General features: G+C 31.9%; 4 protein-coding genes across 13 annotated transcripts in view; 1 reads left to right on the plus strand and 3 right to left on the minus strand.

Annotated features, from left to right (window-relative positions):
* Positions 1-379: 379 nt before the first annotated feature.
* thoc6 (THO complex subunit 6) lies at positions 380-37156 on the plus strand. 5 transcript variants are annotated; one of them, XM_076484436.1, is made up of 13 exons: positions 380-527; positions 4037-4156; positions 5538-5614; positions 9766-9817; positions 10525-10614; positions 16247-16295; positions 17916-17993; positions 20059-20161; positions 25519-25571; positions 26284-26352; positions 27565-27678; positions 30573-30698; positions 33527-37156. In XM_076484436.1, exons 2-13 carry the CDS (start codon positions 4050-4052, stop codon positions 33614-33616), a joined length of 1008 nt encoding a protein of 335 aa, XP_076340551.1. In that variant the 5' UTR covers positions 380-527; positions 4037-4049; the 3' UTR covers positions 33617-37156. The 5 variants fall into 5 exon arrangements, with proteins under 5 accessions (XP_076340551.1, XP_076340550.1, XP_076340549.1 ...); XM_076484435.1 differs by having other exon boundaries at positions 522-579; XM_076484434.1 differs by lacking the exon at positions 380-527 and adding an exon at positions 528-570.
* On the minus strand, positions 31315-65954 carry LOC143241019 (uncharacterized). 2 transcript variants are annotated; one of them, XM_076484431.1, is made up of 6 exons: positions 65708-65954; positions 59152-60215; positions 58076-58190; positions 43349-45298; positions 41396-41428; positions 31315-39180 (listed from the first exon to the last, which is right to left on the minus strand). In XM_076484431.1, exons 2-6 carry the CDS (start codon positions 59605-59607, stop codon positions 39128-39130), a joined length of 2607 nt encoding a protein of 868 aa, XP_076340546.1. In that variant the 5' UTR covers positions 59608-60215; positions 65708-65954; the 3' UTR covers positions 31315-39127. The 2 variants fall into 2 exon arrangements, with proteins under 2 accessions (XP_076340546.1, XP_076340548.1); XM_076484433.1 differs by lacking the exons at positions 58076-58190; positions 59152-60215; positions 65708-65954 and adding an exon at positions 52587-52808.
* A 5928-nt stretch (positions 65955-71882) lies between these two features.
* LOC143238674 (uncharacterized) lies at positions 71883-73787 on the minus strand. Its single transcript, XM_076479102.1, has one exon. It carries the CDS (start codon positions 73636-73638, stop codon positions 71914-71916), a length of 1725 nt encoding a protein of 574 aa, XP_076335217.1. The 5' UTR covers positions 73639-73787; the 3' UTR covers positions 71883-71913.
* Positions 73788-88405: 14618 nt separating this feature from the next.
* LOC143240768 (ARF GTPase-activating protein GIT2-like) overlaps positions 88406-144179 on the minus strand; it is a 61036-nt gene continuing 5262 nt past the window's right edge. Inside the window, exons 2-20 of one of the 5 annotated variants that reach the window (XM_076483765.1) lie at positions 140336-140469; positions 139271-139383; positions 138833-138935; positions 135939-136025; positions 135257-135387; positions 129129-129223; positions 122290-122335; positions 119691-119739; positions 116972-117044; positions 113100-113197; positions 109684-109810; positions 108586-108764; positions 107733-107942; positions 106235-106387; positions 102771-103103; positions 102259-102329; positions 94509-94712; positions 92511-92574; positions 88406-91166 (exon numbers count right to left, since the gene is read on the minus strand). In XM_076483765.1, the coding sequence (XP_076339880.1) occupies positions 90972-91166; positions 92511-92574; positions 94509-94712; positions 102259-102329; positions 102771-103103; positions 106235-106387; positions 107733-107942; positions 108586-108764; positions 109684-109810; positions 113100-113197; positions 116972-117044; positions 119691-119739; positions 122290-122335; positions 129129-129223; positions 135257-135387; positions 135939-136025; positions 138833-138935; positions 139271-139383; positions 140336-140469 (2465 nt within the window). In that variant the 3' untranslated portion in view covers positions 88406-90971. Of the gene's footprint in view, positions 91167-92510; positions 92575-94508; positions 94716-102258; positions 102330-102770; positions 103104-106234; positions 106388-107732; positions 107943-108585; positions 108765-109683; positions 109811-113099; positions 113198-116971; positions 117045-119690; positions 119740-122289; positions 122336-129128; positions 129224-135256; positions 135388-135938; positions 136026-138832; positions 138936-139270; positions 139384-140335; positions 140470-144179 lie in introns of all 5 variants that reach the window. The other 4 variants (XM_076483764.1, XM_076483767.1, XM_076483768.1 and 1 more) reach the window with 4 other exon arrangements.

Raw genomic sequence — 144179 nt, forward strand, 5'->3', positions numbered from 1 at the left:
GAATTTAACAGGTAAACTTTATTTTTGTCCAGCAGACATTATTGCTTCACGACTCTTATTCTTCTGACACTGTTGATCAACTGTGATATTTAGTTAACAAATGATATTATAGTCGGTAATTATTTCAATGTGGATGCAATTTGTTACAGCAGTATTTTCTCAAGCAGAATAAACATTATTTACTATAAATTACAAAAAAAAAAAGAGAAAAGAAACAACAAAACCAAGGCAATTTCATCGATTTCTGGACCACGTCTAAATGAGCGAAAATGTGTATATATATATGTATTATTTCATTATTTAAAGGAGTTTTTGCAGTATATGTTATTGTTTGAAAGTGATTCCTTTTTATGTTAATGTGCAAACGAGGATCTTTCTTTTCTATTGTTATTACCGTGTTTTTCAATATATAATTATTTTTTATGTTGGAGGATTTAAGTTGTAAATGATAGTTATTCATTTAACGGTAGCTTCGTTCATGTTGCGTGTAAAAGTTTATAGGGATGAGAGGGCTCTTGTTTTTAAAGGTATGGCGGTTTACGTGGTGTGATAATAATGAACAATGGTTTTGTAAGTTTTGTAAGTTGTAAGACGGAGAATTCAGTAAAAAGTAGAAAAAATTACGGCTTTGGTTTTATGATTTTGAGCAAATTTATAGTTTAGATTATAGGTTATTATTTTAAAATTTATTAATGGTATTGATAGTTAAGTTTATTTTGACTAAGTTTAACTTCGACTTTCATGTATAATGTTTAGTAACTTGATGTTAAAATAAAAAAATGATTATTGTATTATTTATTATTATCCTAATTCTGATTTGTAAATTACTTAAACAAAATTCATAATAGTTACGCTTAATCAAATTAATTTACATCACATCATAACATTTATTTTTGTACTATAAATTATAGGTCCGGCATGGTTAGATGGTTATTATTGATGACGAGAAACTCACTTGAAATAAAAATGTATCTCAGAACAGCGGGTATGGGTTGGTAGGAAGAGAACAACATTTCGACCTTCCTATGTCATCTTTGAGATCCTGGGAAGGTCAAAATATTGTTCTTTTCTTAGTAAGTAAAGGTGGTTAAGGCACTCGACTCGAAATCTGAGGGTAGTGAGTTTGTAACCTGATCACACCAAACATGCTCGGCCTTTAATCCGTGGGGGTGATATAATGTTATGGTCAATCCCACTGTTTGTTAGTAAAAGTGTAGTTCAAGAGTTGGCAGTGGATGGTGATGACTATCTGTCAACCATCTTGTCTTACATTACTAAATTAGGTATGGCCAGTGCAGATAGCCCTTATGTACCTTTGCACGAAATTCGAAAGCAAAGTATAAATTATAGTACTACAACCCCAACCAAGTACTGTGTCATCAGTATATGATTATATTCCAGTTAGCCTTGTGAGACTTGTTACTGGGTTAAACTGAAACATTGAAAGTCCTCATCCATCATCAGCACTGGATGTTGCTTATATAGTATTATTGAGATAGTATTACACATTCTTCTTTAATATTAATAAAAAATCTTGAAATCCTTGAAGTTTCAAAAAATAGTTTAATTTGCATTATTAAATGATTGAAGGGCAACATAGCTTAGTGGCTCTACTCTTTGGACACATGGAGAGTTTAAGGCTGGTGTGTTTTTGAGCAAGACACTTTACCACATTTGGTTCAGTCTACCAATGTGGTTAACCCATGATGGACCAGTATCATGTCTTGGTAGGATGGGCATCATTCTCATCTGCTTTTGCCACTTGAAACTTGTGTTTAAAAGCACTGGGCTTTTATGTCCCTTACCAAAGTGATGTGTTTCCATTTCTGTCTCTCAGTGAACTCTGTCTCCTCTAAATCTAATTTTGATTATAAATCATGATGAAAATTTAAACAAAGATACATTGATAAAATGCTAGTAAAGAAAGTTAATGTAAATTTTTTTAATTTTAAGTTTTTATGTGGAATTATTTGTAATTTTGTATCAATTAAATTTTTAATTTATGCATTGTTATAAATTTCATCAGCAATATGATACTTTCACATTAATCCCTAAGGTATTATGAACATAACATTGTGATCTTTGTATTAATACTTCATTATGGACAGAACATTGTGTTTTTTGTATTAGTAATTCTTTATGGATTTAATATTGTTTTGCATGTAACTTTCTGAATTACCTGAAGTCTGTTTCAATATAGTTTGTATATATTGCCTGAGTTCTGTAAACATTCATTTGCCCAAAATAAAGGACTAAACTTTATATGTTTTGAATATTCAAATATATAAAGAAATATGATATATAATTTTTATTAGACTTACTGTTGCACCACCAAGCAACATTAAACATTCTGTTTTAAAAACTTGCATGGTAATTTTTAAAGTAACCATCTAGGTATGTATATTTATGAAACAAGTAGATAGGAAATCCTATCTACTTTATCCTATCTATTGTTCTTTATGTACAAATAATTTATATTTGTGTTTAAAAATACCCTTTTTTTATTTAACTTGTAACAAAGTGTAAATGTTTGTAACTGTATGTGTATTACTGTCTGATTATGCTGTGATAAACATTTAATATTTCATTATCATAATCCAGCTATCACATCTGGAATGAATGATATTTTGTCTAATAGATGGAAAAAAAAAAAAAAGAGTTAAATCTCCAAAAGTCCAAACTGCCAGTTAAAAACAGTGTGATCTTGTTGGATCCAGCATTTTTTTCTGTTAATTAAAATGTTTATGACCGTGTTATAATTTATGATTACACAAGTTGTATGACCTTCTTTTATGGACTTTATTTTAGAGCTGAATTACTTATGAGTCTTTTATTTTTCTTTATATTAAAATGTCTCACCAGTGACTTTTTTTTAATGTTGTAATGGTCACTATGTAGATGCAAAATCATTTATACAGGGTTGGGTATGTTATATTTAAATAGTTTTAAATATTTTAATCATCAAAACATTTGAAAGCCACAACCTGTATAAAATCCTTGTTGAATAATATGTATTAGAACTGCACATGTTGTTTTGCACTTCTTACGTAGTGTAATGTTTCTGAATATTGACTACTTTTGGAAAGGATATCTAGCAGACTTTTCTGAGACAAAGGATGTATATACTTAGATCATAAAGATGTATTCAGATTGGGAATTTGGACTTTTCAAAACAGGGATATATGTTTTTTTCTAAATGACCTGAATCTCAACCATAAGAATTTTTGCATCTGAATGACCTGCCCAGATGGCAACAATGGAGGATGAGCATGTTTAGTGACAGGGATTCAAATTTGCATTGAGTTGAGTGCCTTAATCACTAGGCCATGCCAGTCCCAAGACAGGGATGTATATCCATTGTACTTAATAGTACTGAACAACATAGAAATATTGATCAACTTGGGGAACACAGGACTATTCAGAAATAAACTCAAATGTGGTCATACTCTAGCTGTGGTTTGCAAAATATGGCATTTTGTAACATCTGAGTATCCATGAACATAAAGGTAAGTGGAGAAGGTCATCCATATATCCCAAGGAACATCATGCAATATAATCAAGAAGGATATTTGTTTGGTGAAAAAAAACAATAGGATATGGGTTCACCAAGACAAGGCTTCCAGTTATACCTTGTGTTCAATTGTTACATAATTCAAAAAGTTGGAGAATAAATTATCCCATACAGAGACATACTAGTTAAATTATTGGATGCAGTGCCAGTAGATTTTTCTGCAATCATACAGTCCAAAATAAATGTTAAAAGATAGCCATCCTTGTACATTAGATGACTTATAGAAAGCCAACAGGAAGACATGGTGCAATTGAGACATGACAGCCTTACTATGGTATCTTTTGCAGGAGAAACTGTGCCATAAGACAATTTTCAAGATTCACTTTTATTATATATTGCGTGACTAGATGTGGCAATATGAATTGTAAAAACATGTTGAGGCTTCAAAATAATTTTAATATGATCTCGGTCATCTGTGTATGCATGTTTAAAACTTGTGGTTCTAAAAACTGTACATTCTTTCAGATTATGCAACATTATGGATGCTCTAAGGCAACATTATACAATTGTATTCTCTCAAGTCTTTTCACCTTGTGGTAAATATTTAGCAGCTGGAAACAATTATGGAAAAATTGGAGTGTTTAGGTATGTTTCTTGATTTTTCATATATTAATATACTTCAATATTGAATATTATACTGTTCTTAACACTGATATTTACAGTGATATCTAATGACTATGTGAGTAGTAAATCATGCATTTTTATGGAAATACCAGTTGAGAAGAAGATTCAAAGTTTGTTGCAGTGAAAGTGTAGCTTTGATATTTGTTCAACTATTTAAAAAAACTTTGAAATGTTATTCTACTTGTAAATTGATAAATTAATTTTTATAGGAACGAACTTTATTTAGGTATCCTATAGTTTATATATATTTACATAAAAGTAGGAAATAACCTCATTAGCAGTTTGAAGATAAGTCACTTAAAAACCCTATATGAATGTATTTTAAGAATAACAAAATGTGACCTGATTTCAATTAAAATGATTCATTTATGTAATAGTACATACAATGTTTTGTGAAAAATCTGTACATGATAGAGAGAAATAGATATTATGTAAAAATTTCAAGACAAAACCATAGCAAGTCTGTGTTATTGGCAAATGTGACTATTGAGTTCCTCTTTAGGAACTATCGTTTATTATATGTCAGTAATGGAGACAAATCAATAAGCAGTCAAGTTTCCAAGCTTGCTCATGTTGCTAAACTGCTAAGTCTGATTCTTTAATGCAGAAAGCCTTGGTCAGACTTATTGGATGGACTAATTTGGGGAGAATAATATTCAACATTGATAAATATAAAATGATGTATTTAGGTTAGAGAAAATTGAGTAGGACCTTATTTTCAGTGTAGATAAAATATTAGTAATGTGGAGGATTTGTGTGTGATTACTGATAAAATATTCAAGCCTTTTGCTGAATGTTAAGAAGTATTGAAAAAAATAAAATTTTGGGATCTTTACAAATATTTTAAATTTGGGTAGAAGAAAATCATTGTCACATTGTATAAAACTTTGGCAAGACCTTATTTGAAGCTTTGGTCAGTTGTGTAAAATTATTAGTGGGTTGAATACTTGGAGGCTTTTTGGAGTGTTGAAATAATAAGTTGGTAAATGAAATCTTGTATACATACATATTTGAGAAGAAAAGTATAAGATATGGAAGTAGATGCTTTTTCTCTCATATAAAGTTTTTAATGTGTGGAATGGTCTTCCAGGTGGTGTTTTTTTGTGCTGGTAAGTTTATCTCCTTTATATTTTTCTTGGATAATTTTATGAATTGACAGTTATATTTTGGTTGTGCTTATGTTATTTTTGGATGACTATAGTGGGTCAAATGGTCTTCTGTCAACTGATCTTTTGTTCTCATAAATCAGATTATTACTGAACTCTGTCAATTTAACATTTTTGGAATGATGCACTTAAAGTAATTCTGAAACTGATGAAGTGATATTTTTTTAATTTTCTAGTTTATCAGGATTTTTGAATGAAGAAGAAAATAGTAATCCAAAACATGAAAGTAAATTTCCTGTTTGTACTTTGCAAGGTAAGTTTGGAGCTTAAGATTTAATACACATACAAAGAGATCTTGGTGTTTCATCCTTACATACAAACATGCTTGAAAATGGAGTTTACATACATTGTAACAAAGTGTACTTTAATAAGAAAAAGAAATCAAATTTTGATATGAATAATTATGAAAGTCACAGTTTATTACATAATTTCAGTTTTACACACACACTAGAAAATGCAGTTTTACTCTCAGCAGTCTAGTTGCAACAATTTGATTTACCTTTTGTATGGTTTGTTTTATTGCATTTGAAAACAACTAATGGATAGTTTTTAAACTCCACAAGAAAATTCTACAGATTATGTAGTTTCTGTAAGTAAAATATTGTATTATCATGTGTTGTATGAATTCATAGCTTTGAAAATTAAAAAAAATTCATTGAAGTGCTTTTGTTTATAATAAATGCTTTAAACTGATCATATTTTTGTAGATTTTTGTTCTCTGTTTTCAAATACTTTAAGTGTTTATGCTATTATAATCTAACTTTTATTTTATTTTTTGATTTTAAAAATCACAGCACATGGTTACACTGTTTATATTATAGTAAAATTAACTTTTTATCATACTAAATGTATTAATAAGCCAATTTTTTAAATTGTTAATCAGAATGTTTCATTTAATATATATAATATGTTTTGAATCCATTTTACATTCATTTCTGTACATATTTTACATTTCTAGTTGATGATTTTCTTTAATTGTTCAACAGGTACTTAGAATGATGAAGTCTAATGTAATAGTGGTGGTGAAACAAAACTTGATGAAGTCCAAGATAATAAAACTGTTAAAAAATTCTGCCTCATCTTGTTTCAAGGAAAAGATTACTTATTGTACTGCAACATTATAATTTAAATGAAGAATAAAATGATAAAGAAGCTTTTTTACAAGCTTTAAAAAAATTAGAACTGTAAATGTAACATAAGTTGTTCATAAATATCTTTTCTTTTAGCAACATATCCCCAGGTTAAGGTTTTATAACATTTTTAATTTCTACATGAATCCCTTCTGAACTAGAAGCTATTTTGGCTTATACAGTTGAAATAAGAAAGGAAATGTGCTTTCAGTATGTATATTTAGTATTTTATGACTTCTTGAAGCTGAGATGTAGACAGTTACATCACATGATAACAAATGATATGCTAGACATGGATGAAACTGCAGTTGTTTTTAAGTTATGAGGTCAGATTAGTACTATTTTTGTTCAGAACTATTTGTATTTTTTTTGTCAGGGTCTAAGAGTGCCATATTGTACATAGAAGAAATTCAAGTAATTCACAAACCTGCATCAAAATTTACACAGATAGTTTGAAGTTGTCAGTGTAACACAATTTCAGATCAGTCATAGTAGCTTTTGACCACTTATATGTTAAATAACACTTATTTTTGAATATTTGAATCTATATAATAAGACCCTTAAGGCATTCATCTCTTAATATATTTTGTCAATAAATTCTAAATTGAAAATGTTCTTTTCATAAATGGAAAATTGGAAATCATTTTTTTAGGAAACTTGTTACAAATGCTTTAGTGTTAAACACTGTAAATAGTGTGTGCAGCAAATGAATGATTGAATCAAAATTATTATCCAAATACAGCTCATCTGGTTTTATTTGCTAAAATAATAAATGGTTCATAAATAGGATCAAAGTTATGATCATTAAATTGTTTATAAATTTTTAAGCATTTTTACAAAATATATAAATGGTCCCTAAAGTTTCAAATATAGTTGAACTTATTTTAATGATATTCATTGTTAGAACATTTTTGAAGCTACGGTAGGATTATCTTAGAGTTTAAACATGTTGTAGGTTGTGGAGGAAATAGAGACTAAATATATGAATTTCAGAAAGTACATAACTGTGCAGCCTATGAAAACTTTGGTATGTATAAGTTTACCAGAAGCAGTCTTTAATGTTTCCTAAGTTATGGTAAATAGATTAATAAATTTGAATTTTCTTGTTAGAAAAGTTATGAAACTGTAATGGACCCAGTAGCTAGAATTTTTGTTTTTACTTCTGATTTGATATTTGTTATATACTTCATTTCAGTTACTTTTCTGTGCTAGCTCTTGGGAAATCTGCTTATCATTCAGTAGTAACAATAAAAAAAGTGTAAAATTCTTGAAACAGATCTACTAGAAGCAAACTTTTATTAAAACAGGTAGTATTTGGTATTTCTAACCAGCGTGTTTACTAAGAAGTAAGCATTTTGATCATATTTCTACTTATTAATTAAAACACATGAATTATTTAATTTGTTTCATATTTCTATGAGACATCTGAAAAAATATAATAAATTCCTGATGCTTGTAAATTGAAGAAATATACTGATATCTTAAACTTTAGCAATAAACTTCTAATCTACAAGTTGGGTTCAAATTAGAGTATTGTGTGATTGGAAGAATGATACTGTTGTCCTTTGTAGTCAAAATAACCAGGTTGAGTAGTTTTAATGTTTGTAACAGTATTAGAATTATTGGTTGGCAAATAATAATTAGTGTATTGAAGGAACATTTTATACTTGTTAGGATTGGTGGTTATAAAAATAGCTAGATTCATTGTAATAACTGTTTAGTCTTGCTCAAATAAAGAAAACTTTCCATTGAAATTCAACTTATTCAGAAGTATAACCTCCCAAGTTCAATAGAGTTATGAGGTTATGAACACCCAGTCTCAAAAAAGCAAGACATTTTTTACAAGAAAATGCTAGTGTATACTGAATGTTAAGGTTATGCTTTTTAACATATAGTTAATACATTAATTTTGAAAGGCATATTACAGTGTATTGATCCATGAATGAAAGCAATGAAGGAGACATTTCAGGCATGTATAAGACTGTATTACATCAGTACTATTATTTTGTAGTTCAGTGATGGTGCATTTCCATTACTTGAGATGATTTTTAGTGGTCATGTAAAAAAAATTGAATCAAAGATCCACATTTTACATAGCTCGTTATAAACTCAAATTTAATAATATTTTGTTTAAGTAGATACAAAATATAAAAAAAATATTTTCTGAAATTTTTTGTTTTTTAACTTTGATTTCTATAAATTTGAGTGTATTTATATTAAAAGTTTTTAAAGTATGCATATCATCAAGTCATGAAAAATACATAGTTGAATGGTGTTCATCAGAACTACGTTTTGGCACTGTTTGGTGTTTCTAAGGTAGTGTGACGGTACTGAAAATTTATCACTTTTGAGAAATGTATAATAGTCTTTTCTAACATAAAATATTCATATACTAACATCATAAAGTTGTGTTAAAATTAGGGATTTAGAGAGATCACTTGTACTTAATTTCAATGGAAACCAAAGATAATGTAGGGAACTGAGACCATCCAGAAAGAGGCCTATAACGTGTTACTCCGGTTATGGTAAGCAAAGTGCAGTGTTTTGCAACAAGTGAAAATCCATAAACACAAAGATTTGTAACAATAGTCAAACAATATGCCTAATAAACAGTATACAGTCTAATCAAGAACAATTTCCACTGGGAAAAGTGACAAAATGGTCAACCGTCATACACTTCAAACACTGGAAGATGAAATGTGTATTTATGCTGTTCCATGTGAAGGTATAGTGGTCATTTCACTGAATGCAGACGTGGATTTTTTAACAGTTGAACTGTTGAAATGGTACAAGGAATCCATTGCCCTCAAACATTAAAAAGCTCATGGAAACAGTCTTACAAACAGAACCTTTTGCAATGTAAATTATGATGTATGATCATTGTCAAAATGTACAATCATTAGATAAAGCATAGCAACATTAGACTATAATAACATGGTGACAAATTTTAATATGATGCACTCAACCTCTTTTATATATATTTATAAAATCCTTGGAAACCACCTGTGATGGGAAGAGATCTAAGTGTCAGTAGAATATCTAATGTAATCCTCAATGTTTTGATTTGCAGAAGGTTTTAAGCAGTGTGTTGAGATATTGAATAGTCTTATACAAACTGTTCTCACCAGGTATGATAAAAACTCAGCACAGAATCCATATTGTTCCCTCTAAAAACTATATATTGCAAAGTTACAATTCATATTGAACTACACAATAAGGTGTTATGTTGAATTATTCGCATTAAAATAATTATTTTATGTTCTGTACATTTCAGCTCATGATGATTCTGTTTATGCAATGACATCAAATGACAAATTCCTAATCAGGTAGGTTCTTTCAAGCTCAAGCTTATAAGATGGATATATAAACATTTAGGGACTGTTACAGTTCCTCTGATGTTTTCCTTTTCAATTATAGATTTTTATAAGAATGATTTTACTTGTCTGTGTACTAAATCATTTTTAAAGTTGTATAATGTTAGTGTTAATATAAAAAGTACAAATGATTCCAAGTAAATTCTGATCCATCCTCCCCCTTATCTTTTTGTGATAAATGTTAGTAGTTGTATGGATGATAAAAGATTTAGACATCTTTGGTATGAGTGAAAAATTTCTTTATATTTATATACTAGACATACTCATAAAAAAGAAAAGAAAAAGTGGTACTTAAAATTTTTAGCTCATCTGTTATGGAGAAAATAGTTTTTGTTTTGTATTAAATCTGGATTTGAGGATTGAAATGTTATTTACAAATAAAGGAAATAGTTTTGATAAGAATAAGTTGTACAGAATTGTTGTTTTCTGTTCATATGTTATTCTTTAAGAAATGGAATTTTATCTCCTTATAAACTGTGATTGCATGTTTTCTGCTTTAAAGATGTCTGTAGGAAAATAGAATTAGTTAAATTAATACATATCTTAGCAGTGAAAGAAAAAAAATTATTTATTCTGGTATTACATAGTTTTTTGACAATTTTTTTTTATTCTTCCCTTTTGAATAATTTTATTGATTATGGATATCTTTCCAATTGCAGTGGTGGTAATGGAGTAATTCATGGTTGGAGATGGACGGATGTGAAGTCCAAAGAAACAAAACCAGCATGGTCACTCTCAATTCCTCAGGGGTATGTCATTCAGATTTAGCAAGCATAAGATTTTATAAGTTTATAAAAACAATAACTTACATAAAACATCCAAACCTAATAAAAAATGAATTTTTGCTTTGGTAATATTGAATCAACTTACTCAAAACTATAGTTACAGCTTTTTATGTGTAATGCACTGTGAATGAGAAAACATACTTGTGAAATATTGCATCAGTGAATAAATACATTACACATAGTGTGATATGTGAACTCATTGTATAAATAATAAAAGAGTTTTATATGTGTTCAGCTAAAGTAAAAAAAGAGCATAAGCATAGTATCTCCATGTTAAATTTACATCTAACAGCCAGGTTAAAAACAAATAACATTGTATGCATAGGAAAGACATTAAATTGGTGCATAAGCTATAGAATGAGAATAGGTATTAGGTATATGTGAAAATAAGAACAACATTATATGGGTTGTTGTTGATCAATATGTCTTGTAGTTTGTTGCCAGGCAGTGGTGTGAATTGTTGTCAATGAACACCTTTTAATGTTACTGAACTGAATGTTTCAGAACCAGATTTACTGTTAATTATTGTTGATGAACATGTCTTTTAGTGTAAAACCACACAATGCTGTGGATTATGTTTAATAAACATCTTGTGGATTGTTGTTGATGCACATATATTGTAGGGTGAAATATGTAATGGTATGGATTGGTTTGAGGACATTATTTGTAGTATGGATCTACACAATGGTAGGGATTGTTGTTGATGAGCATCTCTTCTAATGTGAAAAATATAGTGGCATGAATTATTGTTAAAATAAACCTTCTAGTGTAGTGTACATGGTGATGTGGATTGTTGTTGACTAATTTGTCAGTCTGGAAGTGCACAATGTTGTAGGTCATTGTTGGCAAGTATATCATGTATTGTTGACCCATATAGTGATGTGTTGTTGAAAAATGTATATTAGAGTCAAAGATGATGAAAGATGTAAGTTATTGTCCATGACCAGGCCTGATTTCTGTAAGCCAAAATTTCTTGTACTCGGAATTTTTTTTTAAAGGGGAGCCATTGGTAACAATACATTTTATCGCATACTATTTTTTATTTTAAAAGTTTGATAACTAAACATTCTGATACAGTACTCCCCTTCATTCACAATTTAGCTATTCTCTTTTAGTGCTGCCCTCTATATGAAAACGTTTTTATTATGCATGTCCTGAAGCTTTCCACACCCTTTTACTGGAATCAAATATCATCAACATATCTCTCATTCAAATCATTTTGCATCACCTATTCATCAATAGGAACATAATACACTCTTCTGAACTGTCATTTCTTGTTTGGCAATGGTTGTGCTCAGATGTCTTTTTTTCTCTCGTTTTGATTGGTGTTTGAGATTGAATTATTTGTCAAAGTGGTTTAATTCAATATGCTTAGCTTTTTGAATTTCTGTTCACTTATTCTTGTTGTGGTCACATTTATTATTTACTTCAAACACTTTTTTTCAATTTCAACAATGTGAATTCTGAAGTTAATGTCACCGTTTTGAGTGTCTCGTGTTTTGACAGGCATTGTAACACATGCTTCAGATTTCAGCAACCCAACAGGAGATTGGTCTACATTTATTTGCAGGGAGTTTGAATATTCTAAGGATCAACCTTTACCTCCAGACATTGCCTCACTTCCATCTAAATCTTTGTAAGCTGACAAGGACTTTGCTTACCTGTTTCCACTTCTTGAATTTACCATGCCCTCCTATACCCTTCTTAAGTATTCTATTTGGGTTTTCTTGGTTTTCACACATTATTCCTCAGGTATATGACATTTTATCCCTTGCTCTTATATCTTATACCCCACATTCTTTCTTACTCTATGAACATACTTTCCAACCTTATTTGGTTTTATCCCTGTCCCCCTAATTTTCAGGTTCATTTTGTACAGTTTAACTTTTAGTTGGATGATAGTGTTGATATGCCTTGTCATCCATGAGCTTTGAATCAGTTTGCCATTATATTTTATAAGGCCAACTGTCCATATCTCAACAAACAACTTTTGGTATTGGTTTTACCCATGTGGGAGGCATTCTCCATATCTCCTGTTAGTCTCACTCTTGCTCATTTTTCCCACTTCTCTTTTACTTTCATAATCTTTTTGATACCTTACACAATTCGTCTTCTGTCTAAGGCTCTTCATGGAAATGCTGGGAGATTTTCTGGGGACATTCACTCCCTCCTTATTTCTATATTGGCTCATTTGTTGTCTTCAGCTTTGGCTTTACAGATGTGGTTCATATGCTTTTGAAACATTTTAGACATGATGATGTTTTGTCTAGAACCTGATTACCTGCTCCTTATCTCTGGGATTTGCATGTGGCATTTGTCCAGCAATAATCTACTCTTTCCCATTTGGTAGCCTGTTCATCTCAGTCAGAGCTGAGTGTGGCACCGTTATTCCCATCCCCATCTCTTTATTCCACGGCAACCCTCTTTGTCCAGAAAACTCCCCCCTTTACCCTCACCAGTTGCATTCATGTTTTGATCCAGTTGGCTTATTCCTCCTTACACTCTTCCCATCACACTGTGTTCTCTATTACATCTCATCACTTTCAACAACTCACCTTTTCCCTGAGTTCTTGTATTCATAAACCTTTGGAGGATATCCTACAATTAGGTTCGTGGACCATCCTTAACAGGTTTGTCTTTCATTATTTACGTCATATTAAGATTTTGGCTTTCATTTGTAGCTGTACTTCAGACTTAAATGTGTTTCTGACACTGGTAAGTCTATATTAATGCTTTCTTTACTTTCAGAAGCCAATTCTTCATATCTTAATTAATTGGATCCCACTCTGTAGCAATTGGTGTCTAACCAGATAATGCATTCTCAGCCTTCCTTTCTTCTGGTGGAGTATGAGTTGATCATGGTGGCACCCTGCTGAATGGGTTCCACATAAGATGGCTGTAGCCATTCAGTTAAGAGTAGGGTGGTGGTGTCCTAGCAGAATAGATGATGTAATTCCTTCTCCAGAGTGAGGTGTCAAATTGCAGTTCACATCTTTGATTTGGAACCTTCTTATTACCTGTATGTGGATTTTGATACCTCAAGGGCTGGTTTTTGATTGTGAGTGAACCAATAAACATAAGTCCTCACACAAGTTTTTGGGTCGTCTATCTTCCACCATCAATTCCTCCTCCTGTGTTTTGGATCACAGCAGAGATTTGTGGGACTGTTCTGCTTCTATTCTTGGCTCTTCCTCATTCACTCTTGTTAAGTGAATGTCAATGTCTTCTTAGATTGTTCCAACCTGTTTCACAGTCACAGGAGTTAATTGCATATGATAGACTTCCTTTTGATACCAGATGTCAAATTCCCAGTTTGATGGCTTAGAGCTAATCCTGTGTAAAACCCAGGAATCAAAGTGGTTCTCATTTCCCCAGTCCTTGGGTTTGAGGTGAAGACAGTATGATCCTCATCCTACCCTCTTGCAGATGTCAGCACCCCATGAGGAGGTTTTTGGATGCAGTTGGCTTACCAAGTACAGCCTGTCTCACCCTAGCCAAGCTACACAATGAAACGTATCCTTGTTTACCCATGTTCTTATTATATATTTAAGTTACCATATCTTTCTATGGTTAGGATCACTTTGCTACTGTATTCTCTCCCAGTAGGATGTGCTCCTCTCATTTTCTTCCATGATATTTTACACATTCCACAACTGGGTGAAAAGAGTACCTAGATCATAGATGGTGTTGTTTCCCTTTCCAGATCTTTAGATCTGACTCTCTCATCTACAGAGGTATCCTTTGGATGCTTTGGGGGTGTTGTGTGTGTTCTTCCTTTGCACCAGTTTCTCCTCCTAATCAATTTGGGAATCTAGCTAATCTTGTGAGGAGAGGTAAGTATCATATCAGAAGTTATAATTTTCAATAGATATGTCCCTCCACTCATATTTCCATTCTTCCTCCCCACTCATTTCTGGTGCTTCCATTATCTGTCAAACTTCAAAGTGATAATACATTAAAGATGCATAGTTGGAGTCACGTGTCACGTGTGCTATACTCCTGTTGGTGGACATGTGATGCATGATGATTTGAAACATGCTTGGGGGTGCAGAAGGCTTGTGGTATGCATTATAAAGAGTTCACATATAGAGGGCAGTGCTGAAATAGAATAGCTATTCTTGTGAGTGGAGGAAAGTATCTGTCAGAAATGTATTTTCAGAATAGAAAAATTATAGCTTTAGACTTCTAGGACTGTCAACCCTCTATTTTAAAATAATTGACTAGGCCAGAATCTGTGGGCCTGAGTTGTTTCACAGTCTACCATAATTGTCCAAATATAGCATGCTTCCAAATATAATAATTCTAATCCTCAAAGAGAGAAGGAAAAAAAGTGAAATTTGTCTTATCAGCATAAATAATAAGCACCATGACTTTCTGCAATAGTACAGTCAAAATAACCCTTTGATGACAAGAATGTAAGTGTCTGTATAACTTATAATTACATTTTTGATCTGTGATGATGAGAAAACCCACTTGCAGAGAAAAATATATACGTAAAAATGGCCAGTATGGGTTGAGAAAGCTCTATGAAGAGGAGTGAACAACATTTTGACCTTCTTCGAGTTGTTTAATTACAATCTTGGTAAATACTTAGCATGGGCATTCTCCAGATATATAATATCAGCCAGCTCATTCATCAAAGACTTTTAATTTCATGTCTAAACTTAATCATAAAGCCTTAATGGCCAGTTTTGATGTCATATCCCTCTTTACAGAAGTCCCAACCACTGAAGCCTGCAAGACAGTCTTAGAACTCTATATCCGAGACCCTAACTCATCAATAGACATTCCCAGCAACCAATTAGCAATTCTCATAGAATTCACCATGATGAAGACAAACTCCATGTTCAACAACCACAACTATATATAAACAAATGGCCTAAGCATGGGCAATCCAGTATCACCAGTTCTAGCCAACATTTTTATAATGTAAGTTGAAACACAAGCAATTAACATACAACACGATTGAGGGATTCACATATACAAAACACACACATTTTTCAATCACATTAACTCTATACATACCAACATGTGAACAGGAAGAAAGCAATCAAATATCATTTCTTAACCTCAAAATTACAAGATCTGACATACAATTTAAAACAGAAATCCACCAAAACATCACCCATACTGGACTATACATTCCTTGGGACTCAGCACATGAAACAAAACAAAAACTCAACATACTAAGAAACCAAATAAACACAGCCATAAAACTATGCTCACCAGATAAAATTAATGACAAATTAGACAAAATAAAACAATACTTCATCAACATCAATAAGTTTCCTCTACAAACCGTAGAAAACATTATACGCACACACCTAGACAAAATGCAGAAAGAGTAGGATTGAGTGAAACATTAAATTCAAGCAGAATGAATGTACAATGGGCTGTTGTCTTCATCTGAACTGGGTACAGAAAATCTTGTTTCCACTTTCTTCTAAGGTGATTGCACAAATATTTGTGTTTGTAAATATTTCAGTGATTGTCTAGCAGCAGAAGTTAAAAATCTTTGATGCAAAATTTAAACAGTAAAATATGAGAACTGTAAGTTTGAATGTTGGTTTCAAGACACCATTTTCTTATTTTTTAGGGAAAATCTTACTATGCCAGAAGTAAATTCACTCTGTCTTAGTACAAAGGTCAGTTAGATTATATAAATATTTTTAAGTAATAGTGGAAGGTAGAATATTTTAGGTTCTATTTCTCATTGCAAACTATGCTAACTAAATGAATGACAAAGTTTTCAACTGAATTTGCCTTTATGGTTTTAAGGTATTGAGAGTTGATTTTATTGATTTTGAAGTTTATAATAATATATAAACAGTGTATCCAATTCATATGTTAACAAAATAAAAATGAGATTTTTAATGATAAGTGAAATTTTAGGTTGGTTATGAATAGGACTTGTATTACATAAAATATTTATTGGTAATAGAACATAAACTTCAAAGTTTTACTTATACAAATGTTTTAAAAGTAGTGCATGATAGTGAAGTTTAAAGAGTTTACTCACTAAAACTATGTGAAACTACTTTAATTAAATAAATTAAGGTAACATTACAGGGCAACAAGGGATCTTTTGGTTTATCTAAGACATTCTATCCACTAAATTAAACACTAAAAAAACCTTAAGCCAATCCCTATCATCCAAATATTTATAGTTTTCCTTAAACTCACTGCATTTACCACACCTGAAGACAACATGTTCCAAAGGCCAACTACTCTATTGGAATAATAAATCTTGAAGGTTACTCCTGTTTTATTTACTAAAATTTATATTTGTGACCCATAACTTCACCTTTCTCTCACCATTAATTATGAAAAAAGTTGATGAATCAGCATTATCAGTTTCCTTTGATATTAATTAAACATCTTACTCAAATCCCTAGTAACTCTTCTGTTTTAACATTCTTCAAAACTGTTCAGTAAATATGTGGTCCAAGAGCTTTATGATTTTTTCCAACATTCCAAGTTTTTCATAACAAACTCAGAATGAATGTGATAATCTAGTTTCCGTTTAAAAACTGTTCAGGATGAGGAATATTGTTTAAATCTTCATTAGTGAAAGCTGAAGAAAACTAGAATTTAATAACTGCCATCATTCAATATTCATCAGATATTAGCCTCCCTGTATCATTCGTCAAATGCTCTACTCCCATCCTAACATTTTGCTTACATTTAAAGTATTTGAAAATTCCTTATTATTAATTTCTACATTTTTAGCCAACTGTTTTTCATGCAATATCTATGGGGTTTTGAGTCCATTTTACCTTACCATGTAGTACCCTAAATTAATTTGGATCTGTGAATAGTCCTATGAGATTTCATCAAATTAATTATTAGATATTATTTGATTTCCTAATTTCAGGTTCCACTAAATCTCTTGATCTTCTATGCTCTTGCAAGTTTCCTATCATTGCAGTAATTTAATTTTCTTTTGCTTATAACACTTTAATTTTATCTTTGATACCCTTTGTGATCCCATCTGTTTCTACTTTCAGTGAAGAAACATGCCTATCTTGAACATTAAAAAATTCAATGTTTTATCAGTATTTCTAACTAATTAATTGCCCAATTTACAACAGATAATTCTTGTTTAATAAACTGACTTTTTTGCATTTTACAGTGATTACTAAAAAACAATTAAAATATTTTCTGATGAGACAGAATACAACGTTTCAGTGTTAAGAGAATAAAATATCTTATTTTGTTTGTTTATTGAAATAATATATCATTTGTATACTATATAATTTATCCAGGGAGAGAGACCTGCTTTATATGCTGGTGGTGGTGACAATAAAGTTTATTGCTGGGACCTGGAATCTGGAACATTGCAGGTAAACTAACTTCTGAATCTTAATAATAATAAAAAACTGCTTTTACAGGTGTTTTTGTTGTGATTTTTAATGTGGTACCTTAGCTTTTTCATATTTTTAAGTAAGAATGTCCTATTGTTGATTAAGTGGCCGTATAATACAGTGCTTGATCTTGTAAGATATTACTTTGTACTTTAATGCATAAGCAAAGGCTGTTCAGTGGTCAAAGTTTTGTTTGATAGTATTGTCAGTTATGCTTGCTAACTCAAGAGTATCACTGGCACCTCCTTGTGCTCTTAATGGAGAATATAAATAAGTTATGCACAAACTGTATACCATAAAGATATAAAATGTTTAATGTATAGTTGTATTTTGATTGTATATAAAATTTAATGTATAATGCTCTTTAAGTTTTTGATAAAATATTTTAAAGCTAGGTCTAATATGTTGTGATTAGAATTGTAAATCATCATCAAATCACAAGTACAAAACTTAAAACTTTGCATGTTATTATAAATACAGGTTACTTATAGTAATATGAAGTTGGTGTAATCGTTTCAGCCTAGCTATGGTTTGTAAATAATAACTAACATGGTGTCCATCACTGATATCTACAGTTCAATCAGTATGGAAAGACAAATTTTTTGTAAAACTAAACGTTTCTGTTCAGACTCAGCATGACCAAGCAATTAAGGTGCTTGACTCGTAATCTGAGTATTGGGGGTTCGATTCCCCATCGCACCAAACATGCTTGCCCTTTCAGCCATGGGTATGTATAATGTGATGGTCAATCCCACTATTTGTTGATAAAAGAATAGCCCAAGAGTTGGCAGTGGGTGGTGATGACTAGCTGCCTTCCCTCTAGTCTTACATTGCTAAATTAGGGATGGTTAGTACAGATATCCATCATTTAGCTTTGTGTGAAATTCAAAACAAACAAATTAGATCTATTCTTTTCTGTATAAAAAGAGTAATAAACTATCTATGTAGATGTGCATATAAGGATATTCTCCAAAGTTCCTTTGTTGAAAACACCTAAGAACAGTTTTATTAATGATAAAACTTTTACATTCATCTTTGGAAATAATGTTCACAAGACATTCATCCTAACTTTTATTAAGAAAAATGAATACTAAATTTATATAGTATATAATCCTTAAGTCACAAAGTAGGGGCTAGGTGTGGCCTTGTGGTCAGTTTGCTGGATTGTAAATTTGATAGTTTATGGATCTCAAAACCATCTTTCCTAGTTTGGTGTTGAGATTATGTTATAAGAGTGATGGTCAAATTGTTTTAAGCAGTTAGAGGAACCCAAAAGATGATTATGGGCACTTTTGATTAGCTACTGCAGATAGCTATTGTGTAGCTTTGTGCAAGTGTTTTAAACATTACAGATGTTTAGCAAATAAAACATGCAAATTAAACATTTGTAGTTATGAAGCGTGATGGGATCGTATAAATCATGTTGATGTCCTAAACAGTATGATAGTAAAATACTTTGTGATTAGGTGTTTAAAGTTTAGAGTGAGAATGTGTGGCTCATGAATTAAAAATTTTTCAATTTTGATATCAGCTTATTAGGTTTTTTATCTACAATGTTTGGACCTGGTATGGCCTGGTTGTTAGGACACTCAACTTGCAACCTATGGGTTAGGATTCCATTAATGAACATGCTCGTTCTTTCAGGTCTGGGGTTTTATAATGTTACAGCCAATTCAGCTATTCTCTGATAAAGAGTAGATCAAGATTTGATGGTCATGTGGTGTTGGTTAGCTGACTTCCTTCTTGTCTATCCATTCAAAATTAGGGACATCTGGTGTAGACAACTCCTGAGTAGATTTGAACAAACAAATACAATATTTTTAGTATTCATGAAATAATAATAATTAAAAATGACTGCTTTATCTTTATATTTTCTATGCATTTTATATTAAATTATTTATTGAAACTGTGATAATAATCGGGATTAAGTGGATATAAGCATTGCTGTAATTTTTCTAAAACTAAAGTACACAATTTAATGTATGAATGTGATTAGTATAAAACTGTAAAAAATAGGATTGAGTGATGTTGATTGAAATTCCAGATGACATTGGAAGGACACACAGATTACATTCATTGTGTAACAGTTTCAAGCACAAGTGTGAAGTGTGCTTCTGCAAGTGAGGATGGTTCTGTCAGAATCTGGGGTAAGATAACAGACTTAAGAGTACAGAATAGTTCTGTTTTGTAAGTAACAAGTAAACAAAAATGAATCTTTTAATAATTTTTATGATTCCAAATGTTGAATATCAAATGTATTGTTCATATTGTGTTGTGTCAGGTGTTTGGAATTACAATACTTTTGTTTATCACCTGATTTAATGTTTTCTCATTATTTGTCTCAATTATTTTTTCATGGAGAAATAAAAATTACTTTAAACATGTGTAAATGACTTCCAACAAAAAGTGAAAGTGTTTCAGTGTTTAGTTTGATGTATGAAAGCCAAAGCTGATGTTTATTTCTTGAAAATCCTTCCAAATGGCACATACAATATTTTGATACTTTCTCATACACATATTGCATACATGTATGGTTTGTAGTAGTCTGTCCATAACGTTTGGAATGCGCCTAGTCGATACCTTCAACTTAGCCAACTAAACTAGAGTATGCACTTTTAGTACATACATTGCACATTTAGCATTGGGTTGGTTATGAACACTTAATGTAGCCTCAGTCCCAAGGACTGATCATGTGACCATATTTACTTGTATATAGTTTTAGTACTATAACTCTTGATACAGTATATATATATATTCACAAAATTTAGCAAATTTTGAGTAAATACAAGTTTATACACAATATCATTTTTAATGAAGTATTTTTAGTAATGGATTATTTGTGAATATATCAAGTTTTTTCAAATCTCCTAAATATATTTTACTTTTTTTCCCTGCACTAACTCTTTATAAGACTGGTCAATTTGACTGACCTCATAATCAACAAAAATTATCTAAATAAATCTAAATTATTCTTTTTTTCCTTCTAGAATGACTTCAGATTGTAACATGAAATTACCTTTGTTTATCTTAAGTAACTTGAAACTCATCACAGAATACATCCATTTATACTTAAATTTTATTGTTTTAATGCCCTTTGAACTGTGTCTAACTGCTAATACTTTTCATGTCGTCATAATATAAGTTGTACATCACTTGGGGAGTGTCTGTAGTTCACATTATGCTATTGAGTTATGTGCATGTTTCATAAAAATTTGTGTTATATTCATATTATTTATTTTACCTAATTGAATTTTAACTAACCTAAAAAGTTTCCTGTCTTTACATTTTAGTTATTTTTATAATAATAAATAAATATATGCACAAAAAAACAAGAAATAAACTACTTATCTGAGCCTCCTTTTTATTTGCTGTTGACTGTTGACTTAACCCTACTTTTTTATAATAATGGCAGTAATGCACTAAATAATTTTTATTGAATTAAGTAATGCACCAAAGAACATAGAATAATAACAAGCAATGTTCCATTACTATCGCAGTTATTCTGAGTTTTTAACTGTGTGTCAAGATACATTACAAATTTATCCAAGTTAACACATGTTTCCCATGGATGTGAAATACGTACTGAAAGAGAAATCAACATTTTTCTGTACAGAAAACAATGTCATTTGATAAATAAAAAACCTTGTTTTCTTGGGTTAAGAATAATGTAGTATTAAGCACAAGAGAGAACTATTGACAAATCCTGAAAGAGTGGATGTGACAGGTGGGTGTGGCAAGAGTGGTGTGATTTTCTATTTTATAGCTTTTTAACCAATAAAAAATTGAAGGCTATGAAAATTATGCTTTATCTGGTTGATGATAATATCATAAAAAGTAATTTATGATAAATTTTATTCTTCTTGGAGAGATGATAAATAAGTTAGAGAAAAGGGGATACTTAGAGAAAAAAATTTAACATTTTTCACACTAGGAGATATTCAGGATATTTTTTTAATATTTCCTTATAAAATTAAGAACTTAAAACTTGTATACTATTAAAATATGAATTATTAGTTCTGATTCTATTCTATATAAATTGGTGTAACATGAACAAACAAAAAGTAGTTTAATTAAATTTTGAATATAATTTATTAAAAACCTGTAAAGGATGCCTGTAGTCAGAGAGGTAACTAATGCTGAGAAGTCATTGGACATTTTATTCAAAAAGCCAAGGAAACTATGTTGTGAAGAGAGTTATAAGTTCTCACCAAAAAATGAAATAAACTAGATTAATTTGAAAAAATCATTTTTGGCAACCTTGTTCACTTACAGTATGCTCAAGTCACTTTTTTCTCTAGTGGTTAAGTGATTGTTGCTTTGTGACAATGTGTCTGGTATTTCTTGTACTTTTAAAGTTTTACTTTATGTACTAGGAGCTATTTTGCTCATGAAATGCCATATACGATACAATTAAATATTCCAATTTTAAGCTGATTAAATGTGTTGTCATGATAAAAACATATTCACCTCTTTTTCATTAATGGATGTCTTTACAAAGAGTTAAGACTTTTAGTGCTGGAGTTGGTTGCCATGGCATGTTAAAATGATGAATGTTAAGAAGGTGCTAAACAATATTTGCTAATTGTTAATCAAAGTCACTATTTATTAGCAGTTTCTGCTAATCAAATCTACTATATTATTTTGTCCCCTATGCCCAGTAATTTAGTCATTAAACTAATGTGATCTTGTCAGAGGTAAGTTTTATTTCTGATATGGTATGTTACCTCCACTCATATAAATAGCTATTCCCATTCAGTGTTTACAACTATATGCAAAAAACAAACTTTACACATGCCACATATCTTTTCTCCCCTCAATTAGAATTGACTTATTTCAATGAGTCTTGTGCAAATCATTTGACAATCCTTCATCAGTGAGAGTATAGCATACTCTTGTGATACACATGGCTCCCTTTATTCATTTCTACTGAACTGTTACCTCTTATTTAGTAGAACTGGTGTTCAGATGTTGTTTTTTTTCTTTTAGGTTCTTTTCATGTAATTTGCATTTGTGACTTTAATTGTTTAATTTCTGAAGTAGGATTTCTTCAATTTAAAAAAAATTAATAAAGAACTATTTTAACTTTATTTCTTTGTTTTCATAATATTTTTATGATGAATTCTTAGATTCATGTTACCACTTTGAGTACCATACTTCCTACTAGGACTGTTTCACAGGCTACAAGTGAGGAAGACCTGTCTTTGAATTTATCTAAGTTTATCCAATGTAAGATTGATCATTATATTGGTCAGATCCTTCTCTTGAATTTCTCCCACTTGTTCCTGAGCAGGCCAAACCTGTTCTGTCTGATAAAAATTTTGATAGCCTTTTTTTTTTTCCACCACCAAATTTTGCCACCTCTTTCCTTTTCCTCCACCTACAGGATCAGATAAGCCTACCACTGCATTTGTAGACGTAATTTCTCAAGTAGTGTTTTATCTATTTTCCTCACTTACTGTTGTCATCATCCTTCTTTGTTGCATGATAGTTCCTCTCCATATTTAGTTTTCACACACTCCTCAGATATTAGGGTTCATGCTGAGCAATTAGTTGAAAATACCAGCATTCCTTGCCCTCCATGGGTTACATATTTTCACAATTTTCAACAGTTGGGGTCAATTTTATCTTTGTTAGAGGTGATCCCTGATTTTCTTGTGTGTTTACTTCATGCCCCATTTTCACACCTTTTTGCCCTTACTTCTTTCTGTAATATCTATCTACTATCCATCTCCTATCCAAGGTGATCCACCAATATCCTGAAGGTTTTTTTAGGGAAAGCATCTCCTTGTTACATCCATGCTGGCTAGATTTTACCTCTCTGGCTCTCACTTTACACATGGTTTATCTGTTATTGGGATCTTCTGAATTGAAATGCAGCTTTGTCCCAGGTTCATTTGCCATTCTCTTATTTTAGAGATTTGCATATAGCACCTTTTCTCTGGCAGTATGTTTTATATCATGTAACAGACTTGTTAAGAGTCTGTGTGTCAGCAGTCTACCTTCTCCTATCTGATAGAACATTTGTTGCAACTGGGGCTAATACAACCCCTAATCTTGTTTCCTGTTCTCGTCTTCTTTCTCAGCATTTACCTGTTCCTCCTTCCAGGGTTTCTTATCTCGTATTATTCGACATAGATGTGCACATTGTTAACAGTATTAGTGACTATCCAGTGGGAGCGTGATTGTATGAATTTGTTCCCCTTTGGCAATTCTTCACCATAGATCCATGGTTTCTTTGGGTTTTATCAGAAGGACTTGTTCTACACCCCCCACCCCCACTTCCTTTGCATTAGGTAACTGTTTCCTTTCCTATGTCTCAGGATCCTACTACCAGCCACCATCTGTCAAAGGTGGTACAAGACCTTGTCTCAACAGGCCATCAAGTCTGTTCATCATCCTTCTCCTATTTGTTTTCCCCAAGAAAACTGGAAGGTGGCAGTCTATTATAGATTTGTCTCACCTTAATCAATTTTTCAATCTGCCCCATTTCACTATGAAGTCAATTTCACCCTCAGGCTTTTTCTACAGGTTTATAGGTGACCAAGATGGACACCACAAATGTTTATTTGCATGTTCTGATATCTTGTCAGTTTGTTCACCATGGTAGTTTATCAATTTAGTGCTTGCTTCAAACCAGTATGTTTTATGTTGGGTGCTCAGAGCATTTGCTTATAACTTAAATATCCTTGGGTTGCTCTTTCATCATTATGTGGATGACAGACTACTACTAGCTCATTCCAACCAAGAATCTGAACACTCAATGTTCATCTCATTTGCACACAATCTTCTCTTCAACTTTGTTCAATGTAAGTTCCAGTTCTCCACGCTCTTACTGCTCCCTCCATTACAATTTGTGAGGTTCTGTTACTTCTTGGAATGTTGTCTTCCATGGCAGCCATTATCTCTTTAGGTTGAGCTCATATGGGGCTCTTCCTGACCAGTTGAATCTCACAATGGATCTTTTGATGGCTTTTATTACCCTTCCTGCAACCCTGGTTGGGATCTGCATTGATGGTTGAACAAGACTCACACGTGTTTGGTAGAATTGAATGAAGGGAGTCGCATGCATCACAAGAGTATGCCACACTCTTGTTGGTGAGGGTTGTCACATTATGATTTACGTGAGAGGTGCATTGAAATCAGTAAATTTCAATTGAGTGGAGATAAAAGGCTTGAAGCATATGTAAAAATTTTTGGAACGAAGAGTACAGCACTGAACAAGAATAGTTATTTATGTGAATGGAGGTAAATACCTACTGGAAATACATTTTCAGTATGGAAAAATTATAATTTCTGCAATTTTGCATGCTTCTATAAAGACAAGTTTGAACCTGTTGCAAATCCTGTAAAATTGTTCACCAATAGATTTTGTATAATTCTCCAAAGTTAATATTTTTATTCAAATGGATCAATTCTCTATCACTTTATGACTAAGACAGCTTAAAAATTCTAAAAGAATACTATTGTGACATAAATAAAAATACTGTAATTTTTGTCTTCTCAGATACACGAAAGCCAGGTGAAGCAGTTCACATACTGGAGCCACATAAGCATGAGGTAGTGGCATGTTTTAATTTCATGCTGTAATACTTTTGTCATTTTACTTGATGGACAGAGGCAATGGCAAATTTTAATATCATGGTGTAACACTTTCATCATTTCTCCTGATGGATAGAGCTGTTGACAAGTTTTAATGTTTGCTGTAATAATGTTGCCATTTAATCTGATGGCCATAAATAATTGGCAGTGGCCAGATTCAGTGTCATTCAATAGTAATGTTGTTATTTAACCTGATGAATAGAGGTAATGGCATGTTATAATACTGTTGTCATTTAATTTTATGCATAAAGCTAATGAAGAAGATCCCAAAAGAAGCCCTGTAGACTAAAGTGTTCTAACAGTACCTCTGAAAACACTAGCCAGTATATAAAGTTAGGTTTAAAGTGTAGTTTGTTTTTTACATACAGTACTCTGGAGTTGTTTTAGTTTTAAATGATATCTCTCTTTGAAGTTTGAGTAGTATTTCACAAATATGATAATAAATAGTGTAAAGAATACTGAAAATGGGATATAAAAGAATAGTTGACATTTCTTCAGAGTTAACATGAGGATGTCCTGCAGATGCTGATGAAAATCAACATTTTGTATAAAGTTTAAAAATATTTTCAGCTGTTTTTATCTAAAATTTCTGAATTTTTTCTTTGATTTTAAGTGAAAAGATTTAGAAATACAAAATGTAGTAGATAATTTTGAAAAATTGTATATCCAGGATCTTCATCGACCAAGGTATGGCAAGTGGGTGGGCTGTGTGGCTTTGGACAATCAAGATGACTGGATGGTAGGAAGAATTACTGTTGTTTTTTGCATTACGATCTAAAGTAGTTCTTCCTTTTTTCTTTTTAAAAAATATAATTTTATTTTAGAGAGAAATTACAGAAAAGTTACATGACAATATTTCACAGTTTAGAAAAAAATTGTCTTGTCTTAAAAGGCTGAAAACAGTTTAATGTTTTTCAGTGAAATTTAAACATTGTTATGGTCTATGGCCACAATAAATTACATTCACATTTTTTCTGTTTGATTTTTTTTAATTTTCATACTTGTGTTAAGTTTCCATTGTTACATTCAAAGAGTATTGACTGTGTTCCAAAAAAAGTCTAATTTTTTGTTTTTCTGAATAATCTTACTGGAAACCACTGGAAAAACAGAGTCATGGATACAAAACGTATTACACAGCCTTGTAGTTTTTCTCAAGATAAAATCTTATTTCTTTACCAATGAATTTAAATTAGAAAAGATGTAATGGTTATAAAAACTTTCATTTATTTTAATAGTACCATATCATCTTTCTAAAAGTAGCAAACATCTTTGTCAAAAGTTTAAAATTGCAAACTATTGCATGCATTTTTGATGACCTCATTATATACTTGCATTGTGAAATCATTCATTAACAATATGTAAACTTTGTATTATTAGATATTAGTAACCTTTTGTCTTCACAGAATAACAGTTGTGACATTGTAATTCTTGTATTTGTTTTAATTCATTTAGAAAGTAATGAGTGCTTCATTTTGCCACCTGTAGTTATTCAAATTTTTCCAAAATCGTCTCTGGATTACATAACTTTGTTTACTTCAGTTAGAAGTTTAAAGAATATTTATCTTTTCATTAAAATGTTTTAATATCCATGTAGTATTTGCATTGTGTCATTAGCCTAAGTTTACATGTTGAATTTATGCTTGTTTGCTGTAACATTGCACTTGTTATACATTAAAGGTTGAAATTTTCTTGTTAAATATTACATTTGTATTTGAGAACTGTAATTAAGAAATACACACACACACACACACACACAGTTTCATGGCATGATCAAATATTAAGAAATATATTTACTTTGATATTTTACAATTGTGTGAAATATTTTCTCAGTATTTAGTGTTTCGTAATAATTAGTAAAAATATATATGATATCTAAGTACTTATTAAAGTAAATTAGTAGTGAAACCTACTTGATGTAATGTCTTCACATAGTATGAATCTGTTAATTCAGGTATGTGGTGGTGGTCCCCGATGTTACTTGTGGCACATGCGATCACTGTCTCCTGTGACACCATTGGTGGCAGGAGAGGAAACAGCTACTGTTGCTACATTCTATGATGACACAGTAAGTGAATAAACACAACTGCAACTGTCATTTTGTTCATTTAGGTACATTGTCTAATATGATGCACTCAGGCTTGTACAAAAACTTAAATATGGCATTTACTTCCCTTTAATCATAGGAGATGAGCTCAGTATATTTGTAATTACGACATTATAAATACCATAACTAAATGTATTGAGTATGTTGTCACAAAATTCTGAAGGTTATCTAGGACACAGGAAATCTGATTTCTTTAGTATTTAAAGATTTGCCTGAATTTATAACATCACCTCAGTGGAAGGTGATTTTTATGCAAATAATAAAAATATTTTATGTGCTTAACCTCTAGAACAGGGGTTCCCAACCTTTTGGCACTCGCGACATGAAAATGTAATTGATGAAATAACATTAATGTTATCCCAAGCTACTTCTAACAAGGCTTCGCGAGCCCCCAGGGGGTCGCGACCCACCGGTTGGGAACCCGTGCTCTAGAACCTCCAACATAAAAAATGATCAAGTTAGATCACAGATAGCAACCCACATGTATCTCTTCAAGAGAAATCATGATGTTTTTTGTTGTTTTTTTTTCATTTAAGGTATTTAAACTAATAAATTTATAATTTTTATATTTTAATTCCTTCTGTTAAAATATATAGTGAAAAATATGCATAAACAAATTTTATCACATACTTTAGCTTTGAGGCCTTTTGCACTGAGATACATGGTATAGCAAGCTTATTTCATTCTTTGTGTGTTGCTTGTCCAAGGATAATTTATGTAGCATTGAAATATAAGTTCTATAACAACAATATTTACCAGGTGCTAGAATAGAATGTCCTAAAACTACTACAGTTTACTTGTTTTTTGTCTAACCTATAAATAGATTAAAAAGATTCCATTACTGCTGGAGCAATGTCTTTAATCTAAGCATATGTTCTCTGTTGGCTATATGACTGGTAAAACAAAACATCAAATCATATTTATTTAGTTTAGAACATATTCTTCCTGTTGATTATAAACATGTCCAATAACAATATCAGAGTAATAGACATTTCTTAAAAGACAGAGGAAAGGGATGGGCATGTCATGTGGATTGAGCAAATACAATGATATCTCATTAAAGCATGAAGTTGAACTTTACAATCTGGGTTTTCAGTATCTGTAGCATACAATTCTAAATGGTTTAACAATCTACATCCCTGATAGGGAAAAGAAATCTAAATGAGAATTCAGCATGCCACTATGTCGTGAGTCAGAGATACAGTTTAAGAATTTACTTAAATATTTACTCTGAAGTTCAAAGTTAGATGACATAAAAAAATTGAATTATAAACTAACATGCTAATGCCAAGTTTATTACTATATATTGATAACAAAGTATTTTAATTAAATATTTAATGTAACTCTATAAACAGGTTGTGCCATATGCTATTTGTTTTCCAATGTCCATACAGTTAAACAATCAAGTGAGTTGCTACATCACTACACTAAAAATCTTATGATAACCTGAACTCATCCATGACTACTTTTCGTAGTGTAAAAAAAATAGATAAATTTGGACAAACTATCATTCATTTAGTATTGGTCAATAAATTACTGGTTTGAATAAGTTTTTCTTCCTTACCATACTTTCAAGTTATATTAGAACAAATTAGTAATATGAAGTGCAAAACCAAACATGTGTAGAGACATAAAAAATTAATGGTCAGTTTTTTAAGTATATTAAAACAAAAATTGTTTTCAGTTATATATGTTAGGGGGGATTAAATACATTAAGTCTTGAAATATTTATGAAATACTAACAGTTCTTATTTCTATAATAGCAAAGCCATATAAAAACTGAGAGCTTATCAAATATAATGACTATACACAGTATTTACAATTTTATGTTTCTTTAGAAAAACATTGGATCACTGACCTTTAGTGAGAATAAAATTGTTGATTTGGATCTAATTTTTAGCTTGTGAGGTTATTTAGCAAATGCTTTGTTGAGTTTAGATAAAAAAGAAAAAGAACGTTAATGACTTCTTTTTTATGCCATTTTGTAGGATGTTAAGTCTTAAAAATGGAGCTAAAATTAATCTTATTACCACTGACAGATGCATTGATTTAGATAGCAACATTTATAAATGATATTGTCCTTCAAGATGGTATTTGGAGCATATTCCAGACCACACATTTTTAATAAATGAAAAACCTTTTTTATATTTTGTAATGCAGAAATTTCTTTGCATTGATAAAGTATTGCTTCAAGGTAAGCTGCAAAGTTCACAATTTGATTCAGTTACAAGTCTTTAAAATTCACTTACTGAAATTAATTACTACATCATTTAGTCAATTGTACCAAATACCCAAATTCAAAGTTTTTATTACAAAAATAACTATTTCTCATTTTATTGAAAACTAAGGTCATATATGTGAAAGCATGCTTTAATTTTAATCATAATTTTCATACACTAAATGAGAAATGTTAGGACTGGTCATGGCAGAAAGCACACATTTTTTCATTTGTAATTGCTGGATTTCTGAACTTTTCAACATAGAGTGACTTAAATATTTTAGTAAAATAAGTAAATATCACAAAATTGTATTTGCAGGAAAAACAACTTTTATATTTTTTCGTGAGAAATATTTATTAGTAAGAATCAAAAACTTGAAAATGTTCCATTACTAATTTTTCCTGATCTTATTATAGAGAAAGGTTGTATGATTGAGTTTTTTCCACTGACAGAGATATCAAGTTTGATTGTGACAGTTATATGAACTTTAATAGTTTCTTACGTCAAATGTGTTTATGGCTTATTGAAATGAAAATGTTATATAGGAACTTAAGATTGTGTATGTACATTATTGCAATTTCATTTTAAAGCTGTGACTCCAATTTGCTATGTAAAATATTAAATTATTTTCATCAGATCATTACAGCTGGTTCAAGACCTTTTGTTTACCACTGGAGCTTTGCTGGAGATATTAAGGCAGAAGTACCAACTTCAGCCTCAAGTATTTACAGCATTGCTATAAGTGAGGCTAGCCCCCAAAAGGTAAGTGTGATTATAAACATGTATCCTAATAACCATAGTCAATGTCCTGGTCAAATAATTAGTGTAGCAACTTATGTACTGTACTACTATTAAGTATACATATTTTCAAAGATTGCATTAAAACTAAATATAAAAAGGTGGGAAGTCACACCCACCATAACTGTGTTACATATCAGTATTAATAATTCTTCATGATATGTAGAAAGCAATTATTTACTTTCTTTACATGGTGTTTTCCTGTGATGGCTTATGAAAACTTAAGATTGCCTATACTTTATCGTTTGTATATATGTTTAGTTCATAAACTGGTCACCATTCAAGTGTGCTAGAACTGGATACCAAGGTGGTAGTGTGTTGAAAAATCATTCTTAGTCATATCCATGAGTATTAGCATCTCTTAATCTCCAGGACTTAAACTAATGATTTTATTTTGAAACTATTTTTTCTATCATGGCTTATTTGTAATGTGTACACAGGCAAATACATTTTCTGCCCAGGTGTTCAAAATATATTGTTGAAATATCTACATTTATCACAATTAGACACAGTTGCAAGTGATTTTTATAACCATTTTTTGAGTGAAATTTGTCTTTTGCTTAAATAATATATTCTGAAATAGTCAGGAAATCATATTTATTTATACAATACTTTACAATATTTCATGAAGCTCCAAAATTACAGAAATGAAAACAAAGACAGCCTGTACCTCTAACAAACATTTAACTTATTACTATTGTAGTTTCTCGGTAAAGGCATTGATGGTTTATGAAATATTTGTAAATTTAGTTTTTCTAAATTAATTTCACGTTAATTCGTTTTTAAGGAAGATTAGCAATGGCCTAATTACACTAGTGTGACAAGTGCTGATTATTAAAAAAAAAAAATTGTCTCACTAAATTTCATAAAGTAACTTATAATTTAAGATGCAAACATTATAGGTAAACTTTCATTTTGTTAGCAAAGTTAATAAACATCAGATATGGACACATTCTTATCCATAAAACATTAACTTTTCACATAAAACAGTTATTTCTGAAGAACTCTGAAAATTTTACCAAAGATTGCATCTGGGGTGGACCTAACTTATGATTTTACATTGACATATTATACTATATAGAACATTTTTGGCTATCAGTATTTCTGGATGTGTGAATACATATTCATATTTTATGAAAGAACCATATGCATGTGTTTGAAATGTACAATTTTTGTCAATAAATTCTTTCTGTATATAATGCATGCATACTCTCAAGCCCCCCACAGTGATACAAAGTACATCTGCAGATTTACTGTACTAGAAACCAAATTTTGATAGCCCATTGTTAAGCTTTATACTTAACTATTTCCAAACAGAACATTTTATCAAATCAAAACTTACATTCCTTTCAAGTTTTTGTTTCATATATCTTCTTTTAGCAAATCTGCTACATGTATTAACTTCCCACAAGGGTTTCCAATACACAGTTGCCTGAATACTTTGAACAATACACTAAGAAAATAGTAAAGATATTTGATTTGTATGGACCATGCCAAGTTCTTTATACAATTATCATTTGTTAACATCATATGTTTTTAATACAAACTAACAAAATTACAGCTAAAAAATAGATGAGAAGACACTACTCAAACCTGTGATGTGCTCTATAAGTGGGTTTGTAGGCCTAGTTTTCTATCATGCAGTATTACATTAAAATTACAGTACAATGAATTGTATAGATGCTTTATCCCTGCAAAAAATCTCATCAGAATGGAAATATATAAATCCATCCATGATATGATGCCCACATATTATGGAACATGATGCAAGTTTCTAGTTCGAACTAATCACAAGCTGTTCCTTAACTAAAGTTTAACAGTGTTTGTAGCAACTTCATGTTACATAAAATATTACTAAAACTATACTGATTATCAATAAGTGGTATTAACAGGTAAACAAAAAATGGTTAAATTTATGTAATCACTGTATGACAACAACTTAGCGTGAAAACTGTATTTCAAGGAAAACTGATAGTATGATTTTCCTGTAATGTGTAGGAGGTTTGTAGATTATAAAAATTTACAAAGTAAAACAAATTTCGATAAAATGTTTTAAATAAGAGTTGTGTTGGGACTGAAGGCAATTACTTTTAGATACTGTAATATCAATTCTAACATAAAAACACCTTCCATTAAATGTTATTCTAAATCATTTATGTACTAAGTTGACTTTTACTGGTTACTTAGCCATCACTGGTGCAATTCCATTATTTACAGTTCCCTAGGGTTTTGTTGCTTTTTCTCCACTAGATGTTGTTACAGATAAAACAAACATAAGAATACCCAATAAGTGTACCTTGCTAGTGTTGAAGAGTATCTTGAACTGCAAATTACTAACTTGTTTATAAAGAAAAATTCTATAAATTCACAGAACTGTTTCTAGGTAACAGGTCATGTAATGCTCAATCTATTACCATATTTTTAGTAGTGTCATATAGAGGTTTTTCTAATGAGTATTAATCAGTATATCAATTGATTTTGCATAAATACACTATCTTTTACTGTTTTCCAGAGTCTGGGTTAGTCCTGAATGTTGGTGTTGGCAAGCTCTGTTCAAATCTGTGTAATATTAGAAAATATTTCCTACATTTAAAGGGGTGGGTACCATACAAGAATAACAGTCAACCCCTCAGTAGGGTGCTGCTAACTGGCTGCCTTCTGTCGAGTTAGCAAGTTCAACATTAGGGACAGCAGCAAATAACTTTAGATATTTTGCCTAAAAGTAGGTGTAGAATTGAAAATTGATATTTTATCACTAAGAATACTTTTTCTATTGTTTTTGTGATTCCTAGGTTCTGAGTGCAGGAGGAACAAGTTACAAGTTAGACATCTGTACAAACTTCATGTACAGGGACTTTTCACTGTTTTTTCCTTCATCATAGTAACTTAACATGTTTTATATTCTTTAAAACATTAAAGTTTATACATATTACCTACTTGTGTATCCATATGTATGAAGTGCAGCTACACGAAAATCTTGAGATTAAACTTAGGTATACTTTAAAGTGATTATTCTAAATAAAATATATCTACTGATAAGTAGTTTTGTGCAGCACATAATTACAAACATCGGAAAGTGTTGAGAAGTATATTTTTAAGTGTAATAACTTGCGTATCGTAGGTGCAGTGCATCTTAAATTCCAATATTAATATTCCATATATGTCTGCACAAAAAAAGTTCATTTACAAAATTTTTTCACATTTTCCTGTAGTACTTGCAGTTTTTTACAATGCTAGTTAGTTCATTCCTTCATTTAACTCTGAAAAGTATGTTGAAACACAAATCTGTTTATAAAAGGTTTTTTTTAATAACAGTGAAGGAAATAATAATAAATACACAAAGCATTAATACATCTGCAGCAAACGTTCAGTTTAAAACACTTTACAACTACCTTTCACTTTATTTATAAAATTTAAACATTTTATTCATGTGCAAAGAAACTTGAGCAAAAAATTACTCTCACCTTTAGATCTTTATGGTATTCTAAATTTTATAAAATTACCAGTTTAACAGTTACAATTCACAATGACTCAACCATTAAAGTAAATTTGTCTTAATATATTTACACTTGTGTTGAATGTGTAACGATAAAGGGTTTTTAGTAGTAATTCCTTCACTTTAGACGTATAGTTGCTGAAGCTACTGCACCAACATAGAACAAAACTTATGGTCTCTTTGGTTTAAGTTAACTTTCATATTATTTTAAAAATGTTTGGCAACAGGAGGGCTCTGTGTTTTGAGAGATTTTTGGGTCATGCTAATTTCTAACATTTGATATACACAACTTTAGAAACACAGATAAGATGTTATACCATAGTAAACAAAAGCATACTAAGTATATTATTAATTACAAAATAAAGCTTAATTAGATGTACTACAAATATTTAAAAAATTTTCATACAAGTCTAAATAACCTGTAATTCTGAGCATACAATTCATAATCATCTATGACAACTTATAATGGTTAAACTAATTCAACATACAGCCATGTGGAGGGAAGTGCATCTACTTCAATATTAATTGTGAAACATACTCAAGTCTAAGAACATAACACACAGGAAACAATACTTCACCAGTTGCACTCAACTCATAATCTGAGGGTCATGGGTTCGAATCCCCGTCACACCAAACATGCTCGCCCTTTCAACCGTGGGAGCATATTAATGTAACAGTCAATCCCACTATTTGTTGGTAAAAGAGTTAGCAGTGGATGGTGATGACTAGCTGCCTTTCTTCTAGTTTTACCCTGCTAAATTAGAGACAGCTAGCACAGATAGCCCTCGCGTAGGTTTGTGCAAATTCAAACCAAACCAAAACTTCACTAATAATTAACATGTTTTAAAAAATTAAAGATTTACAGGCATATATAAGATAAAAGTTACATTCAATAATATTATTATTATTATTCTGTTATCACCAAAGAGAATGCACAAATATATTATTGCAAAAAATACATTTTGGTGTCAAACACTATAATGTTTGGTATTTTGCAGCTTAAGGCCATCATATGTGCTGTAATAAATAATTAATGCAGTTTTAATGAAAATAATAATTTGCCATTTAAGAAAACACCAGCTTACACATTAATTGCTTCAATCTAACAGTTTCAAATATTTCTGTAATTGAAAACCTTAGTCTGCAAACAAGCAAGCTTGTAATGTACTTTAGTGTGCTTTTCAAATTATATGAATTGATATTTTCATGTTTTAATATGTACGTATAATTGTACTTTAAAATACGAATATGGATAAATATTCTTTGCTAACTTGTAGGTAATGTAACAATAAGTGTTATTGTAGTTATTTACTATGACTGTATAAAATATATGTAATATCAAAATTGATTTCATATTAAACTATAAATCAAATAAGTTAAATATCACAAAATTAACAAATCAAGTTTTAATCCAACTCTAAGCTTATAAAAATATTCAATAATCTAAATATAAAGGTCCAACAGATTCTTAAACTATTTACTTAAAGAAATAATCACAACTTTTGCAGTCTAATAACAAATTCTGTAATTCTCACAAACTTTCCAGAGTTAGTATGTGCATATTTTATATTATAAAAGTTATCTTAGTAATATGTAACTTTTGTTTATTTTAACTACACAAAAACACTTATGTTTTTAAAAGTTAGAGTTCACCTTATGACTTATAACATTTCAAAGCATTGCATGAAGTCAGTGCTTCTGATTCTACACTGATACACCACCATTTTGCTTTTGAAAATTTACTTGAATTTCTAGTGGTAAGTAAATATTTTGAAATAACTTTTTGTTTGATAAAAAGAACCCAAGGATACACATTAAGACCTATTTGCATGATTATTGTTTACAAATATATAAGCAATTTCCATCTTTTCCACAAATATGTACATGTAAATTCTTTTCTTGTATAAAAACTATTCACTCTAGAAAATAGATATCCCAGTTAAAATTTGATAAATAAATTTTCTTTATATAAGTTCAAGTTAATCTTGAAAACAAAAATCACATTAAACAAAAACTGATGAAACAATCACTTTGCCAAAATGACTTTTGTGAACATCTTGAAAAATATTATTTTAAGTAAATAAGCTCAAATATTTCTCTAATTACAAAAACAGCTGAAAAGCTAATAAAGACTTTAAAACTAAATAATCAAGTTTTTAAGAATTTACATGAATACCAAACTAATGTTAAGAGAAAAGGGACATTTTTAACAAGAAAAAAAAGGTAGTAACAATTTGTTATTCAAAATTCTACAGAATGACAATTTCTATTTTGTGAGACTACTGATCTGTAGATCACAACCATCAAAATGTTAGTGTGGCTTACAAAATAATGTATATGACACTTTACAGAAAAAAGTAGACATTTGTAAATGTTGATAAGGAAGCACAAGAGAAGACACAGCCATTAAACTTAAATTCTGTAACTTCTTATTTTTGTTTCTGATTATTCATAACCACTGATAAAAGCAATTGTTGAATGAAGGTTATTTTATAAGTTAATTAAGATGAAAGAATATAGAATATAACTAACAATAAACAACTTTCCTTTTGAATTAAAAATGTTATAAAGCAAAACAGTAAGCTCCCAAGTAAACTATTTTAACCTTATGTACATAGGCTTGGTTATTTTGACAAATCTTGAAGCCACCACATAACCACACACACTATACCTCTGACTTACTAAGTATATATTCATGACATTTGGAAAGCTTTTAAATCAACATTACTGACAAGGTTATGAGTACAAGGTGATTTTCATGCTAAGAATAAAAATACTTTTAACATTTTGTTTGCTTAACCTTCAGAACATCCTGAATGAATATCAAACTTTTGTTAAAATAAGTTTATATTTTATTTAAAATTTACTCTAACACCATCTATAGCTGTATCACTAGTGTATAGTAAAATGAAATATTGAAATACAATGAACAGTACCATTTTCTTTGATATTTCATTTTGGCATATTGTTTCTTTTCTAAAATATATACAATTTCAACTATTCACCTTTTCACATAGTTTATTTTAATTTTATACTTTTATCGCCTCTCTTGTATAAGTACAGCTTATTCACCACAGTGTGGAAGACAGAAGGCTCTGGTAAGCTTGCATACTGCAAGCATTAAGCTCTGCATTCATATGCCTAACTATAGCTAACCTTATTTTTTCTTAAAACTTCCCTAAAGTAACATCTGTTGCTACCAAATTCAGAAGGGCAGCTGCAAGCTTGAAATAAAAAATAAATTCTTTCTATTGGTTATAAAGTTGTACATCAAGTAGGAACACAGTTTTAAAAACTGCTTTTAAAATTAATATTAGATCAGCAGAACCCATCATAGGTTGGTAACATTAATTGTCACATCACTAAACAAAGAAGACATTGAAACTGTACATTTCATTTCAGCATTATTTTGAACATAACTGTAAAACATCAGGATGTGCAAAAGATCCAGGCCCATACTTAAATGATTAAATAGAATTGTTATGTAAATATGTTGCTGGTCTTTAAACAATTATACTTTTTTCTTTTTACAAAAGTGTAAAAATTAAATACATGGACAAAAACTGAGCAACAAATCTAACTTCATACTTTATAATAATAATAAAAAAAATGAATCTTTATTTTAAAAATATAGGCAAAACAGTATTTAAATTGCACAATAAATGTTTAAAAATGATTATTTTGGGAGCTCACACTACCATCACATGAAAAAAATTACACAAACGAGTTTTTATATAAGAATAGTTGGACTCACTGTAATTCAATGGGTTGACATGAAAACTGAACATAAGAAATGAATATTTGTCTCCATAATAGAGTTCTGTTGCAAGCCAACCTTTCACCTCTTTTTAATGTTTGGCCAGTAAAAACAAGTCACATGATACAATGGCATAAAACAATTTTAAATTAACCCAATGTAGTAAATGAGCTTAATATTAAAAAAGCTATTGAAATTATGTGTTGTAAATTAAACAATCATTTGTTGAATTTTGTGGAGAAATACTGACTTCATATGTGCAGTATTCACGTCACCCCAGTGAAGTAAAGTGAGTCTGACCATTCTTTAGTAAAATCTCACTGTTCACACAGATTTTGAACTCCTGATGGCAGTAGCAAAAACTACCAAAACGGAGTAATTTGCAACATTTTATTTTGCAATTTAAAGTGTTTTGCCTATATTTTTAAATAACGTTTATTGCACAATGTTGCCTTATATTATGTTTTATTAAATAAATATAACCTGCAGACTTCTGACATAACTCACGGTATTATTAACAAAATGTAATAGTGAAAATGTGGGGTGTTTATGGGAGCGATATGAAAATGAGTTAGCTGCAGATGAAATGGGTCTCCAGTTACTCTTCAATAATCTGATAGTCCTTTTTTGTTTAAATTAATTTACAAAAACACTTCATATTATTTTAATAGAGCCTTTCTTCAAATTTCTTTAAGGTAGCTTTTTTCAAACAAAGGTACAGATACTAGTATCTTAGTTCATTATTAGAACAAGTTCAGGAAAATATAAATTAACAACTTTTCACATGCACAGCCAAATGCGACACGTCTCAAAAATTGAAACTCAAATATATCATGCTGTGGTCACCACTGAGGAGCAGAAGATTGTGAAATGAAGTGCATTTTCACCACTCTAGTCTCAGTACGTTTTTCAGGCTAACCTCTTTTTTTGTAAACTCTTAGTTATCTGTTGGGTCTTGTAAATAATGAAATCAATATCTGGCAACAAATGAACTGGCAAGTGAAAACTGAAAAAATGAAAAGTGTCTTTTTTAAAACTACATTAGATCCAATAATTAATTGACAGATGTAGTTTGTTTTCTAATGGTGCCACTTCTTGCATTATTCATTCTAAGTTTTCTACTTCCATACCTCTGAAGACCTACTGTTCTGTATAGAATCTCACTTTGCTTGCCTTGTTAGAGTTCTTAGAACCTACAACAAAAGAGGAAGATAATATCAAACAGGTTTAATATATATTACAAAACTCTTTATAACAAAGAACTAGTTAGATATAATAGTGCAAAACACTTTTGAGAGAAAATAGCCCTTACTGATACACATTAGAATTACTTTAGAACATGAAAAGTTATCAATATGTGAAAAGACTCAAAAGTTCTAAAAACAAGAACTAATTTATAAGTTGAATTAACTTTGCTCATGCAAAAGTTGAGTCTTAAAATTATCTAACTTTTTTTTCAAAAAAAAAAATACAGACTTTGTTCATCACTGGAACTTGTTAAGAAAGGACAACTAAACCACACTTATCTAGAGTTCTCCATCACGTGATTTGTTCAACATTTTAAAAAAATGGATATTCCTTCATTAGCACCAGCAGTTTTCTTTTAGTAGAACCACCTTGGTTTCAACCAGACAAAATGTAGGTTTAGCCTACTGATACCCACAATTTTCTAGACAAAGCCATTAATAATGTGAACAGTTCTGAGAGAAATCTAACTTTGCATAACGTCTACATTATCATTTCGCTTTCTTGAAAAAACAAAAGATTGGTGGTATTTAAATAAGATGTCTTTGCATAACGTCTACATTATCACGTTTAAAAAAATATGAATCGTGATCTATAAGTGAAATGTCAATAACAACATACAAAAACTTTTGGAATTATGACAAATATTCTGGAATATACCTCATGATGTATGAGCTTTATGTTTAAATGACTGACCTTTCAAGTAACCTTAAGAGTTCACAGGAATCACAACAATATCAAACCTCACTGAATTATTCCAAATTTGTTCAATAAAAGCAAGGATAAATAACAAATTTAAGTAAACTATAAACTCTTCTAAAGAATATTAAACTGAATTTTATTACTTTAATTGTTAATCTTGAATCAACGTTTTTTTTTAAAAAAAACATTCTTGGCAGCTGTGTCCCCATGCATGGCATTGCCTTCGTGCCTATTTATATCATTTTGTATACTCATTACCCACATGTTCTCTTCTGCTTCAGTATGTGCTAGAGTATTAAAAAAATTCTTCCAGCTATAGGTAGTTGATAAATATGGCAAAATGTATCTGACAGCTCTGGAGTTTTTATTGCAAGGGAACAATAAAATCTTTTAAAAGTGGAGTGTGAAAATCCTGACATACACAACACTTCCTTCAAATCTAGCTGAAAAGCATTTTGAAATTTATATTCAAATAAAGTAACAAGTTAAACCATCCACTTAAACAGCATCAAATCTTTGTAATAATTACACCTACAAACATGTAAACTTACACAAACTAAGATAAAAAAAAAGAGCATAGGAATGGTATAACCTCCTATTATTAACTACGAACTTCTTACAAATATCATGTATTTGTCACCAAAAAAGTAACAGAGCTTCACTAATCTATTTTCTCCAAAAACAGCTACTGAACATTAAAAAAAATCCTGTCTTTCTTGCTACAAAGGATCAATGGTACAAGAAGCTAGACATTTTCATAAAATGTTCACACAGTGACATCATGGTAAAGGTTTAAACTGTAAAGTATCTATGTCTTTCACACCTTTTTGATTAAACTTCTCTTATTTATAACTGCAACAGCAATGAGAATTAAACTTCAGGGAACTAAAGTTAATTCATTAAATTTATGCTTTTTAATTTTTGAAAAAGCTGCAAGCAGTGCTAAAACATAATAATAATAATAGATAAAATTTAGTTATTTTCTACTGCACTATAACATTGCCAGAAATCAATAAAACTGCTTTGTATAGCATGTTACTGTATTAGAAATATATTTCTGTAGTACCTTTACATCAAAATAATTTATCTTCTATTTTAAAATAACAGTTGCAACTATATTTTTACCCAAACTTCAAGCTACCCAACCAGTTTGGATTAATGATAACTGCACACATTTATAAGCATCACTTGCTCTGTTTTTCATTTTAAATTATCTTCCTTTGATACAAAATTTTAGAATTCTAAAAGTATGCAAGTGTTAGACTGAGTTATTAACAGGGTCTTTATGTATTCATGTGCATACTTTCTTCTTCACAGAATTTTTTTCTGTTGTCACAAGTAGAGTGAAAAATCATTACAGTCAGTTCTCAAGTCATAAATGAACAGATCTTTTGCATGTATCCATGCTAAAAATTATTCTACACTAAAATATAAGAAATAAATTGGTCTCACAACTCTTACCTTGTTGATAATCATTAAGTGCTTTTTTCCAAGCTGGAAAAAAGAAAAAGAGTGCACATAAGTTTGGTTCTTCTATATTTTATTGTAGGATTAAGCTTATATAATAACACATCTGGTGCAAATAACCCACAACTTTATCAATCATGTTCAAAGTTCACAAAATAACTTTGAAAATGAAATGAATCTATATTGAGTATTGCCCATGTTATATTAATCCCCAAAAATTGCTAATATAATTAAAATTTATTCAGTGCATAATCAAAATTATTATTTTTAAGAAACAACTTATGAAACTTCTTGGACTCTAAAAAAATTATAACAATTGCAAGGCATTTAATATCCAGCATTTCCAAGGATACTGATTTTTTTAACTTAAAAACATTCATACCAGACAGTAATAAAAATATTCTTCAATAACAAAGTAAGCAGTGAAAAAAAATGCAAGTTCAATATTTGACATCATTAATAATAGTGTCATAAACATGTAATTTTTCAAACCCTGCTGCTGAATTCAGCTGATTGGCTATGAAATATTAATTCTTAACTTTTCAATTATTAATTGAAATATAAAACATTATGTCCTATTTACCAGTACTAATCAAAACACAGGTTCATAATCAACAAAAATCCAAATGCCTGTATAAAAGCAGAGCTTCAACCACACCCATTAGATATATTGCTTCTTAAGATGTCTAAAGATCACAGAAGATGTGCGTTACATGTACTTTTATAGCAGTGAAAAGTGACACGTAATTATACAGTTTTTATATTATTTCACTCTTAATAAGTAGCTATTTCTGACAATATGCTTAATTTCTTCAACTGATTGACAAATGTCTCACCTGTATGACAAGCACTCTTCACAAATAATTTTATCTCAATCAGTTTGTCGTACTTTTCATAAGTCTCTCAAACAAATCCAGTTTTAAACCAGTGCTAAAAATATATTTATTTTGAATATGATTGTAAAACTTGACCATCCTTTCACTGAGAAGGCTAAAAAAATTGATACTGACAAACAAAGAAGGCAAGCTGTACGAATGTCATCAGATCTGGCCAATCAACAGAATGGCATTAAATGCAAATACATTACAGTGGGTTAGAGCTAATCATTCTGAAAATTTTAAAGAACTCTTAAACAGCTCTCTCCAAATTTGCCAAGAAACATGGAAATCACTTGTATTTGGCTTACAGAATAAATCACTGCACAGGAGCATATATGCATTACAAAATAATAAGAGAATGAAACAAAACAAGTATATCACCAAACACTATCTCAAGTTTAACACACTGGTTTTATTCTGGATAAAAATGGCAAAATAGAAATCTATACAATATCGATATTAATGGATTAGGCTAACTTAAAAAAAAAAAATTAAACGATTTTTAAAGTCATAATCGACAAACCAGAGGACTAAAAATAACATGCAAGGTTTAATTGGAAATATGCCTCACAGTGCAAATCTTTATGAAATGTTCAATAACCATAATTATATTGATGACAAGTAGTTTTTTTTGTCTATAAAAAAGAAAAATCAGCCTTTAAATATATTTTTTGTATAAGCATGTATATTTCCACATGGGCTAAATTCACATATTTCAAAGAATCCTTTTTGTTTTAAATGGTGACACTTGAACTAAAGCACTGAAAGTTTAAAAATATTCAAATTTAAACATTTTTCACAAAAAAGTTACCACATTGAATTTTAAGTTTTATAGTTAGATTAGCAACGTTTCCTATTAAAGAAGGTGAACCGTGTCTTATACACAAACAGAAAGAAAATACGATATGAAGCATAAAAAAGCTAATATACAAAACAATAACAAATATTACTGATAAATTGGTTTCAATTTTTTCAGTCAGTACTTTACAAGATAAACCTACAGACTGCAAAAAAACATTCAATCAGAATTAAAGACAACTAAGTTTAATTCATCTGTATGTGTACTTACTGGATCCAAAAAAATTTACGATTTGATTGTAGTTAAACGTGTCAACATCCAATGTGGAATCTTGCCATTTTATTGAATGATCCAAATGAGTAACCACTTTATTACATTTTAAGTCTTCACATAATTCATCGTTCACACTGCTGTCCGGAGGTATAATGGAAGAAAAAGACAAGCTACCAACAACATTGTCAGGAATTGCTGTACATACTGCAGAAGGTATCCGAAGATCAGAGTTTAATCTTTTTGTAACTTTACTATAGTTATTACCAAGAGTCGTACAGAGTAGTTGTTCATTTACTTCAAAACCAAATGATATATCACATACACAGCCTTTAGGAATATAGTTGTCCATTATAATCACAGGAGGGCATTCTGACCTGTTCTTTGTCTGCTGTCCTGGGATATTTGCTGCCACCTTTTCTTGTTCACGGTACAAGGTTTCTGGTTGGTTGGATATTACCAATTCATTTCCTATTGTAGAATTACTTGTTACAGATTCGTCAGTGGTGGGGTGATTGCATAAGTTTGGGTTACCTTCCAATACATGTGAATTCCCATTATTTGTGATTAGACCTGTTTCACTGATTCCAGAATTATACAAATCTGAATATTTACTATGCAAGTTTGCTTTACTGCATGCAATGCCAGAAGAGATACAACCTTCTTCTGTAATAGTATGAGGTTGGTTGTTAGGAATTAAACAATGACCATTCTCAAAAAGCTTAGAATCCACACCAAACTTTTTCTGTAGGGATGGTTGAGAAACCCCACTTTTAATGTCTCTATCAGTTAAGCTACCATAAAGCCTTGATTTTGATTCAGAAGGATTTACTGACTTACAAACAATATCTGCATAAGAGGCCCGTGGAGTACAAGAGAAGGAAGAATGTGTTGTTTGAGGGTAACTAAAAGTAGGTGGTGGACCAGAGCCCCATACAGGTAGAGAATGTACACTATCAAGATCAGAGTTTTCTGATGAAGAATGTTCTGAAGGAGGAACACTACTGAATGACTTTTGATGAGAGCCATCTTGTCTTCCTCTGGGTTGAATAGGTAGTTTTAAGACCAAATCATTACAAGAAGCTTGTTTTGCAAGTTTATCAGGATACTGTTTTTTAATTTCACTTGTGCAACTACACTTTTGAGAAACATCACAAGATTTTTTAGGTAAATGCTTGTTCTTATGTTTCTTCTTTTTCATTACAACTTTGAACTCTGTCTCTTCCACATAATCATAAACTGCTTCTGTAATTGAATAAAAATCTTCAACAAAATCAGATTGAATATTATTGTGAATAAGCACTGCTTCATTACTATTACTAGTAATTATATTAGAATCCATCATACCAGTCTTTATTCCACCTTGATGTTCAGACTCAAAAATACTTCCTGGAATAAATGATGAAGTATTGTCTACACTTTTAGACTTTGGTACTTTTTCTAAATTAAAGTTACCAAATGAAGTTCCACAAGTTTTAGATTTTCTTGAGGCTTCATCCTGTATTCTACCAATACTATCTGACAAGTTCTCATTTCCAGAAGACACACAAGTCCTGTGATCCTCACTACTCTTTTCACAGTTAATTTTAGGCTTACAGTTAGGCCCATTTTTACCCTCTTTGGATAACACTTTGTACTTTTTCGTATCTTGAACTTTATGAACTGATGATTTTGGTAACAAGTCTACATTTTCTAAGGAGTTGATACTTTCAGCTGCTACTCTCTCTAAGTTTTGGTCTGAAGAGTTAATAAAAGCTAACAGGGAGTCAATGTCTTCATCCCACCTGTGCCCAGCAATATCCTTAGCAAACACAATAGACTGAGTGTCCGTGCTCCTTCGAAGACGTTTACCTTTCCTGTTTGTTCGATCATTTTGTAAATCATGTGCTTCAGTAGAAAACACTGTCTTACTACTTCTGCTGAGCTCTAAAGGTGAAAAACTCATCTTCTCTAAAATGAAATAAAGTCTCATTACTTCAACATATTAGAGAATGATATTTCATTGAAATCTTTAAAATAAAGTTACCTACTATTTTAACCTTTATTACCCATAAATTAAATAGAAGTTAGTTTCATGTATGCAATCTCTTAACATATTGGGCATATCACAATTCATGAGTTTCTAACAAATACAATAACAGGAAAATATACTGAGAAAAAAAAAGACATTCAAAAGAAAAGAAAGAACTTTTAACCAGCCCAAGATTTTTCTGTATGACACACACAAGAACATAGTAAAGATTACCAACTAAAATCGTTTTTGGAGTTTAAACTAAGATCAGCTATGATACACATAAACAAATGATACTTTGTAACTTAAAACTGACAACTTTGTTCCGTTACATGTCATCTCCACTAAGATATTTCATATTTTACTGTGATGCTAACATAGTAAGTCAGTAAGAAGAACTGGAATCAAACTTAACTAGTTATACTTACACCTGTCAAGTCTTACAGATCAAATTTGATGAAAACAACAGCTCTTTCTTTTTATGAATGATGATTTTTCAATCATATTAAAACAAGAGGGGGTTAAACTTCTATCCCATAAATAACATGGATAAAATGCCAAAGAATAGCCTTGCACTAATTTCAATAGCTGTAATGGTACATTCAATGCTAATGCAGTACCTTATTAACATATAATATGGACTTTAACTGGGTACATTGATAACTTGAAGCTGATTCCATGGAAAGTAAAATATTTATGCAAGAATAACTTTAAAACCGTAGTTTCCTTCTCAGTTATTTACTAAACCTTCAGTGACTTTTGATCAATACACTTAAGAAACTGACCAAACAAACATAGAAGCAGGATATCCAGATGGTTGTCACCATAACATATCACCCATTATTTCTATATTATTTTTTAAATCCTTTTTCTACAGTGAGTATTTTAACAAAATTTGGCACATTAAAATACTGGAAGGTTTAAGATTGTTACTGAAGGTGATATTCAGCTACATTGTTAGATGGGAATTACTGCAACTATACGTCTATATATGAGCAAGATAAACAGGGTAACAATCTATTCTCTCCTCTGATATGGATTGTTTATAGAATAGACCAAAAATAATATAACTAATACAAAATTGTATTAGCTCTCTACACTGTTTTATAAAAACTTACTCTCTGAAAACTAATTTGTCATTATAAAAGAATGATATTTATTACTCACACACACACACACAGAGTGATGTTTGAATAATATTGTAAAAAAAAAAAAAAGCTTGATAACAATTTGAAAAGAAATGCAATCTAAATGAAGTATTTCTATATTAAGAAAAGCTATGAACTTACAAATCAAATGCCTTTTTAAAAATTGTCTAAGAATATTGTAATACATTTCCTTCTACATGCATCAATAACACTGTCACAAAATTTTTACTTTTTCTTGTTCCTGGGCAAAAAGTGTTTTTTCCCCAATTGCTTATATCTGAAGTAGATGGAAAAGACCTATTTTTCTCTTACAAACTTTGCTTTTGTGACGTGGATAATGACATTTTCAAATTTACCCATATTTCACAACATTCCAGGTAGATTCAGTGCTGAGTAGGTGACAGAAAATTTTCTTGAATTTACAAAAAAAATTTAGAACTTTCTAGAATGTTGTAGAACTTAGAAGAATTTAAGAACCTTTTAGAATTTTCTAGAACTTTCCATAGTAATATATAACACACACATAGGGGCTCACCACTGATCACTTCAGTTTAGTTCTAGCTGCCTAAGTGAATGCAAAGACTTATCTGATTTTATCAGAGATGGCATCAAGAAGCTGCACTCATTCTGCTATGTATGTGGCCAATTTATCAATACAAGAGCAAAAAAGTACTCTGACAGCATCTGCTAAAACATGTGAAGCCTACAAGGCATATTTCGGCATGCCTGTCAGGAATCAAGACAAACCCTGGGCACTTAATTTTACCTGCGAACACTGCAAAAAAAAACTAGAAGGTAAGACAAACAATTTTTGCTTGCTTGAATAGTAATATTTTATATTCTACAAATCTTAGACCTTTTAAAATTTGGTGCACCTCAAAGAGGAATACAACAGCATCAAGAACTTGCTATAAGCCTTGAAGTATGATGAGTATGGCTGGGAGGTTATTGGAGAATTCAAAATGGTGGCATTCCTGATTGGTCTCCAGGAGGCTTTACCAAGTTTTCCTGTTATCTTTGCCTCTGGGGCAGCAGGGACACCACAGCCCACTACAACAGGAAGCACAATAGACAGAGATCTCTGTGGGGAGGTACAATGTCAAGTGTTTTTCCCACCATTGCACATAAAATTGGGTCTTATGAAACAATTTGTCACAACTCTTGATAAGGAGTCTGCAGCCTTCAAGTACCTTCGAGACTTCTTCCCTAAGCTGTCTTAGGCAAAGGTCAAAGCTGGTGTCTTCGTTGTACCACAACTAAAAATGATTCTGGAGTGCACAGAATTCCCCAAGAAGGTCAGTAGGTAGGAAAAAAAGTTTGGAGCAGCTTTGTTGCAGTGGTTGGGGGCTTCTTGGGCAATCACGAGGCCAAAAATTATGTAGAACTGGTTGAGGCTCTGGTGAAGAACTACAGCAAAATGGGCTGCAGGATGTCCCTGAAAGTCCATATCCTTGACATTCATCTTCATAAATTCAAGAAGAATATGAGAGCATACTCAGAGGAGCAAGGCAAGTGTTTCCACAAAGATATACTGGACTTGGAACATTGCTACCAAGGAGCGTATAACAAAAACATGATGGGAGACTATATTTGGGGGCTGATACGTGAAAGTGATTTACATTATAGCTGCAAATCTCAAAAAGCTATTCACTTCTAAACATTTTTGTAATACTTCAGTATAAATACATGTAACTCTTGATTCTTATGTTGTTTTATTCAGACTTTATGTAAATGAAAATGTGCAAATTTGCCTGGTTTTACATAGAAAATAGATTAATTTCTCAACTTCATTATCCAGGTCCCAAAGGAAAGTTTGAAGGGAATAATGGCCATTTTCTGTACTTCTACAACATAAGCAATTAAGAAATAACACATACTATCCAGGAACAAAATTTGTTACACAGTGTTATCTTGTGAAAGCCCGAGATTTTCTCTGTTTTCTCTTTGGTTACGTATAAGTTATGATTTTTTTATTTTGCTTTTTAATATAAAACTTCAAAGCAAAAAGGTGATCAAAATGGGTGGTTTTTGTTAAGTGCATTAGCTGAAAATGGTTGCTTCATATGGTTACCAGGAAATGATTGCTAAGTAACTGGTTCACTGGATACAGTACTTGATAGTGTGATTAACTAAAGCTTGTTGCTAGGTGTGTGGTTACCTGAACAGTTGTTAACTATTTGATTAATTAACAAAAACAACAACAATAAAAACCAATTGCTTATTTTAGTTTACTGGAAACATCAGCCAAGTGTGTGGTAAAGAAGAAATGGTTTTTAACATTGAGGCTACCTGAAAATGTTTGCTAAGTGTACGTGTTAATTGAAGATGGTTGCCAAGTGTGTGGTTTACTAGAGCTCTCTCTAAATGTAAACTTAACTGAAAACAGTTATTAACTTTGAAGTTACTTGGAAGCTTTTGCTAAGTATGCTATTAGGTGAAAGAATTTGCTACATGTGTGGTTAACTTGAAATGAGTTGTAAATATGAGATTAACTAAAAATGACTGCTAGGTTTTCAGTTTGGTGGAAACAGTTGCTGAGTGTGTGGTTAATTGGCAACTGTTGTCAACTTTGAGATTATGTGGAAACAGCTATTACATGTGCAAGTTAACTGGAAACAGTTGCTAAGTGTACAGTTAATTAATTAGAAATGGTTATAAAATATGAAGTTAGCTGAAAATGGTAGCTAAGGATTGTGGTTTACAGTTATACTTGTTCATTTCAACAAAAAAGTACAAAAGTGCTATCATTAACCCCTTTATGTGTCTGGCCAATTACCATGTAGATATGACAATTAGTTCAACTTTTAAAATTATCAAACTAAATGAAAAGTCCTCAAACACTTCCAACACAGTTTGGTATCTGAGCAACAAATGTCTGTTAAGAAACAAACATCTAAGCCATCCATAAACATGCCACTCAATATTTTTAACTTAAGATGAGATGAAAATCAAGTTTAATCAATGCACGTGTACTGAAATTATTCAATGAAAAACACACAAATGCAGTCACAACTGCTTCCACCTAAACCTTATATTTCTTAAAGTAATCAAGATCCAACTTAATATCCCTTAATAACAGAGAAAATAACCTGGATAATTTCTACAGCTAGGTCATGAACACTAGGCCATTAAGTCTATTACTAGAGGATGCAGCATTTCTTTTTAAATACTGTAGTAATTCTCTTTGCTTACTGTACATGTGATTCTGTACCTATCTTTTGGCCTAGTGTTCATTTTTCAATAGGTAAAATGATTCATATATACATCTAAGCTATATCAGGGTTACAATAAAACATATAATAAGGTTACTTCCAAAGTATGGTTTGGCCATCATAAGATTTATAATAAACTGAACTAGTATGGAATAAAAATCAACAAACATGCCCAACTGCAACAAAACTTACTGTTTGAATGTATTCATACAGCTTAACTTAGACTTTTTAGTAAACTGATAAAATACTACCAAAGAGCAAAGCTGTCATTAATGTTAAATATGGTTATTCTGACAAATCTAATGGATATGCAAAGTTAACTGAACTATTTTTCAATTTGTACAAGTTCAATTATACAGTTTTTATTGCTATTGTATAAAAACTAACAAATAATTATGTGTGCTTATTTTAATCTGCAAAAACTACTTTTGTCTCCAAATTGTAAAAAGTAAATTAAATTAGTGAAATAAGTTTATTTAAGTTCCTAATGTGTCTGATAATACAAACAGGATAAAATTAGAATATATCACTCATTTCTTATTTACTTTACTTAGAATATTCACAAATAGCTTAATAAGCACACTACGTACTAAAAACTTATCAACTAAACAACTCTCTCAATAACAACATTGGAATAAATCAGTATTTGTTGGTTATGATTCCAGATTGACAATGGCACTATTACACAACTTGTTCACAATATCCATAAGTTTATTTTAACTAAACACATTTGTTTGCCACTTTTAATTTACAGTTAAAAGGCAAACTCTCCCTCAAAGGCAAAGAAATATTCAGATGTAGTATGAAAGTGTCCTCCAAGAAATATTTATCCAACAACCTGAGCAATTTTAAAGCAATAATGGAAGTGAGAATGTGAAAAGTCTCTAGAAAAACTGTGCATGTGGAAAACAAGGACAGCAGTAAAAGTAAAGAAATGATGTAAAACTGAAAATGAGTAATAAAAAAGTGTAAGAATGTGAACTATTTTTTATGTAAAAGGGGAGGTGTAAAAGATACAGCAAGCTCAATGAAGATATCTAGCAACACGATTGTGTAATAATTGTTCTATTCCAGCTCCCACATATGTTGAGGGTTCTGACTGAACAACTGTATGCTGAGAAGTTGGAAAGAAAACATGAATATCACATAAGGCTGATACACTAACACTGTGAACAGGATTACAACATGAAATTCTGAATGAGGCACAGGGAGAGTTTTAGCTATGGTGGATTACACTGGGCAGGTGGGCCTAAGACTCGTTTTGCCTGCCAACAACTCCTGTGCAATGTAACTACTGTTGCCTGGCATGAAATAATCACAAAGTTCATCATAAGCATAAAAAAATTTTTTACTGACATCACAGTAAACTTTACTTCACAATTAGCCTGATAGAAACAAACTTTTCCTGAAAAGTTATGAAGTAGATAATCCTCATACTAAGATACTTTTCAAGAAAAGTCTAGAGGAGAAAAATCTACACATGAAACTAAGCAAACAGCCCACACCACATTAATCCACATGTGCTTAGTGGGGCACATCAAGCAATACCATCCATACTAGATACCACATGAAGCCTAATATCCTTCCAGTAGTTTATGTGGTGTGTAAAAATACTTAACATTTTATGGAGATCTAAAAGTATATCAATGCATTTATTGCATAAAAATGTTAATCTTATTTTGACTAATTTGTACCAATTACCTGCCGTTTAAGACTGCTCAATCAGGTGCATGATGACCGTAGTCAATGAAAGGAAAAGTAAACCAAGAATCAATGATGAATTCACATTTTATAAAATAAACAAATTACAGGTAATGAATATGTAGCAAAAATCATACACCAAAGAAGCATAAAATAGATAGCTAGACAAAATTACTTTTATACTGTCAACTTTTATATTGTTCTTGCTGACTGGATCTACATACTAAATAATTTTATGTTCACCTGTTATAGTATAAAGAACTGATAAAAAAAAAAGTTAGATTACATCAATAATTTTTCATAAAAATATACAGAGGTCTCAAGAAGTAAGTAGTGGGACTAATTACAACATTGATATTGTTAATCTTTTGCCTGACTCATGTTATCAGGGTTTCTGTAACAATAAAGTGATGAATCAAAGCAACTTGGTGCAAATAGTTTAAACAAATTTATAAAAAACTAACAGATTTCATATACAGTCTGTCCTTAATTCTAGGATTAAGCAGTATCAGTTGGATGGATGTGTTACTGAATATTTGCATAACAATTAATACCTCCTTCTAATTGAAAGGGGTCTTAAAGCAGCAAAATTCTACAACTAAAATTTACAAGATGCATAAAAAAATGAATTAAAAATAGTGGCAAAAAAGGCTTAAAAGAATGTACCATGAAAGTCTAATAGAAAAATAACCTATACTTTTGTGAAGAGTATTAAGGATTATGTGAAATAAATTATATTCAAGTCACCTTCCCAATTCTAAATTCTTGCAATTTAAAATGTCTAATTTTCTTTTAATGAAAACAAGTGGTATATAGTACATCATACAATATATATGCAAACATATGTATTGTCAGCTTACCAACTATAAAGAACTAGGTGTATACATTTAAAAACTAAATATATACATACAAACAAAAATTGTGACCCACCTTACTTTTTTGTTGTTAAGTTACTTTCTTTGTGTTTAGAAAATCTATATCACACATATTGTATAAAAGAGTTCTGCTAAACAATGTCTTAATTGGAATATGAATATTTATAAAATTATAATTACAAAGAAAATATCTAAGCTATGCAGAAGTGAGATGATACCAAAAGCTCTCTGTAAAACAACACATCAACAAGAACAGATATTTGATATATAAAACACACAATAAAGGATTACCTTGTTGAGGTAAAAGTCCATAACAATAATAATTCCACACTTTACTTATGTTGTAGCCCATTTTACAAAACATAACTTAACTTTTGAGGAAAGAACAACAAATGTATTATATAAAGATAGATAAGAACTGAATTGCTGAATCTTTCTTCTACAAATAAAAATCACTTAAAACTAAAACATTCTAACTGGATGTGAAACACTGAAAGTCTTACTTCATACTGTCAGTGTCTGAAGGTCACATGGTTAGAGGGGAGTGTTATTATCTTGGTAACATGAACTGAAAGGACAATTATCAATAACAACAGTACAATGATTGTTATCTTCAGTATCAGCCACAAAGTTCTACTGGCCTCCAATTATTTAATCTTGAACTTGAACAAATGGATATTTTCTTACATTCAGGTCATATTTTAGGTTTGACTAAATATACTTTCTAACAACCTTTACTGGGACTCCACAAAACATTTACAAACTGTTTGTTCTACCTTATAAAATATGTAACTAGAGAATATTAAATAAAGTTTAGAACTTTACAGAACAAATCTGCCCAAGAAGTACTTAAAAATTACTATTTCTAGTTAACAATGACTGTGAAACCAATAAACTCATCTCTATAAATTCATCAGATCGTAATTTGTAAACTTAAATTCATACTTGATATTAAAAATAGCCTCTAACAATCATTTTTAGTATTTTAGGTAAAATTCTAAAAGTATATTTTAGAATAACACAATAATTATGTTAGTCAGGAGTTGACAAGTACAAATCTTAAAAAATCTCTGAAGACAGTTTACTTTTGCAGTTTTAAGATTAAGACGAAGTCAATGAAATACTTTAGTATTTGATTACTTCTAGGTAGGTGAGTAACTAATCTATCAAATGGTCACATACCCAGTCTTCTTCACTTTTCTTCTTATCTAAACCCTTTACCAGCCAATAATTTCCATTAAATATATACATATTTTATAGTATTTAACTCAACATGCACCACATACACAGACACATGGGGAATGGGCAGAGATATATCCATACAAAAAAAATACTTTAATTTTTTTAAAATTAAAACTACAGATGTATATATTTCAAATATATACTGTACTTCTACATGGATGAGAAGGTGGCTGGAAAAAAAAATAGTATTTAGCTCAAAACAAGAAAGTTCATATTAGCCATAAAAAATATTTCCGCCATACCATAGTCAAGGGATTTATACCATACATGCATTGGACTAGTAGTGTTTACAATAAAAAAAAAGCTGTGTACTGGTAAGTATGAATATAGAAGCAACAAGGACAGACCAATTCTGTCCTAAGTACAAATAAAGACTTGCTTTACCAAACCTAACATTTTGTTTTAATGATATCCATGGCCTTCGTATCCTGTTCTTTATAAAAAGTTAATTAGTTCAGCAATATATGCATACATGTGGATTTTAGCAAAAGTAGGTCTCAGCTCTTTATTTCAGCAAGAGCCAGTGACTATGTTTATTAATATCTTAAGTAACCGCATTTGAGGTAGTTTCCAATAGATGCTATACGAAAATGATAATACCAATTCTGACTAATCATAAAATTAGAAAGAAAAAAAGATTTTAGTGTGGCATCATCCACTAGCATTGAAAGGAAGGAAAGGATGTGGTATGTCTAATTTGAAAGGAGGTGTCATTAACAAGCAGTTGCTCCAACTCACCCTAAACACAATATGCTAAATAGACAGACTGGCAAAACCAAGCAATCAAAATAAAAGGCAGTGGCAGCATCCACAAAGGAGGGGTAGTCTGGATAGAACAGCAATGGACAACCTTTAGAAGATACTAAACACAATTAGGAATAAAATTAGAATAACAAAGAAGAAAAATGAGATAAATACAAGTGCTCACCCTCCTACATAATACAAATATTTAGAAGAAAACAGTAATCAGGAAAAAAAAATCAACTGTTCCTGCAAATGTCTAAACAAAGATAACCACTAGTTTGTAAAAAGATAAAATGGTCATACAGAAGAGAACAGAATCAGGCAATAGGCAAAAAGTGTGGATAACCCTACTCAGTAACTAACATTCATCAAAACAGGAAGGGCTACATCAATATACTAGTTACAGCATAGACCCCAAAAGTAGGTACCTTCCTGGAAGTTGATTTAAGAAATAACCATAAAGATGTCAGATTTTGGCCAGCCCCCCAAAAAGGAAGCATCAACAGATTGTCTGTAAGCACAGATCACTCTCTTCAGATACCAGACCCTGGAAATAGTAGAGATGTTGAGAACTGCTCTCCCAACAGGAAAGGAAACCATCACTGTAAAGATATAGATCACAGGGATAAAGAATAGAGTGAAATACCCTGAATCCTATTGGCATGATCAAGCTACCACAATGGACAGGTATTAAAAAGATGAATAGAGAGGATAAGAGCAGACACATGCAACAAACCCTATAGAGCCCACTGAAGTGGACTAATACAGAGTGAAGAAAATGGAAAAAGTGAAAAAGCGTGAAAATCATTCAATAGTAAGATCACTATGGCACGAAGCTGCAAGGCAGATAGTTAAGCCAGCCCCAAAGAAGACCCACCTCACCCCCTAAAAACAAAAATCCAACAAATACATCAGAAAAACAGAGGAGTGAAGGAAAGAGAATGAAGAGTAAGATGAAGTGGTATATAAAAACACAGGGACAGATTTGAAGAAATAGGTTTTACAACCCAGTTGCTAGTGAAAATAATTATAGATGTGCAATAGAAAGAAGTAGGCATCACAGATTTCACTGTCAAGAATCAGCTTCAAGGAAGAGTCAACTCCAAGGGTCTTGATGACTTACTCAGTGGAAAGAAGAACAGAAATCAAAAGTAATATGATGAGAATCAGGAAAGGAGATCAGGTAACCAACAGAGGCATCCATTGTTTAATAAGTCAGAAAACCAGGAATTTGAAGAAAGATTATTGGTAAACAACTCCAAACCAAGAAGCCAAGGAATTAAGTACCCCCCTAAAAATTAGTGTAGTGAGAAAAGAGACAAGACTAGGGTCAAGGAGAGAGGAGAAAGAAAGGCAGAAAATTGAAAGAATCAATACCAAGGAGATCCAAGGAACAGAAAAACTAAATCAAAATAGAGACAGTAAAAGATGATACAGAAGCAAAAAAGGGTGGCTCCTTCAAAACAAGTGTGATTACAATGAAGAGACACAATGAGTAGAAGAAGGTTGAAGATTTTGCAAAGGAATAAAATCAAGATGAATAGATAAAAAAAATAAAGAGGAGTGCCCCAAGCAGATAAAAGGAGAAAGGTCACAACTTCGAGCTACAGTAAAAAAAAAATTTAAAAAAATAATGAAATGAGGAGATCAAGGAAGACAATGATCAATGTGAATACAGAACTAAAGGAGGCCCACAATGTAAAACAGCTCAAGAGATATAACATATGGGTAAAATAAGATAGAAAGTCATGTACATGCAATATGTGTGCACCAAACAAAAAAAGGTGGTACCTGTTTATGATTTGAGATAGGAGTGAAACAAAACAAAAATAATAATAGATGTAGAAATGCTTGCCAAAACTGTCTATAGGCAAGGAAGGCTTCACCCAAGTTATGAAACAGAATGAGGGATCTGAATTGGAGAAGTAAGCAAAAAAAAAAAACCAACCACCTGATATCCAGATTATAGTAACTTAACACTTCCATGATAATCATAGAATCTCAGCACAGATTGGATTCTGAAACCTGTCACATGCAAAGCATTTGCTCATCTAATTGAGCAAAGAAGGATAACTATCAAACATCAGCTCCATGGAGAGATTATTTTTTGTATTTGCAATCACTGTTTGAAGTAGCACAAAAGAAAATTTGGTGGCTATAGAAAGTGAAGTTTTAACCAAATAGATGGAACAAAAGTGCAACAATGATAAAAATAACACCACTTAAAAAAATAAAAGGCAGTTCAGAAAGGTGAACTAGAAACTCAATAAAACAAAACACACAAACACATGCAATGCTTAAAAAAGAATCAGCCTATGATGATATGCTAGTAGTCACCGAGATTACTACACATTGAGGTTGGGTGGTACAGCAAAGATTGGTGCTATATACAGACACATTACAAGTTTCTGTATAAATACACAGACACTTGTTATGTGGGAGTTCATTCAAGGCTTGTGGTATGTGAAGTAAATGTCACACCAACTTCGAGAAGTAACAGCTCTCAGTGGTGCAGGGTAGGAAGGAAACTAAAACACGAACTTTATATACTGGCAGAATAGTAAAATGGGTGAGGCCTTTTGTTTGTTTTTTCACATGACATTCTAATTTACATATATTTCTTTTGTGTGTAAGGTTAAATATATAATGTATTAGGGTGTATATAGTTAATGATCTAACTATATAGGCCTACAATACTATATTCTAAATTACATAACTCAAATTTACCAACCAATGTCAAGTCTGCACAGAATGTATTCATGTGATGTGTAGAAGTTAATGATAAAATTACCAGTTTGGAAGCAGGCGACAGACACGTATATCAACATTGGAAAAGTGTCATTTTAAGTACCTTCACATGAAGATTTTGAGTTTTTATGTGAAAAGAACAATTATCAGTAGAAAATAAGCCATTATGTCAAATATACAACATTTCTGTTATTATGAAATTATCATTATTTATGATTTCATAATAAAACAAACAAATACTTTACACATATACATATACTCATGAGTCATGAGCTATACTTGTCATTTTCATTTGCTTAATTTATGTGAAGTTTTGATTTAAAACAATCAAGTATTAAACAGCCAAGAATATTATTAAAATTACAGCATGTTCCTTTGGTGGTTTAATACCTAAAATACATATAGTGTCTAGAACATGGTAATTTTATTTCTGTGATGAGTTATATATAAAAAAAAAAAGTATCATCAAATGGTTCAAGTTACAATTTTTCATATTTTTTGCACAAACATGTAAATCTCTTTTTTTCATCTTAAATCAAATGTTACTTATTGAATAAACTTATTTTTGTGTTGTACATTCACTGCACATACTTTGTTTTCTGTTATGTTAATAAGGAAAATGATTCAGGTCAAGGTTTGATATCACAAGACACTGTTCAAGGAAAGTATCACAGTACTCGTGCACGACTGTTTTTATGTGAATGGAATAAACAAATCAAGGAAAAGACAAATATAATTTTAGTAATATTAAAATGTAAGTTGATTAAAAACTTTAAAAAGGCACAATTTGTAGTTTTGTTAATATTATTAATCAATAGGCCAACTTCTTTGATAATTTTTTATGTTTTAATTTGTTTTCATAGTTGTGACATATCACATTAACTATACAACAACATATTTTCATCCATTATACCATCATTCACCAGTAGCCATAAGGCAAATTACTAATGAAAAGGGAAAATATTCTTGTACCCTATGATGCAAACTATTTCATTTAACAAATTTACTTCACTTAGTTAAACATGAATAAATAGAAAAATACTTACCATTTAGCTTAGAACATATATGTCTCAACCTCAAATTCCTAATCTGGGGTTGAACATTGACTGTTTCAAATCGGATTTGTCTACCAAGAGAGTTCTCTGCATCAGGCTCAAATACCTGTGTGTGATATACTATTCAGAATACAAAGCATATTCTCAAGGAAGAGAGAGAAAAAAAATAAAAAAAATTAGCCAGTTGCCCTACACGTAAACATTAATTAACATTCATTTCAAAAACAATATACTACATTATAATAACAAAATAATCATACATGTTTAGGTTTTAACTGGTAAGCTAGTTTACTTTTGATAAAAAACCACTACCTATTCACACTGGCACATTCTTTTAATTTGCTATAGTGTTTATGTCCATCATCTAAAATAACTACTTTGAGCTACTTTCCAAATACTTTTGTTTTGGTGAAAATTGTTCATAGTTATCAAATACAGTTTAATGTCCACACAATTTCAGTGAAAGTACATGACAAATGTTTATTTATATTTATATATATAAAGTGAATATATATTCATATATATATTCACTTTCTTTTCACCTTACACTTAAATAATACTAAGAAAAAGACATCAAAAACTTGGTAGATAAATACAGCGATATCAAATACATGGGTATAAGTTCACATGTTGCACATTAAGATATCGTCCAACAGAAAACAATCCTAACCAAAAATACATATCTTTGAAAGTACCATGTTTAAAAACCACAGTCAGAAAACATAATGACTGCAATTAAAAAAAAAAAAAAAGATTATGACACTTTGTGCTTCACATCATACATCCTTCCAAGACATTAGTTTACTTGCATCAATAACTCTAACAAATCTTTAAACATAGTTTTTTCACTACAGAAAAAAATCTGCAAATATTGATATAGAATCTGAACTGGACAGGTACTATTAGTTTAGTTTTTGCATTAAAAAACCAAATATTTACATTCTTTTATTCTGTGCACAATATACTTTTAAAATAGATTTTTATGACACTAGCACAAATTCTAAACTAACCATTTAAAAACATTTTATTATATATGACAAAAAGTATACTGAATGTTTTTACATTACCTCAGAAAGCAATGCTGCATTTTCACTGACTTTCACTTTATCAGGCTGAATATCTTTATCACCATCACTTGTATATCCATTGTAGTGATTATTGTACACTGACAAAAATCTTTTAACGATTGATGTTTCATCTACTGCTTCCTCCCTATGTTTAGTTTTTTCCATTTTTTTCATTTCAAATTCTGCTGGACAATTATAACTAGTTTTAAGATCTTGCATATACTCTGAAGGACTGATAAGATTTGTGGTTGTATCCATCTTTTGCTGTGTGTAAGTGAATGAATTTTGATCACAAGGATTATGTTTGACACCTAAATATGTACTATCTAAAAGTTTTGAAAAATCCACAAGTTCATTACTAACAAGGTCACTCAGCTGAGAAGAAACATGCACAGAGTTTTTATTTAAACCTGTAGCACTGAACTGATCTTTTAATATAATGATCATAATATGCATTGGATCTAAACTAGAAGAAATAATTTCAAAAGATAATACATTTGTCCCAGTTATTTGAAAAGCATCATCTTTATGAAAATTGGCTTCTGAAGGAGAGTGAGAGAAAACTGATGTGTTCAGATCTCTAAATCATTGTTCACCTTACCCTTTCCTAATGGTTGCATCATAACACAAGAATCTGAAGTTTTTGTAAAGGTCAAGTCTATAAAAGACTAATTTATGCTGCTTTGACCTTGACACAAATGTGTTAGTCTTCTTTGTTCCTTGCCAAAAATTCAGTTTTGTTTTCAAGGGTCACCATTTCTAATAGTATTCCTACAAGTACTGGGGTCATGGAAGAACATACACAAACATCTCTTCTCTTGTAAATTTCTCCACTAACATCAGCCTGAGAAAGTGTCAAAGCTGCTACTTGATACTTCTGGATTAAGTGATGTTGAATGTAGTCTAACATCCTCACATAACTCTACATGCTCTTCTTTCAGTTTTTGCAGCAAGTAGCTATCTTCACAGCTGGGTCTATTAAACATTAGAGCTTCTTCAAGAAGTTTCTGAAGTTCACCTTCTGGTAAACCAGCCAAAGCTTCATCGTTTTCTTTTTTTGAATTCTGGAGAAAATAGACAATTTTTGAGAACACTCTTCATATACCTTTTCTTCCATGTTTGTACTTTTACATATATGCATGTGTATAAGCAAATGCAACAGGCATATTGCTGGTACTTATTTCTACAAAGGATTTTGTATTGCTACAGAAAAATTGTTTGGCATAATTATGTCATCCATATAGACCAAATTAAGTTCAACTTCTATGGCCTGCACATTAATCATTACAATAAGCTTTTATCAAAATAGTTTTCAGTAACTTTATGTACGCAATTACAACAAACTAAATGTAACAAATATTTAACAATAAATTTAAATGATGAACCATCATGATGTACAGTGCAATTTGTAATAGCAATTCACTTTTAACTGTTTGTCATACCACTTTTTAATGAAAAAAGATAAGGTATTTTACTTTGTAACAACATTCCCCCCAATTTAATGATTATGGTTAATTTGGAAATATAAAATATACTTATAGCACACTTCTTGAATATTTGCTGAATTATAAGGAGTTTTCCAAGGACTAAATTTCATTGTTGGTTTATTATGTGGATATAGGCTTAACCCTAAACTCAAATGAACAAAACAAAAACAAAAAATTACACCAGTGAAACAATGCCTCCTTATACCCATATTACAAAAATAAAACCTGCATTTTAAATATTAAAACATATTTTAAAAAGGTCCTTGTTTTGATCATTTATTGTTTACAAAATGTTGTACAAGATTATTAAAAAAAATATTTTCAAAATAAAGACAAAGTGAACCAGTTCTTTAAAAAGTTGCACCAACTATATCAAGCAAACATCCTATTCTTCTACATTAAATAGACAATGTCAATTTAAAACTTTTTTTTTCCTATGCTACTATCAAACTTTTTTGTTGACATTAAAGTAACAAGCATACTCACAAACACGAGTTGTATGGACCTATACTATGGGTCCTAATATATTACATATAAACTGTGCATATTATGGTCTACAACTCCATTACAAATTAACAATTTCTTGAAGATTAGCTATCCTGTAGAATGAGAACCTAAATATTTTACCATGCAGGTTCTGAATCATGGATGGAGAATGTCACTATTTTAGTATGATCTGTCTGTAATTTATGTACATGCACTTGATATGACTCACTGTTACATACCAGTTACATTTCTTTTCTTTTTACCTAAAGCAAATCAACAACCCATATCAAGTAAGTTAATTACATCAAAGTAGTTTGTAAAACAAGTAACCTGTTTTTTCCTTTACTACCTAAATAGATTTTCAGACAAACAAAAATTGTTTACACTATTTTGAAAAGTACTTCCCATACACACATATGCTTAAAAAAGCAAAAAAAGTATCTCAATGTTTTTCCTTCCAAAAAATACTTTAAAAATGCAATGAGAATACAAATTATCCTTAAAAAGTTCATATAAATATACCACCACCTTTCCAATATAACATACAAGTTAAGGGAAAATGAAAAACAGAAATTCAGAATTCCTAGATAAAATAACCTTTACATAAACTTTACTGATGTATTTGTCACGCTGGACACAGTAACAAGTCACAAATTTATTATATAAAAACACAAAAACATACATCTTTTTTTTTATCACAAGTATGGTACCTTAATCATTTATTAATCAACAGAATTGTTAATCAAACGGAACATGTGTTTTGTAATGACCAAAACTAGCAGTACCCCAAACTAAAATACTTTTATGATGGTTCTAAATGCAACCTAACAGTTTAGCTAATTTACTGTGTACTGGAACTATCAGTAACTGACATAAAAATTTTAAAAGTTTGGAAAGCTTAATCTATATGGCTAAATGTATGGCAATATTCACTTGATATAAGAATACAGGATTTTTATAGAAATCCTGAATAATAATTGAAATTATTACAAGTGCCATAATGGTAGACTATATAATTAAATATGAAAGTTCCACAGTATTCAAACTTTAACAATTTTATGTATCAAAATATTTAATATAACTTTTTTTTAATTCAGCCAAACCTTTCTATCATGTACAAAAATATATTTGGATAGGTACAGTTGTTAAAATGTGTTAATTTGTTAGGTGTTTTTCTTCAGATACACTGCAAGTTTTTCACAATATTATTAACCTTAATTGTCAAGTTTTCAGTACAAAATATCACAATAAATACTTCTGAAATAATCCAATTATATACTATATAACTATTCTGTGCAAACAAATGTAACATAACATATGAATACCAAAAGACTATTTGGTTCTTAAATGCTCTTTTTGCTTGTATAATCTTGATAAAGGTAAGCAATTAAACCCACCTTTTCATTTTCAAAAACTCACTGATTCCAATCTTAAAATATTTTAAAGGTCTGACCTCCACTACTTCCAAATGTAACTTAGTCTGCAAGTCAATAATAAAAATTATCTTAACTAGAGCATAGCTTTTCTTCCAAATCCTGAACTATCCCTCTCACCTTATCATCATTAAACTACACCACACAGTTAGACATCTTTATACTGTAGAATAACCACATAATTTTATAAACATTAACAGGATCACCTTGTACCTTTCTTTCCTCAAGATAAGCAAGAGATCTTAAACTATCTCTGTGGAATAACCTCTTCATATTAGAAATCATCCTAGTAGTTCTTCTCTGAACCCTTTCTAATAAGTCAATAGCCTTTCTTAGATAAGAAAACTCTAAGCTGTTTACAATATTCCAAGCAAGAAACTAATTAGTTATTTGTAATCAATATATCTATAAATACTTTAATTCCTGATTCTACAACTAATGAAATAGCATTGCTTTGAGGGTCTGAGTGAATTAATCACCATTATTTCAAGTTCAGTTGTTTTAATAATTCTACTGATCAGGTTATCATTTTTAAATCAAACCTGTGATTCTAGTTAAATTTCCATTTTTATATTTACCTTTTCTTAAGAACTTAAAAAGGGGAATCATAAAAAAAATACTAAGAAAACAAAGTTGAATATGCTATAGACATTATTCATTCAAACTAGGAACACCTATCTGGGCTCCAGGTTGTTACCTAGAATTACATTTGGCCTTTTCTAAAATCCTGTGAGAAAAAAAAAAAGTGTGTAAATATAGTGCTTTATATTTAATTTCTGAATCTTTCTATATAATTCAGGTCAGTTCCTCTAGTTGCAACATGTTCAAGGACAGGAATATTGATTACATCTTTTGTAAGAACAGAACATTTAAAAGCTCAACCATTTTACACTCTTAAAAGCTGTACCACCTTCACCATCCTTTAAAGACTTAATTTTCACTATAACATTTTACTTTTATACGGTTAGTTTTAACATAACCAGTCAGCTGTTTCTCATAAGCTCTTTTGGATTTTCTCATTCCTTTTCTATAGTTCTGTAAGCCTTTCAGCTTACAATATCTTTCAGTATTAACTTCTTTTAATTTATGATAGTTATCCCTGATTATCTTCATGCCTTTAGTAGCCAACTATTTATTTAACTAACTCCAATTAAGAAAATTCTAAACTTCACAAACAGATTAAAAAAATACATTATAATTTATCTACAAATTAATATACTTTATAAATAGAACTGCTGAGAAAGCGATTTACCATATTTGATTAATGACTCATTGCAGATAAAGACTCGAATGCTAATTTAAAACAGTTCTAATTCAAAATCCACAAAGAACTGATTAATTCTTTCACTACATTTACAGACAAACAGCTCTTTCAGTGCTAGATTTATTTTTAGATAATCAGGCAAACATATGATGTTGTATAACTACTTATTTCTTACTTATCTATTGTCATATCAATATGAACTTTTTAAGAAAGTTCCTTGGAGTATTTCAAAAATTGTTATGTTCTCAGGCTTTAAAATATATTAATTATTCATGCATTTACTTTCAAAATTTGCAACATTTATAATTTTATATCCTTATTGTGGTCTAAAGACAAACATGTAGACCCATGACAATAAGCAAGTTAATAATATTTAGAAGGTACAAAATCTGCAGTAAGATATGTTTAATTGCATTTCTTAAGTCTAAAGCCTAGAAGGCTTCACTGCTTCACAAACTTGAGCATTTCTACTATTACAATATTAATTAATTCCATTGTAATGAATTTTTGTTTCTCTCAAAGGCTTTAAGAAATACTTTGAATGTCTGAAAAAAAAAAAAAGTGTAGAAAGAAAAGCAAATATATTGGTAATAAAATAATAAGAGGTATTCAAGATACCTTCACAAAAGTGAATACCTTCGTTTTTAAACTTCACAATATGAAAGTTATTTTTAATAGATAAATTCATTGTTAATATACATATATGCCTACATTCAAAAACTATTTGACAAACAACATGCAAGAAAACTGTTAAACAAGAATTGAAAATATCTGTAATAAATGTGTTTTTCTTATAGTAAAGCCACATTGGGCTATTTGCTGATTTGTAATAAATAATGAACTTGTTACACATGGGACTGATAAAAAACCTGTAAAAAGTACTGTTTTTTCTGGAATCAAAATTCTTCATAAAAAGTATAACTAGTTTGAGATATGTTTAAAACAAAAACAAACTTGACCTGAAAAGAAAAGAGAAGGAATTTACCTACAAGTAAATCACAGTTAAATTTTAATTTAGAAATTTTTGAATTTTCTTTCATTGATTAATGTGAGAAGTATCTTCAATAGCATACTCAGTAAGCAACTCTTTATCACAATTTCCAATATTTTCTTAACTTTTTACACTTGTTTGTCTACTTTTGAAGAAAAAATCAGCAGCAAAACTATTTTACAACGTTTCAGAACAAGTTGTTGTACAATGTTAGTTTATACAAAAAAGTGAAATGCACATTATACATAACCCAATACAACAAACAGTAACTTCTTTTTATGATTATCGTTTTAGCCAGCATTGACGATTTCCTATTTTAAACTCTGTTGTAATGCAAAAAGGTAATAAAACACTGCAAAATTTTAACCACTTCTATGTCTGTTAAATATCCCAGTTGGCTTGATAAACTCTGGTACTGGGCGGAAGGGTTCACTGTTAATGGATATAACAGATATAACTTTGACATATTATTACATTCTTCTTTACTTCCACTAAAATGAACAGTCTTATAAGCACGTTTTTACCAGTCAATTTATTGTCACATATTTAAGTAAAAGACATTAAAAGTTTTATGTTTTTCCGGGTTTCTTAAATATCACAAATTTTTTATGTATCTATTTCAACACGTTCCGATTCTTGTAATAACTACACTTTCCACGTTTTATCGCCATTAACAATAACAATTGTGATTTAATTTTGGGTAAAAGCCAATTTTATCATTCTATCAGTATCATTATCTTCTTTGTTCCTAAATGTAAACAAAAAAATGAAGTTTCGCATGAATATAATTATTTTACTTTAACTACTGAATAATTTCACCTGTTGCAAAAAAAAATAACAAGGTTGAGATTACTAACTTATTAAATACAAAAAAAATAAAACTTGCTTAGCTTACTGTAATACAATTTCGAACCATCCACATCGCGAACACAATCTATACCGATCATTAACTTATCATTATTACTGTATCTGTCAATGAAATCTAAATTATAAGTCGGGAACCTTCAGATACGTATTATCTTCTCTGTGTCATTCACAATATATTGCCACCTTGAAAGCACGTGATTGTGAAAAGCATGATACCGAAACATCGTCTATGCAACACTCATTTTGACTGCACATCACAGTTTTTTAACACCAAACTATCAGAACCCACATGATTATATAATATATATAATGTAGCGTAGTTCTTCACATTATTGCATAAATAAATGTTTATTCCCATCACAATTCTTAACCGATTGCAAAAATCAAACTTCAAATAATGAATATATTGCAATTTCTTATTTTGAAAATGCTACTTAAACTTTCGTTTATTATTTCATGATTATTTCGGACACAATTAACTATCCAAATAAACATTCACACAATTAGAAAGTGTTTTATATGCTATTTAGAATTATATTATGAATTACAGAAACCAGTTGTTACTTGTTAGCTTGAAAAATAGATTACAAGAAAAAAGATTATATATATAATGGAATATTGACACTATCTTTAAATGTGAGTGATTTATTTTTTAGCAGTATAATCATGCAATAAAGAAAACAATTTAGTGGTGGTGTTTTGGAAATGAAAGAAGTATTTTTGTTTACGTTTAGTCTTTAAATTTACAAAATTTATTATATGTTAGCAAATAGGAATATTGCTGTAACGTGTCATTTCGTTGGTCAATTATTTGTTAAACATAAAGTCCAGTCCACATAACAATAATCAATCAAATTATTTCTTCTTTAATATTTGCTACAGCCACTTACACCCGTAGGTCTATCTTCACAATGTGTAGAATAGACGCGATAAATCTGATTGAATAACGTTTTTTGACTCCGAACTACTAAATTCACTGAAAACTTAACACACCTCCTTGAGAGAACGACCAACTGGGCAAATTCAGCGAAAAAAAAGAAAAAATTAATGGCGGAAAGTGGCCTGCTCAGGAGACCAGAGTTCCTTCAAAAACAATTTCAGGAAATCATCAAGGATGGAGCCGCCAGTGGATTCAATGGATTACTTGCCCAAAAAGAACTCTCCCAGCCAGCGTTGGATTAACCATTAAGCAAGATAAGCATGTGCTTAGGGAACCAAGGGAAGGGGGCACCACAGAGTTTTCCCTAGCTATCATGCCCTTAGCCCTTTTACTGCCACACTCAACTTTAGTCGATTCTTTGTAATTGATTTTATCTGCCGTGTTCGACTTTACTCTGCATTGTCAAAAACAACAACATTTTATTTGGCTCAGGGAGTGACTAAAGTTTCGAGAAACTACTAAACTGCGTATCTGAAGTAAGAAGTCATTGATTTCCAAAAGATTACTGTAAAGAGCAGAACAAAATGTTGATAAAACTTCAAGTAAAAGATGATCGTATGTTATGATGTATGACTTTGAAGATGAAATATTTTTTCTCAATCATTTCTTCTGTTGTGGCTATAAATAAGAAATTATAAACAGTGGAACTGTTTTGTTTTACCTTTTCCTGCTTTATTCAGTCACATCTACAGAAAAATAGTAGTATAATACCACAGAAAAATAAGTCAAACGAAATGGTGACAGATGTGTTTAGAGACGTAGCTAGTTTTATGTTTTTTTTCAGCTTCTGTTTTCGTACGTTATATTTGGGTTATTGTCTCGTTTGTTTGAAGTTTATTTGCGTTAGTATTGCATTATTCATGTGTGTTTTGTAATATTTTTATAAGTGTGTTTCTCACTCAAGCTTTTCTGAGCCGTGATTTTTTGGCTTGAAACAACTTGCAATAAAAAAACAACAAAATTCCAAAAACTTCCTTTGTGTGTGAGTACATGTTTTGAAATTTATCATACCAAGAAAAAATTTAGAAAGTAATGCCACCGTCCATAGTTTACATGTAACCTATAAGAGTATTTGTGCATGTATGTATTCCCTTGTGATTATATAATAATATAAACAGATCTGCCCCCCGCTAATACAGCAGTAAGTCTGCACATTTACAATGCTAAAATCATGGATTCAATCCTCTCGGTGGTTCAGCAGATAGCCCGATATCGCTTTGTTGAAAGAAAACACACACATAAACAGATCTGAAGCTGAGATTTACTTAGTTTTGTTTGTTTGTTTGTTTTGGAATTTCGCACAAAGCTACTCGAGGGCTATCTGTGCTAGCCGTCCCTAATTTAGCAGTGTAAGACTAGAGGGAAGGCAGCTAGTCATCACCACCCACCGCCAACTCTTGGGCTACTCTTTTACCAACGAATAGTGGGATTGACCGTCACATTATAACGCCCCCACGGCTGGGATGGCGAGCATGTTTGGCGCGACTCGGGCGCGAACCCGCGACCCTCAGATTACGAAGCTCACGCTTTAACGCGCTAGGCCATGCCAGGCCTCTAGAGATTTACTTAGAGGATAAATACAAGAGTGCCCGATCTTAAGTCGCATTTAAGACCGGGCACCCTTGCTTTTAATCCCCATTCATAAACAGCCAACGACATTTTGTCAAATATGCCATTTTTAGACCCAAAAATGGAGATCACAATTATATTCTTACATTTTCCTTGATCCTATCTCAACGTCATAATGCCCCGACCCGGCCGGGCCCTCTGGTGATATGTTTTATAAGACGAACGAACAATCCGAGACAAAAACACAGAGACAACGGCGACAAACTTTTAACTGTAATTCAGCTATTTTGCGACTATAAATTGAGATCATTATGTGTTCTATTACATTTCTGAAAGGCTGGGAAAACAATTAACAGATTGGAGCAGTCTGTAGGCGATAATTTGACTTTTTAGGTCAGAGGTGCTTAAGACTTCGACATGTACGACAGCGTGTTTCTTAACGTTGTTATGTGTACATTATACTACTAGTAGTAGTACAGTACTGTGGTACTGTGTGTTATGTCTTTGGGTTCTCATAAAACACTTGTTATCGAGTAACAACAAAACTCAGACGTGCCGCAGCTTCCTGTACTTTATTTAGAATAGCCTCGCACATACAAAATACTAAGTGCTGATTGGCTAATAATGTCACATACATAACATCTCCCTTTTTTTTTTAACAATTAAGACAATTAATTATTGTTACATAAATTTGGATTTATATATCTTATAGTTATAACATCAAAAGACATAATAAACTATGTTGTTATTAATGTCTATTTTGGTAATATGATAACTGTATTTTTCTTTTAATATGATAAGTGTAAATACACAGAAAATTAAATTTTTCTTTAACATTAAAAACTGGGCCCTTTTTTTTTTACTAACTACATAACACATTATATCAATCAGATATAACAACATAATAATATATAAAATGAAGTAAAAAAAAATTCTACCAAATTACTACACAAATACAAGAGTATTTTAACTCTTACAAATACAAAAGTATTCTTTCTTTTACAATTCTTATTCTCAATCATTAAGTATTACATTTTTCTTGTAACATTCTTGCTCATTTTAACAATTCACATAACAAAATCTCTTAGTTTTGTAGGAGCTTTAGAAATTCTACCTGTTCTTGTTACAATTTCACTCTTTTGAGCAGGAGCAATATCTTGCATTTGATTTTTATTTTTAGCATGTGTAATACTTTGTTTCAATTGTGGAGATTCACATATATGGCTAGCTCTGGGTGACCCTGATTGAGACATATTTTGTCTTGGGGGTGTTTTAGGGATATTTGGCACATTTTCTGGGACAGACTCTTCTGCAATCAAATCATCTTGTGATTTTCTTCTAAGATATCTCTGTCGAGCACTGTGATAGACATCATCTTCATTTGTTTGCAGTAAATGTCTACGATTTCTACAAATCATCCTGCCTGCTGGTGTTTGTAATATGTAGCTTCGGGGTTTCTCAACTTGCCCTAATAACTGAGCTGGCATCCACTTGTTTTCATGTCTGTATCTTACACATTTTTTCAAGATCCAATGGTTTTGAATTCTGATCATATCTTGATTTACTTTTCTGTTTCTGAATGTCGATTTCTGACGTCACTTTATCACTGTTTATCACTTGTGGAATAAGCAACTTCTCATTTGTCGGTAACCTCGTTCTGGTTCTACGACTCATGCACCTTTGCACTGGTGATCCAATTTTTGCATCTTTTGGTGTATTTCGGTAGTCTAACAATACTAAATGCAGGTCTGATTTTTCTTTCAGAGATTTTATAACAAGTCTTTTCGCTGTCTGAACTGCGCGTTCCGCCAGTCCATTTGCTTGTGGATATCGGGCACTGAATGTTTGGTGTTTAAATCCCCAGATCTGACTGAAATCTTTAAACTCTTTAGCATCATACTGTGGATCATTGTCCGAATACACAGTCTGAGATATGCCATGCGTAGCGAAAAGTTTCTTCAACTTCTGAACTGTTTGTTCGGATGTGATCTCTTTTTCATATTCATTGATCTCCAAATATCCACTGTAATGATCAACTACTACTAGATAATGTGTTCCTTGGTTTTCAAATAAGTCTGTTGAAACATATTGCCATGGCAACGTTGGTGTAGGTGTGCTGATCATTGGTTCTTTTTTGTTGTGCATTTCTCATTGTTTGACATGTGGTACATTTTGAGACAGTGTCTTCGATTTGTTTGTTCATTCCTTTCCAAAATAAAATGTCACGTGCAAGCTGCTTTGATCTCACAACTCCTTGATGGCTTTGATGTACGAGTTTCAGTATGTTATGTCTCATTGACCTTGGTATCATGACTCTCTCTCCTTTGAATAATATAGCATCATATACTGTCAGCTCTTCTCGGAAATCCCAATATGGCCTTGCTTCTGGTGGTACCTCGTCTCGATTTTCGGGCCATCCTTTCACAATCTGTTCTTTGAGAATTTGATATTCTGTATCATTTTCTATCGCGATCTTTAGCTCTTGTTGCTTTTCTTCGGTGAATGCAGACAAACTTGCGACTTCAGTTGCGAAACTTGACAATCTCGCATATCATCTACCAGGCCAGGATATTCATCTTTCACTGGAAATCTGCTCAATGCATCTGCGATAGGTATGTCTTTACCTGGTTTTCCGACTAACCTGATGTTGTACAGCTGTAGTTTTAAAAGCATTTTCTGTAGTCATAACGGAACTTGTCCCAATGGTTTGTCTTGAATACGGACCAATGGCAAATGATCTGTCTCCACTGTGATATCATTTCGGCCATATAACAAGTGATGAAATTTTCTGCAACCAAATACAACTGCTAATAGTTCTTTCTCTATTTGTGCATACGCTCTTTCTGTTTGTGTTAGTGTTTTAGATGCATAGACAACTGGTTGATTGTTTTGTAATATCACAACACCTAGTCCACCTTGTGATGCGTCACATGACAATGTCAACGGTTCATTAAGTGCATAATATCTCAGAACTGGAGCTTGGCTGAGAGCAGTCTTGAGCTTTGAAAACGCCTCCTGCTGTGGTACATCAAAATAGAATTCATGCGTTTCTTCTGTCTTCTTCTTGACTACTTCTCGTAGAGGTTCAGTTAAATCAGAATAATTAGGTATGTATTTGGACAGGTACGTAGCCATTCCGAGCAGTGTTCTTACTTCGTCGCGATTGGTTGGAGTATGCATTTCATGTATTGCACGCACTTTTTTCATCAGAAACTTTGATGCCGTTGCCTGTGATCACATGACCTGTGTAGTCTACCTCTGGCTGGCCAAACAAACATTTTGATAGTCGAAATGTCACATCATTTTGTCTAGCGGTTTCCAACGTGTTGCGTAGCACTTTACAATGTTCAGGTAGTGTAACAGTATCGAGTAGTATGTCGTCAAAAATGTTATTCATATGATCATGCTCCTGAAATATTTCTTCCATCGCTCTTTGGTACAATTCAGGACTCGACTTAATTCCCATCGGCAAACGTAAGTACATATAACGACCCCACGGAGTGTTAAAAGCGGTGAGTAACTGACTATTCTCATCGAGCTGTAGCTGATAGTATCCCATGTTCGCATCTAGGACAGTAAAATACTTGCTTCCATTAATACGGGTAAGTACATCCTCTAGTGTATTGATAGGGTAGTATTCTCTCAGTAGTGCTTTATTAAGAAACTTAGGATCAATGCAAATTCTCACTGAGTTTCCGCCTTTCTTGTGTACAACATGTAGTTGACTACACCACGGTGTCGGTATACCAACTGGTACTTTCGAAATGATCCCTTGTGACTCTAAAAAAGTCTAACTGTACTTTGGTTCTGTCTCTCATCGCTACATGAATCGGCCTAGCAGCCTGTGACACAGGGCCATCTTTGTAATCTGGGTCAATAGACAACGTACATTTTCCCAGTATTTTGCCAACTCTGTCTGTGGGAAATCTGTCTTTATACTGAAGCAAAATTTCACGAATACTCTGTGGCACTTTGTTTATATTAGGAACCCGGGCTAGGAACTCAGAGTCTGACTGAGTCTGGGTTTTAGTACACTTATTTGATTTATCAATCGAAGGGGGGCGTACTTGTGTTGATTCATGAGGGGGGCTTTGAACAGTGGGAATCTCGGGACCTAGAGGTAGCCTATGTTGTGAACTCCGATCATGCGAGTATTTACCTTGTACATAAGTACTAATTGCATTTACTTTTTGTATTAACCCCAACTTAGTACTAGATTCACCTCCAAGAAGATTAGGTACATCACCATCAACAACTTCACAATCAGTATCATACATTTTGCTTTTGTGAATAACAGTAAATGTAGTTTTTCCAACAGGTGTGATCTTATGATTACCAAATGCTTTTATGGTTACCTGTGACTTAGACAAAGATAATGAACCATGAGGTGCCATGCGATCAAATGACTGTTTACTCAATATATTACACTCTGCCTGTGTGTCTATTTTCATACGCACTGCACCTTTACCCTGTTCATATGGGGTACTTAATATGACAGACCAATACTCAGTAGGTTTGTTTACACCAATGGAGTAAATATTCAAAGAATTCATACTTTCCTCTACATTACACATTTCATAACAATCATCATAATCATTGACATCTTGAAAATAATCATGACATGTGTTTACAAAATGTACATTTCTATTCTTATTTCTACACATGACAGAAAAGTGACCTCTTAATTTACAATAATTACAAGTTTTCTCTAATGCTGGGCATCTTTGTTGACTGTGATGTGGTAGTTTTCCACACCGAGTACAGTTCCTCTGTGGCGGTCTCCGTGTCGTGTCTCCTCTGTAGACCTGTGTGCCTCGTCTTTGCTGGTTTCTGGAACCTTGACTTCTATGGCGACTACGACCTCTGCTTTGACCTCGACGTACATAGTTTACATCTGTTACGGTACTTGTGGATCCTTCGATTTTCTTCAGTGATTCTAGTTTCTGTTCGTGGTGATGACATTTCTCTGTAATCTGTTTCAGTGTCAGATCCTCTGACCACAGTCTATCTCTTAATGCTCGATCACTGACGCCTACGCTGATTTGTTTACACAACTGTTGTTCGAGAGTATCACCATACTCACAGTTCTGTGCTATTTCTCTAAGTGCACTGATATACTGGGACACAGTCTCACCTGGTTGCTGCTTTCGGTCCTCAAACTTTTTCACGTACAACTTTGTTACCTTGGTTGGCTGAAAATAGTTGTCGAATTCTCTGATTACATGTTTGTAGTTCTTCTGTTGAGCTTCTGTCAGTCCAAAATTGTCGAAAACTGTCGTGTATTTCGACCCGAGTGTGCACAACAATATAGACACTTTACGTTCTTCTGTTGCTTCTGATAACCCTGATGCCATGAAGAAAATCCGCAAATCTTGTTTAAGATTCTTCCATGCCGCACTAGCATTCGTCTTGTCATTAAAAACAGGTGGCTTGAAACTTGCCTCCGCCATTTTTCTGGGTAGAACACGTGTGTTTCCTCGAGAATCGTATCTCGTACGATTATGTCAATTTACAGTTTGTGAACGTAAAGTTTGTATTTATCTTGACTGTGTGTCGCTTCTAAGGCACAATTTAAATAAAACTTCCACTTCTGACAACCATGTTATGTCTTTGGGTTCTCATAAAACACTTGTTATCGAGTAACAACACAACTCAGACGTGCCGCAGCTTCCTGTACTTTATTTAGAATAGCCTCGCACATACAAAATACTAAGTGCTGATTGGCTAATAATGTCACATACATAACACTGTGGTCATACAAAGATACTATAAAGAACCGACAAATCAAAATCAATTTAGGATTGTCTGAAAATGTGCATGAATTGAACAAGTTCATGTGGGCAAGGTTAGTACTGAGTACTAGGCTTAACGTCAGTGGTTTCAATTATATATGTATGAAACGGCTGGTATGAATAGAGAAAGCACTATGTAGAGGAGCGAACAACGTTTCGATCTTCTTCGGTTATCGTCAGGTTCACAAAGAAAGAAAGAAAAAAGAGGTAACTGACCGATAGCTAATCAGATGTTTGAAGGCGGTTGTGAAATTGAGTGTAGGAATGTAGAGGGTGTGTTTAGATGTTGGATTATATTTATTAATATAGGTATAAAGGTGTTCCTTTGTATTGGCTTATTTTGGGCTTGAGTTGTTGTATAAGTAAGGCTTCTTTAATTTTGCGTTTGTTTCTCTACCCATACCAGCCGTTTTTACATATATAATTTTCGCTACAAGTGGGTTTTCTTGTCATCACGGTTTTTGGTCTCAGTTGCATTGTATCAGCATTAGGTCTACCGTTAGTGTTGCTATCTGAGAACTGAGTGACAATAACGTTAGGTCTAAATACTATAACTAGTTTAGAGTAAGTACGCTGGAAATGATACTGTAGCCTGGAATAATGAAGTGGACTGTTCCCAGTTTAAGGCTGTCGTTTTGAATTTGCCTTCGCATCCAGGCATGCAGATCAAGTTTCAGACATATGCCTATTTTGTTGATGTGTGGTTTGTTGGCTTATCTAAAGTCCTCAGGTCAAAACTGAGCTCAAAGTTGAGGTTACAACTTATTCTTCAGATATTTGATTAGGATTAAGGTACTTTAGCCTAGACCTAACCCAATATTTAGTAGTTCAATGTGCAGTACAGTTTACAGTTGATTATATGTTATGTATGTGTACCAGTACAGAATGATCACTGTGTACGTAGACTACTACAGTATGTGTTGTTGATCACAAATTGTTTTGGAATACTTTTTGGCTCACAATGGATTTGCATATTACCATTGACATTGCTTCTTGCATACAGCTACCATAGCAACAACCTTAATGAATCTTTTGCAATGACTAAAAACTAATTCTACTAACATGGATTGAAGCCAGTCTCGAATGGTTTTCAACCAATCATAATGTAGCAAATCAATAAAGGCATTTATGAATTTATATTTATGTGCTGATAGACCTAGGTCATAGGATAACTTTCTGACAATCGTTGTGTAAATGTAGACCTAGAGTTTAGTACGTTTGACTGTTTTACCAACATTTTTCTTTATGAATTTCAGTGTTTTTCTAATCATTATAACTATATATGAACCATATTCTTTTGTTTTTTAAATTTTTGTTTCTGTATTTTTCACACTGCAAGATGAAACGTCTTAATTAAGGAGTGCACAAAAGATAAAACTGCCAAAAAAGAACCAACAAAAGGCTTTGGATTTAGTGTCCAAGACTGGAAAGCTAATTTTTGCACTCAACTTATACAATAATCTTCCAAATCAAAACCCATCTCCACCATCAGAAGTCACTTGTACTAGATCTGACTCTGACAAGATTGAAGTTGAACCAAACTCCACACCTCCAAGTACCACTTTGTCCACTTCAAGTTCAGAACATCATGATGACGTTGAGATGTTACAGGCTGGCTCTAATGGCACAAGTCTCACAACTGATCTCACTTTGCCTGTAAATTCTCTTGATATCTTTAGGGTTAGTGTTGGTGCTAGTTGCTCTATAAGACAATCTGAAGTTGAAATAATTGCTGAAAGTGAAAATATACCGGACTATGGTAAAATGCTTCAGTCTACAAAAAATATGAAGAAACTTAAGCAAAATATCCAGTATTGTGGCTCGATTTCTCTGCTGATGATGTGGCTTATTAGAATGCTTGTGGACCCACTGACTGTCAACACCACAATGGGTCATTTGGCAGATCTTGCCGGGCTTTCAGTAGTGGTAAACCAACGAGATACTGTTCGCAGAATGTTTTCATTAGGCTAAAAGCCAATGGTGGGCAATACCAGAGAGAGTGGTTATTGTATTCAACATCAACAGGGGAAGTTTACTGCTTTGTTTGTAAACTTTTTGCCCCTAAATTTTCCTGGAGTTTTGTTGAAAGAGAAGGGATCAGTGACTGGCGAAATACTATTGTAATTGATCATCATGAAAGAAGCACTACTCACTGAGTCTCTATGCTAAGCTAACATACTTAACTCGCAGACAAGGTTTAGGCTTGCGATAAGAGTTGGAAAAACAAAGTAAAGAAAAGTGCAATTACTGGGAATATGTTTTGGAGCGTGTAATAGCTGTTACTCGTATGTCAGCTGAACGTGGCCTGGCTTTTCGAGGAACAGATAAAAGTTTGATTCACTGCAGAATGGGAATTTTTAAGGATGCTTGAGCTCATAAGTCAGTTTGATCCATTTTTAGCAGGACACATTTAGAAATATTGAAATTCTGTAAAAAGAAATCCTTCTTACATAGATCAGTTAAGTGTTGTACTTCGATACTTAAAAGATGGGCAGCCTATTGAGCACTTTTTAACCTTATTGGAACTAAAAAGCCATCCATACCAGTGAGGAAATAGCAGACCAGGTATTGCAGTATTTTCGTGAAGTTTACAAACTTAATTTTTCAAAATGTAGGAGTCAGTCTTACGACAATGCTGCTAATATGTCTGGACATTATAAGTGGATACAGCAAAATATTTTAGAAGAAAATAAGTTTGCAATATGTGTGCTCTGTGCAACCCATTCACTAAATCTGGTAGACCGAAGTGCTGTTGATTACTCTCAAGTGGCAGTTAATTTTTTTTCTATAATGCCTTTGCTCTATACATATTTTTCAGCCTCAACCAGCCGGTGAAAAATTCTTAAAGCTTGTCTTGGAAATGAAAGTGTGTTAAAATCCCTCTCTGATGCCAGATGGGAGGCACATGCGATGGCAACAACAGCAATTTTGAAGGCTTTCTTTAAGATTTTGGAAGCTTTACGATGTCTAGTTGAAGACCAGTCACAAAAGGGAGACACTAGAAGAGAAGCAGACAATATTGCAAATAAAATGAAAGAGCTTGAATTTGTTTTTATGGTAATCATGTGGGATAAGACTTTGAAAAAGTTTCATAAAGCAAGTCAAGTTCTGCAAAATGAGGATGTAAACTTAAAAACATGTGCAGATCTGTACGGGTCATTAGCTGACCAACTATGCACTTTAAGGGATGACTTGAAAGATTTGAAGCATTTGCAAAGGAAATACTAACAGATGTTGATTACAATGCAGGTCAAACTCGCAAACGTGTCAGAAAGAAGGTTCTCAATGACGGAGATGCACAAGAAGTAGATCTGAATGCTAGAGATAAATTTCGTATCACCATCTTCTACACAATTGTTGACAAACTATAAACCCAGATGAGAAGAAGAGGAGAGGTGTACAAAGAAATAGCAAACAGATTTTCTTTCAAAAGTGATGTGTCAAATGATGTCACTTTATCTATTGTAACTGAAAGGTACTCTCATTGTTCCCAAAAGGTAATTGATGTTTACCCAGAAGACTTGGACAGTAATCTCTCTGCCGAGCTTCAGCAGTTTCACTCATATGTGTGCCATAAGTTTAGTGCAACAAAAACTGTAAAAACCAGATTCAGTCATACTGAATTTTATAAAATAATTTCAGAAGACAAACGTAGACATTACATTGCGTATATCCTTAACATTAATGGTCACAAAGTGCACAGCTGAGCGTTCATTTTTTCAGCTCAAGCATATTAAAAATCCCAACAGAATAACTATGCGACAAGACAGGCTGGACAAACAGATTGTTACGCCATATTAGTTTTGAGGACCTGATCAAAAACTTTGCAATTAAAAAATTTGGAAAATTTTTTTTAAAATTTAAATAAATATTAAGGTATGAATAAATAATTTGCTTACATGGTTTTAATTTCAAAGTGAGAAATTGTTAACATCAAAGTGAATTTTTTTATTAAAAGGGTTTTGAGTGAATTTTTCATTTTTGTTAACATCAAAGTGTGAATTTATGAACATCGAAGTGAAAATTGTTAACTCAGAGTGAAGACAAATATACAGTAAAAATAATTATTTTTAATTATCATTAATCAAAGAAGTGATTTCCCTCATCATTTCTAAATAAAAGGCCTCAGTCATTGCTTGATTTTGATCCATGCCCGATCTGTTAAATGAAAAAGTTCTTACTTAATATAGTTGAGGGGTCTGACCTGGAAGAAAACTGAAGAAGGGTTATAAATTTTCAAACTTTTATTTCACTTTCAGCACTTATTGAGTCTAGATGTCTTGTTAGTTAAGTAATGGAGGGACCGAGGGGGCACCACTGTTAGGCTGTGCTTAGGGCATCAGTTGCCCTTAATCCGGCCCTGCTCCCAGCGACAGGGACAAGAAGCCATTCATCCGTTACGTTATGATCCGTACACTATGGGCCTTTGAAGAGAAAACCACCAAAAATACTTAGTGAATGGATCAGTTTAATATTTTATTTTTGAATTGAGATTGTTCAAAAGACTTTCTAATCTAGGAAGGAAGTTGTAAGTTATGTTTTCATTGTTCTACATTTGATGATAGTAAGAACGTGAATGCTGTTAAAAGTACACTTGAATACTTATAACATTTTATATTACGTCACGAAATTAATAATTTTGATGAATATCTAGAAATGAGACATACGCTAAAAATAAGAGGGCAAGTCAATTTTAAGCCAGCAGTGTGTCAGTGTTTAGTTTTTAGCTGGTATTGCCAATCATTAAATGAATGTTTTTAATAATTTTATTGTTATTTAGCGTAAATTCAGTTAATTGATCGATTAGTCGTGAAACTGTATCAGTTAGTTTATTTTTAGATTATTCATACTAGCTGAGTGCCCGTGCCCTGGACGGAAGTTATTTAAGTTCATGATTAACAAAAGGTTTTCCCAGGAAATGAAAAGTTATTTCCTTTATATATAATTTTTAAAAACAAAACGCTCGTAAAAACAGCAGAACACGAAATATGAAACTATAAACTTGCATGTATCTATCTCTTCATGGATCCAACAAACCTTCATGCTTAATTTGGTAAAAATCCATCAACAAAGGCGAAGTACTGGTAAAAAAACAAACACAAAAACCCCGAAATGCAAAATTAAAAATTTGTGTATATTTTCCCATGGACATAATGAACACCCACACCAATTGAAGAGCCATCTACACCCTGCGAAGTATTTACATGGACATACAATAGATAGTACTATTATATTTATATAGATGGGGCCAATGCATTAGATCTGCACTCTGAGAATGGAGAAAAATAAAGTTTTCCGTGACGGGAAACGGAACGAAAAATTGATACCCATATTGCAAGTTTACATACACGCAGGATAAAAAATTCGTAAAGTTGGGAATTGCACATCATATAATAAAAACGTTTTTCCAATATTATATAAGCAAGAGTTTCCTTATAGTATGATTACCATCAGTTAGATGTTTCCTTGATCGTTATTTGTAAATTTAGGCTCACAAACACAATAGTGTACAAGTCTGGATATACGTTAAAGTTGAAATTTGTTATTATTACGTGGACTGGATTTCGAGTTATTCTACTAAATAACTTAAAAGAGTTTTACCCAACGAAAGAACAAGAATATGACAATAACAACTTGACTATCTTACTTTACTCGATCATCAACTTTCTATATAATACACTGATTACCTCACTGTATTACTAATCATCACTTAATAACATCTTAAGAAATACTTCTGTGAACTTTTTTTCCAAATTATCCTTGACACAATTTGGTTGAGGGGATAAAAAACTGGAATGTCTGAAAAACAAACAAACACTTTCATGGCTAGGATGCGTAATAAAAAGTCCAAATAGTGCCAACACTATGAGGTAAGAAATATATGTTAATACACACAATTAGTGTCTGCTAGTTCTTTAAAGAACTAATAGTTCTTCTCTGGGCAGAGGAGAGGGAGTGTTGTAAGAATTAAAGTTGTAGCAAGGCTAGAAGAGAATTTGTGGCTCTTAATCCTTTTACTGCGGTTGACATCATGTGGCGCAAACAATTTGAATAGAACGCCACAAAAAATTTGTGCATGTGGAGGCAGGCTTATTTACATAAGCCACAAATAATTAGCATTGTAAATCAGTTTCTGCAGTACAGTTAAAATGAAATTTATGTGTTGCTCATACTAGTGATGTGATGGCAAGTAATTGAAATTGTATTGTTTGTTTGTTCCTGTTATTAACTTTTCGGTTATATTTTAGGGTTAGGATAATGATTCTTTCCTTAATTGTCTTGGCTTTAGAAATAGCATTGAGATAAGTCCATGGAGCGTAAGGTGGTAACCTGTATACTAGTTTTATTGCTCTGTTATGGTGTGTGTGTGTGTTTTTTTTGTTTTTTTTTTTGTAAATTCTGGAAGTAGTAGTTAGGTGTTAAAAACTATTATTATCTTGTTATGTTGGCATCCTTTTACTTTTCCCTATTTTTCTAAATGTTTGTGCTTTCGTATAGCAGTTCTACTGATTTTTTTCTCAAAATTATTATTCCATACTGCACATCTATTGAATGTAATCCCTCAAAATTTAACTGTACTGGAAAATTGATAACTGTGATGTGGATTTTAATTTCAGGGAGTTGTTTCATTTGTTCCTTGTGTTTTTTTCGGACTCTCCATCAGTTGCACCATGCTGTGACTCAGTTGAGTGTAACTCAAACACGCGCGCCAGTGGTCATCGGGTTTCTTGTAATGCTCCAAATTGCTATCATCAGTGTATTGTGATGTTTAGGACATGTTCAGTTTTGGGAAGGGAATGTCATTAGCGAATGATATATATAATAACGGGTTGAGTATCAATCCTTGGGGGACACCTGCTAGGGGTTTGACTTCTAGATGACATCTAAATTAAAGCATTGAGAATATAGTTTGCAAGAGCAACGTATCCTCGTCTCAAGCTATTAGACAAAATGTTCTCCATTATTAAATTATCACAGTCAGCAGTTTCCTCCAGCCAACAACTAAATTACCACAACCAAAATATAGCTGACAAGAAATATCTCATTTTCACAGTTTGGCTAACCGGTTTGCCTATAAATTCAGTTTTATCAAGAAAAGACATTATAGGTATATTTGAAATTGTACTGAGGTGTGTTGTAGATCAGCCCACCTTAAATTTAGAATATATTTAAACATTATTGTAATTAAAATAGATTAAATACGGAGAACGTTGCTTTAAAATCTTGTGCCACTAAATTTTAAGCATCGGATAATTCCTTTATTACATAATACACATCTCAATGACGTAATTAGGGTCAAGCATCAAGGTTTGATTATTTTCATGAAAACTGATGCCATTATTTTCGGCTTCAGGCCATGGGTCAATGGTAAGCCTGAAGGTATAGTATTCAGGCTCATTGATGTCTAACAGGAAACTCAAACGTTTCCAGAAAAATGCAGGTCCAGAACTATTAAGTGAAAATTAAATTGACCACAGACAGCATTGGAAACAAACAAAAAAGTAAAATAACATATTCCTGTGACATACAAATCCACGTCTTCTTCCATACAGAGAAACTTGCCATGGAATACCCCAGGAATGCTTAGGAAGCTGAGGTGAGATTCATACTAGCTCCATCCTTCCCACAAAAATAGCCAGAAAATAGTCACATTATTCGAAGCTGGCCAACAATGTGGCATTACTGTAAATGTTTGCGTGAAATAATCACTAATATGTACTATTCTAAACCTACATTAAACAAAGCAGACAAACAACATTGTATTATTTTTACAAAATTCCGCAAACGTTTACCATTTCTTTAGTGTGTATAAGCGAAGGATGGAGTTAGTATGAATCTCACCTCAGCTTCCTAAGCATTCCTGGGGTATTCCATGGCAAGTTTCTCTGTATGGAAGAAGACGTAGATTTGTATGTCACAGGAACCTTTGCTCCTGCAATAAAAAGACAAAGCCTGTTTGTTTTAAAGTAAAGCCACATTGGACTATCTGCTGTGTCCAATATGGAGTCTATATATATATAAAAACTTAGTATACTCTAAGAGAATACAATCTGCTACCTTCGGAGGACATTTGCATGGTGAATTTTTTATGTTTAATTCTTTATATTTCATCACGCATTTTTCTCTTCAAAGAAAACACCCAGAATAATGTTACTAGACTAGTGTTTTATTTGTTTTGCCTTGAGAAACTATACGCTAATTATCGTCTCAGGGAGCAACACTAGGGCAATTCCGCTGGGTTTAAATACCTGGCAAATCATACTTACCTGGGTTGCGGTTACAACCTTTCTCATTGTTTTCTTGTTCTATTAAAATGAGGTAGTTTTAGCGGAAAACATTTATTGCTTACAATTAAAAAATATAATTTGATTATTAGTGTTGAGTAAAGTCATTGTATCATTTTCTGGTTCAGTTCAGAAATAAGTTACATAAAGAATAAATTGTCTCCTTCATATTCCCCCATTAAATAGATAAATTAAAAACAAACTTGACATTTAGTGACAGGAATAGGATAAGAGAAAATATTTGTTATGTACTTAATGTGTCTGGTGTTAAAAGTAAATAGGAACCTTCTCCACACAGTAGCGGCAGTGATACATTTGTATATTCTATTACGAAAAGCTTCTATACTGAGGCAAAAAGGACAGTAGGTTTTTGTTGAGTTGAACCCACGCAGCTCAGTTCCAACAGAATCATTTCATGGACTATATTACAGACTTCAAATTCTTTGTAACTATCGTCTGTACGATAGTGTCGAAGACAAAATAATCTAAACACAGCTGCAAAAACAAAATGGAAAGTTAAGAGATAGAACTTTATAAATAACCCATTTATACAAAGGTTAAGGAAAACTTTAATAAGGTATCCCATGTCTACAGGTTAGATAACATTAACCAGCGTTACATACAATTATATAAAAATATATACATTCTCGCTTGAGACTTAAGGATAAAGGCTACCTACTGCAGACTTTATTCTTATGTAACAGGAGCGGCACAGTTTTATGAGCTCGAGAAACACACGGCCAACGAAAATTAAAAAAAATGCCTGAAGATAAAAAACAAACAAACAAAAACATCTGGTTATAAATAAATTCTGTAATAGTTATAGAGGGAGAAAGTTTTAGCTTTTCCACTTATGACAAGTCTTATAACTCTTAAAGTTTTGAAATTAAATTTCCCGCTTTTGATACAGAAAAAATTGACCATTTCGTATCTTTAGCCTTCAAGCTGTAGAAGACGCTTACATTAAAAACTAGAATTTGTGGTCACGATAACAATCGCGAAGTAATGCTGAATCTCTTATTAACTGAATAATGATGTAAATGGAATAACAAGACTGTAAATGCGAAATGAACAACCTTTACTAAAAAGAAAGAAGCAAAAACACAATGTGTATACCCGCTTTTCCTTCCGCGGGATTAGTTATTTTACTATATTCTCTCAGTTTCTTCTCCTTCAGAATCTTGTTTCCTCCAAGTATTTAAGTAAAGCACAAAGCTACACAATGGGCTATCTATGCTCACCCATTACAGGTATCAAAACCCAGTTTCTAGCATTGGGTGTGGGAGTCTAGTGGATACACACTTTGCTCTGATGAATAATTATTTATTAGATGTGAGTAGTGGTAGAAGATTTATGGTTGTGCCTAAATGTCACTCATAGAACAAAAGCAAGCACCAACATCGTTGATTCTGTCATTAGCGTCTTCTCGATGGACGTACTACATAAGATACTGTTCATTTTTTCTTGTGCTACAGGTGAATTGATGTTCTGATGTCAACCAGATCAAGCCCAAGAACAGCAGACTGTACATGTATGAAGAGAGGCAAAAGCAGTACTTCTTTACAATTAAGTGATGTTCCGCGGTTTACTAAAACTATTCTATACATTGACAACATGATGTGGCTATAGAACCTTCCATTAAAATGAGTTGTTTTTTTCCCAAAAAGTAAGCAGCATTAGCTCAGGCAGTTGACGGAGAATGGATCAAATCCCAGTACTGTTTGATAATTATGGATGATCAGCTATCCAGTTTTATGTTGAAAAGATCGCTGGACATTAATGCTGCAAACACAGCAGAAAGCACCTAGGGTAGTGGTAACGCTAAGGTTATATCTATAAGACTATGCTGAAAATTAAGTATGTACTTGTTAAAAACATCTGAGATATTTTACAGACTATGCAAACAATCTGAATCCAACAAAGCAAGTGGAACTCAGTAATTTGTTGGTTGAATAGGCCAGTGTATTTGCAGAACCAAATGGCCAGCTGGCTAGAACAATAGTGACTCGCTTCTATATAGATATAGAATACACACCTCTAAGACAAAATAATCTCTAGACTATGCATTACACAAAGACTGGAAGCCACAAGTATATTTCCCATACTTGCGATAACATTTTATGGTGGGTCTACTGGTCACGATAGTGAACGTATTGGGTGTTATGTGAACAGTGATGAGAAAAATAAATAGCTGAAATGGGGTAATTATAGCAGGAAATTCTTAAACCTCCTATACAGAAGGGAAGTCCTTAGCATCAGTTGTTTATGACCTGGAATGGCCAGGTGATTGAATCGCGATCTGAGGGTCGTGAGTTCGAATCCCTGTCACACTATGACCTTTCAGTCATAGGGGATTATAATGTGATGGTCAATCTCACTATTCGTTGGTAAAAGTGTAGCCCAAGAGTTGGAGGTGAGTGGATGACTAGCTGCCTTCTATCTAGTCTTACCCTGCAAATTAGGGGCGGCTAACATAGATATCTCTTATATAGCTTTGCGCGAAATTCAAAACAAACAAACATCAGTTGTTTAATCCAAAAGACTGTAGCTCAAGGTCATGAGCAACATTCATCATGAATGGAGCTGAGGCTTATCTATTGTTCAATACATATTCTCAGTCTCTGACTGATAGAACACTTGGAGAACTAGAAGAGATATACAAGGATTAACAGATAACTTTTGCATCCTATTGTTCTTACAGTTGCGTTAGATGTGGTGAATAGATGCATTTTGCTTTATCACACCTATTTCGACGGTCTAACAAAGTGCTTCTTCTTCAATATTATTTATTGCTTTAAGTTTTTACAGCAGCTCACTCACACTAGTTCGAAAAAGGACAAGTACTAAATTAAAATGCAAAATTCTTTAATATGACGTAAATATAAATGAACCATAATTAGAATAAATACAACAATAAATACACTTTTTCTTTGTTCTTGAATGTGTTGTATAATTGATAATACTCATTTACTTAACCATTCTCATTCACCCTGAAGATGATCTTATTAACCCTTGGGGGAATTATTCATCAAGTTGAGAAGCACTGGTCTAGTAGAACAGGTTACACAAACTATCAAGCATGTGCTTCCAAGCTTGTTGATCTTGATGAAACCCAATAAAATTAACACAAAGTGTACATTTTAATGATGTATAGAATAATTAAACAGTCTATAAGCTGTTTATTGATCATGCCCATATTAAGCAAGGAAATAATGTTTCATTTTGACATGACTTATGGTCCTCTCGCCAGAAGAGATGTTCCAAAACATTCATAGAAATAAATGGAGTGGTTAAAGTCTGCATTAATTGGTGAACACAAGTTCTCCTGGAAACAGTGTGACGTATTATAATTTATTTCGGACAAGTCTCCGATTTATTACTATTTCAAATAACCGTAAATTTCAACATAGAAGTTAATTAAATGTTAATATGTATTAAAATTATGGTTTTGGCCAACAGGACTGATACAAACTTAAAAACAATACAATTTATGATAAGTTATTGTAAATGATGGTTTATATACACAAGAGTTTTACAAACAATACTGAGACTTATATCCGGTCTAGAACTGAATATTTTATGGACGATTCAAGTGTACGACGAGCAAATTAATTTGGAATTGATTTTGTTACATCTCGCCTAAGATAGCGATGTCTTTTTTTGACCAGCCCAAACACATGGTACCAGCTCACTTCTTGCCGAGAATATTTAATGTTCTCGTAGAAATGCAAATATCCGAAGTAATTTCACTGAATTTAAACGGTTTGTAATATTCGAAATTTACAAACATTCTTGGTCAGATTTTGTTTTTCGATTAAGAGGCTTTAATCACAATTATAGCTTCCGAGGCTGTAGCTGTACTATAATAATAATCTGTCTTTCTACTAGCCGCTTTTTATAGGAATCACATGAGTTTGTAGAAATTTCATCAAGGTTCTTGTGCGTTTTCGTAAACAAATATTGTTAATTCTCACTTTCAAGAATCTAATACAAAATTTGAGAACAGGCGGGACTTGCGCATTACACAACCAACAATGAACATCACAGTCAAAACAAACTATACAGAAACAAGCGTAGGCACTAAAATAAATGCATCACAGTATATCTGTTACAACAGCCATGAGAAGTCGCTAAATGTCAAAATGGGTTATGCACTACCATATGTTACATGGGTTAAGGTGAGAAAGACCAGTGTATAATCTTGAGGAGTGATTTTCATAAATACTTTTACATCTCTTTCTCTTCTTTTGTTGTTATTCATACTTAAGTTTGGTGTTAAATGGCTTATTTTTAGAATTTGAGTTAAAGTTAAAATTACAAATATTTTTATAATAGGTTTATCACAAATTTATGGCTGTCTTTCTGGGTATATATATTTTTCACTATCTCTTTGTATATAATACACACACACACACACACACACACACACACACACACATATATATATATATATATATGCAATTTGTACAATATTTTTCTCTAGTTACATTCATCCTATAAATAGCATTTATGTTTTGGGTTAAGGTTTTTCGTACAGTGTATACATGTTTAGGATAAGTTTTAGAATAAAGGATTTTTTGTTTGTGTGTGTATATACATAGTTTTATTTCAAGTTTATGAGCTCAGTGTACCAATGTGATCATTTTATTCAACTACCTATAGTATATAATTTTATTACTGAAGGATATTAGTATGTTTCTTTGATGAAAGACTATTTCTTGTATTGATTTGGTGCATAGCATTTTAAATGTTAAAAAGCTATTTTTAACTATATTTTTTGAAGTTTTAGAATTATGGATGGTTGGGTTGACATGATAAACAAAAGTTAACAATAGCTCTAATCTCATAATTCCAAAAATTTTTAAGTTTCCCTTTTGAATGCAGTGAGTTGCTCAGCTTTTTCAATGAGCTCATCATTATGTCCATAAAGAAATCAGATGTTTCTCTTGTTGACGAATCATGTAATGGCTGTGGGCAACCACGCCCTTTGCAAGCACACACCCAGTAACTGAAATGGTAGGTGCAAATTTTGGTCTTTCAACACACTAACTTACTGAAGTTCATTGTTCATTTAAGACAATGTAAATAAATTTTGTGTGGCTTTTAAGCAAGTTCAATTTATTTAGTGGATCCCACCTAAGTTTTCACTGAATTTTCTTTCTATTTAACATTCACTTTCATGAGAGCATTTATGTTTAATTTGAAGAAGACTCGCTGTATTTTTTCATTTGTCTTTATCACGATTTAGACAGATTTTGGTTTCTCATGGTGCTGGAGTTGGTCTCTTAAAATAAAGTAATTGGATTTCACAATTTTACATTTAACTTGTTTGGGTTATTTTTAACATTATGCTTTAGTTAAATTGAGGTGTCCAAATGAGCTGTAAAATAACTAATATCCATTAGTTTTTATTTGTTCTTGTTAGTACAACACATATCATAAAAGCCATTTACCCTAACTGCATTATTGTATTGTATTGTTTTATGGATATCCATTTGTGCTGACTTACAGCATTGTATCATCTTTCCTCATGTTTCCTTAATAGTTGTAACTTAGGAAAAATAAATACATTTAATACTGAACAGTATTTTGTGATAAATCTACAATCCACAAAATACTACAACAGTTTGTAGAAAGAAGTCCTTTCCTTGTTCTTGGACTTTCTTGCTATGTAAAAAAGGCCCCTGACAACTAATCACTCTTTAACCATAAACTCAGGGAGTGAAGGTTATCTGATGCACCTAGAAGACCTTCAAAATCTGTTTTCTAAGGTAGTGTTGGATTCTAAATGATCTAGAATAACTGAGGTGATGTGCAATAAAGTGTATTATAGTGTAATAGTCTCTAAAGAATTAAAAGTTACTCACTGACCACATTAGTCCATGGTTAGATGGAAGAAAGGATGGTCATCAGACAAGATGGTAACCTTTGATGGAAGACATCCAAAATTACACCAATTTTATTAACCACAGAGGCACACACAGCAGCTAGTAGTATCCAACCCTCTGCATAATACAAGTTTCAATTTCTGATAATGTTTCTGTCATAAATGTTATAAGGTTTAATTCCCATACAACTAAATAGACCAGTGAAGGTCCAATTCAAATACACAAAACTTGAACAGATTGATCTTTCAAAGATAACTTAAACAATGTACTTTATTATACTTTCTGATAATCTAAAATACACATAAGCTCTAAAGGCATCTTAAAAGGCAGCAGCTACTTAATTCAACAATATTCTAAAAAATAGTATGAAAATAGCTGCATGTAGTAAAATTAAACTTTTTAATTATTATGCCAAAATTTTAAATACATATTCAACAGAAATACACAAAATAACTTGCATCTCAGCTTCCAATTTCCAGTTAGTGTAATATAGTCTTCATAAAAACATACACATTTGGTTTCTTTCTAGTTTGTTTTTTTTCCCAAATCATTTTATATTCAAAGTCCTAAGAAAATGTGTACAAACAGACAATTGATTCCACTACACCTCAGAAAGTAATGCTCAATTTGGTCATTCCATTAATACATTACTTTTCTCTTTTATGATAAGTTATGTTGGTATTAGGTATGGAATTAAATATATTTCACTTTATGAAGCTAAAATTTTATTATATATTTAACAGGGCTAAAAAATGTATGAAAAGTATTAATTGAAAATACTTAAAAATTTGGGTAAAGTAAAAAAAAAATATTTTGGTTTCAAAACATTAATAAAATTTTGCTGATATCACATTAAAGCCTGAAGAAGTGTCTTTTGTTTCAAGTTTCAATATTTTCATTTATTAATTAATAGAGAATATATATAATTCAAGGACAGAATCATTCCAAAGGTACTAAAAGACAAATAGCAAAACATATATTAGTTTTTAACAAACACTATATCTATTAAATACATAGTTCTCATTTAATGCTTACCAAGAATATTCACAGATCTTCTGTTTTAAAATAATAATCTTGCATGAGCAAGTGTAAAACTGGAAGTTGTAATTTCAAGAGTTTTGTTGGCTATAACTATTTCCTGAGCAACTATTATACTTTAAATTTTGAGCACTTGAACAACTTCCAAGTAAGTTACAATGCAACAGTTTTAAAAATATTATACCCACATTCATTAATTTCCCTGAATAAGAATAGGAAAATTTCAAGAGCTTACCTTTTAATTTAAAAAATGCATGAATCAAGACAAGAACATTTTTAGGGCTTACATTTTAGTTCTTAAAACTGCACAAACAAATGGCTAAACTTTAAAGTCACAAGGTTAACATTCTTTCTTCATTAAGATATGAAAATCCAAAATTGTTACACTGTATTGCATATTACATACAAAATGAAAATAAATATCATACTTTAAATGTAATCAAAATTCAAATAATTTTTGGCTACAACTACAGAACATCAGAGAGATTCACACCAATAAAAACACTAATAAAAAACAATTACTGTGGAACCCACAGTATCAGGTGTGATTATTATTCATTAATTTATTATCCCTGTTTATGAAGCTGAGTAAATAATGTGTGTATATAATGAACATATCCAAACAAGGTGAAAAATTTCAAGTATATGTTCATACTTACTATTTTCTCACAGAAAAAAATAACAAACTCTTCTTTTTTGTTAAAGTGATTTACAGAATATTGCATAAGTAGTTCTTGACCACCAAATATGAAACATGACTAATTTTATTTTTTTCACTTTTAGATGTAAAAATACATATATATATAATTGCTAACAAGTTTAAAAAGCAGTCAAGAACAATTTGATATTCACATACTGTGAAAGGATTCTATTCTAGATATTTGACTGCTATACTCTTTGATCTTGTAAGAACTCTTAAGGTGTGAATTATAAAACAGGGTGTCAAACATTTACAAAATAAAAATGCAAAGATACTCAAATGTAGAAATCAAACTATTAAGTACATTAAAAGATAAACATAGCTTTTTAAATGCAAAATAAAATCTTATTTTTACTACAAAACCTGATATGGCATTTATATCTTACAGGTTTCAAATCACTTGAAATAATAATAATAAAATAATAGAAAAGACAAAAAATTACCCTAAATTTATATTATGGTACTAATTAATCTTCTACAATATTTTCTTTTGCTGCATAATTCTAACCACACTATAAGCTTTCTAAGTATGATTGTCCAAAACATTTTTTATTATGCTGCTTTATCTCTATTTTTTTAAGTTTTTATTGATTTTCAACAGTTTAGCTTAGCCATTACACTCTAATATGTGCTAGGTAGAAGTCTTTTAGTTACAAAGAGGTTTTAAGAACTTCTGAGGCTTTATGCAACAATATACTATTTTTCTTTTATTCTTCCTATCAACAGAAATTCTTTTAAGATCACTGAGCTAAGTATAAAACCTATTGATATAGAAACTGTTACTTTTCCATTAAAATGCCCAATTCTAAAATGCCCAAAAATATTAACAATTTCCAAATAGTAAAATCAATCTTTTGATTCAGTCAACTATACTTTCCTTTCCAAGGATTTAAAAAAAAAAAAGATATGGATAAAATTTCTTTACGACAGCAAAACACATGATCATTGTTTTGACCAAACAACCTTCACTGGGATCTTACAACAATTTCAATCATGTCTTTGTGGTTTCAAATCTTATCGAGTCATTAAAGCATTTATCTATTTGCGTTACAATTGCACTGTTTTTTACTTCATTTAAAATTAGTGAAAAATCGTGACCAACTGCTTTGCAGTCTTGGCAATGTCATAAGCACACTGAATGACCTGTTGAGTAACAAATCGATAATCTATTGATGGCTGGTTCTGACACAAAAGTGCGTTACATTCTCTCTGTAATCGTGATGCACTTCCCGTTAACTGTTTCAAAATGGATCTAATGTGATCTTCCTGTATGCCCTGAAAAATTGAAAATTATTATTCTCCTTGATTCATATTATGATCAAAAATAAAATAAACGACTTCTTTGAAATCTACGACACCGTGTAAAACACCAAATTTAGGACTTCCTCGATGTTCCACACAGGTTTCATATCGTGATTGAGAAATATAATCATGAGATGAAAAAAAATTAAATGTTTTTCTTATAAAAAGTCCTACAAGTATACTCATCAGCAGTATATTGTTTCATTAAGGAGTCTTATGCTTATTTACATGCACTTTCATACTAATTTTGTTTTGAACAGCACTGTAAATGTATCAAAAGCAAAATTACAATACATAGAATTACATAAAAAATTAAATTTAAAAATATGTTAAACACCATTTATTTCAAACATTTTTAACACTGAATAAAATATCTGTATATTTTGCTATTTACAATAACTTTCAAAATATAATTTTTACATAAATTTATAATAAAACACAAGATATAACAATAAAAAAGCTACTTTAAATAACTTGCAATGAATATTGATATTTACACATGATTTTGAATATAAACCATTCATCTCACCATGCAGAAAAACTGATAATCCAAATATATAGAAATGAAGCATTAAAAAATGAAAATTACAGTGTTAGTTTAATAATATGTAAGTAAACATTATTATAAAAGTCAGTTAGTACCTTTAATCACAAGTTCCTTTAATAACAGACTAATCAGAATGTTTTTCCAAAGCATACACAAACAGTTACAGCAACCTTCTAAAACCTATAACTCATTACTAATAAGATCTTTTATTTAATATAAATGCTAATCATAGTTAGCAATGACAAGAATAATTACAAACCATTTAACGTATATAATCTGGATAAAATATGTAAACTTCTGATGGTTTCCATCATTGAATTCTTTGCAAATCAATTATAAATTTGCCATATGCATGAAAAATAAGAAAATGTTATTTACACATATTTATAACAAGAAACCTGCAATGAGCCACCTTAGAATCTTGTGCTTTAAAACACAGAACCTGAAACATAAATAAATGTTTCTTTTACAAATTTTGAGTTTCCTAAAAAGTGACATCTTAAAGTAGAAGGTTTTAAAATTAAATATGAAAACATTTTTTAAGATATACTGGTTCAAACATTAACAAAAACTCTCTCAGTAAACATCTAACCCAAAATTTTTAAAGCAATGGAAATTTCTTTATATTTCTGTATGCATCCTGATTATTGCAATTTTTTTAAAAAACTTTTTCTTAGAAAACATTATGACTTGGACATTATGGTAGAAAAAAAACACTTACCTCAGAAAAAAAGATTACATTCCTAGATAATACAGTAAAGATATCTTACTTGAGGAAATACACTTGCAATCTCAGTAACAGCCTTCACTATTTTCTCAGAGCAAGGTATAAAACTGTACAGTGGAAAAAAAACATCTAACCTGTGAAAGTTTTTTCAGAGCAATGTACAAAAGTATAAAGAAGACAGAGTACCTATTTAAATATATATGTTGACTATCTATCAAAAACACTTACACAGAGTTTTGTGTATTTGTTCACGCACATGCTATACATTTTGAAAAACTAAATAGTGCCAAACAAAGCAACACAAATATTTTCAGAATTTTCAATTAAAACTTCAATATTTTATTCACATTTTAATTACAAAATTTTGTAACAGAAAATAATATAAAACTGATACCAATTTTATTTTACACTGTCAAATTAATAAGTCTGTGGAAAAGCCATTTTTATTTTTGGTTTGGACAGAATACTGGTACAGCACCATAGATCAATTAATACATATCTAACAAGCTTAAACAATACATAATTGAAGCTTGTGTACACTTTGTATTGAAACTTTAATGTGATGGACTGAAACAATAATTGAAAACCCAATTTCAGGAAGCAGATTTCTGTGTTTGTGTCACAGCATCTCTCTCTACAAAACAGACTATGTTTACAAAAATAGACAGAAAAAAAGTGTGCTTAAGAAATAATTTAAGTTGGAATTAGTATAATCATATAAACAAATAAAATGTCAAAAAAAAGATAAATATTAAAATTTTAAATACAGTTTAATTTCAACTCTGAGATCACAGTTAACATTTAAGTACCTGATTTCAGTTTTGTTTTGAAGTTAATTTTGATGACTAACCATTGGACAAATACTTGCTTATATGAGATGTACTAGTATCAAACTTCAAACCTATTTATTGCACTGTATTTTAATTTCTATGTTAAGAATTTTACACATGAGTAAGCACAAGTCAAATAAACAACACTTAACACTAGGAAGACATGCAGCCTGTTTCAGCAGAAATATAAATTCAAGGTTTCATCTCATACAGAACCTATAACCCCTGTTACAGATGGCTAATGTAAGTGTACAAATAGATTTTCATATATAATCAAGATATCAAATTGAAAATACTTTGTAGTTGTAATTAGTTGTATAAACTATTACACCGGCAAGTTCATATCATAGTAATAATGGAATTTTCTACATTTTATAAACGAAAGCAATAAATATTAAGAATTTATTGTAAGTACTTGCATAATAAACAGTACAACAGATTTATGGAATTCCTCTAAAAGGATGTAAATTAAAACAAAATTACACACACTCACCTGCAAAAACAAATCCTTTAAAACATAATTAACATAACACTAAAAACATTGTCTTAGCGATATAACAGAGTGAAAAAATTTATAAAAGTAGCCCAACCAATCTCGGTTTATAAAAACACAAATTAAAACTCATGTACACAATCAAATACACACAGTAGTTAAAACCACATTTTCTTCACCACAGTCATTACCAGTCCTTATAGATACACATCCAATTAAATATTAGTTTACCAGTGTTGAGCTATATAAGTTACTGGTGTATTCTAGATGCATTAACAACAGAAAATCTGTTTCACATTTACCCTGATGTTGTTGTCACAAACAATAACAACAAAACCATTTCATCAAGTATTGCATTTCTTTTCCATACTGACATTATACTATTTGATTATTCTGCCCCCAAAGAAAATTGTTTTTTTTTTAAAAGAGATATCCAGCCACATGCAAGTTAGTAGCTGAAAAAGTATACCAAACTCCATTCTAAAAGTATTAAGGAAGTAAAATTTCATTTTTCCATCATAATGTCCTTTTGAGAGAGAAAAATGATAAATATGGCTGCATATTTCCTGAAACTCAGCTGTTATACATTTCATGGGAAATTGATGTTATTCAGTTGTAAAGTTTTAAGTACACTATCATTGGCAGTATAGCTTTATAAGAAGTAATAAATTTTCATATGCATTTGACTATAAAACATTTACAAAGAAACACAACTCACTTTTCATGTTTTTTCTCTTGTGCAGAAATAAGAAGCTCTTGAATTTTTTTTGTGATCTGTTCCGTTTTGCGGTCTATTTCTTCTCGGGATGGCAGCTTAGACATGCTGTTTGCAGATGGATGTTTAGACTGTATCATTTCATTTGACACTGGTGGGGACTCAGATGAAGGACTTAATGAATTACTTCGACTCTGATGTGAGCTGCTACTGAAACACAAAAGGGAATAGCACACAATTTAAAAACTGGTAACATATAATTGCCCCCACTGAAGAAAAAACATTAAATAAATTTTAGAAAGTTTTAAAAGAAAATTAAAAGAATATGTTCTATATTCAACACAAAAACTTTAAAAATTCCATGCGAGCTATCTTCTCATCTGCAGTTTCTTTTGTTTGTTCATAAAACTCAGGCACTAGCAACATAAATCTCTCTTCCTATAACATAACTTAAACACTTACAATATAAATATTCATTCATAACTTAGACGCAACATGAACTTTATACATGGTTGACTAATTTAACAGACATCATAATCAAAAGAAAAATCGAAGTTATTACTTCTAGAATGACTTTAGATTGTAATATTAAAATACATTTATTTATCTTAAGTAGCTTTAAACTTATAGCAGTATAAATCTATCAATACTTAAATTTTATTGTCTTATTGCTATTTGAAACTTGAATGTAACTACTATTTGCACCATTATCAATTGTATATCACTTGTTGAACATGCAACTCACATTACACTATTGAAGTACACCATGCAGGAAGTATCACAAGCATACTTCATAAAAAGAACTTTATATCATTATTACTATTTATATCAACCAATCTAAACTTCAATCAATATAAACAGTTTCAAATTTTTCCAGTTTAGTTACTTTTATAATAATAAATAAAGAACACATACAAAAACAAGAAAAAAAAACTTACCCAGGTCTTGTTATTTTTTTTACCCTTCACTGTTGATAACATTTAATCCTACTTTTTTTTATACTAAGGATAGTATATGGTATTAAGATTTTTATTTAATTAACTATTGCACAAATGAACACTGAATAATAGCATGCAAAAAGCAGACAAAGTCCTATAACTATCACAAATTTTCTGGCTTTCTAACTGTGCTATAAGAGCCGTTAAAACTTCACCTAAGTTCTTTGGTATGTTTCCCATGAAAATAAAGCTTGAAATGAAAGAAAAATTGACAATTTTTTCTACAGAAAACAGTGTAATATAACACTCATTTGAGAGCTGAAAACCTTGTATATCTACTGGTTATAAATACTATAGTATTGAATATCAGGGAGAACTGTTGATAACTTGTGATAGGATGTGACATGTGGGTATGGCAAGAGGGTTTGGTCATTTTATTACTCTGTAACCAAAAAGATTGAAGACTAGGAAAATTATATGGTTTGTTTGAGAGATTATGATAACACATAATCTACATTACGTTTTGTACTTCTTGAATGGGTAATAAATAAATTACATAAGATGGGATGCTTACAGAGCAAATGCCACAACTCTCACACTTGAATAAATTTTCAATTTTATTTAATTATTGCCTTGTAAAAGTAAGAACTTAAAACTTGTATAATATTGACATATGAATTATTAATTACTTTTATTATTTATATTTATTGGTATACCAGGAATAAAAAGCAATTTAAGTTTTGAATGTAACTTACTAATTCCTTGTGAAACGTTTGTGGAGAAGGTTAGTAAAATAATATGTTTAATATGGTACAAAACTGATAATTACCACATTCATTTACACTTCACAAATGTTTTAAGTTCAAAAATCACAAACTTCTATTTCTTATTAGGACAGCCTTTAGAATTAGAAAAAATTGATGTTTTTAGGTCATGGTGAAAACTGACCTTCATGTGGAGAGTTGGTAGGTTGACATCATATTTGAGACATTTCTCTGCTCTGATCTGACTAGTTTTTAATACTTCATATGACTATGAAACATCAGCAATGATGGGACAATGTTAGAGGATACAAAAATATGAAAAAATAGCCCACTGTTAAAGTTATATCCCCTATATCTGTTTGTAACTCATATTTTTAATGATGTTAAAACCAAATTATCATATGTCTTAATAAACAACTTTATCAAAGTGGTGGGGAAAGTTAAGTAAGTGGGAAAATTTGAAAGATGTAAACAAATAATGCTCATTATTTTAAAATAAGAAAACTTGTTGAAATTGATAATTAGTATATTTGTTTCACATAAACTGGGAATGATGTCACTCACTCAATTTTCTTTAGTACAAATAGTGAGTGCATTATATTTATATACAAAGCAGCAACAGAATAGCCACTTTTTATCACACTTGCTGCTTGGAACTTTGTGGTTAGCTTGAGTTGATTGTCTTATTCATATGTCTCTAATTCAGTGGTAATGCAAACCCAGCTTAATCACAACTGGTTGGTTGGTTGGTTTGGTGTTTTACAGCACAAAGCAACTAGGCTATCTGCACCAAACATCTGGTAAAAAATTAATAAAACTGATAAAACAAAATTAAGATAAAATAAAACAAAGTTTAATTTTTGAATTGAAAAAATACATGAATAGCATTCAAACCAATTTTTACATCTAGTCTACAGTGGAAAGAGTAAAACTTGAGTGTACAAGTTGTAAATGATATTCTGTAACATAATTGTAATTATCATAACTCGCAAGGAAGACTAACAGATAAGTTCAAAAACCACCGTTAGTCACCTGAAGTTGGCCTTTCCAGTCCTGATTCAGAGTTATTCGACGTTACGACCAATTTTCAGAAAGTAAAGTAATAAAAGTTTCAAAAGACTTGTGGAAAAATTTTAATGAAAATTCTCCAGAATAACTAACGGGCAGTTCAAACAGCAGCGTTAGTCATCTGAAGTTGGCCTTTAAAAAAACTAAAACATTTATAAGGTGGACAGTGTCACCATTGCCAATAACACTGTCTAATGTTACAGATAAACCTTGGGACAGAACATGTTTAAAATGGTGCTGTCGTTGAGAGTCATAACGACAACAAAACAAAAAAACTTCCTCTTTTCGATCCTTATAGAAGCAAGATGGCCAAAGTTCAATGAAGGGTTTTATTTGGAAAAGCTTCTTTTCATGTTCCTCACTCCAAGTCCAATGCCAACTGACACGGAGCTGAGCCCTGAATACAGGACTACAGTCCATGTATGGAACAGGCACAGCATTGATAGTGCCAGAGCAGATAGATTTAGTTGCTGTGTCAGTGAGCTTGTTCCTGCAAATACCAGCGTGACCCAGTATCCAGAAAAACTAGATAGAAGTAGATGTTAAAAAGATACGGACCAGTTGGTTTTGAATATTGATGAGAACAGGGTGTGAACTAACGTGAAACGATTCCAGGGCCAATAGAGAACTAAGTGAGTCAGTATAAATAATGTAATTTGAGTACTGCTTGGCTTTTATGTGATCCAGTGCAATAAAAATGGCATACATTTCAGCAGTGAACACAGAAGCTGTAAAGGGGATTCTGCATGCAACCACCAAACCACAACAAACCATGGCAGAGACCACAGTCACCTGATGTTCAGCAAATAACACAGTATTTCTAATCGGGAGTGACTGCTTTTCTCAGATGACTTAAAGATAGGTCACATTTGGAGACTATAAGAAGCCATGGTGGGATGGGCTGATCAGTGGATACAGCAATGCTATCCAAGGACAGACCAATTCATCCAACTGCACCTAGATATGAAGGCCAAAAGGAGTAATAGCAGATTGTCTATTCTGAAAAAGTATGGCCTACTGAGGAAGGAAAACACAGCCCCAGCTGAAATGGTTTGGTGAGGAACAAAGTTTCGAAGCATATAGTAAAGACAGTTGCAAATTGGGGAAGTTTAAAGAAGGTTATGAGACTCTGCATATAAGCTCTGAACTGGGGAAGTACGGAAAGCCCCGGTGCAGAACCGAAATCCTTGATGATGAAAGGGGTCCAGTATCTTTAAAGTAGAGATCCTGGTAGAGCCATAGACCAGTGATCCACAGTCAAGTTTCAATTGAATAAAGGCACGATATACCTTTAGCATGGAGCATCAATCTGCTCCCCAAGTGGTGGAAGAGAGGGCATGGAATATGTTCAGTGCTCTTGTACATTTGACCTGTAGCTGCTTGATGTGTGGTACAAAGGTCAGCTTACGGTCAAAGATAATGTGTTTGTGTTTTCTTTTAGCAAAGTCACATCAGGCTATCTGTTGAGCCCACTGAGGGTGTGGGGGTCAAAGATAAACCCCAAGAACTTTGTCTGAGGGATAACATGCAGCACAACTTCACCAATACGGAGTTCAGGATCAGGATGAATACCCCATTTACAGCAAAAGTGCATGCAAAAGGTTTTAGAGATAGAGAAGTTATAGCTGTTTGCTGTGGTCCACTTCAGTAAATGACTGAGGGCAGTCTGTAGCTGCCGCTCAATATACCTCATGATCGACAACGAACACAAAATGTAAAAGTTTGCAATATAGAGTCTGTTTGCATCAGAAAGAGGAAGTTGTTCAGTGATGGCATTAATATTTATACTGAAAAGTGTAATACTCAAAACACAGCCTTGAGGGATTCCAAGTTCCTGTAGAAAGGACAGGGAAAGTGTCGAACCCACACAAACTTGGAATTGCCTATCCATTAAAACATTTTTAATAAAAATGGGCAAATGACCACGTAACCCATATATATGGAGGTCTCACAAAATGCTATACCTCCGTGTTGTATCATAAGCCTTCTCAAAGAATACTGATACAAGATGTCATTTGAGAAAGGCTTCTCTGATTGAAGTTTGAAGTCGAATCAGGTGATCCGTGGTGGAGCTCTGTCATCGGAACCCACACTGGGTGGGTGAGAGGAGGTTGTTTGATTCGAGGAACCAAACAAGACTAGCATTAACCATTTTCTCTAAGGTCTTACAGAGACAGCTCATCAAAGCAATTGGACGGTAGTTTAAAGGAATCTTGGGATCCTTCCCAGGATTAGAGAAAGGTAAGACAATAGTCTGGTGCCAGGCATCAAGAAAAACATTCTCCTGCCAAATCTGGTTTAAAACAATCAGAAAAATAGCAAGAGAAGCAGGAGATAGATGGTGCAGCATTTAATAGTGTACATCATCAAGTCCGACTGATGTGCTTCAGGCTGATGAAGGGCCAGTTTAAGTTTCACCAGTGTAAAGGAACAATTATAGTCATAGAGACAATCAGCTTAAAAGGAAAGAGGTGATCATTTTGCTTGAGTCTTGATGCCTGAGAAAGTGGAGGAAGAAGCAGAAGTGCTAGATACCCAGCAAAAGCTTTCACCTAGAGTGGCAAATAGAGGGTGGGCACATGCTGATCAACCAACATTGCCCACCCCTCCATGCACTTGTCCATCACACAGCTTGTCATTTCTGTACAAAGAAAACTGCCAAAAGGTGCCTGTATCAGCAGGTTTCAGAAATGTTTCCTGTAAGGAAAGACATACAGGATGGTAAGAAGCAATCAGTACTTTGATGTCATCCAGATCAAAATGTAAACCTCAACAGTTCTATTGTATTAAGGTGGCCATTTTTATTTATGTGTAGGCGAATTTGGGTGGAAAGCCCTTCTGTTTATGACCATGTCCTTTGTCTTTACTGTCTTCATTTGAGGGAGATTTATTGACCTCCATAGATCCTGCCCTGAGTTGATTGGGCAGGTCTTTGCCATTGGAAGAGGATTCCAGTGACTGAGGACATGAACAAATGATCGTTTGGCACCTTGTGGTGGGAGAAGAAGATGTACTTGAGGAAATGCCCAAACCCAGAGCCAAAGGAAGTGGATCTTGGGATTTGCTGGAATGTATGTCAGGGACAGAGATGGGTGTTGAAGTTCATTCATCAACTTTTTTAACCATGGAGATCAAATGACTTCTCATTTGGTTTGAGAATGATTCTTTTGAAGGCATAGAGAGATCCTTCTGAACTCCCACTGTAGTAGTGGAACAACGTGCAGCAGCATATGTCGAGACGAAGTGGTTGACAGGAACTTTCAAGCCTCAGGGTAAGTAATGTTTTGAACCATGATCAAGCTCTGCACCTCTTTTTCTTCAAACCATTAAGAACAAGAAGGAATGTAGGATGGGTGAGACCCATTGCATTTGATGCAATGAAGGTCCATGTCATACTCATAAGTATCGTGGTTTTGCCACTGCAACGAGCACACATCAAGGAACCACGACATTATGTCTTTGAGAGACCGAACCTCTGACACTGGAAATATCTGAGAGGGTTTGGAATGTATAACTGTACCCTGCAATTAAGATAACCTCCCTTGATGGTGGCAGGTGGATGTAGTGATGTAAATGTCAGAATGAGGACATTGATTGGCATCGTAATTCTATCTTTGCAAGTGGAGATATGCCTCACTGCAGAAACTTCTTGGGTGGAGAAACCAGCGAGAATCTCAGACTCAGAGATGTTCTTTAAATCCCTCTCATCAATAACTTTTTGTGATGAATTCAAAGTAGCATGAGGTGTAATCTCAATAGGTATATCCCCAATTGCCTTTGAATGCAAGAGGAGTTCACTATGTTGAGATGTGGATGCTTCCACCAATATGTCACCAGAGTGAAGCTTCTTCACTGCCTTTGGAGAGCCAGCAAGTCCCTCTAGTCCCTTTTGAATGAAAAAGGGAGACATGTGCCCTAAAGGTTTGTCTGAAAGAGAATGTAGTATAAGAAAATGAGATGTTGAAGATTGCTGGTCAGAATCTTCAAGACGTGATCGTTTACCTGTGGGCTGTTTTTTCATTATTTTATGTTCTAATTTGGAAGATCCATAATAAAAAAAGGAATATTTCAGTGCCCACTGACCATACACATCATGGGGCCCTACAAGGGGATGCACTAAAATGCCACACAAGGACACTGCAGCAATGCCAAGGTATTGAGTGTCATACCCAAATGCCAACATCAGATACAATGTTCACAACACCTGTTGAGAACAGTCAACACTGGTACTTGGTTGACCCTATCCCAAGTGGACCAGCCGACTGACCCAAGGAGGGGCCACCCCAAGGCCACTGTCTACAGGAATTCAAGGCCAAAGTGGTGTTACAGGGTTGGACCCCTCAACCACCATGATCCACTCCCCCCCTTCACAGGTCACTGTGCACGTAAAACATGTGGGTGGATGGTTTAGATCCCAGAGGAGGTAAATTGAAAGAACAGAACCTTCCCTGGAAGATCCCCTCACCACGTATAGGAATCCACACCGAGGGGCTTAATCATAAAGAAAGGTTTGCAGTGTGACTTTTTGTTTTATTTTATTGGGATTCATTGTAGCCTTCCCATGCTTTACCGAGTAACTAGTGCTAATGTTTAGTTACAACTGATGCGGAAAAACATCAAATATCAGTGAAAACTTTAATGATACAAAGTTTATTCTAGTAATTACAATTTAATAACAACAAATCCAACATTGCAATAAGTACATTAAATTAGACCTCATTTAATTAACAGCAGTAAGCCAGTAAGTCCCATCTTAAAAATAAACTCAAGTAAATCTTGTATACATAAATCCAAAACCATTTCTGTAGGTCCTGGAATCTTTAAGATTTAAAATACAAGTTGGAAAACAGTAACAATTCATAATTAACCACAACCACACAAACACTAAACTTCTCATACTGCACTATAAAAACACATCAAGTTCTTTAGTAAAATTGTCTTTCCCCCCCTCAAGAAAGAAAACATTTGTCATTAAAAACTTACCTACTAAAACTGACTGAAGTATTGTCATAATCTCCACTATTTCTTGAAGAGTGACCAGACTGTACATTACCCTAAAAGAAAAATATTAATATAGTACTTCTCTTTCAAGAAGAAATTCTATACTTGGATAACAAAGAATCTGAAAGCAATAATACTAATGAAAAAAAAAAGTCACTTTTCCATACTCTAAAATTCACCAAGTTCCCATACACAGTGTCAACAGACAGAACTTTTACAAACAAATAACACTTATACTCAGGTTAAATCTTCAAAGCATTAAAATGAACTTGTTTAAAAAAACTATTAGGTAAGTTAGTGTACAAACCGTTGTATTTTAACAACTTATTTGCACTGGTATAATTTCTGTATTTTGACAAAAGACTGTTAACTATAACAAATCAATTTCAGCTTTTGGAAAGAAAAAATGCTTTGCTGCATGCATGCATTTGTGTTCAATGGTAAGTTATTTTTTTAAAGATACAACTTTTCCAATCACTGTACATGCAACTTACAATTCCGCTGTCATCTCGAGGTAGAGCATGACTTCTCCTCTGATCAGAAAGGGATGCAGCTTTCCAACAGTAAGAAAGGTGTTCACCTTGTTGAACGTGCTGCCGTTCTCGTGGTTCATACATGGACTGAGGTCTTTGAGTTCCTCGAGGTTGGCGGAGAGCAACACCTTCTTCTAGTTTATCTGGAGTTGTTTGCTGTCCAGTAGCTGGATGATGATGACCAGCAGGAGGTTCAAAACCATTTGGCACATGATGAGGAACAGGATGACTGCTTGAAGAATTACACTGGATGGTTGATCTTAAGTTAGAGTTCTCTTGCATCAGTTTTTGAACCTGAAACAGTAAAACAACTTCCTATATTATTTTTATTGCAATGTGCATCTACTCATCCAACATAACAGATCTGTTTCAATCAGATTACATTATTAAATAAAAGGAAAACAAAAGTTAGTTGTGAAACTGATACACACAGATACTAGAACTGTGGTTATTTATACTCTATAGAAACATTAGGAAAACAATGTTTTGACATTAAACATAAAAAATTGATGATCTTGTACACAAAAAATGTAAAAGCTAATTCAAGTGGTATCAAAATTAAAAAGCTAATTTATCAGATCTCTTGTATTTAACCAGCAAATGAACACTTACTTCGAAATGAAAATTATTTTTAAAGGACCTTTTCCCACTAAAATTCAACCTTTAATCATGATCTAAAAAATTCCATATTTAAATGCAGCTATTCCAAGATGCAAGCCAAGTTAGTTAATCAGAAATGTCTGTACAATGTAGAAACATTTCACATTCCACTACATCTGAGAGATCTGGTGGACAAGTGGTATCATTCTTCTTTAGAATTGACACAAACTGGCTTCTATAAAATAATTTTTTTCTCAAGCAGGTCTGAACTGATCAAACATTAAAGTTTTCTTGACACCCTATGTTCTAGAGCTTCTAAAATTTTTTTTCTATCTTACTTCAGCTGCACTAAAGATTGATGATATAACCTTAGATCAGTCCTCATTTCTAGGTGTCTAATAAACTCCTCTTCAGCAACAAAGCACCTACGGGCACTCTTTTAAATTCTCCTTAACACATTCATGACATTGTGCACCACCAGTGGTACATTCGCATGTTTTCTGTTGAATGTTGTGTGCCACCTATGATACGCAGAACTCATAAGTCCTGTATGAAGGTATTTATTATCCATAGACAATTATAACAAAGCTACTCCTTCCATCATCTGCTACTAGAGAAGCACAAATGCCACGTTAAAGGAGAACTGAATTAAAAGAAATTTATGTGATAAAGTCACTTGTTACTTTTTATTTTAAAGTTACTTCTAGAGACTGGCATTAAATATTTTGTTGTACGTAAATGAAGCACAGAAAACAAACTTATCAAGACTTATTTCATCAATAAAAAAAACTGTTATAAAACTGTAATATAATGACAGAAATGAAAATGAAATTTTCATAGTGGTGGAGAAACAAACTAATTAGACTTTTGTTTAGATAGTCTTTCATGAAAATGGGAAAAAAGGTAAGTAATGGATAGTTCAGTTCATTCTAATCTTTATTTATATTTATCACTGAAACACTCCAAACACACTGTAGACTTCCTATACCAATCTTTGAACTATTACCATTCACAGTAGGGATTGTTTTATCTGATGTCTCTTCTTCACAACCATAAAACTGTGAAATACTCAATTATTTTAAAAAATGGCAAAATTATTCTAAGTAAACACAATGATCATTAGATTATTATTATTTAAATCATAGCATGTACCACCAGTGTCATGATGGCCAAAGCTTAAACTGGTGAGGACAGGATGTAACGTACCATTAGTGGTGCATTAAAGAGAAAGCTGTAAATGGAGTCATTCCATCATAACACATAACATATATAGTCATAAAACTAGCAGTGTCTAAGACATTATTGCACCATTAGAAAAGTCACTTAAACTGCAAATATGTCAATATTCAGGTATGATTGTTTCAGCATTTTTTGGTATCTTAACAATGACAACATGACAGAACCTAATTTTATATAGTACCTATGCTTTATGATTTACACTTGGATTCTGTTCATATCCAAGTATTTCTTTTTTCTGTAAGAGTGTCACAAGCATGGTGTTATGTTTACTTCACTTCTACACTTTTCTTTTTACTTCTAATTCTGTATATAGCTCCAGTGTTACGTTTTTTTCTTTGAGAAAATAATTTTCTTCTATGAACTGCAAACACAAAAGGGCGTCTAACCTACTCTTCTTAATACACGATTAATGCCTTTATTTTGTCTACACTTTAATGCATACTTCCTCACTGACATAGTTTTCTACAGTTTATTTTGTTTTACTCACTAATTCAAGCTTTTCTTTTAACTTTTACCAATTACAACTTTTCAACAAGTTAAAAAAGATGACTTATTTAGAAATTAGATTTCAATTACCAAATGCTTGGATCATGTTGCATCAAATACTTCCTTTACTTAATTTCATTCTCAACCATATACCACTTCAGTTTACAATTAAGATACATACATATCTTTAAAAATATTATGGAAATATATCTTGAAGCACCTCTCTCTTATTATTGTGATTTTGTTATCACACTGTTACAAACAAACTTTCTTAGTATGTTAAGAGGAGAGGGAAATAAACATTTTATTCACACATTTTCACTTTCTTGGTTGGTTTAGTGTTTTATGGCATAAAACAACTAGGCTATCTGAACCAAGAGTTCTTTCTTAAAACCTTTGATGTCAAGTTTTGTTTTATCACATTTAGAAGTTCTAAGACTAGATATTAAACCATGTTTATTATCTTCCATAGCCATTAACTTACTGACGTCAGATTTCAGGGCTGTTCTCTGAAGAAAAAAAAATCCATGGATGGTAGAAATAAACCCGATTCCTTGAATATCATATTTTCTAATGTTGATAAGAAACGGCAACAATAATGATAAATGAATATTGATTTATCAAGTATTCCCATTATGCTTTACAAATAGCAAGCACAGAACAAGGCTATTATTATTAGATAGATTGTGTAGGCAGAGTATTCATGAGTACACTGGAATGGGTAGCAACTGCTTGATGTAATAAAAGAAAAAGTGTGTAGGATGGTGTTCTCAAAGTTTTCAGGTCCATTCAAAGATGGAAGGCTTTTGAAATATCTTCCTTTACACTTTTTTTTTTTTCTACAACAGGTAGTTGTCATTCATTCCTGTATACCCATCAAGAACTACTATTCTTCCACCTTTAGATTTCAATTGTGTTATAAACAAATCAAGAAGAATAGATTAGGCTTAAAAATTTTTTTGCTTTACTAAATTAATATTTAATTCCAGAACTACCTGAAATGGATCTTTAAAAATGTTTCCTTCACTGTTGTCTAAGAAAGAAAAAGTTTTGCCAGTTACATAATTAACCATTTAAATCTTTAATGCATAAATTTTTACCATATTCTGTAAGAGATTGATTTCCTTCCTCATGTCTTTATTACTTTGAACAAGCTGGTTAATTCGAGCCTCAGATGTTGCCAGTTGCTTCTTAACCTCTAAGTATTCTTCAAGTGTAATGGGTCCATCTGACTGATCTGACGATGCAAAACTCTGCAACAGTATAGACATTATTTGAATCTTCTTCCCCTTTATAAACTACAAAAACATTATACAAATCCATTTAAATGATACTCTATGTAAAACACTGCAATATGAAATGCAAAGTGTTAAAAGCAAAATCATCCATGATGTTTAACTGTGGGACATCCCCACAACGGAGGAATGAAAAGTTGGTAGGGTAGATGCACAAATGCTGAAAGCAAAAATTTGAAAATAAAGTTTTAAAAACTACCATACAAATATAGCTAATATTAACAACAAATAATATGGGTAAGTGACACTTAAAGTGTATATACACAAGTAGGTTACATAGGGTGAAGAAACAGCAACAATACACATTCAAGTAAGAGGACATCATAAAAAAAAAAGCTTTGTACACCCATGAGCTAACAAAGAAGAATTACACAATACATTGTTTCTAGAACTAAAAAGAAAAATGTATACTCAAATAATTTGTTCACAAATTTCCTCAAACTTTAAAAAAATGTTTAAACTTCCACAACAACACAGAACTGATTTAACCCAATTTATGTATTCCTCTACTATAACTTTTGAAAATATTTTTTAGTGCAAAGCTGCATTATTGGCTATCTGTGCTGAATCCACAGAAGGAACCAAGCCTCATATTCTAGTGGTATAAGACTTAAAGCTTACACACACACAAAAAAAACTATCAAATTTTCTATAACACAATATATAATGTAAGTGTGTGTGACATACACAAACATCTTGTGTATCTTAGAAAGTGTGTTGGCATTCCCTACAGAGGAAAGCAATGAAGGAAAATTGCTGAAACTATTGCAATATTACACATATTCAGCTAAAGTTTCTACTCCTAAAGTTACAATAAGGCTGTGATTTCGCTAGATAGTAGATAGGGACAGTGGGAATCTCGTTAATACATTCATGAGCATCACTAATTAGATGACAAGGCATTTGGCTACCTTGAGAGAGTCATAGTTACATACAGCTACAGATTAATGAAGTAGCAAGATATCAGATGTAAAGACAGTTGGTGAAACATCAAACTGTTAGTATACTTTATACAGCTACAGATTAATGAAGTAGCAAGATATCAGATGTAAAGACAGTTGGTGAAACATCAAACTGTTAGTATACTTTATACAGCTACAGATTAATGAAGTAGCAAGATATCAGATGTAAAGATAGTTGGTGAAACATCAAACTGTTAGTATACTTTATACAGCTACAGATTAATGAAGTAGCAAGATATCAGATGTAAAGATAGTTGGTGAAACATCAAACTGTTTGTATACTTTATACAGCTGCAAATTATTTTATTAGTAGCTGTTGATGCTCTTTTAACTTTTCTTACCTCTGGTCTATCTCTAATTAGGACTGCTTTCTTTCCACCTTTCTGAGAAACTGCTTCTCCTAGTTCAGAAACCTCAATATCATCTTTTGTAAGCTCTGAGTTAACAGAATTGGTTGGATTCAGTTCAAAAGCAGCTTCACTATCTGTACTTACTGACTCAGATACTAACTCTATCTTGGTAGAAGCTTCTTGTGCAGGACCAATTACATGCTGGATGTCATGCAAAAAGAAGTAATATTTAGATGCCCTTCATTTCAGTCAGGTCAAATAAAGACTTTCAAACAACTGTATTTCTAAAGCCATGTTACAAGAAATACTATTTCATGCTTGATTAAATAAAAAGCTAGTACTATTTCTAATCATTCTCTGAAGCATCTTTATACAAAGATTATATCAAATAAACAAGTCAAAAAATTCAACTGGTTTAATCCATATGTGCTTCTTATAACCATGCAACAAGCATCACAAACAACCCAACTCTTAGGTATATCTTACCAAACATAACCCACAGTTATGGAAAAAAAACGAACTTATCTACACAGATCTCATTATCTGTTGATCAATATGATTGTTTAAATTATAACTTTCAGTTAACATTTATATTCTACAGTATACATCTGACTGTTATGAAAGTTGCTGTTTACTATTACAAGACAAATTTTAATTTTTTTCTTTCCCTTTGAGTTTAATTACTGAATTTATAATAAAACTGAAAAAGTATATTATTCTTCTAATTAACTTTTTTCATTTTCTTCTAATGCTACATCAAATTTCAATACAAAACATTATCACACTGAACCTGAACCAGATAAAACTACTGATAATAGAAGACTATATAAATGTAATCACTGACTGCTGTGCTTGTCACTGCTTCCTGTTCCAGGAGTGGCCTGTGGTTACCCTCAGTAATCTCATCATCAGAAGCTACACTGTCATACAAAGGTTCATCATCACTCATGTTTCCCGTATCTTCAGACAAAGTACTATCTGTTTTTGTGTTTGTACAGGACACGATTGGTCTCTGGTCAGATGCTGAGCAGTAAAAGGAAAAACAGAAAAACAACATTTCTAACTGAAATACAAAGAATTCATAAAAACCTTGAAATTCATGTTTAAAAAAAAAGAACCTTTATAAAGATACATGTTCCCACCCCAAAAACTGACACATCTCTTCAAGCCTATAATTTAAAATTGTTTTTTGCTGTTCTATTAACACATGGTCAGTACATTAAACTGAGCCCATACTGAAGAATTAATGTTTGCTTTAATATAATTCTGAACTTACTAAGCATATCTTCACAACATTTGGTGAGATTCAAATAAGTATCACACATGTGTTACACAATTCAATTAAGCATTTCTACTAAAAATTTGTCTTTGAATTTAGTCAGTTTGGGTATGAGATGATTTTCATGTTAAGAATAAAAACTACTTTTCATCTTACAGTTTGTATACTTAATTTGCTTACCCTCTAGAAGCTCCTGAATGTATAAAAACAATTTTTCTAGTAATACTACATGTTCTGTTATTTTCTCTACCCTAACACTACATTGGCTCAGTCCATTTGACCAATCTTGAAATACATTACCCTGTTTTCTTTCTAGAATTACCTCAGTTTGTAGCAGAAATTACATTTATTATAGACAGTCTTAGGCTTGTGACATTTAATTCTATTTTCATCTAATTTTATTGTTTTGTTGCTAACTACTAAATATGTCTAACTACTAAACTTGTGCAAAAAATCTATAAATCACAAAGCAAACATAAAGCTTAGGTTATTATAAACACAACTACTGAATTGCATGATACATAAGGAGCTCACACTTATACTTTGCTGATAATTTTTTAATTTAATTTTTCCTTCGTTTCCTTATTTAACCTATAAAGTTTTTCATTTTTATATCTCACTGAATTTATAATAATAAATAAAAAGCATGTTATCACACCTCACCTCTATCTCTAGGTGTAAAGCTCTGTGTCAAGCACAAGCCTAGTTGTCTTCTTTTTGCCTCACTCAGTATATCAATAACCAGAGTAGCAAATTCTCGTGCATTAAATTTGGCTAACTTCTGTCTGCCCTGTAAAAAAGTAGAAATGTTTTTACAAGAAAAATGATATTAAAAAACTTGTATTATCAAAAAAAACTATGGATGACAGATAATTAACCCACAAAAATTAAACACAAATGCACATTTACTTTCATCATAAAAAGTTTCATTTCTACTTTATTTCATAAAAAAATAAAATATTATATGATATACCACAAAACAAACAAACAAACCTATTGGGTATCCAGAAGTCATGATGTCAGTTTAAAGATACATGGCACTGCTTTATAATGTTCATTACAAATTTACAAAGTGTGTCAAAGTCTATCACTGGAGATGGTAAAAAGAGCACATAAAAATCATAATGACATGTGATGCATAGGTGATGTGAATTTTAAACAACAGGTTTAAAACATACCTACACTGATCTACCCCATGTAACAAGATAGTATATAATAATAAATTTGAAAGTGCAATACATGTATAGCTGTCAACATCTAACATCCATGAATGTGTGAAAAAAATTAAACAGCCAGGTTCCAGGGTTAAAGCTCAAGGGAGCAAAACACCCTCTATAACAACACATTTAAGAGTTTAAGCTAATGTGTCTTTCAACATCACACATTCCTTTGTACTTGCATCTAGCTGAATGGTTACATGTTTTGTATTGAAATTAATTCTTATGGACAATTCAGGAACAATGCATAGGTACTTCTTTCTCAATTTTGTATTGAACTTAGTATTACACCTTGATATTTTGTTAGTTTGGATTATTTTGATGCTGATGGGACAATCAGATACTGAAACTCTTTCACTCACCTTATTCCTGAGATTGATGATAAATGGCACATGTTGATTGTACGTGATAGCCCATTTCATTGGTTAAGAGGTGAACAAAGAACCAATCACTAGTTACAGCACATAAGTGCAGCAATTATATATTTTAGACTGGTCCTTTATCTTTGCTACCCATCAAGCACAGTTGAAGTAAAGAATGAGGACCATTCTAACAATTTTAAAAAGAAAATTACATGTTTAATATCATGTGATGAAAAAAAGAAAAAAGAAAGAAATCACACACTAGTAATTGTGTGATTTTAGCAGCCAGGCATTAGAACGTGATCTGTGCTCAAAATGTGCAAGTCTCATGCAGGCTGAGAGAAATGAATGTGAATTTTAAAGACCACATGAAAAATGATACTTTACTGAAAGATTTGGAAGACATTCACTAACCAAAAGGGAGTACCAGTGGTGGCCATATAAGGTGTGCAGGCTGTGTAGTGCACAGGGGTCTAGGGAGCCCACCAAGCCCTAATCCAAATAAATTTAAAAGATCTACTAAGAAACAGTGACAGAATAAGAATAATATAATTTTCAGAAGGGCTGTGAAGTCAGCAACTGGCTATTATTATTCTGCAAGTCATTCTTTGAATATGCTCTGATCTGGCTCTATAATCAATTTTTTGTATGATTTATGCCACACAAGGACTCATAAACCAAGTGCAACTGCTACTGGTGAGTACCCTCAAATTTTAATGTCTTAAAACTTCATAAATAGTCCTTAGGGGAAATTGATCACTGAGCAGTACATTAGAACTACTCAATAATCCAAGTAGCACATTAACCCAAAACCATCAAAAAATCTCAAAAACTCAGTGATTGATGTATGATATAGCATGATACACTATACCACAAACATTCAAAAATATCAAATGCCACATTAAACTACAAAAACTCAGTGATCTAAATCTATTGTAGCACATTAAACCACAATCATTCACAAATTTCAAGTTGCACACTAAGCTATAATCACTCAATAAATTTAAGTGGCAAATTAAGTTACATAAAGAGTTCAAGCAATACTTTAAACCACAAACACTTAATACTTTGAAGTGGCACATTACACTTTAGTAGTGATAAATATGATAATATGGTCATTACACTACAAGCCATTTTTACAAATGGCCAAAAGCACAAGTTCCTAATATACTCTTCAAAAAAAGAAATGCAAAAGGGATATTGTTTTTTATTTTAAAGAGGAATATATGTAATAATGTTACAAACTCAGAGTATGTGATGTTACACATGTTAAGGCACTGATTGTCAGACCAAAATGACAATAAAATTTGTGCACTTTGAAAACGGAGGAAAACATCGAATTTTTCGCCAAAACGCATGCGTGCCCAATAAATTTGTTTGAGAGATCTGCATGTTCTGCAAGTGCAACATGTGCAAAATCCCTATAAAAGTGACGGGTTCTCGGTTTCCATAGCTCAGTGTTAAGCCACCGACACGCAATACAGTTACGCCAAGACTGACTGAAGCACAACGCAACAACGCCATTGGTCGCTTGGAAGCAGGCGAATCTCGATCAGATGTTGCCAGAGCTGTGAATGTCCACCCAAGCACCATCACAAGGCTATGGAATTGTCACCAACAACATGGACCAACTCGTGACCATCCTCGATTTGGCAGACCTCATGTGACCACGCCTGCACAAGATCGCTACATCCGGTTACGTCACCTTCGGGATAGGACCACCACTGCGACGTCTACTGCCTCAACCATACCAGGGCTGTGTAGGATTTCCGATCAGATCATACGTAACTGTCGATGAGATTCTCAGGCCCCATGTGCAACCAATCATGGTGAACCTCAACGACGTGTTTCAACATGACAACGCCCATCCTCACACAGCCCGACACACCACTGTCTTCTTGAGACACCACAACATCAACGTTCTTCCCTGGCCCTCCAGATCACCAGATTTAAACCCCATCAAACATCTTTGGGACGAGTTGGACTGACGTCTGCAACGGCAACAACCTCAATTGCAGACTCTACCTCAGTTTGCAGCAGCTTTGCAGGCTGAGTGGACAGCCATTCCACAGGATGTGATTCGTCATCTCATCACTTCCATGGGTAGGAGATGCCAAGCAGTTATTGATGCTCACGGGGGGCATTCTCGTTATTGTCGTTCAGTGACGTTAAACTTCAACTAGTGAGCGTGGACTTCGCCTTTGCAGACTTTGGATGTTTAGCAGTGAATGTGCAAAGTTTCACACATGTCATACAGACCTACTCGGAATAAACTTGTTAACAATTTGTCTCAAATTTTGCCTTTTGAGTTTCTTTTTTTTGAAGAGTATATTTAAACTTGGTCCTAGGCATTTTGTAATTTGCACACAGATGATAGAAAGTATACTTTTTTTGTTCTGAGATAAAAACATTATAATTTCCCAGTTCCATTTTCAAGAATCTGGAAGAATAACTGTTATGCACATTCTAGTATGGAAGCAAAAGCAAAAGAATATCTTACTTGATTTCTGGTGGTAGAGAATTCTGGATAAACAGGTAGGAAACGTACAATTTGTCGATCTGTTACTAAGGCACTGTAATTCTGAGTTGACAACCAAACTGCAAAGATGAGAATTCTTTAATACATTTAAAGATATTCAGCTTCTCTAAGCCACATAAGAAATCATTTCTACTAAGTACCCACAATGTTAACTTTTGAAATGACAAGTGATAATAGGAATTGTACTTCTGATACTTTCTTTCAGTCAATTTTGTACTTGGGTAAATACTATTTTTCAAACAATGATAACTATCACAACTAAGCCTTATGACTTACTATAACACAATGAGTTTGAAATCTAAAGATTTGACCACACTTACTGCAATCAAAACAACTATATTTTAGGGTATTCAATTTCAATAGTAGTAATCTAAAGAAAAATACAAAAGTGTCCAACAGATTAGACCCCTTTCTCCATGATTCTGATAGTGGAATCACCTTTTGAAAGCACAGTTTGTTTTAACCCTTTCCTGGAATTGCCAAAACTACACTTGCCTGCACCCATTTGAGCATCACTAATATGCATTGAAGCTGCTGCACTGATGCAAAGAACTTTTGTCAAAAAAAGTAGTGAATTATACATATACTCCAGTTAACTTGCAGTACAGAAAAATTTCCTACCCTTTAAGTGAAGCCATAAAAGTATTTTTAACAGTGAAGTAAACTTAATCAGAAGTGTTTATATTTATGTCAGAGAGTCAAGACGACTATCAGTAACTTGGGTTTCAATTCATAAATAAAAATCATAAACTTTGTACTTTGACATCACAAATATCTAATTTGAACCAAAGCTGCATCTTGTTTGTAATGAAATATGAAAGAAATGGGTGCAGCACTTTGTTTGATTCACTAAATACAGTAATATCTCGGCAAATACAAAACACAGGATTTTGTTTTACATTCTAGCTCAGTAATATCTGTAACTTGAGTTTTTAATTTATAAGAAAGCTATAGACTTTGTATTTTGACATACCATATGATAAACAAAAATCAATGATTTTTTTAATATTTACTTTTAAATAAAGAAATGAATGTATAATACCAAAATCTGAATTAAAATTTACAATTTCATACCATACTTATTAACATACATTGATAAAATAGTAGTTCAATAGAATTTTGAATGCCAGTCTGCAAATATGATAACATGCTCTTTGACCTCTACCAGAGGTAGGCCCACACTGAAGGGGATAAGATACACACAAGTTAATTTATCTCTTTCTGGACTGGAGGGGTTTAATGATATAAAAGTGTTTAGTGTATATATTATTGATTAGTTTATTTTGTGAATGAACATTTTATAACTGTTTAGTTTTCTTAACACTCCTATGAAAAGTGAGCCCTAATAGGCCCCAAAGCAACTTGAAAGGTTATTAATATTAGGATAATAAATTTGTATTTAAATGAAATTGCCATTTCATTTAATGAAATGAAATCAAATTTATTAGCCTAATATTAATAACCTTTCAAGTTGCTCTGGGTCCTATTAGGCCCCACTTTTCGTAGGAGTGTTGATCAAAGAGAGTTAAAAGCAAACAATTATTGGAAGTTGTGTTTGTAACTCATTGATATTGAGCATATAGTTAGCAAATGATTTAGTATTAAACATATAAATAGTATGGGATGAGGGGGAAATAAAAAAGACAACAGCAGAAGAGCATGAAACCACTGTCAAGGAAAAGTTTTGCATGAAGTTAACTATGGCAGAAGTGGTAGGGCTAACATTTAATACGTAACAGGGAGAATAACAGTAGAAAAGTGGATAAGAAGAACATATTCCAGCAAAGCTTGGTTCTAAAGCAACTGAACCTACCCAAGTACACTTTTACAAAAACAACAGAGAATATTTAGAAACAAAAAGGCCAACTGATTACTGGAAGAGTAATATATGACTGTTGTAACTGGAATCACAATTACACACAATACTAGTGGAATAGCAACAGAGAAGGATAGTTCAGCTTGTAAACAGAAATTCTAAAGTAATTGAGTAGGCCTAAGACTTTTGGCAAGAAAAATAGAACTGTATACAATGTTTATGATGTGCCTGTGATCTCTATAGTGTAAAAAAAAATGTCACAAATACATTTAACAAGTTCAAATATATATATATATATAAACAAAATCAAGCCCAAACAAAAATAAAAAACACTGCACTATAGAATATTAATACTAACCAGTCAAGTAAAGTCAAATTAAAAGGAAGGACTGCATTAAAAATAGCAAATCCAAACCACTAACTAATGATTTGTTATAAACGAAAATAAGAAATGCTACACTAATCAAAAAGATCTTTCTTGGGAATTTGTTTGATTAATGCAGCATTTTTATTTTGTTTGGGCTTGTTTAACACAGATCTTCCTTGTATATATAAAACATTCTTTTGAAAGCAAGTGGAGAGTATGCTGTTTATCTTTGAATTTATTGAAAACAAATCAAAGACACCTACTGTAGAAGAATCCTTAACCCAACAACAGCAACACAGTATACATTTATAATAAAAGTATAAGCCTTTAATTTACAATTGGCAAACACAATCTTAACATCTGACAATCACTGATGTACTTCATGTTCTACCTTCTCTCCGTGGACACACTTACTCAAACTGCATGAAACTTGGTACAAATTTTAATAAGATATCTAGTGTTAGCTTAAAGAAATTCATACAATTTGATTTAGTATTTCTACAATTTTTTAGGATGGGAAATACTTTTGTTGTGATGCTTTGTTTGTTTGTTTGTTTTGGAATTTCGCACAAAGCTACTCAAGGGCTATCTGTGCTAGCCGTCCCTAATTTAGCAGTGTAAGACTAGAGGGAAGGCAGCTAGTCATTACCACCCACCACCAACTCTTGGGCTACTCTTTTACCAACGAATAGTGGGATTGACCATCACATTATACACCCCCACGACTGGGAGGGCGAGCATGTTTAAAAGAAACATTTTAACTCTTGATCAGAAAATTCTTTTTATTATATTCAATCAGTTTCATACTTTATTTTGTTGATTTCAGTTGTTACTGCTTCCAGCAATAAACTAGGACTCCACTTTTAAAGACTATGCCACAGTTACCTTTGTTAATATAGGTAATATGATTTTTGTTAACAATATCTTTGGGTGAAAACTTTTATACAAAATGAATAAAATTTGGTTTTAATAAATAATTTATTTTTTCTGTACATTTCATTAATATGATATAGTTAACAATAACACTCAATAAATAATAATTTGAATCTTTGGAATACTTTAACATTGCCATAAGTACTTTCTAAATGAAACTAAACATACCTGATATCTTTTCATAGTGGAAATACTTATAGATTTCAAACAAATGAAATTTACATAACTGTACTTAAAACTTTCCAGATCTGTTTATTGTTCCCACACCTCAACTTTCCATTAGATTACGTGGTTCACCCTTACAAGAAATTTTGATTGCCAACATCTCAGAAAAACACAACTTACAGTTCCCACTACTTATTTAGTCTATATAAATAAAATATAATCTGCTCTGGTCTACACTATCATACTTATTCATTGGCTCTTAGGTGTTTTCAAAGTGGGCTTCATTTGTAACTGTTCAGATCATATCTATAATTTCATAAAAGGACAGCAACAAAGAGCTGTAATAATAAAACTGCATGAAAAAACAAAATATGGTTAATTATATTCAAGGAATGATGGTGTTTTAGCAAATATAAAACAATGCTTTGAGATAAGCAGAAAAAGTATAAAAAAATCAATAACTGCCATGTTTACACGTGAGGCTCCTCAAAGCTGGGCAAAAATGAACATTATATAAGTGTTACTAAACAATAATAAATTGATATTTCTTACTTGCATCATTTTCTCGTCTGTCAACTTCATCATAAACATCCATGGCTAGTTTCTCAAAAAGATCATTGGAAAGCTAGAAGAAAAATATGATAGTCATAAAAACAGTTTTTGTAACCAATACTGTGGGTATATTTGCAAAGAATTAAATTCATTTTCTATTTGTCTACTACACTTCTGAATTATAAGCCACACACTATAATTAGTACATATCATACCATATAAACACCTTACAAAGAGAAAAACAACAAAAAACACCTCCTTCTTCTTTATGCATCTCCTGTGAATTGAATTCTAATACACTGCAGAAACAAAAGAAAACCAATAAAAGAATTTGGGATGCATAATAAACAAGTAAGACAAGAACAATAATGCCAGAAACAATGACCATACAATGAATTAGAATAATATAAAAATAATAAGATACAAGTTATGCATGAAAACAAACAAACAAAAAACGTCTTCTACACCTACTTGACTAATGACACACTCAATATACCATCAGCAAAACCTGGATAATCATCTGTAAAACACCTAGATATTTGATTCAAGTTATAATGGAAGAGACAGTGTGTAATGCATCAAAATTCCATCAAGACCCACAATTATATCCTTCTCACTATTAACACAAAAATATTCATTCTGAGGATTTTCCTGAAAACAGCAGCAGATTAGATGAAAACTAGTTAGAGCCAGATATAAGAAACTGTTTAGTGTAGGTAGTATTAATTAATTAATTTTGTCACTTAATATTTCATGATAGTTTAGTTGTTGCTTTTTTATAAAAAAGTTAAAAGCAGATAATTGTTGGAAGTTGTGTTTGTAAGTTACTGATGTTGAGGTTACAGAGATTTCTAGAATACCTCCACAACAGATATAAATAACGATGACCAGATGAGCAGGAAAAAGAGACAAAAGGAAAGCTGAGTGAAAGAAGTTTTGATCACGGGAGTGATTAGCCTAACTACTGATATGTTAAAGAGTAACAGTTTTCTGACATTTTAGGAGAATATGATGTCTTGTAAAAGGGTGTTCTAAAGCAACTGAACCTGTCTGCGTGGACTTGACAAAAATCAGACAATTATTTATTAGTAGGTTTAAATATGAAAAAGCAGATGAGTATCAGGAAGTTCAAGATTTAACTGCGATAGCTCATGAGGCAGCTCAAGTAAATTATACATCGATAGTATTGTGATAAAGAGAGAGAGAAGAAAAGGAATAAGTAAATTACACGCTAATAGTGTTTAAGAGAAAAACAGTTCAATGCATCAGCTGAATTATGAAGCAAGTGAATTGACCTTAATTGACTTTTGACAAGAAGAACAGTATAGTACTTAAGATACAAGTATGATATACATAGTGTAAAGAATTTTTGTAAATGTTAGTACTATCTATAGGTCTCAACCCACACATCATAGATAGGACTTTTATTAAACTTCAAAACAGTAAAGAATAAGTATCTCAACTTTAACCTTTTACCCATCAACAACATAAAACATAGCAAATTTGTTTCATTTCTCTTTTTGCCAGAAATCACTAATGAAATTACTAGCCTATTTATGATTTTGAGCATTGACATAACTGTATTCAAACCTTCATATAAAATCAACACCTTAGTACCTAACTTGAAAAAAAATCCTTAATAAAACAAGGCATATATAGCATTCCATGTCAGTATGGAGAGGAACATAAAAGGCCAAGTGTCACATTCTTTGAAAATAAGGCAGAAAAAACATGAAAGTCACAGACGAAGTGAATTCCAGATATGGGTTGACATATCAGTATAAAACAGGCCACAAAATACTTTAGAAGAAAATTCTTCTTCTACACCAATCCCAAAACTAAAGAAGAAATACTGTTTTCAAACTATAGAACTTATCAAAGCAAATGATCTGTCACTAAACTGTGATAATGGCACCAGCAACTTCAGCTGCATTTTGCAAGGTCTATTCACTGTTCATATACTTGACCAGACCTGACCTGTCACCTGCTGACACCATTTCCACCACATCTAATCCTTTTGTCATTTTATCTTTGTAATTATACAAACTTTGTATTGCTTAGAACTGATTATACCTGAAGAAGACAGAACAATGTTCTGTTGAAACATATCGTATGTTCCACCATCAATAATCTTTCCTTATGCTTATAAATCATTGTTTGCTAATCTGTTACTATATCAGCATAATATGCTTTATTACTCAAGCACACAACATTTATCCTAATACCATGCACTTTAATCTATGTATAACTGATAAAAGTACAAGGTAATCTTTTATTCTGAAATTTATATTCCTTTCATCAAATGATAACACAGATAAAGCTGACCAACAAAAGTATCTTTTCTTTCAAAAATAACTTAAACAATATCAATAGTTGCCTTTAGTAAAATACTTTTCACACTGTTAATGTAAAGGTCACATAAATCATGTACAGTGGTAGTACAACACAAAAATATTTAAATACAGGTGACCATTGTTTACAGACATTACATCCTTACAACTATGTATTTGAGGAATAAAATAAATAATACAACAACAATACCATTATTGATAAGCTAGATATTTATTATTTTAGTTGTAAATACTTTTTTTTTGCAAAACTTTTTTGAGAATCTTTGTTTGACTACATAACTAGGCCAAATAGTGAAAAAAAAAGGTAAGGAATCCAATAAATAAAAATCAGAAATGCTATAAAATACATCAAATAAGCATATGTTTACTTCTTGGAGCTTCTTCTTAGCAGCTTTAGCAACTTCAGATAAGTCAAGGCTATAAAAGGAAAAAGAAAATGTTTAATAATATTTTAACATTACCACTTGTTTAAGTTATAACTTGTAAATGATAATAAACAAATATTGCAGGTAACATATTATCCTTTCAAAATTAGCACCTGACAATCAACAAAAAGAAACCAATCAGATAAAAATATTGGATTTGTTGCCTGCAACAGTCATTTGCAATTTTGCAGATTAAAACTTAACTTGTAAGTCAATTAAACTGCTTTAAAATGTCTAAATTTATTTATTTTTAATCTTTATGAATACTCTTTTGCAGGCTTTCTCACTTTAACCATACATTTACAAATGCATTTTAGACTGAATAATTAATATTTATTTGTACCTAAATTGGCTCTACATTACTTATTTTTGGATTATCAATGATAACCAGTTACAAATAAAAACAATATATTTCTATACGTGTCAACTATTTTTCTTCATTCTTCATTAATTAAATATACCTATAAAAAATCAATTAACATAAAAGTAAACGTATTCAAGTTTACAAACCAAGAAGCTCCTAAAGTTAATCCAACATTACACCATTTATCAACCTTTTAAAAAGATTTATATTCATTAATCATCCTATTTTAAACATAAAAACACTTACTGATCCTGGTCTCATGCCAGAATTATGTTGACCGAAAAAGTAAACACTACAATTACTGAGATGCTTCAAATACTGTGATATTAAAATTAGTATAAATATAAGGCTGTTGACATCACTCAAATAACTTGCTGCACAGAGAGATAGTTAAAAGTGTTTAGAAACTTAATCAATGCACTTGGGATTTATATACATGTCAAAGAATGAACACACTTAAAAAAAATGAGTAGACTTCCTACAAATGCTAATGTAATATATAAAATTAAAAAACATACAAGGAAAAGGAAAATAAGTACTAAAGTCATACACTGGGAAGTTAGGGACATGCCCCTTGGAAAACTTTTGTAATTTTTACTGACAGTGGTACATTATGATGGTAGTTGAGGGCATTTTTGCACCTTTTATACATATAGATGTGCAATTTAAGGTGTATGATTGCACCCATTACACATTCTCTCTTTGCCTACATACATTAAAGTTGTAATCTTTATCTAAGATATAATCCTGACACTGACACTTTGCTAAATCCAAAGAAGTCAACTATTGAACTTAAACACCACACTGGTCAGCTTTCAATACAATACAGTACCACCTATAATGATCATTTCTCAGTTACACTAAAATATCAAAGTTGTCTTTAGAGAAAGAAAATGTATGTACATTAAGTTTAAAAGTAAGAGCTTATTCTTATACAGCTTTAAAACTCTTCAGCACACCAAGAAAAAATCCTGAATGTAAAACTTTAAATTATACTTGTCAAATAATGTTGACAAATTATTCTCTATAACTTTAATGGCCTATTACATGCAGGTAGCCACTTTTATATTAATAGAAAATTTGAGAAGTCGATTAAAAATGAATGAGGATATTTATGTGAAACTAACATAATTTATTCTCAAGTTGCAAGCCTCTGTTGACAGCACCAACCCTTATGGCATAACCAAAAATGGTTACCATCAGTTAACATATACAAATGTTTAATAATTTGGTATAACTGTTCAATGTAAATCCAAGTTGCAAACTACTTTATTAGTAATATTATCATTATAAGTTGAGAAATTAAAATATACTATAAACAGAGAAGTAAATAGGTAAAGAATGAGCTACAAAATAATAACTGTCAAAAAACATTAATTATTAATATTTATTTTCTAAATTTAAATATTTCTTCTTCTTCTAGTTTTATATTTTATATTCAAAATATTTTAAAATAAAATTACATTAATTTTGTAAAAGCCACATCAAGCTTTACAAATATAAAAAACCAAAAAACACAAAAAAAACTAATCTATATCTACAATGTATTCTATTTATGTTAATAAGCTATCTGGTTAAATTTTTGCAATTATGTACAAAAATTCAAAATAATGATTGGGATCTACTGTACTGCACACCTGGTAATGAATTACTGTATTTTACATCTTACTATAATGAACACAATTTCACATTTTGGGTTTTCAAGATTCAGACACATAGAAAAATAACTATGGAATGTGCAATAACCACTTCTTTATCACAGACCATAACTTTTAATAAATGTACTCTCCTCACAACAAGAACACAACTGTCACTAGAGCTGTACATGAGAGTTTAATCATATCTTTATTGATGTAACTTGTATGTACAGTACAAAATAATGTTCATTAAATGTTTTTTTTTTCAATAAGGGTATCCATATATTATATAAAAACATTACATTTTATGTCAGCTCAGTCCAAATACTTCACAAAAAATCCTTTTCTACAAAATGTTCACTTTTTCTAAATTTTTTAATGATATATGAATACTACAATTAGTAATTACTAGCATAAACAATCTGTAGAGCAATGTTGCTGTTAGTAATTGTAAATTAGTGTATCTCATTTAGTTGTTAAGTACTGTAATTTGCCTAGTACTGAACTGTATATTATTTAATTGTAAAATGCTGTACTTTACCTGTCCGACATCTCTGGAATAATAAAATCTTGTCCAGACTGATGATCTGAAGAAAAGACCATATTCATGAATTATGATCAACATAAATATAATTCTCACATTAGAAAGAAATTTTTAAACTCTGATCATTTTACAGTGGATTGAACAAGATATTTTGTTGAAAAAAATTGTTTTTAAGTTTACACATATTTGTATTTTGAAAGTAATTTGGTGTATTAAGAAAAATGTTAATAACACTGGCACTTGCCAACTGAACCTCTCCAGTATTCACAGGAGTTTTAATTACTTGTTCAGTTACAGCTTTTTTACTGCCAAAATCAATTATAAAATGCAAATGTAAACTAATATTTTTTTGTTACACAAGTTGGATAGAAAATAGGTACCTCTGGTGATTATATTTACTGGCCATAACCCTTAAGGTTAAGCAACATAGGTCTTGTACATATAACTACCACCTGGGTAAATAATTAAAGCTACATTAACAGATAGCAATAAAGTACTTGATAACACTTCTGTTAACCCCTATTTGGAACAAGTATGTAAAATTAATAAAACCAGCAAGTGGCAATGAGAGTACAGTGATATACTTCTGGATGCATTTTTCAACTAATCTAAGTAACAACTGGGTGTCTTAAAATGTTTCATGCTTATTTTATTTCCTTGACCACAAATATTTTTTCTATTTGAATCTTATATGTTAAGTAAATAAATGCAAAAAAAAAAGTGTTGAATACATATTTTTCAACTGCACTTGGTATCTTGAATGATGTAATGAAATATATTTAGAAAACATATAATTATGTCACTTTACACACTAAAACTTAAACACCAAATCTAGAGTAGAGTACAGTTTAGTGGTTAGCATATTATACAATGAATGCAGGTTCTTTGTTCATTATTATCACAAAATAAATTTTGCTCTGTATTTCAGGGCCATGGATGATCAATCTCTTCAGTAGAATTCATGATTAAATTCTGCAATTCACTCTGACTAAAATAGACTAAAAGTTGGTGGTGATTGGCATTAACCAGCTGCCTTCCTTCTAGTCTACCACTTCAAAATTTAGCCCTTGAGTAGCTTTCCATGAAATTCAAAAACATACAAAGGATTCAAAAATGTAAAGCAAACCAAATGAGAAGTATTAATTTTCAGAATATAGGTAAACATGTTACTTGTTTAAAAAATGTAAGCACATGAATGCATTATCTTCAGTAAGTACTGTATAAAAACTCAACTAAGACATATTATATTTAATTGTATATCATTTGATAATTTGATATTATAATTATATGAATTATTCATATAATGCTTACTTCAGCATCAAAGTCATAAAATACAGATGATAATGTATGTGGTTTTATAATACAGACTTTCACATTCTTAACTACACTTTCAAGTGTATATTATCAAATAAAACTGATTTTCGATTGATAAATAAATGTGGTAATTTAAAATGACAGGTAGAAACTTGTTTCTTCTTGGTGAAAATGTATGTGATGACCTTTTATAAAATTATATTCAACATTTAATTAAACAACTTTATTATCCACGTATATTAAATGTAGTTTATAATTCATACCTTTTTGCCATCTAATTCCAGTTTTGTAATCTCAAAAGAAAATATTAAAATAAATTCTCAATCTGCATCTCTAACAACTCAATGGTACTCTGATTTCTCAGTTATAGCTTTTACTTTTCCTTTATAATACTCTCAGATTGTTTGGTCTATTACAATTACATACTACAGGCACCGAAAATCTAGAATACAAATTTTCAGCCTTTTCTTAATTTACTGACATTTCACTATATTTTTCAACCCACATGACATCCCTCACCAAGTATGTCTTTCAAGAACTGTCTATAATTCTTTCACAGTGCTACTGGAAATGTTTATAACCTACAAAAAGATAATATTCTGAACTAAATAAATTACTACTTTTACCTTAGCAGTCAAACATAACTATTCTTGAGGACAACTTGATGAACATATCAAAGATCTTGCCTCAAGCAATAATGGATTTTAACATATTAATAATTCAGAAAGCTAAATAAATTGTACTAGTTTTGGGACATTCTACATAGAGCACGATATATGTTTTTTGTTCTAAAACAAATACTTGAAACTTGTATGAATTAATTTTTGGACAGCAAAAGGGAGTCAAAGTCAAAGTAAACAATAAATTTTTATGTCTATTTTCTTATTAACTAAAATGTAAAAATTACAACCTCATTAGGTTATACAAGAAAACTTTTCAAGAAATGCAAGTGAGGTGTCTTGATGTGACAGAAACTGATAATTTACCCAAGACTGACACATACTCAAAAACAAATATAAAGCTTCATTAACCCTCTCTACACAGTTCAAAGGCCATGTCATCATGTTTGTTGACTCGCATTCAAAATTTTATTCAAATATAATTTTATGAATTTATGTCATTATGTTTGGTATCAAATTGTAGATAATTCATATTTTAGTATTATATATTATTACCTACATTGTGTTTCACTTGTTATGTTGAATGCAGCACTGGCTCAAATTGTATGTTTGTGATGCCCAAATACAAAATAGTTTAATAACAATTAGGACTTCAAATTACATATGTTGAAAAGCTAGAATATAAAATAAGAACCTCCTATATTTTTTGTCTGCTGAAATATTCCTCATGTATTGAATCAAACACAGTAGATCTACTCACCTCTTTCATTTTTAGGAAACACTTCCTTATACACATTTACTTCTGCCTGTGACGTGTGAATAACCAAATAACCAAACGTGTGAATGCTCCCCTAGTGGCTTTCTCAGCCATTTTGAAGTATTATTATATCAACTCATTCTTTTGATACAAGACTTCAAACTGGTAAGTTGAGTCTTTAGTCTGCTTGAAAGTTCATATTTCTTTTTAGACTAAAACACAGCTTAGTTACTAGGCTTGGTAAAATATAGTAGAATTCTATGATACCAATATAGTAATTTACAACTTTTTGGTTATTTCAAATATATTAATTAAACCTCAAAAAAATTTTGTTTCACATTCTCCATATGCAAAATTTTATAAGGCTCAGCAACCTACAACAAGCAGCAAATGAATACAAAAGTTGTTGTAACTAGAAAATATAACTGTTTCAATACTTATTTATCTGTTATGTTTTAAGAAAAGAAAGTTTAAGAGTATATTTGTAAATAGTAATAACTTCAAAACAGTAGTCCACTAAAACACAACCAAGACCAATAACTTTGTAAAGATCAGTTTTATATTATTGGATATGGCAATATGAGTGCATGTGCACCAAGTCTTTGTAACTTCTGTGATGATAACCATGCATAGTTGAAAGGTCAATATAATAAAAATAATAAATACCTATAAATGTACAATGTTATGACATTTAAGCTATTGAGACTAAACATTCGTGTTTTTCAATTATAATCTTTAGTTATTCTGGAATGAAAAAAGCATAATTTATATTTACTTCCTTGATGGTGGTTATCAGATCTGTCAAATTTACCAAACACATACAGAGATCTGATAGTGAAAATAACAGATAAATTTTTTTTCTTAAAAAATCTTTGATAATTATCTGGAGGTTATAAAGATTACACATGTGAAATATGTAAATATTCTGATGCATAGAAGTATTTTTAATCTTATTGTGAAAATTACATGTTGGATAAGTAACATGTGAAAAGTGAAAAGGTACGAGAAAAACATTACTTAAAAAACCTTGTAATGTTTACTGATCATCTGCAAGATATCATGAACATACACTTACTAATTTAAAAGTCATAGCATGAAAACTATAACAAATACAACATGGTTGTGAGCCCATGCTGAAAGAGTGAAGTGGTGAAATACATTTAAAATAATAAAAAATTAATGAAAACAGTAACATTAGATGCCTAAAGCTGTTTAATAAATTATTCTTATTTTCTGTTATAATCTGCAGTCATTATGGATTTAAAAAAAAGGGTATATTTGATTTTATTTCATTTCTCACCCTTTCATTCTAATGATTTTGCTAAATTTAATGTTATACCAGAAAAAAATAAAAGACAAAATATAAAGTTTTCTGTACAAGAAAAAACTTAATACTCATTAAGGAGGTCCAAAAGTATGTATAAACAAAGTATGTAAACTGTAAGGTGAATTTGTTCTTAATTCTTAACATAAAATTCACCTTATACTTAAATTTGCTCACTACAGACTTAAGAATTCACACACAAAACTTCTGTGGAAACATTTTATTAAAAATTGTGAATTTTGGTAAACAGTAAACTTAATGAAGATATGTGTAATATTTTCAGAATTACAGCAAAGGATTACTATATGTGGCTTCATTAATATGGCATCAACCCCATGGACCTATACCATGCACAGTGATAATTATGCACGTTTTAAAGAAAGTTCTTGCTCAATATGTCTCACTCTTGAGATATGTACATAAATGTAAAAATAATGATAATGTTTTCAATGGTTATAAGAAGTAAGCCTTTGCTTTAACCGAGAGACTGAATGTTAAGTAGGCTGATCTTGGCTTGCTGGTTAGAAAGACAAGATGAAATTCCACATTTCATGTCCTGTAACCACAAAAAAAGCTATACTTTGCACTTTGAGGACATTCATATTTCACAATTCAGTCTGTCAAGACTAGCCAATGAGTTGGCATAAGTCCCACTGACTAGCTACCTTTGTTCCAATCTACCATTTCACATTTAGGGACGGTTAGTAGAGTGAGTCTCTTGTATAGCTTGGCACAAAACTAGGCAAACAGTAAAATTATGTTAACTAAAATGAATAACTAGTAACACAACTTTTTCTTTTTGAATGCGAACATGAGGAATTATAGTGAAAGGTTTTGCTTACATGATGGTTTCTGATATTTCTCCAACAAAATATGTAACAAATATGAACTTCCATATCATTTGACAAAAGGAGAAAAAAAGACTACCAGTGTAGTTCTATTAATGTTCAAAACATGAATAAAGCACCCCAACATGGCACTTTACATACTCTGTGCCTGGAAGTTTTTTCAGAACTATTAAGTTACATAACAAATAGAAATAGAAAAAAAAGTAGCAACATTAGTGTCAAGTGTAATTCCTATATTTTATTTTTCCAACATATGAACAAAGTATCTCAATGAGCCACTTTTACTACAGCCTGTCTGGTATCTCAGAATGAGATATTTCCAACAAAAGAACACCATTTGAAATGCTACAATTTCCCATTTTCTGAGCAAGATTGCAATTACTAAACAAAACACATCAAATCAATCAGAAAGAAAAGTATTTTTTTTCGAATAAAAGATTTAAGCAAACTAGTACTTTACTGGAAATACAGTTTAATAAATCAATGTTAATTTTATACATTGTCTTTTAAACTTAAAATACCATGAAGTTGTCAAAAATAATAAAAATTCCTATAAAGTAATCAGAACATAGTCCTGTGTTAATAGGGAATAATTTCATCAGGTTTGAATGTTTTTTTACAACAAATATGGCTGTCAAACAACAATAATTTTACATTATTCGGTTTTTGTACTATAAACTTTGTTCATAGAATTAGTGTTTGAAGAGTTAGTTGCTTTATCTAAAAAAAAGAGAGAGAGAGAGACACTGGCTCAACTATAATTTATTTTTAACACACGTCTATATACTTGTACCAGCAGTGCTCTAAAGACTTTAAACCCTTTTGAAAGATCTCTTCTACTTGGTCCTCAATCCATGACTAGACAGTATGTACAAGGTCATCATCACTCTGACATATTCAATTTTTCAGAAAGATTTTAAAGTAATGGCAGAGAAAATATTTACTTACAGTTACACCTAGTGAAGCAGTGACCGAGTAATTCGAAGCAAGCATCATGGAATTTTTTAAGCAACACAATTTGTTAGCTGGGTGATCACCTGATGGAAGAGCACACATTTTTTGTGCAATCTTTTTCTCTTTTCCTTAGTCATGAATCTATTAAAACATTTAGAGTAGGCAGTGGCTTTCAGAAACTCAGATCCACTTCTGCTCAGTGGGAAATATTTTTGGGATCCATACGGCACTAATCTTACTCATGCCCAAACTGTTGCTTAAAATGCTTGCTACAGTACTTCTACTAATTTCTACTTCCTCTGCTAACTTCCTAAAAGTAACACTTCTATTATATATAACCAAATCATGAATTTATCTACAATTTCTCTTGTAGCCAATGTTAAGATCATATTCATATGATTGTCCCCCATACTCAAACTCAGCACACCATTTTGTCACTACTGAATTTTCCGTAGCTTCCTCTCCTCAAGTAATATTAAATTCCTTGTTCTGGTGGAACAAGGTGATACTGCTTACAGTATCAGTTTCTTTTTAACAAAATATTTGATCACGGTATGAAGTTAATCTTTTCCATGGAATTTAACACTGCTCATTTCTTTTCTTCAAAAATCCACATCATACAACATAAATTATATATCTTAAAAATAAAAATAAAAAAATAAATAAATAATCAAACTTTATATTTACCATAAATAAATCACACATTCTAATTGCTTTTTAGGTTGAACCACAAACTTTTCAGACAGCCTTTATATATTTGTTTTTTATTTAAGAACTTTAATATTATTCAAAATTTTGAAATTTAAAACACAGGTTATCTGTTTAATAGTGAATCATTCAGAGGGAACTGCATTGCTACCAACCACAGTTAATTTTTATTTCTACAGATGAAAATTACATTTTATTTTTACATGAGTAACACATTATACTCTTGTAAATATTTCATACAAACCACAATATTTTTCTATTGATATACAGAAAACTTCATAATTAAAATAAAGTTTTCAATAATGTCCTACCTGGTTTTCTACCACAGAGATAATAGGCCAACCTATCAGTTAGTTCATACTGACATTCAACCAGCCTATCTACCAGATCTGTATGTCCAGCATCCCTGTTGTATATTAAAAACATGTTAAATTTACTTTTACTTTAAAAAAAAGACATCTCACCTCCAAAACAATAATAATAATAATTCCTTATTATTAATAAATATAAATATTTATAATATATTACTTTATATAAAACTTAAAATGAGATAAAACATTAGGTATAGATTCAACAGTTGAACTTAGCAGTACCTAAAGGGCCAATACTATTTTCATCTGGTATGCCAAACAGAGATGTCAAAATATACGTAATGACTTAATAAATGATCTGAACTTGTGGAATAAACAAAAACTATCTCTTATATTGGCATAAATTATGCTGATTCAGTTTTATAATTCAGAACAATGAAAATGTAAAGAACAAAGCTTTTACTATATTGCAATGGTTTAACATTTGCAGTTTATTTTTTTTTACAGTGGCCAGGTTTAACACACAATATATATATATATATATGCAACAACAAACTTCACTGTATTTATAACCAAGTTCTAAATACAATGATATTCTAACTATAATATTTCATGTTTACTTATTATTGGCTGATAATTCCTCTTTTACCCTATACTTAAGTTTTTTAAAGAAACACTAAATTTTTATTAAAAAGCTAACCTCAAGGGGTTATGATAACATTATTTACACTAGAATTGTGATTTCCTTTTCATTACTATCAATTAATAATATTTATAAAAGTGGATACTCCATTCCAAATTATGTGACCTCAGTAAAACTGGCTGACGTTATTGTCTTGGTTTTAGTTACATGATAAAAAAAGTAACAGCAGAAAGATGAACAAGAATTTAAAACATTTTTTCTATTATGTTCACAGATATTTACAGAACTTGTGACTCAGTCATTATGTAGATATTACTATAAAAGGGGATATTGTATAGTATTGTAAAGTCTGATGACATATTGAGGAGATATTTAAAATCTCATTTTGAAAAACATTCCAAGCCATCCTTATATAAACAGTGCTACCACCTGCCTGATATAGTTTGTAGATCACGCATGGTTCATATTATATCAAACAATTAGATAGCATTGTTGGAGGCTGATACTTTGAGAAACTGTTATTCAAAAAAGGATATTAGTACAGTTCCCTTGAATCAACTGAAACAGGCATGCTGAAAAAAAAAAATCGGTTTCTGTGTTTTTTGGGGAAAATGTGAAATTTATACCAAAAATATCAAGGCTTATTTGCAAAATTAGTGTAATAATGATAGAATAAAAACAATCTTTTAATATACCTAAATATAAATTTATTGTGATCATTATGCTATACACTTTTTGCTTCATATAAATTCAAGTTAGTTCTCATCAATGTCAAAGTTTCATATTGTGATAAGGTTCATTATAAAACTTGATCACACAAATAAAACTTTTAGGGTCAGAACCTTTTGCTTTCCAGGATTAGTGAAGTTATTACATAAATATTCTTCCTAATACATTGTAATTACAGTATATTAAATGATTAATACAGCAACAAAATTTACAAGTATCTGCTTTCTTAATTCTTTATTGAAAAATTAAGATTTATATTTGTAATTTGTCATATGATTAAAAAGCTGGCAAGACGAAGTGCATAAAGGATAGTGCTTGATTGGTGTTGTCTCATGATAGGAATTGTGTAAATTTGAGATATGACTTAAAACTTTCACCACAAGACAAATTCAACGAACTAATAGATGCATTGTTACTAACGTAACACATATACAAAATAAAATAAAAATCTATGGTATATTTAGCATTGAAAATTAATTTTGTTAGGAAGATATAAATTACAGTGTAACACAATATAAAAACAGCTTTCATACCTGATTCAGCACTGAAAAATACAGTTATAATATTATATATATGAAAAAAAACAATGTAAAATATATAGCACATTTGTACTTTATTTAACACTGAAGTAGCCCAGGAGTTATTGATAGGCATTGCCAGCCAGATGCTTTCCTTCAAGTCACCAGCTATAACTCTACAACAACAAAAAAAAGAAAAGTGTTGAACCCACACGAACTTGGAATCTCCTGTCCAATAAAAAATTAATAAAAATGGGCAAATGGCCACTAAACTATATTTATGGAGGTCTTGCAAAACTCCATACCTCCATGTTGTATCATAAGCCTCCTCAATGTCAAAGAATATTGATACAAAATGTCATTTGAGAAAGACTTCTCTAATTGATATTTCACGTCAAATCAGTTGGTCCATGATTAAGTGCTGTTGTCAGAACCCACACTGGGTGGGCGAGAGGAGGTTGTTTGATTTGAGGAACCAAACAAGATGAGCATTAACCATCTAAGGTCTTGCAGAGACAGTTCATCATAGCAATTGGACGATAGTTTGAAGGAATCTTAGGATCCTTTCCAGGCTAAGAGAAAGGTGGGACAATAGCCTGGCATCAGGCATCATGAAAAACATTCTCCTGCCAGATCCGGTTAAAAACAATCAGAAGCAATCAATAGCAAGAGAAGCAGAAGATAAATGGTGCAGCATTTCATAGTGTACATCATCAAGTCCAACCAATGTATTGCCAGTTTGAGTTCCAGCAGTGTAAAAGGACGATTGTAGTCATAGAGACAATCAGCTCGAAAGGAAAGAGGTGATCACTCTGCCCGAGTCTTGATGGCCAAGAAGGTGGAGGAAGAGACAGAACTGCTAGATACCTGGCAAAAGCTTTCACCTAGAGTATCAGCAATGTTCCAGGTATCAGCTAGTTCTTGGCCATCAGTAAGCAAGATCGAAAGGGGGACAAAATTATATTGCCCACTGACCTGTTGAATATTGCCCATATAACTTTGGAACTGGTGATAGAAGATATACTGGTCATGAACTTAATCCAAGATTCCTTCTGGCTTTGATGTCTTACCCACCGAGCATATGCACAGGCCTGCTGGAAAGTGATGTGGTGCGAGAGTGTTGGATACCTACAAAAAGTATCCTAGACCAATTTTTGACCCTTCTGTGCCATATCGCAGGGATGATTCCACCACGGATGTAGATATCATGGTGTTGAGGTTTTAGGAATATAATGAGCAGCTGCTTGTAAAATATAGTCAGTCACTTCTGCCACAGAGTCATCTATTTACGGCTTACAGACAATGGCAGGATCGAGTTCTGCAAGAGCAGTGAGAGAGGGCCACTTAGCTTGATCCAGCTTCCACTTGGGCACGTGGGTCAGGTGGCATCGACCACAGCCAGTCTCTCTCAAAATTATAGGAAAATGATCATTGCTTCGTGGACTTTTGTCAACCCTCCATGAAAAATGGAATAATAGTGAAGGGGAGCAAACTGAGAGATTAATAGCAGTAAAGGACTGACTTGGTGCATGAAAATAAGTAGAAGAACTGCTATTGAAAAGAGAAATGGTGTAATCAGAGAGCATGCTCTATGGAGCAACCCCTCCTATTAATATCAGCACTTCCCCAGAGAGGATGATGTCCATTAAAGTACCCCAGGATTAAAAAGGGAGATGACAATGAGAGCATCAAGATCTGATTGATCATAGGTTTCTTCAGGTGACAGGTAGAGAGAACAAACAGTGATGGCACAACCCAAGGAAACACAGAGAGCTATGGCCTCCATGGGTGTGATGAGTGAGAAAGACAGGGTGGGCACTTGCTCATCAACCAACAGTGCCACCCCTCTATGCACTTGTCAATTACATAGCCTGTCATTTCTGTACAAAGAAAACTGCCAAAAGGTGCCTGTATCAGCAAGTTTCAGAAATGCTTCCTGTAAGGAAAGACATATAGGATGGTAGGAGGCAATCAGTGTTTTGTTGTCATCCAGATTAGAATGTAAGCCTCGACGGTACCATTGTATCAAGGTGGTCATTTTTATTTATGTGTAGGTGAACTGGATGGAGAACCCTTCTGTTTACAACAATGTCTTTTTTCTTTGAGGGGGGGTTCTCTCAACCTCCATGGATCCTGCCATGGGTCGACTAGGCAAGTCTTTGCTGTTGAAAGAGGATTCCAACGACTGAGAACCTGAACAAATGATCATTTTGCATCTTGGGGTGGGACAAGATGTATCTAAGGAAATGCTTGTACCTGGAACCAAAGGAAGTGGATCTTGGGATTTGCTGGAATGTATGTTAGTGACAAGAGATGGGTGTTGAAGTTGATTCATCAACATTTCTAACCATGGAAGTCAAAAGACTTTTCATTTCATTTGAGAACGATTCTTCTGGAGGCACAGAAAGATCCATCTGTACTCCCACTCTAGCAGTGGAACAAAGTGCAGCAGCATACATCCCAGATGAAGTGGTGGACAGCAACTTTTGAGTCTCAGGGTAAGTAATGATTTGAATCATTTTCAAAAGCTGCACCTCTTTTTCTTCCAACCATTTAGGGCAAGAATGAAAGTAGAACAGGTAAGAGCCATTGCAACTGATGCAATGAAGGTTCGTTTCACACTCACAGGCATTGTGGTCCTTGCCACCACAACGAGCACACATGAAAGAACCATGACATGATGTCTTCAAGTGACCAAACCACTGACACTGGAAACACCTGAGAGGGTTTTGAATGTATGGTCATACACTTCAATTAAGATAACCTGCCTTGATGGTGGCAGGTGGATGTGGTAATGTAAATGTCAGAATGAGGACATTGGTCAGCATCATAATTCCCTCTTATCGAGTGGAGATGTCTCACTGCAGAAACTTCTTGGATGGAGAAACAAGCAAGAATCTCTGACTCGGGGATGTTCTTCAAATCCCTCTAAACAGTAACTCCTCATGAGGAATTCAAAGTAGCATGAGGTTTAATCTCAATAGGTATATCTCCAATCACCTTTGAATGCAAGAGTTCACTGTGTTCAGATGTGGATGTTTCCACCAATATGTCACCAGATCGAAGCTTCTTTACTGACTTTGGAGAGCCAGAAAGTCCCTCTAGTCTCTTCTGAATGAAAAAGGGAGATATTCTCCCTAAAGGTTTGTCTGAAAGAGAATGTAGGATAAGAAAATGAGGAACAAAGGTCTTGCAGTTGTTAAAGATTGCTGCTCAGAATTTTCCAGATGTGGTTGTTCACCTGGGACTGTTTTTTCACTATTTTATTTGAGTTTTTATTTGGAGGATCCATAATAAAAAAGGAATATTTCAGTGCCCACTGATCCCACCCACCATGAAGCCCTACAAGGGGATGCACTACAATGTCAAACAAGGATACTGCAACAACACCAGTGTTTCATGAGCACTACAATGTCCATAACACCTGTTAAAAACATCCAACACTTGTACTTGATTGACCCTACCCCAAGTGAACCAGCCGATTGACCCAAAGGATGCTACTCCAAGACTGCCCATCAAAAGGAATTCAAGAACAAAGTGGTGTGTTAGGGTTGGACCTCAACCACCAGGATCCCCTCCTCTCCTTCACTGGTCGCCATGCACGGCAAACACATGGGTGGATGTTTAGATCCCAGAGGAGGTAAACTGAAAGAAGAGAACATTCCCTGGGAGGTCCACTCACGACAGAGGAATCCACACCAAGGTGAAGCTGAAAAACTTAAATCAATAATAACAAAAATTAACAGCACTAAATATTCAGGTTAACCCTGTGTGTAGCTTTGCTCCTTATCTCAGACATAATGGCAATATTTTTCTATTATTATTAACAGTTTGAATAATCTGAAAACCTAATTTCAATTAATTTTATTATTTTTGTGCTTCATGATACTTATCAATTAAGCTGAAAAATCTGAAATAATAGAAAACAATACTGAAAAATCAAAATAGCAGCATTTAAATCACTGGATAGTTGGAATAATTAAAAATAATAGCTGGAAACGTACACTACTTACTTTTGTGGCATTGATCAACTTAATCGTAATTTATTATTTTATATGACACAAATCAATGTAACCGATTCTCATAAGTTATTGATTATACTGATTAATTAAGTTATTCTACAAGCTCTACCACAAAAAGTAATAAATAGTGCATGTTTAACATAAAATCTTAACCCATAAAAGATTAACATATTTGGCAATATGTAAGCTCAAAACAAAACTGGTTGTGTTTATTACCTTGCATAATCAACAGGTGTTTTTCCATATCTGTCCTGAGCTGCAGGGTCAGCACCATAAATGAACAACAGTTCCACCTGAGAAGACTGACCAGTTTTTGCAGCTAAGTGTAATGGAGTATTTCCCCTTTCCTGGAAATTATGATTTTCAAAAAATAAATAAATTATATACATTCCTTACATTATTAACTTAAAAAAAGAGTTTATTTTCCTTTTTACAATAATAAAGCTTGCTGGGTTCACTATAGAAGACAGCTGGAATAAACTGCTTCAGCTGCTAATTAAAAAAGGAAAATTGTGATTTGTACTATTCACTCAAAGCAAGTCCTTACAGAATAAAAATAAAACTGACTTTTAGCTTCAAGCATTTATTTATTTTGAAACAATGTTTATCACATTGCACTCCGAAATAATTACCTACAAGAAAAAAATGAAAGTAAAATAAAGATAAATCAGTTTTCTAAATGCCTCAAACTGAAAACAATTCTTGATAAATTTGATATAAAATACATTGATCACAATGGAATAAAATACAGTTTTTTACTTAAGTTATAAATGCTCATTCCCTGATTTATTGTTCCATATCTTCTAAGATAATACTAAATTATTCAACTGTGTGCAATTATTGAAATATCTTTTACCAAACAGGTATTTTACAAACAACCCTGAAACTTGAAGCTTACTGGGTGAATATAGTTTGGGTCAGCTCCACGAGACAAAAGTCGAAGGCTAGTTTCCAAATTGGCTGTTCGAACACTGGAGTACAGTTGCTTTGGGGTAAAAAAAAACATTTGTACTGATAAACAAGATGGCTCAGTGTAAGTAAGATTTCCAGTTAACTTTCTCAAAGAATATAAAATTTCAAAGATTTTAAAGAATATACACTTTTAATGATATAAGACATAAAGCTGCTTTAATTTTAAATTTTAAAATTAAAATCAAACTATAAAAGCATGGTGGACTACTTAAATAATATTCAAAGCAAGTCCAGTCTACTCTTAGTAAAATATACCATAAATAGACACTATTTCTCTTTCATATTTATTATTATTCATACAGTGTTCTATAATTCTAATGCACAAACATTAGTTTTTGTACCATTTATGATATTTATACCATATCTATTTTTCAATTAAAACAACCACTGACTATACTGATACAACTTGTTGTGGTTCACTTGCATATTCTATTCTCGTCAGTGATATGGACACTTTAGCTGGATCAATGGAAAAAAATTAAGCTTACATTATACAGTTAACAACAGGGGTGAGATTCCACTATTATTCAGCAAAAGAACTTATTTCATTACTAATATATCAGCATGACTAACCCTATGATGACAGCCTACTTACACTGTAAGGTGGTAACCTAACTCTCATGAAGGTTTTTACAAATATGAAACTGGTGGATGAAATTGTTTTAAATTTGGTAAAAACTTGCCTAAAAATACATAGTTTCACAAAAATCTAATTTTCATTTTTTTATTATCTCAATAAAAAATTTCTTAATGTGGTTACTTGTACTCACACTCTGAATAGTTCACTTGCAAGATGATTTTTGAGTACAAAAATATTTATTCTTTTATAGTTTTCAGATTTTATTTGTATGAAATCTAGAAACTCTGATACGAACCTCAAAAGTATTTTTTAACATAAATGATGATATTGTCTCTACCATGCCACTAACTTTAGCTATCATTATCAACATACAGTGCACTGAAATGTTTAAATCTAAGTAGAAATATACACTTACCTTCAAACAATAATCTTACAATATCTTTTTTGGGTCATACGTGCAATATGACATCTTTATCTTTTCACTTACAGTCTAATTGTAATGTTTGATTTTTTGGCTGAAATAACTGCAGTGAGAAGCTTCTTGTAGCCATCTACCAGTCTCTGACATCAGTCTGAAGAAAGTTTGCCCAACTCCTCAATGCAGAATTCTGTCAGCTGTGAGATGTTTGAGGGGTTTCTTGCATGTACAACCCTTTTCAAGTCACCCCACAGCATCTCAATGGGATTAAGATCTGGGCTTTAACTCGGCCATTCCAGGACTCTCCATTTCTTAGTTTTCAGCCAGTCCTTGGTGGATTTACTGGTATGTTTTGGGTCATTGTCATGTTGCGGGGTCTAGTTGTTCTGCTTCAGCCTTAATTTTCTTACAAATGGTCTCACATGATCCTCAAGCACCCTCTGATACACAGTAGAATTTATGGCGGATTCTATGATTGTGTGCTGTTTACGTCCTGCTGCAGCAAAGCAGCCCCAAACCATGACACTTCCACCTCCATGCTTCACAGTTGGTATGAGGTTCTTTTCCTGGAATGCTGTATTTGGTTTATGCCAAACATGTCCTCTGTTCTGATGTCCAAATAATTCAGTTTTGGACTCATCTGTCCAAAGAACATTATTTCAAAAGTCCTGGTCTTTCTCTACATTCTCTCTGGCAAACTTCAGTCTGTCCTTGATGCTTCTCTTAGAGAGCAAAGGTTTCCTCCTTGCACACCTCCCATGCAAGTTACACTCGTGCAGTCTCTTTCTGATTGTAGAGGCATGCACTTTCACATCAAAAATAGCCAGAGCCTGCTGTAGGTCCCGTGATGACATGTTAGGGTTTTTGGAGAGCTCTTTTAGCATCTTGCGGTCTGCTCTCAGGTGAACTTACTTGGACGACCAGACCTGGGCATGTTGGCAGTTGTTTTGAAAGCCCTCCACCTGTTGACTATTTTCTGGACAGTGGAATGGCTGATTTCAAAATCTTCTGGGATCTTTTTAAATCCCTACCAGACTCATAAGCTGCTACAATTTTCTTTCTGAAGGCCTCTTTTGCTCTCACCATGGTGCTCACTATCACTTCAACAGTCAGGAGCACACCAAACTAAATGTCTGAGGTTTAAATAGGGCAAGCCTCATTCAAAATGCTGAGTAACGATCTTCTAATCACGTGCACCTGTGTGTGAATTGAGCCATTTTATATGGGTATAAAATGTGGGGGTGTCCTAACTATTTCCTCAGTTAGAATATGCATTTTTGTCAAATTATATTTTACAGAAGATCTTGAAAAGCCTTTTCTTCAGTTGTAATTGTTTAGTTATATTACTTTTATATCTTAGTATTGTTACAATTGAGATTACATATCCATTTATCCAAAATTGTTACATATACACACAGGCTTTCATAGGGTGTCTTAACTTTTTCACATTACTGTAAATGGCAAAACACAAGAAACCTTTAAAATAAGTTAAAACACAGAAACTGAGGTATGAAGTCATGAATTAGGAAGTTGGGATTTGGCAAGCTGCCATAAGCAAAAAACTTCTCAGACTTAACTTGAAAAAATTCATCTTTTTCAATATTTCAGTAACTGCATGCAATTACTGTCTAACTGGGAGTGAAAACTTTACATGCTGTTCACTAATTAACCAACACAAAAGTATGCAGAAAGTATGTTTTCATTCCATTCGTTCTTACTAAGTGCTGTAAAGAATACACTAAAGATCTTAAAAATTGATAACAGATTATACAAATATTACTCCTTTTTAATATTTTACAAACTAAGCAGAGAGGAGACATACCTTATTCAAGTCTGATACTAACAAAGGGCCTTCATCTCTACTGGGTCTGCGAACAAAAGCAAGATTCTGATGTTTGGCTCGTATAAAATCAGCTTTTGTTGGACTGAAATAAAGGAACCACAGAAATGTTTGCAAAAATCATAATAATATTTGCATAAGTACATAATATGTAGTGTGGGTCAAATATTTATAATTATGCCTTAACCAAAAAGAAACGTTCAGTGGCATGTAATATTTTTAAATGATGTAATTTTTTCTTATCTGTGTTAATATTAAGAATAATGTGTTTTTTTAGGGCACCAATAACCATAATCCAATAGCAATACACAGCTAACTATAAAACTAAATGAATAAATCACTGTATGTTTTAAAAGTTAAGAAAACTTTTTGAATTAACAGGGGCAAAGAAGAAAAAAAAGAGAGAAAAATCTTACTTACTGAAGAGGATCTTTAGCATTTGGTTTTTTTCGTTCACTTTTGTGTGGGCCAGGATCTAATAAAGTGTACTCCCATATAGAATTAGCACCACAACTGTACAGAGTATGGACCATCTAAAAATGAAAATATGTTCATCAAACTACACATTATTTTAATTCTGAAACATTACATAAGCAGAAATATTTCAATATTAAGTGTTAGGTTGTAGCTAACACTCAGCTTAAATGCTGAGTTATAACAAAAGAAATCAAAGTTATTTTTATTTAATTCAAAAAATCTTCAATTACAATTAAAAATGTTGATACTGAATTGAGTTCAATGTAATGGAATAAAGGATTTTAAAAAACTGGAAATTTCCCATCTTTTAAACAAAATCAAATTTCACAGTGATTCATTTTTACTCTTCAAAAATTTATGTAAAATGTTACAAAATTCAATCTTTATTCACCCTTGTGAGTACCTTAAAACCAATTGAAACATATAAGCTTTAATTTCATTTGCAACAATTCTTATAGCAAAAATTTATTGAAGCTCTTACAACAATTGTAGCACTTCTTTTTTACACCAAATTTTAAATCTTTGTAAAGTTATTTCATTCTTACTCTAACACTAAAACTGAGATGCCAGTGGAAACTTAATATAGAAAGTAGTGTAAACATCAAATACCACTTTTGATACTAAAAAATATTCATACCAAACAAACAAATAACTGTTCCTGAAAACATAAAGATTTAAAAGAAATAAAAAATAAACTTACAAAAAAGTGTAAAATAGAGTACATACATAGCTATACAACAGATTAACAGTAATATTATACTTTGAATGTGTAAAAAACTCCAAATCTTCAGAATGTCAATTTCTGTTAAGTGTAGTATGCCTTATTTTGAGTTATTTTATTTTAATCAAGTTTCAATTATTGCTCTCAGAACTATTTGCCAGAGTAAAACAGGGTGATTTTTGTAACTTGCAAAAAAACATTTAGCCCAAATCACAACCTTGCTTTTCTCTTATTGTTATTCACTAATGACAACATTTGCTTTGGGCAAATAAGCAACAAATACTCACAGATAACTGAGAAGGACACCAAGCACCCTTTTTTAGTGATTTAACTTGGGAAACATGTCTTCCAAGACTACGATGAACACTGCAGCATTCATCACATATCAGTATTCCACGGTTCAATGAAGCCCATGTGGGGTCTAAAAGTAAGTAAAGAAATCCTAACTTGACCACAAGAATAACATTATTCTCTGTAATGCAATGTTTTTCTAAAAAAAATGTAATGTACTCTCTTACAAAAAATACTAGCAACTTGTGCATGGCATTAGTAAAGTATTGAAGCATGATGTTGGAATGAATAAGCAAGAAAAATGAATAAAAACTCTGGCTTTGAAAGTATTTCAACAGTTATTCCCTAAAAGACTGCTTTACTTACACCTAGAAGACAAATACTGGGCAATAATGTACACTTACTTGAAGAAAAAATATGCAGCAGTTTGAAAAGTATAAGTTTTGACTGACAGACTAAAATACTTTCAATAAGCTGATAAAGATTACTACAATTGTATTATGAGAATGTACTTATATGCTTTCCATTCCTTTAAACAGTAAATTTTTTCAAATTGTTTTTCATTGTACCATGGAAGGACACAGTGATACTCAAGTGAGTATTAACTTTCACTTTCCTTAAGTGGAAAACTATGCTAAGTGAGGATTAAAAGCCTAATTATCTGGTTCTTTTAAAGGAATAGTTATGCTGTGTTTAATTGTCAGTGAATCACAATAGTTATGGATGAGTATACTGTGAGGCAAAAACAAAGAAGCATCCAAAGAATACCCTGAAAGAGTAGACAGATCCACACACTAGAGGATCATATGTGGAATACTGTATCACATCTGTGTCAAGTATACTTTTCATCCAGCATAGGATGAGGTGTTGCAGAAAATGGGTGAAAAAAGGGGAAAAGAACAATGGTGATAAAGGGATTCAAACTGTCAAATAAAAAATTTCAATCCCACTAGAATGAGGATGAAAATGTGCCCCTAGGTGTAAAAAGGCTAGGGTGTAATGAACTATACATGACAACTCAACTGCAGCCAAAACCCAAACACTGGGAACTGACATCCACATGGTGAAAAAATGAGGATCATACTGTTAACAAGTCTACTACAATACAAAACAATACAATACAATAGGCATCTTGTATGAGTAGGAAAGAAGTTCATACCATCTTTACCTTTAGTTCAACAGAACTAAGAGAATCTCAAACGCAGAGTCCATGAGCAGGACACACGATATTAATGTGAATTGTTTGACCAATCTAGGAACCCAACAATCAGATGACTTGCATGTTTTGGAAATAGAAATAAACTCACTCAAAACCATTCAAACAAAACTGCCCCAGCACAATAACATCCTCGGGACAGCGTAAGAGGAAGAACTGTATTAACCCTTTCACAATGGGCTTAGTAATATAAACATGAGTTCTTCTACACATTTGCACATATTTTGATACAATATGTATATCTTCACAAAATCTAGTAAACTTTTTGTAAAGATTACAAGCATTTATACACAAATATCAAATATTTTAATGAAATATTTTTAGTAAAGATTTGTTTGTAAAAGCATTGAGTCTGTTTTGTTATTAGTCTGAGTGATAAGTGATTTCATAATATGATTAAAAAAACCTATTCTTCATCCCCAAAATCTCAAATATTATTTGTGTAATCTCTAAGACCTCCTAAATACATTTCAAATGTTTGTTTTCAGTAAGACTTTATATTTTATGTTATTATCTATACTCTATGTGAGGTTATCACTTGACCAACCTCGTGACCATCATAAATTTCAAAATATAAATTTTGCTTTTTTGTGCTAGATTGACTACATATTATAACATAAAAATACAAATGTTTAGTCTACGAGGTCTGTTAAAAAAATATGTGGACTGTTTGAATTGTGCGGCTTCAGTTGGAGTTGGTTCCAGGGAAATCCACTTGGTGTCGCTAGGTTCGCACAGATCAGCTGATTATGATGCCATTTCCCGATTGCAGATATCTTCATTTGTGTATTAGCTACGCGGTTTTAAGTGAAGTGCAATTTTTTTCATTTGGCAGATTTCAGAATGAATGACCTGAAAGAGCAACGACTTGCTGTGAAATTTTGTGTTAAACTTGGAAAATCTGCAACTGAAACTTTTGCTATGCTTAACATGACTTACGGTGATGTTGCTATGAAGCGTACGGCATGTTTCAAGTGGCATGAATGTTTTAAGGATGGTCGACAGTCCATTGAAGATGATGAGCGTCCTGGACGACCTTCCACGTCAACTGACGACCCACACGTCGACAAAATCAACACCCAGGTGCGGGAAAATTGACGTCTGACTGTCAGGGAGCTTGCTAAAGAGTGTGGGATATCAGTTGGATCTTGTTACGAGATTTTGACCGAAAAATTGAAGATGCACCACATTACTGCGAAATTTGTGCCTCAGAACTCGTGAGTTTCTGGCCAAACACTCAATCACTGTTCTTCCCCACCTCCCCTACTCATCTGACCTTGCTCCTTGCAATTTTTTCTTGTTCCCCAAACTTAAAAGACCCTTGAAAGGAAGAAGATTTGAGACGATTCCCAAGATTAAGGCAAATGCGACAAAGGAACTGGAGGACATTACAAAAGAAGCGTACCAGGACTGTTTCAACAAGTGGAAACACCGTTTGGATAAGTGTGTGCATTGGGGAGGAGAGTACTTTGAAGGGGTCCCAGACCTGTAACTTCTAAATAAAGTACATTTTGTTTTATGACGTCAGTCCGCGTATTTTTTGAACAGCCCTCGTATGTAACTTAAGTCTCTCGATGCTATGTATTTATTAATTTTTATTATACTGACCTTCGAGTCATGCCGAGTTAACATTACATAACTTGATTGACACCGTGCATGTAAACTCGTGTTATGTATCTAATAAAATAAAACTGGCCTTTAGTCTTCACTGTTTTGTCTGTGTTTTAGTGAATTTATATTTTGGAATAGTCACAGTTCAATTATTATACATTATATATGTATACAAATTATTACTGTTTGGAAATAAATTATTAACTTATTTTTCTTAAAATATGAAACAATAAATCAAGAAGCAAACAATGATCTCTTCTCACTGTAACCTTTGATCTCTGTTGCTGCTAGACAGGTTGTTAAGTAAGCCTTTTAAAATTTTGCACGTGGAGTATATCAATTTTTTTTTTAGGTTTTATATATACAGCTGTAAAAACCAAGAAAATCAAAAATAACTGCACTGATACCATAAAATTCCACTATAATTTATTAAGCTTAGTAGCTAAGATGTATTTAGGTTTAAAAAATATGAAACTTCAAGTAGACTAATGACACAACCTACCCTCTTGAAATCTCGATTCAAAAGACGGTGGTAGCCTTTTTGCAGATTAAAATGGCTGAGATACCAATTTGTAAGCTGTCAATTAGTTATTCACATCATACATTTTGAAATAAGTGTGTGTGTCTATATATATAAGGACCATTTTCAAAAATAGAAAGAGGTGAATGAAACCACTGTGTATAATTCAGTATATAATCCATATCTCAGCAATATAAAAAGATGAGGTTCTTATTTTATATTTTAGCTTGTTAAAATTAGTAATTTGAGTCCCTTATTCATACAAAACTATAGACTTTGTATTTTGACATCACAAACTTCTTATTTTAAATGGTGCTGCATTCAACATACCACTTGACTCACTAAAATCTATATCTAGGTGTTCTTTTAATATTTACTTTTAAGAAATTACGTGATATATAATGTTCAAGTTTGAATTATAATCTACAATTTGATTCCAAACTTAATGACATAAGTTCATGGAACAGCAGCTCAATGAAATTTTGAATGCAAG

This window comes from Tachypleus tridentatus, chromosome 13, assembly GCF_004210375.1.
Source record: "Tachypleus tridentatus isolate NWPU-2018 chromosome 13, ASM421037v1, whole genome shotgun sequence".
In the NCBI taxonomy this organism is placed as follows: Eukaryota; Metazoa; Arthropoda; class Merostomata; order Xiphosura; family Limulidae; genus Tachypleus; species Tachypleus tridentatus.

What these genes read in the sequence shown, in the direction of transcription:
- LOC143241019 (XM_076484431.1), bottom strand. Translation starts at nt 59,607, where the DNA reads ATGCATATTATGATCATTATATTAAAAGATCAGTTCAGTGCTACAGGT. An exon ending in ATGCAGCATTGCTTTCTGAG is followed by an intron (nt 58,191 to 59,151) that starts GTAATGTAAAAA and finishes TATCACACACAG; the next exon opens with GTATTTGAGCCTGATGCAGA. An exon ending in TATATGTTCTAAGCTAAATG is followed by an intron (nt 45,299 to 58,075) that starts GTAAGTATTTTT and finishes ATTTCATTTTAG; the next exon opens with AGAAGATGAGTTTTTCACCT.
- thoc6 (XM_076484434.1), top strand. An exon ending in TGGTTCTGTCAGAATCTGGG is followed by an intron (nt 20,162 to 25,518) that starts GTAAGATAACAG and finishes TTGTCTTCTCAG; the next exon opens with ATACACGAAAGCCAGGTGAA. An exon ending in ACAATCAAGATGACTGGATG is followed by an intron (nt 26,353 to 27,564) that starts GTAGGAAGAATT and finishes CTGTTAATTCAG; the next exon opens with GTATGTGGTGGTGGTCCCCG.
- LOC143238674 (XM_076479102.1), bottom strand. Translation starts at nt 73,638, where the DNA reads ATGGCGGAGGCAAGTTTCAAGCCACCTGTTTTTAATGACAAGACGAAT.